The following is a 144,179-nucleotide window of genomic DNA, read 5'->3' on the forward strand; positions in this document are numbered from 1 at the left end:
GAAGCAGCCACGAAATTGTCCTAGATGATAAAACATTTCTCCTGGAATCTTGTCCACATAGATTCTTAGCAAACTGCTTCCTCTGTGTTTATAACATTTCCTTTGGAAAATCCAGAGGAACTTTTGTTTTTGTAAATTTTAGGAATTTGATAGCCAGGACACTCCTTGAGTAGATACCAAGTCTGGTCCTAAGCCAGGCCGAGGGAACCTGAGCCAAGATGAGAAAACTGGGAGCATTTGGCTTGTCCTGTGCCCTGCTGCCCAGGAGCTGGAGGGAGGTTCCTCACTTCTGTACTGAGTGGATCTGATGAGCGCCATGCTTTCCTGCAGGTCCATGAGTTGACACAAGAATGGGTCAAAAGGGATGTTTTAGGAGACAAGAGTTCAGAGATCTGGGTATCTGGACCCTAGCAGCCTGGTGTTAAGGTTCCTCACATCTAAGAGACTATCACCTTTCCTGTGGAAGTGCAGGTCCATAGGATGATGTTTACCCTTAGTGAACGATATTTATCCTTTTCTGCCGTTCCTATCCAGGGCACCGGGGGAGAAACCCTGGCAGCAGAACTAGTTGACATGCGCAGAAGCAAGGATCTGGGAGGACAAAAGGTGACCCCCCCACCTGGTGATTTCCCAGGTACCTTCTGGACAGCAGGGGCTGCGGCTGCCTCCCCCACCTCCCAAAGGTTCTTTGTGGCTAAAATAAAACAGGAGCAATTAAACAATAAATAACGAGTTACTGGCTCTTCAGGGGCTCCTGGAGTATTGATTAAAGGCCCACAAGAATAAATTGTCATCCTCCTTGACTTATCTGGGCTTATATTTCACCACTAATTAAAGTTCACCCAGGGAGTGTTCCTTGGAATATAAAGAACTCCAGGACTCTGGCGGATTCCAGAGGCGTTGTTTGCTGAGGGGAGCAGAGATAGCTTACAAGGGAAGCCTGGTGGCATTGCACTTAGCACAGAGTTTAGCCGCACTGTTACCGCTGTTGCTGCTGCCAAGAGTCTCCAAACACTGTATACCATGTCCAGTAGTAAAGGGAATTTTCTTGACTGTTGTTATTGCTTGAGGTTGACTTCACTGGTGACAGAAAGCTGACTATGGGTATTTGCCCCCAATGGTGCAAAAGTCACATCTAAATGGGAAATACAATACAGTCAACTCTGATTTGTGTTGACCATAGACGTTTGGTTACTTGGAGGACAGATTGCTTGGAAGAGCTGGGAGGAGCTAGAGATGACTCGCACCTATGAGATTAATGATATGGCTATGATGAATTTTAATATTTGATTTCAATGCAAATGTTAATAATATTAATAATTGCTTCGCTGCAGGCTGCTGTGGAGCAGGCTGAGAATATCTGACTAGTAAGCACCAGGCTAAAATGAATGCGTTCAGAGAAAAGCTTGGTGTGGTATCAATTATTTCATGTAGGAGAACTAGTGGGAAGAATGGCTTATCACATCCATTTCCTCTTCTCCAGCCACATATGGAGAGGGAGTTCTTGGCTGGACAGGCAGATTGTCTCCTCTTCCACGTGGGTGGGGTCAGAAGTGTTCCCATTTCTAAGGCAGTTTCTTAGGCAAAGTGTGCGTGCGTGCGTGCGTGTGTGCGTGCGTGCGTGCGTGCGTGTGTGTGTGTGTGTGTGTGTGTGTGTGTGCACTGTGTACATACACACATGTATATATGTGAAGGTTGAAGAAGGCTGATGGGTGCCTTCCTCTACCATTCTCCATTTTATTCCCTGGAGACAGGGTCTCTCACTTAGCCAGGTTATTTTTCCAGCTAGTCTGGTTTTCCAGGACCACAAGAGTTTCCTGATTCCCTCTCCACTTCCTCTAGTCCCAGCACTGGGGTTGTGGGAGCACGAAGGAGCATGTCTTATTGTCATGGTGCTGGTTATCTGAATTGAGATCCTCCTTCCTACCCATTGAGCTATCTCTCCAGTCCCTACATTACAGTGGTTTTTAGGAAAATTAATTTCTCTTTTCCTAATCGGCCTTCTATCTGCAAACTACACACTTCCACCGACCAGGTCCCTAGCACCAACCTCATCAGGTACTTCCTCTCAATGGTGAAGGCCATGGGAAGCTCCTGGAGTATGGCAGAGCTTGGGGTGAGTCTTGAGGATCAGTGAAAGCAAGAGGATAGAGTATTTTAGGAAACTCCAAGGAACACATGCTAAGCCAATCTGCAGACAAGCATTCATGGGAAAGTGATTAAAGATGCAGGTACTTAAGCAGAATAAAGGATCTCAGAAGAAACTGCAGTGGGGTGTGTGTCCTGGATGCACCACCACCTATCTCTTCAATGTATTCTTGACTTCAATTTGTAAGCATCTAAAAATGTGTATATATGTATGTCTACATGTGTGTGTTCCCTTTGTATATACATCTGCACATGTGTTTAGCTCACTTCTCATGCTCTTGTGTTGCCACTAGCCTAGGCTGTGGTAAGGATGGAGTCCTCCCTCTTTTGGGCTAGGGGCTTGATCCTGGGACCAATGAGAAGTGGATAAAATACTTGAATCAGAAGGATAATGTGTTCAGATCTGCATTATGACAAGTCACTTGTGTGATGTGTGAAGAATGAGATGGCACTGGGGAGGACCAGGTCAAAAGTGGACAGTTGAAAGGCCATCAGCAAGAAGTGGTGATAGCTTGGGTTGGGATGGAAGCAGTGGGAAAAATAATCCATGGATTCATGCTCTACTACTGCAACACAGTTTGTTACCATGGTTACCATCACATGCCTCCATCTTTTCCACTACACTGTATTGGTACTATCAGCACCACTATCCACTGTCAGCAATACCACAACCTCTACTAATACCACCATTGCTAATTTTGTTACAGCACTGCTATCATTATCTCCAGGCCCTCCCTTGCTATTCCTGGTGCTACTATAACCTCTGTGAACTTTAGCTATGGGGTCAGACACTCTGCTAAACACAGAGGTCACATCCCTCCTTCCTTGCCGACCCACCCACCTATACATCCATCCACCCACCCACCCATCCATTCACCCACCCACCTGCACACCCATCCATCTACCTACCCACTCATCCACCCATTCACCCATCTACCCACTCACTCATCCACCCACCCTCCCACCCACTCATCCATCCATTCACCCACCCACCTGCACACCCTCCCACCCACTCAGCCATCCACCCACCCATCCATTTACCTACCCACCTGCACACCCATCCATCTACCTACCCACTCATCCACCCATTCACCCACCTACCCACTCATTCATCTACCCACCCACCCATCCATTCTCCCATCCCCTGCAATCCATCCATCCATCCATCCATCCATCCATCCATCCATCCATCCATCCACAGCATGAGAGAAGGCTAGGAGGACTTTGCCTGAGTATGGGTTCCTTCTCCTGGCTATCCATAGATACTACCAGTAAAGTGTCCCATGGCCCCATGCTCTAGAAACTCAGGTTAACTCAGTGACACAGCTTCTTTGCCAGATAATTCCACAGAGCCTTTACCAAGCTTATGGACACTGCCGGTTTCTAAGAGGAGGATGTTACCCACAATTATCCAAACTCAGGGTTTTTCCAAATCCATGGGGATACAGTTCTGTGGGGTGCCAGGCATAGTGCACAGTTGTATCTGTTCAGTGAGTAGCCTGTGAAGACACTCCAAGGCCTGCTTCTGTGCCTTTGACTTCCTACCCTTTTGGGGGCTTGTTTTAAATTTTACTGTAGAACACAGGTGTGCATAATAAAAAGGTGGGAATCTTGTTACTCTCCCAAATCACTACCAGAATCTACACAGTCAATTCTGCTATAACGCAGCATGCACTTTCCTAAGCATTACCAGGGCTTCTGTGAAAGATGGATTATAGGAGTAACACTCTGAAACATTATGACATAGTTAAAAGTTGACATATGATAAAAATAGCAGCTCATTCCACAATGTTAAGTGGTTTGGTAAAGCGTGGACACTACAGGGATCTTTCCTGTTTCCCTTTCAGAGCCTGCTGTTGGCTCACCGGACCACCGAGCACCAGCTAAGGAGCAGGGACCCAAGGAGCAACTGTCAGCAGAGTGTGGCACTTGACCTTGAGAAGTTCTGAAGATTGCCCATGGGCACAAGTGCTGAAAAACCTTAGCTGTGAGTTATGGGATGTGGTGAGGAAGGATTAAGGCTACTTGAGGTTGAAGGTCACAGCAGGTGTGGATGTGTAGCACTTAGGAGGCAAACTCGGGTAGCGGGGACCCTTGAGGAGACAAGAAATGTGTCATGGATGTTTGTATATGTGTGTTATGTGTTCCTGTGGTGCTCAGCTAAGCTGGAAGCCAATTTCTGCATTCACTTAACGTTTCTTGTGGGAAAAAAAGCTCAACATGAGCAAATGAAAGATTCTTATTGTACTCCAAATGTTCCCCAATATATTACACGTGTTGGAGCCACTCTGTCTTAAGATGAGCATTGGGTCACAGAGCTGACTGGAGTGTGGGCATTTGAAAATGTTTCTGAGCAGCTTCTACTCTATGTGTGCAACAATCGACACCCCCCACAGCACTCTGCTGTTCCGTGAATACAATTACACAGTTCTATTCTGCATCATTTTACTTGATTATACAGAACAGCTTCTTTCTCCCCCACTACGGGCAGCAGCGTCTTTTCTGTGGTTCAGTTGTCCAGCATGTAGGTACATCACAACCCAGTTAGCTTCGCTTTACCACTCACCCAACTAACTGTCCACTGTATTTTCTACAGTGAGTTGCACTAAAGATTGTTCCTGCAATCGTGGTCTTTGATTGTATGCCAGCTTTCCAGAGGATGTACAAAGCCACCTTTATAACAACAAAAAGTCCACTGATGGCTGATGATCTATGTTTCTTTAATTCTTTAGAAAGCTAAAGTCATGTAACTCACTGGACACCCAAGGAAAGTTAGGACTGTCTAAGTCAGTGGTTCTCAGCCTTCCTAATGCTATGACCCTTTAATATAGTTCCTCATCTTATGGTGACCCCCAGCCATAAAATTATTTTGTTGCTATTTCATAACTGTAGTTTTGCTACTGTTATTCATTGTAATGTCAATATCTGATATACAGGATATTTGATATGTGACCCCTAAAGGGGTTGCTACCCACAGCTTGAGAACCCCTGGAAGGCGTGCTAAGAGAAGCACTCTTGTCTCCTTTGGGCAGAAGATACCATACAGGAGACACTGACATTCCTAGTAAAGTATTCAAGCCCAATGTGAACTGTGATGAGATCTTAACATCCCCCAGAATAACAAAGACATCCTTGAACTCTATAGCCCTTGGAAGGGTGCTCTTAAGAAAGGCAGGGGCCAGGAAAGTCTTGGGAAAGCCTTCCTCACTGTGCAGAGCTGGAAAGGGTAGGAACTGCAGCAAAGACTTGGAGCCCCTGGGTCCTCATTGCCACATTCCACACAGATCAGAAGCTGTAGGCCTCAAAGGGGAAAACAGCAAACCGTGTCACCCTTGTGACACCAGTGAGAAACCCTGGGAGAAAGGGAAGAGGAAAGAGGCCTCTTTCATAATGGAGGGAGTCAGACCATTAAAGGTCTTCTGCCACTGGGAGTAGGGCAGGGTTCCTAAGAAGACCTCTCCCAAGACCTAGTGCCAGACTCACATCTCACATCCAAGATTCCAGTGGAGTCATAGCAGCAGAGAACTCTCCACCCTCGCCTAATTGTTGTTAGGCAACAAGCAAGTCTGGGCCAGGAGAGGATATGGAGAGAACTCTGTGAGGTGGCCATGGGAAAAAAGAAGATGGAAGGTTGGATTAGACATCTGGTCACCTAGCCCCATGCCTGAGCATAAGGAATCACTAAAGGATTTGAAGCCTGCCATATTCTTGGAATAACCATAGTAATAACACACCCAACCCAACTAACTTCTCACTGGTGCAACAGAACTCCCTGACACATAAACCAAAAGCCAAGAAAGAAATAAGGCAAAAACATTCTTTGCCTCATTCTTGGCTAGCTCCATAAGTTGTTTAGATTTCAATAAAAATTACAAGGCGCAAAAAATAAAAACAGTACACTGTTAAGAAATGATGTGATTGACAGAGCCCAATTCAAGTGTGACGTATGTTGGGGCCATCAGGTACGGTGTGCACCGTTCCTACTGTTAAGGTTCTCAAGGGTTGTAACAGGACATGGTCTTTCCTACGGGAAGGTGAGTGATTTCAGCAGAGGAATGGGGTGCGGGATGAGAACGCTCAAGGGGACCGTCAGCAGGTGTGATGCAGGAGACGGAAGATGTGAAGCTAGATACAGGTCAACAGAAATAACCCAGACAGAAGCACAGAGAGAAAATAGAGCAGAACATTCTGAAGATGTGGGACAACAGAAAGCGACATGATATACATGCAAGTAGAATTTCAAGATGAGAAAAGAGAGAGAGAGCAGGGCAAAAGAAACCTTGAAGAGATAATGACTGAAACTTCTAAAATCAACAGTGGGCCTAAATCACCAATTTAACATCTCTGAGAAAATCAGCCAAAAAAAAAGACTTACTACCAAAACCTAAAAAGTATATTCAAATTGCTGAGGACCAGTCACAAAGAAAGATCTTGAAGACAGAGAAATAAACATGTCCCATGCACAGAAACCATGAGCACAATGGCTGATATCTCACCAGAAACTATGTGTTCTGGACTGAACCATGTTTCCCCCACATTCATATGTGGTACCCCTAATCTTAGTGTGACAAAATTTATAGACTGGGCGAATTTGCAGGTAATAAAGACTAAGTGAAATCAAATGGGAAGGAACTGGATCCAACAAGACTGGTTGTCCATATAAGAAGAGAAAACAACAGAGGTCTGCCCTGAGTATACAGGGGAAGGCTATGTGATATTATCACCAAGGTGGTTTCTAAAGGCAAGAAGAGTGCCCTCATTTGGAGTCTGGAACTTTTAGCCTATCTACACATCTTAGAGAAAGCAAATGTCTGTTCTTTTGCTTTACTGAGCAGTCTAATGCTCTGTGTGAGCCAGAAGGCTGCAGAGAAGCATATTTGAAATGCTGACTGAGAAAGGTAGTTGGTCAACTCAGAATTCTATACCCTGCAAAACTATCTTTTAAAATGGAAGGGGAAATAGGCAAAAACTGAGAGAGAATTTATTACCAGCATACCCATACTTCATGAAATGTTAAATGAAGTTGTTGAGACAGAGAAAATAATGATTGTTAGCTAAAATTGTAAGGTATGATAAGAAATGAAGATGGTTAGAAGTGACATAAATAAACACACATATGCAATTCATTTTCCTTATTCTCATCTGCCTTAAAAGATAACTGATTGTCTAAAGTCATGCCTATGCTAGTGTATCCCACATGCATACCAAGTGCGCCAGTGATGTTAGGGATGTAGGGAGGGTCAGGTGTGAACTGTGAGAAGTCCCTCATGCTACACATAATATGATGTGATACTACTTCAAGATAGACTCTAATGTATTAAAGAGATGTTGCAAGCTTTAGGGTAACCATCCAGAATAAAATGTGTAAAGAAGCCTATAGGGAGGGTGAAATATAATCAGTAGAAACATTCAGTTAACCCCAAAGAAGGCAGAAAATGGGAAAAACCAAAACCAGAAAAGATATAAACCACCCCTAGCAGTTAACATGGTAGATATAAATGCAACCACATAAATTTATATGAATTATAAATAGTTTAAGCACACTGACAGAAGGTCAGACTGGGTAATCAAACAAGATCCACCTATGAGCTGTCTTTGAGAAATTCACTTTAAATACAAAGATTCACTGTGAGGGTTAGTTTTAACTGTTAGTTTGACACAATTGGGAATCATCTGAAAAGAGTCTTCATGGGAGGTTGGCCTGTGGGCATGTCTGTAGGGGGTTGTCTTGATTATTTTAATTGAGGTGGAAAGAGCCCCTGTGGGTGGCACCATTCCTGAGCTGTGTAGGAGTGGAGAAAGTAACAGTGAGTGCAAGCATGTTTGTATTAATTTCTTACTGCTCTTGACTGCGGTATCCGGTAATAGCTGCTTCAAGCACATGTGGCTGTGAACTCCCTGTTACAATGGACTGGAGCCTGGAAGTGTGCATTAAAACAAACCCCTTTTCTCCTAAGTAGCTTTTGTCAGAGTGTTTTTAATCATAGCAACAGAGGTGAGACAACATGTACCAACCATGACCGCATGCACAACTAAAGAGTGTTGTTAAGACTTCAGAACAAAGGGAGCACAGGCCGATCCCGATGATTGCTAGGGCGGTGGACAGGTTGCTGAGCATCTTCTTCCACATTCGACTTTGCGTCTGTGGAAATGGTTCTTGTTGTCTGGATCCTTTTGTTTCTCATGGAGCACTGCAAGGGATTAAAGTCCCTAAGACACTTGTTTTGAGACAATCAATTTAGGGTTTCTTGAAACAAATGGACTGAATATGAGGATGGCGTCCCCTTATTCGGCATGTACTCTCTGTGCCATGAGCACACTCATCGCAGTGGAGAGAGTGAGGGTAAAGACAGGGAAAAGTTGGGTCATCTAATAGAGGAACATCAGTATTAAAAAGGTATTTTTTAAAAATTATTTTTATTTTTGAGACAGGGTCTCACTATGTAACTCTGGCTGTCCTGAAACTTGCTCTGTAGATCAGAGTGTCCTCAAACTCACAGAGATCTACCTGCCTCTGTCTCCCAAGTGCTGGGATTAAAGGAATGCGCCAGCATGCAGGGATTAGAAAGATATCTTTTACATCTAAAATGTTGTCTTTTAGTAAAATCTGCGTTCTTTTGGGCAAATTCCTTACTTACAGTGTACAAACCTAGCTTCTCAAGGTCTTTCTGACTCCCAGTCTGTGTCCATCAATCCCATCAACTCTAGCCTGTGGTGATGATAGTGTGTGGACGTCACTGTCCCGTTGAATAGACTCTGCCCGCCGTCTCATTTCCCCTGCCCATAGTACCCAGAGTCAAGTCCTCAGGTCTAGTGCTATCTAGTCCCATCTAGGTCATGGAGGAAAAGCCTAGCCAGGAGGGTCAGGAACAAGGGAGGAGCCTAGACTCTGGCCAATCAGGCGAGGGTCAGCCAACAAGGCAGGCAAGAGCCCACTGAGTCTGGAGCTCCTCTCCAACCCTGTGGAAACTTTGGATAATGAGACAAGCATGCTTCTCTGACCCCCCCCTCCGTTACTCAGGAAGTTCCTTGTGACTAGCCAGGCAGTACTTACAAGCTGAGAGGCACCAGCCTCTGTGCTTCTCCTTGTGTCCTCCTCCCTTCCAGTCCACTGCTCCCTCCTCTGCTTCCTGCTCCACCTCCTTCCTCCTCTGCCCCTTCCTGTCCCTCCCCACTCCTCCCTTCTAGATCCTTCCCTGCCTCTCTTTCTTTGCTCCACTTCTCTGTGTGCATATCTAGACATGCTGCTCTGACAAGTCCAGGGATGTCCCTGATTGGCGTGCGAGAGCCAGCCCAGAAGTACAAATGATGAGAATAAAATCAATGTGGGGAACACTCTGAACGTCTATAGATTTAGCAACCTCTGAATGTGTGGACAGATGGAAGACAAGTGCGCTCTTGGCCCCTGGAGACACTTGGGAAATCGGAAGTGGTATTTGTCACTGAAAGGGGCTCAGGATGGAAATGTTTCTGAAATCCTTTGGTGTTCCTCTGGCTCCTGTTTCAATTGTCCCTCAAGTTCTTGAAGCTTTGTTGACACTGGCTGCAGCTTCAGCATGTCAGCCTCTTCCTACCCTCCTCTTTATAGTATGCAATGGTCCCTAGAACAGTTAGATGGTATAGCCGCACGCTCCTATGTATTCTGCCTGGCTGCCCTACTTTGAGCTGTCTTGCTCTCCAGCCTCCATATTGTTCCGTTTGCTTCATCTATGCCAACAAATCACTCCAATTTAGTTGGTGAAACCCCACTGTTTATACTGCTCATGAGTCTGCAGGTTGCACAGGAGTTGGCGTGGGTTGCCATGTGAATCTCAGTCAGCATCTTCTGGGGGCCCTGGGAGGCCAGGTCTGGAACCTCTGGAGCCAGGTCACTCCCTCCCTTGCTCCTTCTCTCAGCTGCTCACTCACTTGCTCTGGTGGTTGATGCTGGATGTTTGTGAAACCTCATCTGGGACTCTTGACTGGAACTCACTTCCTGGGTCTGCACTTTAAGGCAGTTTGGCAGTTGGCTTTGCAGAACCCTCCCTGACTTGTGTTTGAGAAAGAGAAAACAGCCCTTGTTGTGATTTGGATATGCCTTGAGTGTTCTTGAGGTGTATGTTGTCGGCTTCACCCCTAGTATGGAAGGTGGAGATAGGTAAGGGACCCTCATGGGACCTCCAAGTTCCAGGGTTGCTATAGAAGCCCCACATCTCCCTCTTGGTCCTTCTGGCATGTGCTCCTGCCATGACTCCTCAGCAGACTGAGCTGATGCTGGTATCTTCAGATCCTTGAGTTTGAATAAGCTCCTTGTCTTTAAAGTGGAACAGCTTGGGTACATTGTTACAGTAACGACAGAATAATGTAGCGCAGAAGTCACTCAGCAACATTTCCAGAGTCTGTTCCTGGAGGCAGTCACTAACTGCTCCCAGGTTCAAGGCAAATCGACAAGTCTTCTTGCTGTGAGGAGTAAAGAGCATTGGGAATATGCTATGAGTGTTTCTGGAGAACACGTTTGGCTCCATGTATCTATGGTCTCCAGAAGGCCCCAAGCCCACCCCTCTGGCCCTTTGCCTTGCTTCTCGTGCATGGTTCTTGCTGCCCTCGCCCTGCTCAGCGCTGACCCGTTCAGATGTTTGGGGTAATTGGGGTACAAGCTGTGCGTTTTCACATCCTTGTGTCCAAACAGACAGAGCAGACAGAGGTAAAACAGCCATACCCTAGCCCTGGTGGGAAACAGCAAAGCTAAGGAAAGAAAAATGCTTTACTGTCTGGGTCTTCCAGAATTTTGGCTCTTGTCAGCAAAAACAGTTAGATTTAGGGACCTGTAGTTAGCAGTGAGATTTAAGATGTTTGGTCACACAAATCAAAAACCACAGGCTCCTTAGGTTAACCAGGATAAATTTATGATGGGGATTTTTTTTTTTTTCCAAAAGATCCTGTGAGAAGAGCTGAGATTTCTCTGCCTGCAGGGCCACTTTTCCTGAGAAAGTTTGAATTTCTCCTCAAGGTGAAAGGCGCTGCTAGTGACCTTGTTTATGACCGAGGCAGCGATGTATCTGCAAAGCGAAGTTCTCCCAGGAAGCGAGTCTGTCCCTGACTTTTCCTGTGAAGTCGCTTTGATTTATCCATGAGCCAAACTTTCCCGACAGGAGGGATGATTAAATGGCTAGCAACTGAAATATGATACAGGGTAGCAGTGACTGGTGAAGCCACATGCTGAGACAGAAACTCTCCAGCAGGGCTTGGTGGCCCTGGGCCACGTGTTTCAAGGAAATTCCTAGGTTGAATGAGAAGATGGATAGAAATAAAAAAAATAAATCGCCATTCTTTAACCACTGGACGCCAGAGTCCGAAGGAGACTACAGAAGAGCCACTGCCCAGTAACAGCTTTTAAAGTGCAGTGCACTGTAGCTAACAAGCCCTGTTCTGCGTGAGAGATGGAGACACACTGGCTGTGGAGACTCAGAAGTGTCTTGAGCAGTGTGGGTAGGTCAGTTCTAGCATTTCATTTAGACTGCAGCTGCCTTGTTTGCTTTTTCTTTCTTTCTTTCTTTTTTTTTTTTTAAATCAGACACTGTACCAGTTTCCTGCAAATGTAATGAAGCCTGTGCCTGATTGAAATATGGACCTCAAAAATACGCAGGCCCTTCTCTCCTGACCCATGAGTGTTGTTTATTTCAGGCTGATTGAGTGAGAAGAAAGCACAAAGCATTTTGAATTATCTTTCTCCCTCTGTTATCTTGACTCTTTGAAGATATCTTAAATAACAATTAAAAAGCAACATGGGAAATAGGATCTTATACAGGATTTAGCAGGAGCTAAAAGCAAGGGGCACAGTTAACATGGAGTTCATACAGACACAAACCCCAATGGCAACTGGGTTGTGACCGTCTATCTCAGTCCGCTGGGGTTGTTATTATAGCTAAAACAGGGTAATTCATAGATAATAGGAGTTTATTTCTCATAAGTCTGCTAGTGGAGAGGTCCAAGACTAAGGCACCAGCTGGGTCTGGTGAAAGTCCTGGGTCCTCTCATGTCAGCCATTAAAGAGGAAATTGCCCTGCAGACATGCCCATAGGCTGATCGGATGGAGGCAATTTCTTCTTTGAGTTTCCCTTTTCCCAAGTGACTCCAGTTGGTCACATTGACAAAAACACACAGTGGGTACGAATTATTGCTATTGCTACTGCACACACACACTTACACACACTCATAGACACATACTCACACACACATTCACACATTCATACATACACTCACATACACACTAGTAGACATACACACACACACTCACAGACACATACCTACACACACATTCACACACTCACACACACATACACACACCCCCACAGACACATTCATGTAATCACACACAAACAAATTACAGCTCAGAAAGGCAAGGGTGTTGCTCAGGGTCCACACACTAAAGGCCATTGACCCTTGGCCCACAGAAGAGTCATTGGGTTTTCTTCCCTTTTGTGACAAAGGATGCTCCTGAGTTTGCTCTTTGCAATAATTTCTGAGAATTCAGTACCAAAAACCAAATTCTCTTCCTGCTTTCTACACTGATTCCTGCACAGTTGAAGCTGCCACCAAGAAAGGGTTTCTGAGGGTTCAGTGGGACAGAAGCAAGTCTCTAAACCCTCAGTTAGCATTTTCACATGGTAACCGACTTCTCAGACAATTGGAGATGGTTTTGTCTCTTTCCCTCTCTTTCTCCTTCTTGCTAATTTATCTCAAATGTTATCCCCCATAGGAATGAATCCCAGTTTTTTTTTAAAGGTCTTTAAAACACGTTCATTTAAAAACCTAATTTGCAGGGACTATTGATTTAATTAGCCCGGGGTCATTTGTTGGCTTACTGTCTCCATGTTCTTTTCTGAAAGTGGGGAAGGGGGAATTGTCTTGGAAGGAGAGTTTATTAGCTTAGCTCCAAGAACAGTTCAGCTAAGGTCTCCTGGTGATGTCTTGCGCGCCTCCCTGTCTGCGCTTACCTACTCCATCCGTCACTGTGTCTGGCTTCTGCAGAAGCCACACAAATTGTTAGAAAGCACAGAAATAAATAGTGTTTCGATGAGGTGGCATCCCAGGCGACGTTGCCCAGTGAGGTTGATCACTGTGTTGTCCACAACTAAGATGAAAAATCTCTGGTGATGATGGAAAAACACAGCTCTCACCTCAAGGGGCTGAGAGAGGTTTGATTTTAGAGCCAAGCATGATCAATTGTGGCTTGGGAACACACGTCCAGTTTACCCCAAATTCCATGTTCCAATACGGTGACAGTTTTATGAAGATTTTTTATTTTTATTTCTGTTTTATGAAGTCTTTATAGTAAAAGAACAAAGTCATAAATCAAGATGCTTTTAAAATACACCAGTGGCAACACCAGGGAGGTAGATTACAGCAAAGCTGGGACATCTTTTCGGTAGGACTTAGATGTTACCTGATGGCATTCTTGGCTTTTAGTTGGTGGAATCTAAGGGCCCATTTGTATGTTCCAAAGGACTTACTTAACACTGGATGTTAGGTTGCATACAAACGTGGGAAGTAAACAGCTATGAAGGGGGCTGAGAAAACCTGGTGTGCAACACCCCAATCTCTCCATGGTCCCTGAGGTTCTAACTCAACAACCAGCCTTGTAGAATGTCTAGTGTAGATGTGGCTCCTTTAAGGGAACTTCAGTTAACACAAGGTAGACTTTTCATAGGAGGTGGGTAGAGGACTTTCTGGTATTTGTTTTCTCGTTTCTGCTCATGCATTTGTGAAGTGTGTCTTCTGGGTGGGGTCTGATGAGACAGGAGAAATACCAAGGTGCAATTTTCAGTGTGTTTAACTTAGTGGCAGAGACAGTGTGGTGGGAAACAAAAGTTGGAGGAGGTACCCACAGGGTTCTTGGCACAGTCCTGGGGGATAACTCTAAGCATCAGAACTAAAGAATTCTCCTGGTCTGGTAACTTAGGTTGGTTTCTTAGAGCAAGAGTTGTGGATATTCACCCAACTTTTCTGGACCCCAAGCAGTATCCCTTCCATTATGAAGCCTTCCTTGAGATCCTGAGGTCTAGTTACCACCATGGTCATTAATCCTAAGACCCAGATCCCACGTTTCCCTTTGCTGCCAGAGGTCCTTTCCCTTCAACTGTGCAGTTTCTACTTCAACCTGCTGAAGGTGCTGATGGGGAGAACTTTCTGTCTCTGGGCTGCTGTGAGGGCAGGGGAGGGGAGCTGTGCTTCCCAGGGACACAGGTGATCCTGCAATTATACAAGGAAAGCTTGCCCCCTCAAAACTCAAGACACATTTAACTCTCTCATCCCAGTGCCTTTCTTATTACACTTTCTTCTTTTGATTGATGGATAGAGAAATAATTTCTAGCTCTCTAATGACATAGCAGTCTAGGAAGCTCAGCCTCAGCAACATGGCAGGAAGCCTTGCATATTGGTGAGGTTCTCTGTAGTCATGGGTAACTTGTGATTATTCTGTTTATTCAGGAATCTACGAAGTATTCCTTCAAGGCTTTCCTTTACTTAGTTCTCTGAGTCACAGATCACACAAGCTTGGTCAGGTTTAAACACTGATGTCATGCTTCTGAGTTACCATTTCTGATTGGATCCCTTTCTAACCTCTCTGCCTGCTCTCTCTGGCAGGCATCTTCTTCCTATCTGTCTCTCAATGCAGATTCCAATGTCGTTTTCCTGTCCATCTTTCTCTCTGTGGCTGTCTTCTTTTCATGACTTCACCCAATGCTAATATTTTTATGTTGAACACACACACACACACACACACACACACACACAGAGAGAGAGAGAGAGAGAGAGAGAGAGAGAGAGAGAGAGAGAGAGAGAGAGAGATTCCCTGTTTCCATCCACTTTCATTTCCCAAATCTATATCGACACCTTCCCTAACCTCTCCTGAATGTTTGTAGAAACTCATTTATGTCCAGGACCAAGCATTCCATATATGCTTGATTACAGTAGCATTTGGCTGTGCATGATGTTATAAACATATTAAGTGCTGTCTAATTATTATTTTATTTTATGTGTGGGTGTTTCATCTGCATACATGTCTTTGTGTCACTTGTGTCCTCTTACCCAAGGGGGCCAGAATAGGGCATCAGATTCCCTGGGACTGGAGTTACAGACAGTTGTGGGCAACCATGTGGATGTGGGGAATCGAACTTGGGTCCTTGAGAAGCGCAGCCAATGCTTTTAACCACTGAGAAATGTTTCCAGCCCCAAATACTAAGTACTGTTTAATAGAGTTGTACCAACATTGCCTGATGTCCCTATAGCCATTCAGAAGGGCTCTTTCTTTTTCTTGTCTCATTGGTAACTTGGGCACGGACATTGATGAAATATTGCTGATGAAATATTTGGGGTGATTGACAGTTTCCTGAGAACCATGAAGTTCTGTGTCTGTGTCTCTCAAATCCAGCTTTACAAATGGCCATTAGGAGGGCTCTTGCTGAATCAACATCAGGTGTGAGGGCTGTGTAGTGTGTGACATCTGCCTCTAGAGTCTGTGCATTCTGAAGTCACCTCCCATCTGTCTCTATGCAAGAAAACTGACATACACATTATGATCAGGAAGAGAATTGACAGCACCTCCTACAAAAGCCAGGTGAAGATAGAGCAGAGCATTTAGCCTTTCAGAAGTTGAGAGGATAGTATGAGCCAGATGTGCCTACTGCTGGTGGGTCAGCCAGGAACAACAGCTTATGTGGTACTTTATTTAGAACATTAGGGTGTGTGTCTGGGAATAGGGAAACATGGGGAGCAGGAAGCATGAAAAATGAGGGGGTTGGTTCTGAGTCCCCCTCACTGCTTTGCAGAAGCCTTTTTTATTGGCTCCTACCAACTCCGGGCTCCCTTTCTTGCCATCACCCTGACTGAAATGTAAAGGGCCCTTTTGGTCTCGAAAGGGAGGAAGCTCTAAGCTGGTGATGTAGGCAGAGAAATGAAAGAAACTCTTGGTGGAGTCAGTCATAGTGTGTGTGGGAAGTCATATAGAACTTTCTTAGGGGACAAAGCCCTGACTTACTCATCTCTGGTTGGACTTCAGTTTCATCTCTCAGAACCCCCAGAGTCAGAACCCATCTCTCAGAGCCAATGGGAATAAGCCCATAAGTGGTAGTGTCAAAACTGTCTCACTTCTTGGCTCTTGTAGAAGCTCAAACATAAATTGGCCGTAATTACAGATCTACTTCATAGAAGATAGGCTCAGAAAAAAGGTAAAACAAATGTGGTTATAGTTCCTAATGGTGATGGCCATGAGCCTCTAACTCTAAGCACCAAGAATCCACTATGCAGGTATAAATGGGGTTGGCTCTCTCAGAAGGTGCAAGGGAGATTCCTGATTTTTCTAGTTCCTGGAAGTTGCCAAGGACTGCAGCACCATCCCATGGGCTGGGGTCCTGGACTGAATAAAAAGGAGACAGCCCCAGCATTCATCTCTCTTTCTGACTATGGATGCACTGTCACCAAACTGCTTCAGCGCCATGCTCCCGTGACTTCCCCCATGATAGACTATATCGTCTTGACCTTTGAACCAAAGAATACATTTCTTCAAGTTACTCTTGTCAGGTGTTTTGTCTCAGCAATTGGAAAAATAGCAAACACAAGGAGGAAGGGTGTGTGATTGTTTTGGCTCAGGGTTTGAGGAGACACAGTCTGCCACGGAGTTAAAGACAGCAGCAGGAATGTGAATGAAGAAGCTAATGAGTTAGATCTGCAGTCAGCAAGCTGGGAGGGAACAGGAGGTGGGGCTATTAAACCCCGAGTCCTGCCTCTCCTCCAATGACCACTTCCTCCCACCTCTTGAAGGTTCTGTAACCACCCCAAACAACAGGGCCTGCTGTGACCAAGCAATGAGCCTGTGGGTGACACCTCAGGAGACACCTCAGATTCAAACCACAACAGCTGCCTTTCTGAACTCCTGTTCTCCATCTATGGCATCTGCAGCTTTGCCTCTGGGAAGAGGCCTTGGGAAAGCAAGCCTCAAAGACTGAAGGCAAACTGTTGGTTTACACTAAATCCTAAAGAGAGGATCTGACCCTGGGATCACTGAAAATAATCTGGTTCTTATCACAACAGTCTTTCATTACCATGGCTGCAGCTGTTGTTATTTTCTGCTGGGAATAACGTCTCCTAAGATGTTGTTTGCAGTTCTGATAAATCGATGGCTTCCAAATGAAGTGCCGTCCAGGCCTGCTGTTATGAATTCTGCCGGAGCAGCCTATTGCATTTTGGCAAGAGCCCCCAACTGGGGTGAGCCCTGTATTAGCATTTTAATTGCTGGCTGATTGCTTTCCTGTTGCCAGATTCAGCCCACAAAGGTACAGCCAGCAAGTTTCAATTAGTTCTTATCCTGTGATTTACGGGGTCTATAAAGAGCAGCTCCCTGTAGCACTTGGAAAGTAATACCCTTAATGTACTAAAAGCAATATAGAACATTAAAGAAAAAGAATCAGCTGTACTAAGGTGTGGGTATCCAGGGGTGCTGGGAAAAGTCTTGTTTGAATGATGGTTTTCTTGGGTAGGTTCTCACTGAAACAAAATGAAACACAAAATCCAGGGTTCCTCTGAGTCGTTCTACACTAAACTTTGTTTCCTTCATGTGAAAGTATCAGTCAGTTCTTTTCCCATTGGTCTGTTCTGTTTTCTGGGACAGCTAGTTCATCAGAATGACATCTGCCTCTTGTGTGAATTTCTTGTATTTCTTGCCTATGAATGCCTTTTCGGGTTCGCAAATGTTTTCCCATTCTCTGGTTGTCTGTTTGTTTTTGTTGCTATTCTATTTGTGAGTTTTTTCTTTGTTGTCTGTGTTTTTTTGTGTCTACACAAAAAAGTGGAGGTAGCTCAGTCAGTAAAGTGCTTCCTGTATAAGAACCTGGGGTATGATCCCCTAGAACCCATGTAAGAAACTGGACATAGTGGCATGTACTTGTACTCTTGATGCTAGGAAGATAGGAATAGGCAGATCCCTAGGGCTCACTGGCAAGCCAGGTTATCTGGACCAGTGAGCCCCAGGCCAAAGAGAGACCCTGCCTCAAAACAAAACAGAGAACACCCTCAGAGGAATAATACCAGGAGTCATTTTCTGATTTTCACAAGGATGTGCCACACGTATATACAATGCATCCACACAGACAAGGACACACACACAGACACACACACACACACACACACACACACACACACACACACACACACACACACACACACACACACACACCCTTCCCAACATAACCCAAAGGAGAAATGGGCAGATGGCCTGAATCGACGTTTCCCCTCAAAGAAGATACAGTAGGCAGGAGATGTTTAAAAAGATTCTTGGTGTGACAATTGGTTAGGAGGATGCAAGTCACAGCTGCAAAGAGCTATTGCCTCACACCTGTTAGAATGGCTGTCATTACAGATAAAGCCTAACAAATGTGGCCAGAAGTGGAGAAAAAGGAATCCCAGCACACTCCGCGGGAGTGTACCTTGAGGCAGCCATGATGGAAGATAGTCTAGAGGCGTTTCAGAAAATTAAAAACGGAGCTAGCACCTAACCCAGCAGTCCCACTTGGGGACAGTGTTAGAATCTTCGGTCAGGCCGAGTCCTGTGAACTGAAGAACAATGGCGCCTCGTCAGCAGCATCTTCCTGACCCTTTGCTGCCCTCGCAGCTCCTGCTTTTCTTCTCTTTTGATGGGAGTCAAAGAACTCTGAACTTCCCTTCCCCCATGGCAGATCTCAGAAACCAGAAACTGACTCTCGCTCCACCCCTGTCTTTTTGTGTGAGAGCTGGCCGTAAGGAAACTCTCTGACCTGCCTTGTCTCATAGTGGGTCCTGGTGATCCTTATGCTCCTGCGAGGCTGAGGATCTGGTGGCCAGGCTTGAGGTCCCTCTGCTCTGCTCCCATAGATTAGAATCTTTGTGATCCTCACATTTGTGATCCTGAGTAGCAAAAGCAGTTTTCCCCAAACTCTGGGGGGTTGTCTTCATTACCAAAGGATCTGCTAGCCAAGGCTGTGCCATGTTAAAAAGCTCCCCCCTTTTTGATCACCCAACATTCTTCAACTGCTACTTGTTGGCTACTACCCCTAGCGACAGCTGATTGCAGGCTAAACCTGGAAACTTTTCCGACTTTCTTCCCCTTCCTCTATAAGCAGGGACCCTCACTCTCCATGTGAGCTTGATCTCCTCAGAGCTGTTAGTTATTTGGCACACTTACCCTGCAAGGAAACATCCGAAACATGACAAATCCACAGAAGAGTTTTTATTAAGATAGGAGAGAAAGAGACAGACGTGAACAGGCCTGTGGGGAACACATGTGGTCAAGAGAAAGGAGAGGCCGGTGCAAAATGGCGCTGGCTTTATAAAGGGTGGGCCGCAAGCGTGTGTACAGGAATGCATGTGGCTACATGGCTGTGCTCGCGTACGCGCGCGCTTTACCCAACCATGCAAAGCCACGGAGTCCTAGTCATGCGACATGTTTTGATGTGGAAATGGCTATTTTGAACTGGAAATAACTAGGCGGAAGTGTCTAGGTCTGCCGGGCATGCCCAACTGTGTGGGTATGCTGTGACTTCATATCAAGAGCCCCTGCACATGTCAGCTGTTGTCTGTCTGTTTTTGGCATTAATAAACCTTTGAATAAACTTCTTTCTCCCCAAAGACAATCAGTGTCAGTGTCCCCTAAATGGGTTGAGTATGATTCTCCTTTTTAAATTTAATTCTTTTGTGTATGTGTGTGTTTGTATGTGTGAATATACATGTGTGTACAGGTGCATGTTCATGTGTTCATGGAGGTCAGAGGTCAATCTAGAGTGGTGTTCTTAGGAACACCTTGTTTTTTGAGATAGGGTCTCTCACTGGCCCAGAGCTCACTCTCTAGGCCAGGTTGGCTGACTAGCAAGCCCCAAGAATCCTCTTGTCTCTGTCTCTCCAGAGCTGGAATTGTGTGTGCTTCCACACCTGGCTTGTTGATGTGGGTTCTGGGCATAAAACTCAGTTCCTCAAGCTTAGGCAGCAAGCACTTCACTAACTGGACCATCCCCTCAGCCTTCTATTATGCTTCTATTATGCTCAAAAGCGTACCTTTCACTATGGAATATAGGCTTCCACCCTTATGATGAAGAATATGATGAAATGAAAGTGGCCTGTTGTGGAGACATCTGCCTCTCCCATTCACTGCAGATTATTCACAAGAGCTGAGACATAGCTAACAGTGGTGATGGCAGATGTCTGCTCAGGGCAGCACTCCATTCTCCTTACCACTCACTAGGGTAACCACATAAGGGCAAGGAGGCTGTGGTAGTTTGAATGAGAATGGCCCTGTAGGCTTATTTACTTAATCCTTGGTATTAATACTTCCCAACTGATAGAACTGTTTGGGAAGGATTAGGAGGAAGTGTGTCACTGGGGGCAGACTTTGTGGTTTCAGAAGACTAGCACTGTTCCCAGTGTCTTTCTCTCTGCCCTGTGATTGTGTATCAGAAATGTAAGCTCTCAGCTATTGCTCCAGTGCTATGCCTGGCTGGGGCCATGTTCCATGACGGCAATGGACTCTAACCCTCTGAAGTTGTAAGCCCCAAGGTAAACACTTTTTAAAAGTTGCATTTGTCATAGTGTTTATTACAACATTAGAAAAGTAACTAAGACAGGTATCTTCCTTGATCACACTTCACTTTATTGAGGCAGGGTCACTTGCTAAACCTGGAGGTCCATGATTCACCTAGTCTAGCTAGCCATCTTGCCCAGGGATACCTGCCTTTGCTTCTAGAGTGCTGAGGTTATAGGTTGGCCACTACTTCCTGCTTGGCTTTTATAAGGATTCTGAGGATTCAAATTCTGGTCCTTATACTTTTATACACTGAGCCATCTCCCAGCCCTATAGACAGTCTTAAAAATGGAGGTATTAGGTCATTGGAGGCGAGTAAATGGGATTAAATGCTGCCAATGTGCAACCAGGGTGTTGGAGCTCTGTCCTGCCTTTGGTCTAGACATTTTGAGTAGAGATGCTATAACACTGGTAGGGCACCAGTGGCCCTATGATGCCATCATGTCACTGAGGACCATTCCCATGAGCTCCTTGAAATTAAGTAGGACCTTTCTGTGATTTGTGCCATCTGTTCATTAGGTTTTAGATTTTTGTTTAAACTGTTGTGTGGAAGGTATAACCACAATAGCCACCTTAGCAGTTGTAAAACCTCTCTGTATTTTTATGGCTCTAAGAACTATCCTGGGCCTCTTTTCCATAGACTTCTTCAATGCCAGGGTTTCTTGGCACAACAGAAGCAGGGTCACCTGGTCATCAAGGGAACAGGACTTACTGATGTCAACTTTCACTGATGCTTCACACGTGTCTTGTTCCCTGAAGACCATACCTGAGAAACTGGTCCGGGATGGGGTGCTCATGCTGAAATGAAATAGAGTGAGGAGAAGACTGCACATCTTATGTTACAAGTGTTTGGCAATTCTAAATTTGTATCCCTATAGCCATAGCTCTGTGCAGCTCCTGGACCTCATCAGAGAAGTTTCTTTGTGCAGTAGATGGTTTAAAATAGAAATCCATGACCCATCAAAGTATAGTGGATAAATGTCTATGGAATTGGAATGCTCAGCCACAAAATGGGCATTTATAGCATAATTTCTCCCCTCAAGACTCAGACACCATCTAGGAAGATGGAGCAGAAAGACTTCAAGAGTCAGACATCAGGGAGGATCAGGGTGAAGCAGAGTCTCTTAAACATGACAGGACACTGTACTCATGGACTGACCTTATGGACCAAGCCAGCCAATGTTCCAGTATTGATAGGGGAGGGGCTCCCAGGCTCCCATCCCTAGCTGAGGAGCTATGGACAGTTGATGACTTCTTGAAGAAGGAGAGTCAGTTTTCTTTAGGGGTATGGCTCCTGGTAGGTCAACTTTAATCCAGTGAATGGTTCCACCCTTGGGAGTGTATGAGCAGCTCAGATTGGATTTGGTAGATTATTAAAAAACAAAAAAGAGGTCACAAAGTTGGGTGGGGGCTGTGATGGATCTAAGAAGGATGAATATGATCAAAATATGTCATATACACATATAAAATTCTCAGAGATAAAAATATATTAAAATATTTGGACAGATTAATAGCAAACCAATGTGCTTACAGTAATATTTCTTCTTCCTCTTCGTCGTCGTCCTCCTCGTCGTCCTCGTCATCCTCGTCCTCCTCCTCTTCCTCCTCCTCGTCCTCCTCCTCCTCCTCCTCCTCCTCCTCCTCCTCCTCTTCTTCTTCTTCTTCTTCTTCTTCTTCTTCTTCTTCTTCTTCTTCTTCTTCTTCTTCAAGTTTCCTGTTTGTGTTTCAATCCACTGAAGTTAACGGACAAGGCCAAAGATGGGATAGTGGTTTTGTTCAAATCAATCTCTTAATTTTAGAATTTTCCTCAAATCATAACAAAATTTTAATGTGATGTAAAATATGGCACTTGGAGATGGTGTGATAGAAGACATATTCCTTGTCAAGACAAAGGGCAGAACATTTTGATGGTGACCAGGTTGTAGGGGCTCTTTATGGCCCCAGCCAGGATCTGGTGTTGATAATCACATGATTCAGAAACATCCTGAGATGATTCTATCAAGAAAATGAATGGGCAAAAGACCCAGAAAGACCCAGGGGGATGGACAAAGACAGGTGGTTCCCCTCATCTTATCCCATCTGCTGGATTCATATTGTCCCCATCACAGTTGCTGTGAGGGTGACACATGCATGAAGTAATATCAAAGGCAGGTGGGGCTCTTCAACTCAGCTCACCTCTGCTTTGGGTGCCAGACTCCTATTGTGCTATCACAGTGGCTGAGGAGGTGACAACTTAAACAAAGTAATTATCATGCTGACAGGAGCACCCAGGGCAGTGGTAAAGCTTTGCCCTGTGGACTTGCCACCAATCTAACAGGGTCTTGAACCATGTCATAAGAAAATAACATCACTCTGATGAACTGCAGATACCCAATATCTATTATTGTGGTAGGTAAGATAAATCTGCTTTTATAGGCTATTTGCTTTCAAAGGGAAAAGCTCTTGGAAATTACATGTGGGTCCATTTTTCTGTCAACATTGAGTAGTCCAGGTGATTGCTGCTTTCCTTATTGGGTCTCTGGCTTTAAAGAAGAGGAAATCCATCATTAAGTTGGTCTGCCACACAGAGTCCAGGAGGATGGTGTTGAGGTCCTTGTGGATAATGTTCAAGGAATCAGAGGACAGGAAGCTCTCACAGATGGTTGGGGAGTGAAAGGTGAGGCCCCAGTTGGACTTGTAAAAAGTGAGCACCAGACCCTGCTGGGACATCATGCCCTGGGACTTCCTAGCATCTTCAACGAGAAATGCAGGGAACAGGATGTAGTCAGAGGGAGAGGGAAACGGGACACAGTTGGGAGAGCTGTTGGAGAAAGATCTTGAATCTGTAGGGGCAGCTGGCCTAGAGGAAGGACTGTAGACAAGGCAAGAGAGCACAGTTCCCTTGCTTCTGTCTTACTCTGTGATCTTGGAACATTTACTCTGCCATAGCATGGGATGATATATAATTCTCTGTGAACACAAGCTCTTGAACTTTATATTTCTCTTTCTTTCTCTCTCTGTTGTCCCCTCCCCTGCCTGCTGTCTTACTCAGAAAATAGCTATTTCCTAGTATTTCCTTAGGCATTTTACAAAGGTTTTTTTTTTTTTTTTTTAATGAGTTATTGGAAATAATTCAAGTACAGAATGAAAAAGTACTGGAAATGCTGTGGTCTTTTTGGCTGGAGATGGTGGACTGGATGGTGATGGCCCTAGGCCTTGGAAGCCAGCACGTCTCTGAGCTCTGAACAAATCTAATTAGGTCCATAACTGGCCAAGTGATTCACTGGAGCTGAGACAGCCTTCACCAGCTTGAATAAAGGGTCCAGGGTTGAGATCGCACCCTGGGTGGCTGCAGTAAGTCATAGGACCCTCTGGGTTCATGGGTATTGAGCTGTTCCCAGAATTCCACTGGAGATCCTACAGGAAAATGGATTTAGTGCTGATCCCAGATGTACCCTGCGTGTGTAGGTCATCCCCTCAGAACCATCACCATGGCTGTGTGTCTCCCTCTGTAATGATCCTCTGCAGAGAATTTAACTAGTAAGTGGTCCTGCACACAAGGCAGGACTTCAGATGAGCCCTCACACAGGCTGTGCCCACCCACCCCAGCTCCCAGCAAGGACTTACTCTTTGGAATTCAGCCCAATGCATTAGAGAGACTCGTGGTTTCTGAGCATTCTTCTGTCTGTACACTTACCCGTTGTCTCTGATTTGGGGGACAGCACCATTTCCATATCAGGACAATCACATTCATACTCCAGAGAATTTCAATCTTGGCTAGGAGCCACATAGATGAGTTTGCTAGAAATGAGGTGTCCAGATGACAGATGCGCTCATTATGTTCACATTTTTGTGACTAAATAACAACTTTGTGGAGGAAACATTTTCTTGGGGTCATGGTTCTGGTCCACTGTGTCAGGGATTACATAGCAGAACAGCTCAATTCATGGCAGTGGGAGCATGTGCTGGAAGTTGTTCACACTGTTAGGGATCAGAAGACAAAGAATAAAGCAGGAGCCTCAGGCTTATACAAGCTTCTAAGGCTTTCTCCTAGCTACTGGTTGCACTCCATAGAATCCATTGTCTCCCCGATCATGACACCATCTGGGAGCATGTATAAAACCATGATCCTACCCAGGTGTTGAGTCTCACACCTTTCATCCCACAATGTGGGAGGCAGAGGCAGATGGACCCTGTGTGAGTTCAAAGCCAACCTCGTTTACACAATAAGCTCTAGGTCAGCCAGGGCTACTTAGTAAGTCTGTCTCAAAACAGACAGACAGACAAACAAAGGAAGCAACCAACCAAGATCCCAGGAGGGACATTACATATTCAAGTCATAGCATTCCTCTCCTGGCACCAAAGCCTCATGACTATCTTATAATGAAATATATCCTCAGCTCAACTTCAGAGTCCCCATAGTCTTAACCATTCCAACACTCTCCAGATTCAAGGACTCTTCTGAGGTTCAAGACAAACTCTTTAACGGTGAGGCCTGTAAAACAAGAAGAGTTGCGTATTTGTACTCTACAAGGGCTCATGGTGAACATTTCCATCCCCAAAGACAGTAACAGGAGGATTGAAAGGAAAGTCTAGACAAGAGAAAGACCCAAACCAACAGGTTAAATCTTGTAGCACATGTTCAGCATCCAGAGCAAGTGGTGGCATCATCTCAGTCCAGCAGGCTTGGGAAGCCTCACTCCTATGGCTCTGCCACTCACGGCATACATGGGGAAGAAGCAGCTTTCCTCAGCAGAGATCCCTTTTGCTAATATTTGCAACCTTCTTGGGGGGTGGGGTGTCTCCATTTCAGTTTCATTTCACCCTCACAGCTTCATGCATTTTCTTTTTGAGCCTCCTTGTTTGAGGTTTCCTATGAGGACTCCAACCCTGCTCTACTGCTGGGCCTTCTAGACTTTCCTTCAAGAGTTTGTGGAAGCCTCCATGACCCTATGATTCTTGCATACTGCATGCCAGCAAACCTAACACAACATGCAGATATGAGATTGAATGGTAGCTATGGGCTCCTCTTAGACGGTGTCTGCACTATCTACTTTCCTGGGTGGCCCCTGTGAGCATGGTGTGCTGCACACATCTCTTCTCAAAAGTCTTTTCAAAGGGTTTGCTGTGGGGCCTGCAGTGGGTGGAGTCTCCTCAGTTCCAGTACAAAAAGCTTGGCTTTTAAAATTTTATTTATTTATTTATTTATTTATTTATTTATTTATTTATTTATTATCAGTTGACAGTTGTAGCTGGAGTTTTTCTCTCCATCTCCCGCCAAGCCCCCACAGTCCCACAACCCACGTATAAAATAATCACTCAGACGCTTATATTACTTATAAACTGTATGGCCATGGCAGGTTTCTTGTTGTCTACTTCTTCTATCTTAAATTAACCCATTTTTATTAATCTATAAGTTGCCACGTGACTTGTGGGTTACTGGTACTCCTGTCATGGTGGTGGCTGGCCAGTCTCTCTACCTCAGCCTTCCACTTCCTCAAATTCTCTGCTTGTCCCGCCTATACTCCTGCCTGGCTACTGGCCAATCAGTGTTTTATTTACTAACCAATCAGTGCAACACATTTGACATACAGAACATCCTACAGTACTTCCCCTTTTCTTTTTTTCAAAAAAGAAGGTTTTAACTTTCACATAGTAAAATTACATATAACAAAACAATTATAAAGCAAGAATTATAGTTATGTATCTAGTCTATTTATAATAACTAGTCTATTTGGCAAAATTAAAGAAGATATCCTATCCTATATTTGTGAGTCTAAGGTTTCATATCTAACTTATCTTTTATCATAACTAAGGAAAATTGTAACTATCTAGCTTCAACTACATCAAAGACCCCAGAAGGATATTATTATCTTTATCTGAGAACTGGGAGAAGGATGCAAGCAACTTTTGGGAGTCTTGCAGGGTAGGCAGAGACAGCTGGCAGCCTGGACAGTCACCTAATGTTCCTTTGTAAAATTGGGGCATCTGTCTTCAGCCCACAAGTCTAGAGTATCTCAGTTATTTTTCTCAGTGTCCTGTAGAATGTCTGGCAGTTTCCTCTGCAAAGCAGAAACCTGAAGGACCGTTTTGCCAAGCAAAGTTCAGTGGTCACCTTTCTATGGGTCCTACATGTCCAGTTGATCAAACAGTCCAGCAAGAACAGTTTCTTGCCCAAGTGACTATTTTTGTCAAGAAGAAGATAAACTCCATATGAAGTGTCTTCGATGCCCATCCTCCTCTCTGAAGTAAATCGGTGCTGCCAGGAGCAGACATGTCTCATTGTCCAGAAAGTCTAAATTTTTAAAATATTTTAAATGCCATATTCTGTAGGTCTTTGAAGTATTTGAAAATTACCTATCTATCTGAAATATATCTATGTATACCTAGAAGACTTAACTAACATGGCTACGAGTATGATTATCATAGATGATTAATTATTAATCTATTTCTTAATTGTCCATTACAATTTTAAATGAGCTGTACAAACATAATACCTCAAACAAGCGTAGAAATATACCCACAGTATAACAAAATTAACTTTAAGTTTGTATCAATAAACTAAAATCTATACCAATGTAAAACACTTCAAACAAGTTGTTGCTCTTTAAAAGTAGGTTCAGCAGTTTACCCTTTTATCCTATCATGTCTATATCATATCTCCATTTCTTTAGAAAGAGATTGCACTTATAATCAACCTGTTTTAATAAAAATATTGGTTTTTCTCTGTCCCACACCAGAGGGCTCTTCTGATTTGGGACACATGAATCTCTTAACCTTTTTTTTTTTTTTTTTTTTTTTTTTTAGCAATATGTCTGAGTTTAGAGAAGGAGTGAGCCAATTCCATCTCCAAAGCCAGCTTGATATATTTGGGAATTTGGGGGTAGTTCCTCTTACTACTTTCTGCTGGAGGGCGGTGCTGTATCTTATGGGGACACAAAGAAAATTTTAGGATTATGAAGTAGTCCGTAAGGGTGTATCATCTGAGCCAGTCACCTTGAAACTATTTTGGATGTTAGATCATCTAGCCCATGGTGTCACTGGAGACCATTCAGGCGGTCTTGGTTGGTCACACCTGATGTATCTTAATCTGGAACAAATCCATAGCCTCTTGCTTTCTGTGGAAACAAAAGCAGGGCCTCTTTTTCAAAGCAACATATCCTTATATCCAAATTTTGAAGTCAAGGTACCTTTAAAATATACATATTGGTTTAACTCAACAGCTTTTACGATCAAATATTTTTCTGTAGTTAAAAATCCTAAAGACAACACAATCAAGATTCTCTGTGTAATATCCATCTTTACATGGCTTATTTTTTATACTACCTTTACTGTCTCTTTAATGACTTTTTTTTTTTTTTTGTTTTGTTTTGTTTTTTGCAGGAGCTGAGGACCGAACCCAGGGCCTTGTGCTTGCTAAGCAAGTGCTCTACCACTGAGCTAAATCCCCAACCGACTTTATTTTTTTTAAACTATCTATTTCTTTATGTAACTGTATATATTTCTTTTTCTCTCTCTTTCAAGCCTACCTACATTTTTACACACATTGTAAAGCATTTGAAGTCTTGTTCCATCTGAATCTGTCTTATCGTGAATCAATTGCTTTAAATTGCAGCATTTCTAAGACTGAAACAGTGCTGTGGCTGCTGGCTCCGCCCACCTCTGCTTCCCAACATGGCGGTGGTACAGTTTACTGCCAGCTCTGGGTCTGGAGCCATGTGTACCATCAACTATCAGAAGCAGTTATATCAAAGCAGTGTGTAGCCCAGAAACCCTGCCCCCCCTCTTTTAACTAGCAAAAACTATATTCAACACACAACATAGTGTGCAGCTTGGAGACACCTCTGTGTAACACAGCATAGGTCAAGCCTGTGAGCATGCATGCATGCACGCACAAACGCCAGGAACCCACCATAGAGTAGCTTGAACCCACAGGCTGCTGGCAACTTGAGAGAGACAACTAGTTTTTTTTTTTTTTTTTTTTTTTTTTTTTGAGACAGGGTTTCTCTGCGTAGTTTTGCGCCTTTACTGGAACTCGCTCTGTAGACCAGGCTGGGCTCGAACTCACAGAGATCCGCCTGGCTCTACCTCCCAAATGCTGGTGTTAAAGGTGTGTGCTACCAAATCCCGGCTAGGAAGCTGTTTTTTTAGCTGTTTCAAACTGCTTGTTAAATATTCTCAGGTTTAAGGTGGAAACTCGAGCCGTTGGGTGCCATTTGTAAGCTAGAGTTTTTCTGGTCCTGCCTGGCCCAGGGTCAGGACAAATCTCTCACCCGCTGGTCCCACAGCCACTCAGACCCAACAAAGCAAACACACAGAGACTTATATTACTTATAAACTGTATAGCCTAGCAGGCTTCTTGCTATCTAGCTCTTCTATCTTAAATTAACCCATTTCTACTAGTCTATAAGTTGCCACATGGCTTGTGGCTTACAGGTACCTTACGTCTCACTTGTCATGGCGGCGGGTGGCAGTGTCTCTCTGCTTCAGCCTTCCACTTCCCAGAATTCTCCTCTCTGCTTGTCCCGCCTATACTTCCTGCCTGGCTACTGGCCAAGCAGTGTTTTATTTACTAACCAATCAGAGCAACACATTTGACACACAGAACATCCCACAGCAGACAGTGTCACACACGTATATGATGAATTTTAGTCCTTCCTGTTGTCGCCCTCTTTCCTTCTCCCACTGAAACCCTTCTTCTCCCCCCAAGTCCCCTCTTACCTTCTTGTTTTTGAGGGTGTCCTGCTGAGTTTAATCAGGGCTGCTTGCATGAGCAGGGTGGGAGGTGGCTTCACCCGTTCCTTCCCCCATCCATCTTTAACTGTCAATAGTCCCTTAGGGAGGGGTGGGGCCTCATGAGCACTCCCCCCACTTCCATAAAGAGATGTTCTCAACCTCGTGCAGGCAGCCACAGCGGAGTTAGTTCACGAGTGCACCAGCCGTGTCTGGAAGATGCTGTCTTGCATCAGTCCTTCCCGGGCTCTCAAGCTCCATTGCCTGTCCTCTCTTCCATGATGTTTCCTGACCCCCAGGAGAGGAGGAGTGTGGTATAGGTTTCTTCTAGGACTGAGAACTCCATGGTCTCTTGTTCTATGCACTTTGACCAGTTGTGAGTCTCTGTCTTAACTGCTGTCCACTGCTTCTTTGATGAGGCTGAGCTGCACTGACCTGTGGATAAAAAAATATTTATGGAGCAGGAGAGATGGCTCAGCAGTTAAGAGCACTTGCTGTTTTTGTGGAGGACCTGAGTTTGGTTTCCAGCATCTTCATGGTGGCTCATAGACATCTGTAATTCTAGTTCCAGGGGATCTGATACTCTCTTCTGAATGCAATGCAAATATACACACATATGCACACATATATGCAGGCAAAACATTCATACACATTCAATAAAAATAAATCTGAGAAAGGGTAACTATTTAGAAGGCAGTTTTACATCATATTCATTTCGTAAAATAACAGGAGCATGTCCTCTCCTAGGGCCTGTGACCTTCCCAGCTATGGCTTCTTGGCCGTGTTTACAGTATATTGCACGAGTTCTCCCTGGTAGAGCAGACCTTAAATCCAAGCAGAAGTTAGTTGTCTACCCCACAGCGTTTATGCCACTATCGAACCAGTGTACCTGTGTTGTCAGGCTGGTTGATTTTATTGTTCAGGGTTCACTCTTGGCTTCTTTTTAATGGCACTGACTTCTTTAGTTGGTTGATACTGTCCCTTGGGGTTCACTCTTGGCTTCTCTTTAATGGCACTGACTTCTTTAGCTGGTTGATACTGTCGCTTGGGGTTCACTCTTGGCTCCTCTTTAATGGCACTGACTTCTTTAGCAATTGTCCCTTCATCTACAACTTTGCGAACTCTTGTTTTCCGACCAAACTGTGCTCTTCAAATCTGTCTGCTCTGCTGTTCATTCCCGACTCTCACTATAAACCTGGCTAAAGACAGCCAGCAATAACCATGCTGCATCCTTAATTGTGTAGCGTCTCGAAATATCTTTGGCAAAATTAATTAGTGAGTTCAGCCCTATTCAGATTTTCAGGACATGGACAAAATGGGCATATTCTTAGCTAGAATGTAATGAGAATAGACTCTAGTCCTGTTTGCAATAGAATCCTGTGCCCTTCTTTACTGCCCATGATTCTTTTGGTATTTTGATCATCTTAATGTCCACCAGAACCACCTGTTCGTCTGTGTTTGTAGCACTCTAAGGGTTCTCTAGCCAACGTCCCTAAATTCTTTCACATTCCTCCATCAAACCAGTTCCTGAAATCTAGAGACTACAAAATCAGGTTTAGTCATGGCAATGACCCCACTTTTGTGGCACCGATTTTCTGGGTTAGTTATGTTCATGTTGCTGTAACAAAATACCTGTCTGATGTAACTAAGTGAAGGAAGAGTGTTTCAGTCCACCATGTCAGGAAAGCCGCAGAGTAGCTGAGTTCAGGGCAGTGGGAATGGATGCCAGAGACTGTTCACATCACAGCGGATCAGCAGGCAGAGCTGGTGAGGGACCAGGTCTAGGGCCTGAGTATGACTTTCAAAATCCTGCTCTTACTGACTCATTTCCACCAGTCACATCCCATCTCCTAAAGATTCTACAACCTTCCAGAATAGTTCTCCCAACTAGGGAACAAACCAAAACAAGAGCCTGTGGGGAACCTTTCAGATTCAAACTATAACAATAGTTCAAGATTCTAGGATGCATGGTGGCTCACAGCTATTTTCCCAGCACTTGGAAAGCTGAATCAGGAGAATTAATAGGAGTTTGATAAAGCCTGTGCTACATCATGAATTCAAGCTTGTCTGAGCTCCAGAGTGAGACCTGCAGGTAGGTACTATGTCTCCTTGCATGGTGCACTGAACTGAACACAGTTCTTTTATAGAAAGCAAGTACTTATGGGTGACAGTTATATAGGGTGACCAGTTTGGGAAGCACCCCTGTGTCATGCAAGGGGCACTGAAAAGTGGGTCTGCAAGTTTCCTGGGTATGCACATCTGCCAGCCACATGCCCTTCACATTTGATTTCCCTCCCCTGTGACCTTTGGTAAAGCAGCCCCACTTCCCCCACAAGAGAACTGTTGTCTGTATCTTCTATACATTAGCACCTGAAGTAGCAGGGCGTGCAGTGGGATCCTACAGTCCTCTTCTGGGTGTGACTTCTTTGCTGCATATGACCTCAGGGTTGGCCCTTTGCTACTTGCTGTTTCACCCCTTGCAGAATGCTCTGCTGCACTGTGAGGGTCTGCTGTACTGTGTGGATCTGCTCCACTGTGTGGGTCTGCTGCACTGTGAGGGTCTGCTCCACTGTGAGGGTCTGCTGCACTGTGAGGGTCTGCTGCACTGTGAGGGTCTGATGTACTGTGAGGGTCTGCTGCACTGTGAGGGTCTGCTCCACTGTGAGGGTCTGCTGTACAGTGAGGATCTGCTGTACTGTGTGGATCTGCTCCACTGTGAGGGTCTGCTGTACTGTGAGGGTCTGCTGCACTGTGAGGGTCTGCTGCACTGTGAGGGTCTGCTGTACTGTGTGGATCTGCTCCACTGTGTGGGTCTGCTGCACTGTGAGGGTCTGCTCCACTGTGAGGGTCTGCTGCACTGTGAGGGTCTGCTGCACTGTGAGGGTCTGATGTACTGTGAGGGTCTGCTGCACTGTGAGGTCTGCTCCACTGTGAGGGTCTGCTGTACAGTGAGGATCTGCTGTACTGTGTGGATCTGCTCCACTGTGAGGATCTGCTGTACTGTGAGGGTCTGCTGCACTGTGAGGGTCTGCTCCACTGTGAGGGTCTGCTGTACTGTGAGGGTCTGCTGTACTGTGAGGATCTGCTGCATTGTGTGGGTCTGCTCCACTGTGAGGGTCTGCTGTACTGTGAGGGTCTGCTGTACTGTGAGGAACTGCTGCACTGTGAGGGTCTGCTGTACAGTGAGGGTCTGCTGCACTGTGAGGGTCTGCTGTACTGTGAGGGTCTGCTGTACTGTGTGAATCTGCTCCACTGTGAGGGTCTGCTGTACAGTGAGGGTCTGCTGTACTGTGAGGGTCTGCTGTACTGTGAGGGTCTGCTGTACTGTGTGGGTCTGCTGTACTGTGAGGGTCTGCTGTACTGTGAAGATCTGCTGCACTGTGAGGGTCTGCTGCACTGTGAGGGTCTGCTGTACTGTGAGGGTCTGCTGTACTGTGAGGGTCTGCTGTACAGTGAGGGTCTGCTGTACTGTGTGGATCTGCTCCACTGTGAGGGTCTGCTGTACTGTGAGGGTCTGCTGTACTGTGAGGGTCTGCTGTACTGTGAGGGTCTGCTGTACAGTGAGGGTCTGCTGTACTGTGTGGATCTGCTCCACTGTGAGGGTCTGCTGCACTGTGAGGGTCTGCTGTACTGTGAGGGTCTGCTGTACTGTGAGGGTCTGCTGCACTGTGAGGGTCTGCTGCACTGTGAGGGTCTGCTGCACTGTGAGGGTCTGCTGTACTGTGAGGGTCTGCTGCACTGTGAGGGTCTGCTGTACTGTGAGGGTCTGCTGTACAGTGAGGATCTGCTGTACTGTGTGGATCTGCTCCACTGTGAGGGTCTGCTGTACTGTGAGGGTCTGCTCCACTGTGAGGGTCTGCTGTACTGTGAAGATCTGCTGTACTGTGAGGGTCTGCTGTACTGTGAGGGTCTGCTGCACTGTGAGGGTCTGCTGTACTGTGAGGGTCTGCTGTACTGTGAGGGTCTGCTCCACTGTGAGGGTCTGCTGTACTGTGAAGATCTGCTGTACTGTGAGGGTCTGCTGCACTGTGAGGAACTGCTGCACAGTGAGGGTCTGCTGTACTGTGAGGGTCTGCTGTACTGTGAGGGTCTGCTGCACTGTGAGGGTCTGCTGTACTGTGAGGGTCTGCTGTACTGTGAGGGTCTGCTGTACTGTGAGGGTCTGCTGTACTGTGAGGGTCTGCTGTACTGTGAGGGTCTGCTGCACTGTGAGGGTCTGCTGTACTGTGAGGGTCTGCTGTACAGTGAGGATCTGCTGTACTGTGTGGATCTGCTCCACTGTGAGGGTCTGCTCCACTGTGTGGATCTGCTGCACTATGAGTGTCTGCTGCAGTTTTTCTGTTTCTGTGATTTAATATTATGTCTTTTTTTCTATGTTGTATCTATACTTTTCTTTTAAAAAAGATTTATTAGTAATTATCTGTACAATATTGTCTTTGTGTGAATACAGATGCCTGTGGATACCAGAAGAGGGCATCATATCCCTTCAACCAGAGTTATAGTGGTTGTGAACTGTCCAGTGTGGGTGCTGGGAACCAAACTCAGGTCATCTATAACTGCATTACCTGTTCTGAACCTTGGAGACATCTCTCTAGGCCCCAGATTTCTGTTTTGTAATGTTCTTCAGATAATGTTTTTGTTTACATAGCTATGTTTATAATAAGTTCATAAATACCCCTGTTTTGAAATAATTATTTCGGTATGTGTGTGTATGTATGCTCATGTGTGTGATTATGGATGTGTGTATGCCACAGCATGCACGTGGGGAACAGAGGACATCCTCCATTGTCATCTTCCACTTCTACTCTGTCTGAGGCAGGGTCTCTTCTTGTTTTCTGCTGTGTACACAGAAATGGGTGAGATGGCCAGCAAGTTTCCAAAGGCTCTCCCTTCTCGCTGTAGGAACTCTGGCTTCCGGATGTCTGCTACCCTGTGTGGCTTTATGTGGGTCCTGGGGATCTTGTGCTTGTGTGGCCATGTTTTACCCATTGAGCCATCTCTCTAGTCCCAAATCTCTCGTCATTTATTTCCTTGTTTCTTATTTATTTCATATTCCATCTCTACTCTCTTTCTACAAGATTTCAAGTAGTGTCATTATTGTCTTAGAGTTTTTTGTTTTTCATCAGATCTCATTACGGATGGTTGTGAGCCACCATGTGGTTGCTGGGAATTGAACTCAGGACCTCTGGAAGAGTAGTCGGTGCTCTTAACCACTGAGCCATCTCTCCAGCCCTTTTTCTCTTTTTTTGTCTTTTATTGTTTTATTGCTGTGAAGAGACATCACGACCACAGCAGCTCTCATAAAGGAAACATTTCATTGGGGCTCACTTACAGTTCAGAGGTTTAATCCATTATCATCATGATGGGAAGCATGGTTGCAGGCAGGCAGACATGGTGCTGGAGAAGCAGCCGAGAGAGTTCTACATCTTGATCCACAGGCAGCAGGAAGAAACCGTGAGCCACCAGGCTTGGCTTGAGCTTGTGAAACATCAAAAGCCTACTCCCCAGTGCCATACTTCCTCCAACAAGGTCATAGCTCCAATAATGCCACTCCCTATGAATCTATGGGGGCCATTTTCATTCAGACTGTTGCAATTATACTCTTTTTTCCCCCCAGAGCTGAGGACCAAACCCAGGACCTTGTATTTGCTAGGCAAGCACTCTACCACTGAGCTAAATCCCCAACCCTAATTATACTCTTAGTATTCTGTTTCTTTTAGGACCTGTTATATTCATTTCAAATGATATTCTTTATATTACAGTTATTTTTATTTTATTTTATTATCTATCTATCTATCTATCTATTTATTTATTTATTTATTTATTGTTTTTCAAGACAGGGTTTCTTTGTGTAGCTTTGTGCCCTTCCTGGAACTTGCTCTGTAATCCAGGCTGTCCACGAACTCACAGAGATCCGCCTGGCTCTGCCTCCTGAGTCCTGGGATTAAAGGCCTGCACCACCACTGCCCAGCAGTTATTTTTATTTTTAATTAACATTTATTTATTCATTTATTTATAGGCAGCATCTGATCTGTAGCCCAGGCTGTCCTAGAACTCACTATATAGTCCAGGTTGTCCTTGAACTCAGGGTAATCCTCCTGTCTCAGCTTTCTGAGTGCTGGGATTGTAGAGCTGCCGTGCCTGGTGGGGCACCAAGCTGTCATAAATGAAGCAGCAGCAAGCACACAGTTCTGCCTTCCATCTCTTCTCTTCCATTTTTCATATTTGCTGTCCATCTCTACAGAGTCCGACACATAGCATTGATACTTCACAAGGTCGCTGATCCTCTTATCTGATTTAGACTTTATTCTACAGCAAAATACAGACAAAAGACCTTCGTTGTCTTGGTTTAGTTTTCCTACTCAGTCCTAAGATGAGCTGAGATTCAAACTCTAGAAGTTTCTCCAAGGAAGGCCCTCAGGAGTAGTGTAATTTAGATTTTCTGTGAAAGCATCTGTTGTATTCTGTGTGGATAATGCACCATTCGGCCAGATTTGAAAAGCCTGACTTTCTTGTTACTCGAGGACTTTGAGGGCATCATGGTGTCATCTGCTGGCTTTGGGCTCTTATGAGGCAAGCCTGACTTCTTCCTGTCAGAGAAGCTTTATCCTTTTGTCTGGCTTCAAGAATCCTTTTCTGTATATTTGGGTTCAATAACTTTAATAGCCTATGTTATAGGGTCAATAATTTCAGGCTAATTTTTTCTGGTGCATTGGATTTCTTATAAGTGGGTATTATAGAAACTCTCATTTCAAAGAAAGGGTTCTTAAATTATAAGTTAAATTTGTTCCATCATTTCTATATTCTTCAAAATATCCAATAATGTATTCATGAGCTTGCTTTCCTCTTTTCTAGGTCTGTCTTAAGTTTCTTCAGTCTGTTTTCATTATATTTACTTGTGTAATTTTAAAAAGCTTTACTTTTATTTATTTTATTTTAAAATTATGTATATGTGTGTCTGTGTGTGGGTTTGTGTACATGAGTGCAGGGGCCTGAGGAGGGCAGAAGAGGGTGTTGGATCCGCTAAGCTAGAATTACAGGTAGCTATGAGCTGCCTGATGTGGGTGCTGGGAACCCAGCTTGGGTCCTCTGCAGGAGCAGTGAGTGCTCTTGGTCCCCGAGTCATCTGCCCTGCCCCCACTTGTATAACTTCTATCCTTCAGGGGACATGGCAGGCTGGTGCATGGCCCTGTTCTCGTTCCAGGTTGCCCTCTGTCTGGGTGCTGGCTGGACTTCCTCCTTTAATGTCTTCTCAAGTCTGTCCACTGATGCTTCACCCTGATCTTGTCACCTTCTTCTCTCCTGAGTCACTGCATCTCTGTTTGGTGGCTTTCCTTCATAGAGGTAGTTCATCAGCATTAAAACAACAACAACAACAATAACAACAGCAGCAGCAACAACAGCAGCAGCAACAACAACAACAAAACTGCATGTGAGATGTTGGTCTGCCTCCAAGTGCTGTGTGGCAGTGTGCTTCTGGGTATGGTTACTTTTCTGTGAAGCCCCTCTCTTCCAGCAGAGTTTCCTTTCTGCTCTGACAAATGTCATGACCAAAAGCAACTTTGGAGTAAAGGGTTTCCTGCAGGCTACAGGCCACAGTCCATCACTGAAGGAAGTCAGGGAGGAAGATCAAGGATGAACTCGAAGCAGAAACCATGGAGGAAGGCCGCTTGCTGGCTTGCTCATGGGTTTATGCTTAGCCAGTTTTCTTATACTGCTTAGACCATCTGCCTAGGTGTGGTGCCACCCACGGTGGACTGACCTTTCTGCACCACCAGGGAATCTGTTCTGGGAAATCCTTTAATTGAGACTCTCTTCTCATAAGACTCTAGGCTGTGTTAACTTGACTGCTTAAGCTAACTAGGACAATTATCTTGCAATAATTGTTATTAAGTGAATTAGACATTCTTGGTGACTTGAGCTTTCTATATTCTTTTCTGCTGCCACAGAAGCAAAGGTTTCCTGATAAGTTTTGGTCTGAACAGTAGGGTGGACATAGACCTGTGGTTGGAACAGTTCTGGCAAGATGTATACTGCACGTAGCCACACTCCAGCATACGCTACTAAGGGCTGATATCCGGTGGTTGTTTGGAGCCTCCTCTTTGGCTGAAGGTGATTGATTGAGAATGTCAAGAACAGGGGCTGAGTGATGGCTTAGTCAGTAAAGTACTTGCCCTGCAAGCATAAGGAACTGGGTCCCCAGAACCCACATAAAAACCCACAGCCAGACTAGCTTAATCGGTGAGTCCTGGGCCGTCGAGAAAAATGGGTTAAGAAAAAAGTGGAGTGGGGCAGAGAGATGGCTCAGCAAAGGAAAGCATTGGCTTCTCTTCCAGAGGACCTGGGTTCAATTCCAAGCACCCACATGGTGGCTCACAACCATCTGTAACTTCTCCAAGTCTAGGGAATCTGATACCTTCTGGCCTCTGTGGACATTGTACACATCTGATGCTCAGATGTATATGTAGGTAAAACACTTACAAACATTAAAAATAAAAGCCTTTAAAATAAACAAAAAAACCAACGTGAGGGTTAAAGAGATGGTTCAGAGATTAAGAGCTTTTACTTCTCTTGCAGAGGACCAGAGGTTGGTTCTCAGCACCCACAATGGGGGCGGGGCTTACAATTGTCTGTAGCCCCAGCTCCAGGGGAGTCAGTGTCCTCTTCTGGCCTCTGCTGGCAAACACACATGCATACCTGTCATACTCACATGGACACACAGAAACACTTATGCTTAAATACAAATAAAACATATCTTTAAAAAAATAAACAAGATGTATGGCACCTGAGGCCCAATACCTGGCCTCCATATGTAAGCACAGACATGTGCAGGCACACAAAACACACATGCACATTAAGAAGAAGAAGAAGAACATTAAGAAAACTATTTGTGGTATCCATTTTACTTACAAAAGGAACTGTGTTTTAGTAGGATGTGACTCTCAAATATTTTTATCTCACTTTAAACATTAAAGATTAAATATGTAAACTTGTTAAACTTAGCTTCAGCATATGTGATGTGACTAGTTAGGGCACAGAAACAGAAAGGAGGAAAACAGAAGCATGTTGGAACGTGGTCCAGGAATGGAGTCACATGAGGAGAATCCGGAGTGCTTGTGAGGACACTCCAAGCAAACAAGGCAAGGGTCTTGTGACCTCAGTTTCTTCAAAACATGGAATTGTTCTTGAAATGTGTTTCCATGATCTTCCCAGGTGCAGCTGATAGGAGTGAGTTTACTTCATATGACTTACTATTGTCTACTGTTGTTACTCAAATAAATGTTTAAACTATCCTTTTGATGTTTCTATGAATTTGTTTCCAAATGTGGCTTATCCTTGTGATTGTATACAGCTTGAGCTCATGACCTTGCTCATGTGACCTTTCTTGACCTTCAGAGTATACATTGTTTGAGGCTCTGAATAAAGTTGGCTACTGAATGAGACTTTAGACTGCCTCATCTAGTGGCTCCGTTCTCCCAGGTCCCACCACCCCGAGAGTGGTGCCAGAAGTGTTGCCTTGGTGGGAGAAAGCTACAAAGAAAGAAAAACACCTCTCCTCCCCCTGCAGACAAGCAGGCATGGGTGGGGCTTGGCAGGCTTCAGAGATGGGAGGCCAGAGGTGACTATGACTGTTCATGGTCTGAGGGTGATGGAGGGCACTGCACAGTGATGCGAGTGTTCTACAAGGTGGTTTTCTGTGGAACAGCTGTGATGGTTTATCCTTAGGAGTGGTAGATGGGTGCATCCAAGGCAGCCAGAAAATGTGAGGTGAACATAGATGGCGGAGAAGCTGGGGCCAAGGTGAAGATGAATGTCATGACCACAGTCATGGGCACAGTGCGTGTGGCCCGACTGGGAGCCTGGAGAGTGGAATGGATTCTGTGTTAGATCCTGTGACCCTTGGGCAAATGATTCCTGTCTAAGCCACTCCTTAGTATGACAAGGGGTGGGGCCTCTGTGACCTTTCCAGCAATTTCATTATCAGAGTCAGCCTTGAAGAAAGGGATGGACTGCCTGTTTCCCGGTGGGCAGTCTGATCCTGAGCTACAGCTGTTCTCTCAGAATGCCTGTTCTATGATGAGACATCAGCTTTGCCTAGACACCATGTGGGAGGGGCAATGATGCCATGATGGTGACAGGAAGAGGAAAGTCTCTGTCCCTCAGGCTTCTTCAGCAATTCCTGCACCCAGGGGAATATGAAGCAGGGACGCTGGCTCTTGTCACCAGCTAGCTTCCTAGGGCAGACCTCCGGCTTCAGGAACTTCAAGGATTTGATTTGACTATAGGAACCCAAGTCCTAGCAATTTCAAAAAGGTGAAGTTGCCATCACTGTCTTACTCACTGCCCTGGACATTCTCTTCCTAACGCCAATCTTGCTACTTACCTCCAACTGTCTGCAGGTTGTCTCTGTGCATGGAGTCTGTATTTTGAGATCTTTAAGGGGAGCTGTGCACAGTTAATCTTTGTGTTCTCAGAACTTATACCATGTATGCATAAGAGTAGGGGCCTGATGCTGAAGGCCAGTTCAGGTTACTGGGGTTGTTCAGAGCCCTAAGAAGTTAGGTCCAGTTACCTATGTTTAGTAGGGCAATTAGACAACCAAAATAGTGAAAACCAGAACAAGTGAGCCAGAGAGAGAAAGAGAGAAGGAGGATGGGGAGAGAGGGAAAGAGGGAGAGGGAGAAAAGGAGAGGGAGAGGGAGAGAGAGAGAGAGAGAGAGAGAGAGAGAGAGAGAGAGAGAGAGAGAGAGAGGTATTTATTCAATGTGGCCACCTTAGGAAGAGACATAAAGAGGCCCAGTGGCCCAGTGATTCTCCAAATCTGTCTTGCAGATGCTGAGCTGAGGTTTAAGTTCAAATGCAGGGCAAGAGGTATGCAGAACTAGGCAGTTCCTGGTTGTGGTGTGGTCCCACCCATCATCATAGTCTTAGCTTTGTCTGTCCTGACAAATTGTCCAGAACTGTGTGGAATCTCTCTCCAGGACACAAGCTCCCCCTCTGGCTGGCACCAGGCTTTTCCTTCTCCCATGAAGACTTCCAGGGAAATTTCAATTTCTTGGGCCCGTTTTTCAATAGTCACATGGAGTGCACAAGTTCTCTCTTGAATGCCTTCCATCCTGCCAGGACAGTTATGTTCAGGCCTGTCATTTTCACGGTTCTGTGGGCCCTGAGTCAAGAGGTAAGTGAATCAGTGTCGCAGATTGTCATTCCCTGTCTAGGACCAATGATGCGGCTGGCCCAGCCTGAATCCTCCCTTGTGGTCCCAGGGGCTCACTATGACCAACACTTGTGTTGCTGGGACATTGTATGGCCTTGGCGGCTCCTTGAGGAAGTGGAGATGAGGGCCTGATCTCTCTTTGGGTAAAGTGAAGTCTATGGGAAGCATTATGTGAGATTGGATGTGGGTTCTTTTGGAAAGTGTGTGGTAGGATTCTGGCCTGAGGACTGGGTTTGGAGACCCAGCAGAACACTAATTTTCAAGTAGGAACAGGTTTTAGAAAGGATAGTTTAAAACCTGGGGGTCTTTGGACTCCCTTAGAAGTAATCATGTTTAGTGATGGCTGATTAAGATTCAGATGTTTACAACCATGTGAAATTCAAGGTCGGCCCATACTGTCAGTGTCACTTCGAAGCTGTCTTGGCTGAGAGCTGTGGGCCCTCAGGACAGAAGATCAGGGTGCAAGCCTGGTGCCACAGCCTTGCTTTTGCGTGTCTCTGTTGTCTTGAAACTTTGGATGAGACCCCTCTGAACTCTGCTTGTGGGTATGAGAATCATCCAAGGGGTGTTTTTTAAGATACACTTATTTTTATTTTTATTTTTATTTTATGTGTATGGGTGTTTTGCCTGCATATACCTGCATGTATGTATGTGCATGGCTTGCATGCCTGGTGCCTTCAGAGGCCAGAAGAGGATGTTGGATCTCCTGGACCTCGAGTTAAAGATGGTTGTAAGTCACTGTGTGGATGCTGGAAACTGAACACAGGTCCTGTTCAAGAACACCAAGTGCTCCTAACTGATGAGCCATCTTTCTACCCGCCCCTAAGGAGTGTTTTTATAAAGAAAGGTAGCGCCTAACTCATCTCATTTCCCTTCAAGGATAAAGGTACCAAAATAAGAGACATCTAACTGCCAGCTTTCAGGGATGTTCTAGCCTTCCCTAATGGAGCAGACAGTCCATAACCACCATCTTAAACCAACAGTCACCTGGATTTTTAGCAAAAGCAGCTTTCCAAACATCACCCCACCATGTGATCACCCCTCAAGCAAGAGTAATGCTCCCATGGGAACCAGCTTGTCCCCTCACTCAACGAGGACTCTGTAGACCAACGCAGAAGAAATGATGGACAGACCACACTATGGCTGGGACTGCTTGCTCATGCATGCCTCTAACCCCCGATTCTTCTTCTATATTTCAGGGTGAAGCTCATTTTATCACCTCAAACATGGGCTGACACTCTTTCTATTGCTGTGCTGAATCAAAGCTTCTCCTGGCTTTCCTCACTGACTCCTCACTTTGGGGTGGGTGGCTGGACTAGAGTCATTCCTCTGGTTTAGGACTGTTGTTAGAGTGAAAAAATTGATAAAACGCTCTGGTTTCTCGCTGACTTGCAACAGCCAAGGTAAAGCTGCGGTTTTGTTGACCAATAGCTATGAAGGGGATTAAAACCATTTTTTTTTTGGTATGTCTATTGTGTGTATGTCTGTGCACGCAGATGTGCATGTGTGCAAAGGAGCATGTGCATATGTATGTGTTCTGATGAATGTGGAGGCTAGAGGTCAGCCTGAGGTGTTGCTCAGCAGGAGCCGTCCACATTTTTATTTTGAAACAGGGTCTCTTGCTGGGACCTGGGGATTGCCAAGTAGGTTATGATGGTTGGCTAGCAAGCCCCAAAGACCCCCTTGTCTCGGCATCTCCACAGTGGGAATTACATGGGCTTGCCACCATGCCCAGCTTTGATGTGGGTGTTGGAGATCAAAATCAGGCCCACATGGCCAACACTTTCCTGATTGAGGGATTTTCTCTTTTTAGACAGACTTGGGAAACTTATTTCTTGTTCCATTCTCTGTCTTCTCTTCTCTCCTTCCACATTTTCTGTTTTCTTCCCTTGTCTCCTTCCATGGTTCTTCTCCTGCCCTCACTTCTCACAGCCCACTCGTTCACAGTGACAGTCCCGGTAGCCTGTTCATGCTGTCTTCCCTGTTGGGCCGTGCCTGGAGCCTGCATGCTCCCAGCTCCAGAACAGGGGTCCTTCTTAAACAGCAGTAGTTCATTTCTATGTGTACAGCAAAGAAGAATGCCCATTGCGAATTTGGCTCATTGAGCCTCTGTGTGTTACTCTCTGCAGAAGGCAATATATCTACATGTCCTTAACTGTTCCTGCAGATCAGGACAAAGCCAAAGTAGAGGGGAGAGGGATAAATTACAGGGTGAGTGAAGCTATACACAGGACCTCTGCAGTTTTGTCTGAATCCAGCGCTAGGTTCTAATCAATATAATGTATTTTTTTATTATTTGATAGCCCACTCTAATATAATAGGGCAATAAATACCGATGAAAGTGTTCCCAGTGAGCAATTCCTTTTGGAATAATGACTATTTGATTATAGAATGATTTGGCTTTTAATTTACACCAGCACTTAATGTGTTCTGTTAACTTAATATCCTCCCAGTGGTAAAAGTGCAGCCCCACTCCGAGGCAGAGATGAATGTAAACTCGGAGGGAGCTTCATTGTGGAGTTGGTTCCCATGTGGGCCACTCGGAGTCCTGTGGCCTGCAGAGCCAGCTCCCGCGGCTAGGGCGCTGCTTGGTCCGTCTGGGCCAGGGGTGGAGGGACACTGTAGAGGTGGTTGGAGATCGTGTGGCTTCTGTCTACCGCTTCCTTTGCTCATCTGTGGGTGTAAAATAAATGCCGAGGGCATTTGGTCATTGGGAGAACTTTAAAAGCCTACTGTGTGCCAGTCAAATTTAAGGGCAATGCTAAAAGAAACAAAACAAACCCAGATCTGTAATTTTTTTGTTTGTTTGTTTTTCGAGACAAGGTTTCTCTGTGTAGCTTTGGTGCCCGTCCTGGATCTCGCTCTATAGCCCAGGCTGGCCTCAAACTCACAGAGATCTGCCTGGCTCTGCCTCCTGGGGTTAAAGGTGAGCGCCACCACCGCCCAGCCAGATCTGGAATCTTAAGGATTGTGGGTCCTGGGAAATCTCTGTGTGATGAAGACGCACACTGGTTCTGTGTGTCAAAGCTTAGGAGGAAGCCCGTTCATGCGGGCTGAGCAGAGGGAAGTGGTGTACCAAAGTGAGGTGGGGTGAGCGGGCTGTTGTCTGGGGCTTATCTGAGCAGATGGAAGCTTCTGCTGTGTTTGTGTAGAGCCTGTTGTGTAGGTGAGGGGGCCACAGGGTTGAGAGGGGAGTTGAACGTGCTCATGTATGCCCATGTGCAAAGAGACGGCTTTCAGGACAGGAGAGGTCATTCCAGGTGGTGAGAGAAATACTCCAAAGGAAGAAGGGGTTTGCAACCAAGAGCTTCCTGAAGTAATGGTCTTTGGGGAAGGAGGGCATGTGGCCCCTGCCTGTGACCAGTGTCAGCTGGGATCAAAGCAGTCCTCCTGGAAGCTTTACACTGTTTAGATGGTGTTGGGTGGTAGTGGTGGTGGTACATGGTCTTCAATCCTTAGAAAGTGTGTTAGTGTTTGTTGGGGTCTATAATGTAGAATGGGGTATGGTTGCAATTGTTCATGCCCAGAGCAGAACAGTTTTTGAGTCAAACCTGAGGCCGAAATGTAGAGTGAGTTCAGAGGAATCTAAACAGACTAAGAAGAGTCTTGCCATTCCCACTATAGGCAGGGGTTGGGGGTTGGGGGGAATGAGACCGGCCCCATCTCCACCCAGCCTCCTCTGAGTCTTCCCACCCAGCTTCTTCCCCAGAGATCTGGTTCAGCTACAGAGTGAGTTGGGCAGCGGGCAGGCTTGTGGTGCCTGCTGCTTCAAGTGCTGGGCCGGGACCATCATGCCATTGTCTAGGAGTGAAGACAATAACTGTGTGTCTGTCCTGTGTCTGACTTGTTTCCCTCAGCATAATGTGCTCAGGGTCCATTTGTATGGTAGCATCTGTCAAAATTTGTATGAGTTGTATTTTGTTGTCTGGCTAGATCACAAGGCACTGATGGAAGTTGGTGCCTTCACTTTCTGACTCTGGCTATTAGGGAGTTTCCTCCGACTTTGATCACCCAGGGGCACAACTACTGTACCCAAACCTTTTCAAATGAGATGTTTAACCTGTGAGTCCAATGCCAGCCACTTCCAGCTCCTTAAACACACAAAGATCTCCAGGTGCCCTGGCTGTACTCAGCCTCATGCCCACCTTTCACAGGCTCCCTCCCCTACTCCATACTCCGCTAAGCCACTGTCTTCCTGGCTTTGTGCATCTTCAGAACCTCACATGGCCCCCTGGGTAGGTCTGTCCCATTCAGTGTGGCCCCCTGCTCTGAGGAAGTTCCCCAAAGGGCAAAGGTTGACTGCTGATCAGGCCTTCCTCTTCCCCATAACCCCTCCAGATAGTCACCATGAGCTCACAGGACAATTCAATATTGACACAAAATGAAACTTACAGTCAGGCTAATCAAACATGTAACTAATTACATGCACCATGGTCATTATGCTTCTTGGTAATGAGGCATGAGTGATTAGTAGCTTTTGAGTGGCTGTAATTAGGCTTTTTTGTTGCAACCTAACCAGCTTCTGCCTATTTGGAGTCAGTGACTGTGCTGTGTGTGTGTGTGTGTGTGTGTGTGTGTGTGTATGTGTGTGTGTGCATGCATGGGCAGCCCAAGGGTAGGGTGGGAGGGGTTGTGCTGGGTGGGAGGAGAAAGTGCTGGAGCGAAGAGCCTTGACATCTCACAGTGCACAGGGAAATGGTGTCTTCAGTGACACTCGGTTATGCCTGCACACCTTACCCACCCACTGTTCCTTCCCACTGCGCATCCCTAAAGACTTTCCTGGTCTCTGTATCCCTGGCATGGTTGGAGAGAGGGATGAGAGCCACACAGGGCGCAGCTGCTGCTATGGGAAAGAAAGCCTCTGCTTCAAGTTTACCCTGCTTGTACCTGGCAGCTCCTCTGTGGGCCAGGCCGGCCTAGGGGAACCTTAGGTGGCTCAGGAAGGTCCTGAGACAGTGTGTTTAGCCTCTGGGCTGAGGAGATGTTGCCTGGGGTGCCATCTTTGTCTGACTTATATTTGTGTTTGTTCCCCCTACTACCCTCATCTAATAAATGACTAACTCCTCGATGAGTTCAGATTTGGTGATTAGTGGGTGGTGAGGGTTTGCTGGAGTGGTGGTGGTCACCAGGAAGAGCAGGTGGCTTCAGGGAATGACTCTTTGCTCCCCAGTGCTCAGAGACAAATCAAACAGCAGTAGCAGCACCAGCAACGACTTAACAGCAGGAAGTGCATTTATTTATTTATTTGTTTATTTAGAACAGAAACATTTCCCTGCTTGGGGAGAAGAGGGTGAGCACTTAGGAGACGGAGAGGGTAATAAAATCAACAAGGTTCAAGGAGCTTAGAAAGTTACAGGATCCATAACCTGCTACCCACCTCCAGTCTATAAAAACAGTAACAAATGCTGGGGAGAGGGAGCTCAGGTAAAGCACCCTTAAGTGGTGCGAAGAGCCCCTGGGGTGCAGGATGGGTGATTTGTCACCCATGCAGGGGTGGGCTTTTTGGTGATGCAGCTGCCTTTGAGTCATTCACACTCCTGAGTGACCCAGATGAACTAATCTAGACTTCGGTGGAATTGTTTATTTTGTCTGTTAGTGTGAGATCTGGAGTGAAGGGGCATTTGTTCTTATCTCCCTGGCAAGTCACAGGAACAAATAACAGCAAACTTATACAGAGGGCCAGCATCCATAAAGAGACAGCCTCTGGTTCTAGCTAATAAGAGGAAACACAATATTAGACATTCCTATGAGGGGATGGGCTTCACTTCTGCAGATAGGTGGGGGGAGGTAGAAAGACAGCCAGCTGAGTAAATCAGTGTCTACCAAAAACGTCCCTGATGCATGAGAAACCCTAAAAGCCTTTGTGTACTCACTTGGGAATAATGTGGTGAAGCCTGGTATTGTGAGATTAAAAGTAAACAAACTATGTCACAGTACTTAACAGTCATGGGGATCCTAATGAACACCCACACATGGAAAACTATCCTAGGTGGGCAGAATCCACACATCTTTCACAGGAGCAAACCAATGCGCCCATGTATGGGGTCCTCCATACCAGGCCACTCACTGTATCTATAGGGAAGTCAGCCTTGAACATGAGATTATATGAAGAGCCAACAAAACAAAATGTGTGTGTGTGTGTGTGTGTGTGTGAGAGAGAGAGAGAGAGAGAGAGAGAGAGAGAGAGAGAGAGAGAGAGAGAGAGAGAGAGAGAGAAGAGAAAGAAGACAATTTTGCAGAAAAACAGTGGGGGCAAATGGTGACTTTGTCTCCCAGGGACTGGAGGGAGTAGAATTTTTATAAACAGACTTAAAATGTTAGGAGAAGTGATACAAATCATAAAGTTACATAAGGCCATAAACCATAACAGGAATATCTTAAAAACAATCAAGAAGTAGTTTTAGAAATGAATCATTACGTTACAAATGTTTAGCAGAATGAGAGAGTGAAGAGGATAGCAAGAGCAGCTCTGTGGTTAGAAGATAGATCCAGGGAAATTGGTCTCAGTGTAGAACAAATTTAAAAACGCTGCGCACAGGAAAAAGGACAGAAAGCGAATGCTTTTTTTCTGGTTTCAGCTCCACTATAGTTTTTTTTTTTTTTTTTTTTTTTCCTGTTCTTGGTAGATAGTCTTTGGGTTCCAAAGGACTCTCTTGTGTGTTATTCCTTTGGGGCAGTGATCATGAAACTCAGCTTTCTTTTTAATTCCATTGACCACAAGCACAATAGAAATTAGACACTGAACACATCTGTCACATTGACTCACTCAGGAAAATTGTTTTTGGGGAGGGATTTTGTAACTTGAAGTTTTTCTCTTTTTTCTTCTGTTTAAAACTGTATAAAATCATTCTATTGTTACCAGAAAATGGGACAGAGACACGCACTAAGGATGGGCAATGGAGGCCGAGTGGGGAATGGAAAGTATTTATTCAGGGAGTAACTGCTGGAAATCTCTGCCTGTGGTTCCCAGCTTCTTGAATAATTATAGGCCATTCAAGGTAATATTTGACTGCTCTGTCATCAGTGGGTTCAAATCATAGCCTATGTGATGATTGAGGACCATGAGTGGGAACTGAGCCGGTGTGACTAAGGACCAGGAGCAGGAAATGCCAGCACAAGCACATTTACAGGAGTGGAAAGCAGGTCAGGCCATGCAGGGCTTTCACAGGCAACTGCAATTTAAGACAAGGCACTTCCCAATGGACTCTACGTTGTGTTGCTATACATAAATTGAAGGATGGTTTAAAAAATGTTGCACACATGGACAGCTGAGAGTAGAGTGGAAAATGCAGTGTATGTATAACAGCACTTATAAGGCATGATGGGAAGAATAGGAGAGAAGAATTATTTAACAATAAGCTTTATAACAATTAAAGAGAAATTCTGAGCACTTTTCATTCTGGAAGGAATATCTGAGCTATGTGTGGATGAAGCATGTAGAGCCCAAAGGATGATTCGCAACTGTGCACACCATGAGGAAACCACAGTTCATCAAGAAAAGGGGAAACACTGGAGAGCTTCATATGGAGGAGGAATAATTAGATCATAGGCAGAAGCCCTATCATCAATGATAGATACAATAATGTAGTCCAATGGCATCTTTCAGTTAGATTTTATACTCAGCTAAACTATCATTTGAGAGTGGAGAAAATGCAGACATTTTAGGTACATAAACAACAGTTTGGCTTTTAAAAACTGTTTAAAAATGACCACAGGAAATGCGTCAACAACATGTCTTGAAGGAAGAAGTGGGGGCACACTGAAACAATCTGTGAAATAAAGACTGCACATAGGAAAATGCCATTCTTTGTTTTGTAAAAGGAATAAGAATAAAAAAGGGAAAATCAGGCTGGAGAGATGGCTCAGAGGTTAAGAGCACTGACTGCTCTTACAGAGGTCTTGAGTTCTATTCTCAGCAACCACATGGTGCTTCACAACCATCTGTAGTGAGATCTGGTGCTCTCTTCTGGCCTGTAGTCACACATGCTGTATACATAATAAATAAATAAATCTTTAAAAAAAATGGAAAAAAGTCTTAAAATATTGAGTTTAGAAAGAATACATTCTGTTAAGACTTTGCAAGTGATTCCATCACATGTTTTTTACACATATCTGACACAATCTTTGGTCAAATTGTGTTTCTAGCTTTCCCCAAAATACAAGTGTCTCAGAATTTACCCTGAATCTTCTGTTTGCTTGGAGATCCAGCATTCCTGCCTCAGCCTTTGAGACCCACTGCCTCAGCTGCAAACAGGATGCTTCTTCAGCCTTCTAGAGCTGTCAGATGAGAGAGACCTGTTGCTGCAGACTTCCTCTGCCAGGGACTGCTTTGGGCTGGTCTCCTGAGATTCTCAGAGAGCTTACAGCTGTAGTGTTGCTGACAATCTCTTGGCTGCACCCTGAAGCCTGCAGAGAGTGGACCTATAACACTCTCATCTCTCGTGTGGCATCCCAGTGCCACACAGGCTCTCAGAGTTTCTACTTTCCCATTCCAATTTCTTTTTGCTCGTTTGGATCATTACTCTTACATGGCAAATAGAAACTTCTCCTGTTTGTTTCCCCTTTTCTGTCTGCTCACTTTATTCTTGGAGGGATGAGAGAAGAAGAACCTGGATTAAGAATGGGCTGCCTCAATATTCTTAGTTGCTAAAAAAATTTATATCTTTAAAAAAATCACACAAAATTTATGTGAAAATATGAAAAATGGACCGAAAGATGCATGCAAATTCATCATGGTAATTAGGTCTGGGAGGGAGGAAGAATAATGAGATGCAAAAGAGGGGAACATAATTTTAACTGTGTACAGAGTTCTTCTTTATGCAAAATATTCTGAAGCAAACAATGAAGAAGTTAATTAGCTTAATTAGTTCCTGCTACTTGTCAGTGTGCTCCTCCTCCTAGGGTATAGTAAGTTTTCATTCAGTTAACTTACGTATCTCCACAGGCCAGCTAACTGTGGAGGTATAGTAACTTCAGGGAACTCAGGCTTCATGTCAGCACAACACAAAGGCCTTTTGGGACCGGTGTCCTCTCAGTGGCAGAGTGAGGAAGTGAGTGGGTCATGCTGAGGAAGAGCATTTCCATTGCATGACTAAGGGGTCATGTGGGGTGGACAATGTAGGGTCATTGCCTCTGGCCATCTCTCTATTACTACTTGGCTTTGTAGGGAGTCCCCACTCTGGGGAAAAGCCTTGATAAACAGAGGAACTCATTCTCATGGAGCATCCCAGATAAATGCCTCTGATTCTGTTACTGCTCAGAACAAGTTCTAGCACGTCACTGGTGATACTAGGTTGGAGTCATGAGAATAAGGTGGGTGCTTGGCACTGACGGTTACCCAACAGAAATCAGTCTCTTCTCTGCAGGTTTCACAAAAGTCCTCTTGATGCCACAGCTAGTCTTCAGCGGGTGTAGGAAACTGCCAGCTCTCCAAAGAGGTAAGACTCCTTAAAGGTTGAGAGCACCCCTTCTACATTGATTTCTGAGCCTGGCTAAGAAATGCAAAAATGTTCTAGTCACCTCAGAGTGCAGGCATGACGGTGTACAGCACCATGAAGGGGGACCAAGTCTGCTACCAACTCTGGTCATTTAGCAAGTGGGTTAGAACATGACCAGAGGGATCTCAAGGCCAGGTTCAAAGACAACTGGAAGGATTTCTATAATTGCATTACCAGACAAAGGGTCAGAGTGGGGGAAGTGTTGAGAGCAGCCATGATGATTTACCATCCCCATGTAGATGGCTGAAAAAACAGCTTTTCCACTGCCACCTGCCATTGGTCTCCAAGACGTGGCCAGAAAGAGACATCAGCCACAAGAATGGTGTGTGATATTTTGATCATACCGTCCAGAGCTCCAAGGCCACTGGAGAATTGGCTTCTTCCACCAACTGCAAAGCTGAGCAGATGGGAGGTGGCATCCCAGGAAGGACTCGGGGAAGAAAGGTAGAGAGAAAGAATCTAAGAAAAAAGGTGAAAAAGGGAATGCGTGACCCGTGGTGACATCAGGCTTTTGGGTGCATTCTCATCCCACTCTCTGCATCATCTGCAAGGTATGCAGTCTTTCCTCCCTTGCAGGGAAAGATGATTCATCTCAAGATCAGGGTCAAAGAGGCAGAGCCAGGACTCTACATGGGATACTGGCTCCATCCCGCAGAGAACGCTCATCTCCCCAGCCTCTCCTCTCCATTATGACTTCTCATTCAAGGACACAGTTTAATGCATGCCATTGGCACACATCCTTCCAAGCACTTTGATCAAAAGAAAAGCTTTCTCTCAAGAAGACATGCAGCAACAAAGGCAGACCAGGGCTTGAGTCCCTTTGGAGGTCCATCATGTACTTATTGACAGAAACATCGGTCACCATCACAACCAAGCCAAATGCACATTACTCAAGGCCAATTAGTTCCCACTAAGTTCCAAAGGACCCATCCACTTCCTTACTCTAGTGATTTTTAAGCACCCCCTTCGCTCCCTTCCTCTTCTATCAGAAACGCATTGTTCCTATGATCACAGAGCAGGACACAATGAGACATGTCTTCCTTTTCCGGGGGATGTGCTAGAGGTAAAGCAATGTCTGTGTCCTAGCAGCAATGCCATCAACTCACAGCTTTATCCCTAGAAACAGCCTTCATGCACAAGTATCCAACCTGTTCATTAATAATAGCTTTTATGCCCTGGAAAGCTTTCTTTGTTGTTTCTTTGTTATGTTACTCTCCACTAGTAAGTAAGAAAGACTCCATCCAGGGCATTTCTTAAAAGGTCTAGTCACACACAAAGCCAGCTAGCTACTCAGCTCCTTTCACACACACACACCCTCCCACTCTGTATTCAGGATTGGGGTGGGTGTGGTACACAGAAGAAAAACACAGGAAGGAACCTTTAGAAGCAAACTAAACTATCCCAAGATGCCCCTCTACTCTTTCAGCTTTTCAGATTTCCTTACCCTCTGCTCCCTTCTGATCTGTACTAAATGCAATCCCATAAATAAAAAGTTACCAATGCTCTGCTAATTAAACATCAGTTTGAATGTCACTACTCCTTTATGGTTGGTCTATTGACATTTACTTTGTAGAAAAATCTAACACTGGAGTCTCACATTCTCTCCAGCTTTTACAGTTCCGTCATGGTGAAGCAAATGGTAGTAGGCATCTACTCCATCCTAAGTAGAAGCTGACAGTCTATGGTTAAACATGAGAGCACTGTTTTCTTATCACCCAGTAGTTTTGTAAGTATGCGTCCTTATCATATGCTTTCCAAATATATACATTGTTTATACAATATGGATTACTTTCCAGGGCATCTCTTCAAGAGCAGGAAGTTTTAACCTTAGGACTGCCTCATCCTTTTTCACTTACATAGCCATTCATCTTGCACTACAACAATTTCCAGTTGTCTTTGAACCTGGCCTTGAGATCCCTCTGGTCATGTTCTAACCCACTTGCTAAATGACCAGAGTTGGTAGCAGACTTGGTCCCCCTTCATGGTGCTGTACACCGTCATGCCTGCACTCTGAGGTGACTAGAACATTTTTGCATTTTTGCATTTCTTAGCCAGGCTCAGAAATCAATGTACATCAGCTAGGTAAGACTCCTTAAAGGTTGAGAGCACCCCTTCTAGAGGAGTGACATGGATTATAGAGGGGATGAGGGATTGATTGTGCCAAAGCTCAGGTTTCCCCAGGTTTCCCTTCCCAGCAACCCATTACCATTATTAATATGTTTCTGATCGAGGAATAGAGAATTATCTTGCTTTTCCTCATCTTTGTGATAAAATTTCAGAACTTCTAAATTAGAGGGAGCCCTAATGTCCACTTGACCCAACTGTCCTTTCACTTAGCCATTGTTGGAATATACCCAGGGTCAGGGAGATCTTTGCCAAGAGCTTGTCCATTTGGGGTTCTTGGGTTGGATTAAAATCTTCCCCCCTTGAGCTCTTAGCAGTTGGATTTAGTTTTTCCCTCTACACAAGCCCTACACACTTATAAGTGTATTACTTCTTCCTGGGAGAACGGAAATTTATTTTTCTTAAGTGCCTCTCTCTCCTGATGACCCTTAAAGAGTGGCATCCATTCTACACAGTGCTAGGGGTGGGAAATGTTCCCAGGGCTTGTCAGAGGGTAGATTTTCCCCCTGGGAGGCCAAGGAATTTGCCAGCAGGAGGCCACAGAAAAGCTTTTGTCCCATCAATGGAGACTCTCCATCCACTCCCCGTACAGGTTAACTTACAAGTGCTTCTTACGGGTTCACACCACTTCCCTCCGGCTTGTGAGCTCTCCCATTGTGTCATTTTGACTGATAGTAATTTTTTCCACAATGTAAGCCATTTTGACATGAAGAGTGTGCTTTTCCAAGGCACTTTGGACTGATCGTTTGCCATCTGCCTTTGACAAAGCTACATATTATCGGAAATACCAAAGGAGCAGCTCGACTCTCCACTATAACTCACACTAACTCACTCGGCATATTAGGCCCTGAAATTCTAATACCTCATTTTCATGACAAACGACGCAACAAGAGCCCAAAATGGCTGCCATGAATCTCATTGCTGACTGAGGCCGCTGGGGAGAAGCACATGCAGAACGCTTAACCTCTCTGCTCTCTGCAAAGTGGCAGGGGCACAAGAAGCTGACCATGCATTAATGCTGCCGCTCTTATGGCCGTGGTGCTTTAGTGACTTTGAATGGATTGAAGTCGGAAGATTTGAACCCACCAAGAAACCAGGATTGCAATGTTTACACTTGATACTGCCTGGGTATGGGCCCTGGGGCGAGGGGGCTGATTGACAAGGGAAGGGATCTCCTACCTAGCACATTAATCATGTGCTCTCTAGAGGATGGCTAAGGGCATCAGGTTTCCTAACAGTTTGTAAGCCTTCATTTTTATGTATTTGATATGCAAGTAGCAACAGGATTCTGTATTTGCATCAACCCTGGGGGAACCTCAGAGGAAATGCCACCTCAGTTAGGACCTGTCACCACAGAACAGAATCTAGAAGTGGAAAACATCTGACCCTCGTAGAGGGAACCCCAGCCACAAAAGACAGGGGTTTATGTTTGCCAAGCTTTTCCTCACAAACAGAACTGGTGGGATGCATGTGTACTCTACATATACATATGTGTGTATGTGTTTGTGTATGAGCATATGCATATGTATATGCACACATATGTATGCAAGATGCAGATTCCTTCTTCTTCCCTGCTCCCTGGGGAACCTGTCCTGGGTTCTGGCTGGGGTTGCTCAGAATTGAGGCTCCCTGTTGAGCTGCTTGACTGTGCTTAGTCTTGTGATAAAACACAGGGGACAGTTTGAGCACTTCTGTGCATTGTCTTAAGCTTTATTGAATGCATGACTTAATTTAATTCTTCTAATATGCTGATGTAATAGATACTGTTGTCATGTCCATTTCACAGTGACAAATATCAATCTAAGAAGTAAATAATTCCTGCACTCTTAAAGTGCACAGCATCGTGTGTCTGATTTCTTTTTCCTGGTGACTAATCTCTCATGTAACTAGTATGATAGTCGGGGGTGTGAGCCAGGGCTGGTGGCATAAGAGTTTGTACTGTTTGTTCTCTCTTTACAGAAATACAGCATCAGAGAGGAGTGTTTCTTAGCTCTGTCTTAATGAATCCTAAGTGGCAAATACATTGTTTGATAACACTTCTGCTGTCTAAAAAACATTTACTAGGTCAGCAAGTTAATAGCTGGAGGAGAGAATGGAATCCATTGAAGAGAGAATCAGTATAGGAAGGGAGGGTGGTGTACCCTCAGAGCACCAAGAAGGGGCCATGGCCTCAGTGTAACTCAGACCAACTGGCTTAGATTCTGGAGATGTAATTACCACATGGTGTAGTTCTGATCCTTAAGTCACACCAAGAGCACAAGCCATCACAGCACAGTGTGACAAGTGTCGTAAAATCATGGTATCTTACAAGAGAAGCTTCTAACCCAGTGTAGTGAGACAGGAATGGTTTTTCCAGAAAAAGTGACAGCTAAGTGAAGTTTCAGAGATGATGACAAGGTTTCATTCTCCATTGCCAAACTAATAACGAATGTGGTTGTGAGAGACTAGGTACCACCCCTTCAGTCTTATCACACTGATTTATTTCCAGGTTCCAGGAAAATCACAGTTGAAGACTTTGGAATCTTGAACACTTACTGTCTTCATCATCAGCCACATTTCTGTTCTACCACTGACATACACATTCAAACTCTCCCACATATAGCTCCTTTCTGAGCATATATAAACATACATGTATGCATTTCAGCGTGGGGGCACTTGCTTGTCTTTCCTCATTGGTGGCTGCTCTTTGAAGGCTAGAGCTCATGACAGAAGAGCTTTTTAATAGCCATGGCATGATAGGATCTGAGAGCAGGTAGCAATGCTAAGCAGGAGGAATGTGAGAACAATAATTGTAGCCAGCAACAGAATTAGAGTAATAGCCTGGGATGACTCACAAACAGCTGCAGGGATGATCAAGAAAAGTGTAGGATCACTAGGGTTAAGGGCAGCTATTGCAGTTATCCTGTATATTTACAACCAAAACAAACCTAGGAGGGATTTTTGGAAGATGGATCAGCTTTGGACTTAGAACCACTGTCTAAAGGACAGGTTGGAACAGTTAGAAAGCTCCTACAACACAGTATTTTGATATAATGATTGCTCCCTGTCTTTGAAGGGGAGAGTGGTGGCATTTATAACATGCCTTTGGGAATGGAAAGACTTGAGTGTTCTAAGGATGCTTGGGCATCCATGGGGTGGATATCAATGCCAGTGGAGCCAAATTATCATCATAACATCATACATTACCCCAGCCCAGCCCTCTTTTAGAATAAGGGGACATGGGTAACTGTTGATACATGAGACCTTATTCAGATTGTCTGGTAGCAGATTTACTGAGTTTTATAGTTTGCAAGGTTATCTTACTCATTGGGATGGTGAATATTGATTGTCATCTTGGTAGGATTGAGAAATTGTTGGAGAAAAACATTCTGGTAGGCATGTTGAAGGAGTTTCTAGATTGGGATAATTGAGGTTGGAAGACTCATCCTAAATACTAGTGACAACATTTTTCAGGCTCAGGTCCCACATTGAATAAAGAGGAGAAAATGAGCTGAGGATAGTACATATCTTTCTGTTGTTTCTGCATATAGAAACAAAGTGACAAGCTGTCTCACATTTCTGGCTGCCATGACTTCCCCTCCAGGGTAGGCTGTACCCTCAAACTGTGAGCCAAACCCTTTTCTTCCTCAAGTTGCTTTTTTCAGATATTTTCTTACAATAATAGAAAAATTAATTGATTTGGAAAATTGGTACCAGAAGTGGGGTTGATGCACTTTACTGTGTGGTTTCTATGGTTTTGGAGCTGGTTTGCTTGAGGGATATGGAAGACTTCAGAGCTAGAGAAACACCAGAGTTCCATAAGTAGAGGTTAATGGTCCATCACAGACTAGAAGGCCAACAGAAATGTGGATAAGGGGGGCCTAACCCATGACATTTCAGAGGGGAACAAGATGGTGGCAGAGAAAGCAGAGGTAATTGTTAAAAGCTTAGTATTGGTAAAGAGAAGCCTTCTGCACTGTTCTGATGGCTGGAGAGGTGCCCTAATTTAGAATTAGAATTTCCTCTAATCAAAAGCTCTATCTTATAAAAAGTCACATTTATTTGGAAGGAGTCTAAATCAGCATTCATTTCTCTCTGAGACATGACTGCAGACACAGGGGGCCCAGCTGCCTTGTGTTCTTGCTACATCTGCAGCCACTCCTGCCTCCACACCTTCTTGCTGTGGTGGACTTGACCTCAGACTCTTCAGTCCTTAAGTTTCTATCCTTAGGTATTTCCTCACAGCAGCTAACTGTAGCTGGAAGTTTCTCCAGACGACTCTCTCCTACCTGTTCCCACAGCTGAGGGGGGCGACTGGACTCTAGACTGGGATCATGCACATCTGGCTTAAGGTCTGGCTGTGGTCTGTCAGTCCCAACTTCCATGCAGCAGTGGAGACAGACTGTCCTGCAGTCATTAATCCTGACCTTTGAGCACAGGAGCCATCTTCCAGGTGGAGGGCGGCCCTGTGAATGCACACAAACCCAGGAGAACCCCAGTGTCTCAATAGCAGAAGTCAGTGTTTCGTGGCTTTGTTCACTTCTTTATTGTTTGGGGAAGCATACATTTCAGGTCATTGCTTATCAGATGTGTGATTTGTGCACATTCCTGACTTGCAAAAGGGTGGATCAGGCCTAGCAACTCCCACTAGGTACATGGGTGGGGTGGGGTGTAAGTTTGGTCACACTCTCATGGAGGGAAGAGGATTGCGCCTCCTCTCTCCTAGTCCCTTCCCATAAGCTCTGGAGTTGCTTCTGTCACTAAAAGCAACAGTTCGGGGTTTTAGAATGTTCTGCTTTCTTTCAGCTGGGAGTTGTCTCCACAGCACATCCTGTGCTGCACTGCAGGTGTGCTTGCAAAGGTGGGTTTGCTGGAAGGAATGGAGAGGAGACAGGAAAAGAGCCTTGCTAAAGGGTCACGGAGAGCTGGGTGGTGCTTAGTTAGCAGTGCTGCAAACATGAGGCCCGAGTCTGATCCCCAGAACCCAGATAGAAAACACAGCTGTGGTGCTGTGTGCTTGGGATCCCAAGCAGTGGGAACACTGTGTCCACAGGAGGCAGCAGGAACCAATCCAGGAGGCAGCAAACACTTCAGCGATTTCCCCTTCCTCCTCCAAAACTCACTGAGTTCATTACATGTGGTGAGAGGGCTTTCTGCTTAGCTTGCTGGCTTGAGTGGGATTAAGCCGTAAGGAGCTTCCCTGCCTAAGATCTAACTCATCACCTGAGAAGATGGGTGCTGCCGCTCCTTGGCTGCCTCCCTTAAAACCGCTGCCTTCTTTCTTGTCCTTCATTTTTATTAAGAAGATCAGTCAAAAATGGTTATGTCTCCAGTGGCTTTGCAAACATAATTCACCGAATATAAAAGATGGGAGGGAGTTTAGATGGAATCCGACTTCAAAATCTTGTTTTCCAGACTTGAGAGTCAGAGAGAGGCTAGTTGACCTGCTGAAGGTAACACAGTGCACTCCAGTTCCTGTCACCTGAAGCAGCATGGCTCTCCTTGCGGAGATCAGGCTGAGCTACCCTGACACCGAGGTGAGCGGGAGGTGTACCCAGGAGCCACGCACATCCTAATGCTATGTTCTCTGCTCTGCCTGTCAGAGTACATGGACTAACTGCCTTTGAGCAGCACAGCTCTGACATTTACCAGAGAACACCAAGGGATCTGGGCTAGAGAGAGTTATAGGATTATGGAATGGCAAGGAAGCGAAAGGGCAATATGGAAATGTGACAGAGAAAGGCTCCTCTGTGATCAATACTCCGGGCTGTGTTAATCTCTTCTGTATGTATTTATGACCACCATAAAACTTAGAGCTAGGCTGGTGAGACCCTGGCTGAGGGGGCAGCTGTGGGGAGCTGCAAAGTCTTTCCCCTAAGATCAGAGAATTGCTTAATCAGTTTTCTACAGGCACAGAAAACCCTTTTGCTAAAGGTCATGGCAGGTCAGGAGTAAAGCTAGGGCCCATGCTGGGTCCTGTCTCCTCCTTACCCACCCTTGGGTAGCCCAGGCTCATTGCTGGAGAGATGAGGTCATGTCTTGGGCTCAGTTCCTTGAAGTTGCTGGTCTTCTGATTTTGAAGCTTGGAGAAGACTGTTGGGGTGTTGGCAGACATCAATAGCTCACTGGGAAGCAGCTGGTTCTTGTCTGGGCACAACTGTCAGCAGCTTGGGCCACCTGTATAGGCAAGAGATGTTTCAATAGGCAGGAAAGGTACAGTGTGCAGAGAAAGGGGTCCCCTATTGCATGAGTGGAACAAGGAGCCCCCAGAAGGAATGGGTGCCCCATTCTCAGTAGGACCGTGAGTTGTCAGTAGGCATAGACATACATCTAGTAGGTCTGCAGAATTCTGGGAGTAGGCAGGAGGGAATCGGGCACAGCAGGGGGTTCAGGAGGGCTGGAGGGCATGAGTGCAAGAAATGGGGACCCAGATCTTTTCCACAAAGATGGAGGTCAACCTGTGCTTCACCAGGAGACAGGAGACCCCTGGTTACATCCCTGGCCCTCACTCTGGGCTGGGCTCCAACGAGGCAGTGTGTGTGTGTGTGTGACAGAGCAATAGGGGCAGTGTCCCTACCCTGAAATCCATAAACTCCATCTCTGCCTGCTCTCTTCTTGCTGACACCCATACTGTTCTCCTAATAATCCTTCCACTGACCATATCACATGCTAGGGTAGAGATTATCTCCTGTGGCTTGTTGCCTCTAGTCAGGGACTCGCCCACAAAGGTACTCACCCACAAGGACAAGTAGGTCTAGGACAATGGACTGTTAGGTATAGGAATGAGGTAATGGAAATGTGACTGGAAGGACAAGCTTTTAGAGAGGTCAGGACACATGCATGCAGAGGTGACAGGAAGAGAGTGTACATGTTCTGACTGATGCTCACATCAGATGAAGCCATCTAGCAGACCAGGTGCACTGATCACTGGAACAGAAGTTGTCCCCCAAATAGCATTGCATTTGGTGGTGCAGACAAGGCTGTTAGCAGAGAGCCCTCCTTGTCTAGAGGTGTTATCATTAAGTTGGCTAAGTTCCCTTTGCTCTACCTGGGTGGAAGTGAAGGGTGGACAAGGAGCTCTTCAAGGGCTGCTTTCTGGCAGCTTCTGTGTGTCCCTTACTGTGCGATGGCAGTGAGCAATGCTGGCAGATGGGCAGGAGCAGCAGCAGCTGGCACCTTTAATGTTACAGCTCTGGTGTAGGCAAGGAGTTCCAGGCCCCTGAGCCCTGCAGCAGCATGTGTTATAGCTCTCCTGCAGGCGAGGAGTTCCAGGCCCCTGAGCCCTGCAGCAGCATGTGTTACAGCTCTGGTGAAGGTTTAGGAAGTCAGAGTTCTTTAGCTTTTGCAGGGGCTGGCACAGCAGCTTGTGAGCAGCCCTGGGTATTTCAGCAGTCGGTGCCGCAACTTCCGGGTGTCTCAGCCCCGCAGCCCTGAAGGCTCTTTCAGGAGCCAGGGCCTGCAGCTTCTCTTCCCTGGCTCTTCATGGCCCCTTCTCCTCTTTCGGCCTCGCCTCTCCATTCTTTTCTCCGCTTCTGCTGTCCTTCTTGCTCCTACTCTGGTCACTCCCTCAAGCTGTCCAGTGGCTTCCTCCCCAGCTATCAAGCAGTGGCCGCCCTGTCACATCTGCATCTCCGCCCTCAGACTGCTCAGCCTGGCCTCTTCCTCAGTGGTCAAGCCCCTGGCTGCCTCGCCACTGTTACAGTTGGAGCTGTGGTTGCTCATCCTCTGGGGTTGCCGAGTTGCCTTTGCCATCACCGCTGCTTTATTGCCCGGTGCCTCTTCTGTGTCAGCGGCTCAGCCCACACTACTAACAGGGGCAAGAAAAACTACTCAGAGAAACCCTTTATTGGCGCTAATGCTGCAACACCAGGGAGGGAGCCCCAGAGGGGGTCTTGCAGCCCAGTCACCGAGTGGAACAGCCTGGATGCACAATCAGAGGAGGTTGTTTGCAGCAAGCACAGCTGACCTCCTATACAAATGGAGGTTGGAGTTTGCACCAATTACAGCACTGTCTCTTTGGCACCTGTCACAGCGGTTCCTCTGCTAGTCCACCAGAGGCCCCCCGCCCCCCTCCACTCTGGCCCAGGTGGAAATGCTTGCAGGGTTGTCTGGAGTTCACCAAGGTTTGTGATAGCAAGAAGTCCAATATGAACCATTTGAAAACCCTGATAAGGCTTCGCCTTCAGAAGCCAGAGCGAACAGCTGTGTCACAGTGCAGTTTTCCCAGGGTATGTGTGCAGTGTTAAAAATGGCCGGTGCCTGTGTAAGAACAGTCTCAACTGGCTGTTTGACTGATGGGGATTTTGCTTACTTAAGACAGCCAGGATGGCAAGGGACAGTCTAACAGCTGCCAATTAGGGAGCCAAACTGCTCTCCCCCAGCATCTTTCCTTGTTAAAAATTTTTTTTTATTTTTTTTTTAAGTAAGGTGTGTGTATGTGTGTGTGTGTGTGTGTGTGTGTGTGTGTGTATAAGCACATATGAATGAGGTGCCTATGGAGGTTAGAAGAGGGCATCAGATCCCTTGGAGCTGGAGTTACAGACAATTAATTGTAACCTTCACAGCCTGGTACAGGAAACTCTGGTCTGCAAGAGCAGTCTGTGTTCTGAGCCACCGAGCCATCTCTCCAGCCTGCATCAGAAATGTCGGAAAGAGCTCATCATGAATACCAGTAGTGATGCTCACGGCACTTTAATAAAGCTTAACATCCACCTAGCACCTCAGGGCTCAGTGTGCCATCCTTTCTGTCTCAGAGGCCCTTCCTGCCCATGTCTGCAATATGGCTCAAAGTCTGTTGTACTCTGTCTGCTGTTCTAGTTGGGTGGGTTGCTACTTTGTATTTTGATTCTTGCCTTTCAGAGAATGTTGTCTTAACTATTGGGGTGTCTCACTTCTCATGCTTCCTTCCTTTTTGTTAGGACTGACTGGAAGGGAACTCTGGGTTTGGAGAGTTGGAGGTACAGGAATGGTCACCCAGGGTAGGTGTTGCTGGAACTCACATTGTCCGGCAGCCTGAAGGGATGCTATGGGAAGAGGAGCCATAGGTGGAGGCTGGCCCAGGCTACTCTCACCTCCTTCAGTCTTGTGGGTTGACTTGAAGCCCAATAGCAACTGTGGAAGTGATGGCTTCTTGGACTAACTGGTGGGTACCCAAATTGCAAGTGAGCTGACTTCTGTATTTTTCAGCCCTTGCTCCTGATAAATGTTCACCTAGTATTACTATGAAGTCCTTTGACTACTGGAGCTGGGCATGATCATTTTACTTTGTTTCTTAGGAGACTATCTTTTTTCTCTGTGTAAGATTTTATTTCTCAAGGCATATGGCATGAAGTATGGCCCCTCTCCCAATCTATTGGTCTGCTAGATGTAACTGGCATATGCAAACCCTGTGTATGTGTGTGTAGGTGAGACTGAGCATATGTGAGTGAAGGTGCCCATTCATTAACTATGCGTTCTTGCCTTTCATCAGACAGGGTTTATATACGCTAATATGACCCCACCCTACCCCAATTGATTTCTATTACACATCTATGATTTTTTTCTTATTAATTTTGTTATGTACTAGAGGAAGAGCATTATGTAGTCTGGATCCCTTTATTTTCCTTTGGCCTAAAATACAAATGATAAGTTTCTCAAGGACAGACATGGCTCTCACAGCTGCTTTCTGTGTCTTCACACATTGTAGGGCACTTTGAGTGCCCACTTCATGGAACTCTTCCCAATTATGCTTCTTGCCATCTCTATACTGGCCAGCAGGGGGTGCAATGCCTCCTTTATTCTGAGCAAAGGCTGACCAAGGTAGGCAACAGCTTCAGACAGGAGTGTGTCCCCCTAAGGGTGTAGGTACTAGCACTTTTCTTACCCTCGTCCTTCAAGGTGTGATGACTTTGCTACCTGCACTCCATGCAGACAATCTGACAGTTCATCATGAAGCCTCAAAATGTTTCTGCAGTTAAACCAGCCGAGGTTTGTTCTTGTGTTTGAGCTTGAACCCTTGGGTATGATGTTGGGCCTGAGTTATCTGGTGTCCTTTAGTACCACTCAGAGTGGCTTCTGGGGAGAGAATCTTCTCTACAGCAATATGGCTACCTCCACCCTTCCATGACTCACCCCTTATATTCTTCCATAGGCTTGTAGTTACAATGTGTATGGGGGCTGAACCTGCAAATAAATCTTTAGTTATAAATAATAGAACACCCAACTCAAGTTCATTTAAATAATTTAATTGATTTATTGAGCCATCTAACTGGGGGAAAGCCAGAGAAGGAGGCTGGGACCTCGGCATGGTTTAATGAGCTCTGGGTCTGTCTTAGCTTTGTCCTAAGTTCTATTCCATGTTTCAATCTGTCTGCTTCGCGGCTACTAATGGTGGCAATTGGACAGCTGCTTTCTGGTGCATGTTTGGAAGGAAAGAGTGTAGCTGCCAAAGTTGCCGTGTTTCTGGCTCACCATGGAACCCATGAAGGTGGCAGGGAGAGACCAGTAGTATAGGCTCCCCAGTTCTCTGTTAAGAGAGACACTTGACTGGACACTATTCAAGGTGCCTCCCATGCTGAGCACAAAGTCCCAAATTGAGTGACAGTGAAATGGTGGGAGCAGTGGCAGTGCATGCTGGTCGACAGCCTTGACTTCAACCCGACAGGAATGGAGACTTGAATCAGACAGACCTTCATGAACAGACAGATGTGGATATGCTAGTTCCACAGAGGCCCTGTGTCTGACTGACTTGCCTGTCACAAGCCCACAGCCCTGTCCTCATTGGCTTTGTGTTACCTTGTGGTGGTGAGGGCAGAGTATGACTGCCCCAGGCCAAAGCTGAGTGGGGCAGGCAGAGGAGGGCTGGCGGGGAGACAAGAAGCAGAGTTGGGTGACTTCTACTGAAATAATTCCGCAGGTTCCTGTGTCCCCCAGAACTTTCTTTTGATTGCCCAATTACATGCTCTAAGATCAGATTGAATTCCATGAAGAAACACTTGGGTGGAAATGGGCATAGGTAGAGTGGCTTTATTGGCATTCCCAGAGACCTCTGATGAAGAATAATGATGGTCAATCATTAATAGATATTTTCAGCTGCTTTAAAAGTTAAATCTGCTCCACAGCCTGCTTTGCAATTTCACAGCCATTAGCAGAGCCCTGTGGGGGTAATCTCATAAAAGGCATCCCATAAATGTGTATCGCCGTCATCTCCAGCCATGATCGGCGTTTGGAAAGATCCAAGGCATCATCTCCTGGTGAAGCAGCCATGAAACAGAGTGCAGGAGACTGGGGAGTGGATGGTGCTGGGGGAGGAGCATCTGGCTTTGCCCGAGTACTAAAGATGGGGCCAGGAGCAGGGCTGGTGGAGTTAATGACCACTGGGGCATGGACAATTGAACACATGAAACAGTGGTGACCATGACCAGCTTTAGCAATGCAGTGTACTTGCAACTGGGACAGGAACAAGGAACACACCCCCTTTTCCTATGTGCTCTGTCTGCTTCTGTATTGTTTTTGATGTTTCATAGATTTTCCAGAATAGGGTCAGATAATGACTTTTTTTTTTTTTTTTTTTTTTTTTTTTTTTTTTTTTTTAGATTTATTTCACCATTCCTTAGGGCTTTCTGTGAAACCTTAATGGAGATATCTCTTAGCTATCCTCCCCCCCAAAAAAAAAACTTCACCCAAAACTTCATCCAATGTGGTCCTATAGCATAGGCCCCTTGCATCTTTGAAGTGGGGCTTAGAAGTCTTGGAACAGGAGAGCCAAGGCTTGGAGGCAGAGGAGAAAAACATCTGTAATGTCCCACTACCTGTCACTCACTTCATTGTCCCAAGTCATGGCCTGGATTCTTTTCCCAGGGTGACTTTGAAACTCAGCAAGCCTCTCTAGGCATTGGGAACCTCAGGTGTGAAACTTACATTTTCCCGAGGAAGGGAGGACAAGGGGCTTCCTCAGTTGTTGGCAGTGTTGGATTTTTTTTCATAGTCTGAGCATGCTTCTAACTTTAGGGGGGGAAATCTGAAGCCCAGGCATCAGTGCTGTCTTCACCAATGCATCAGAAACTGGAAGGAGCAGTCCCCAACATCACTGCCCTGAAGGCCTGCAAGTGGAATCCTCTTGGAGGGTGATGTAGCCACTGGCTTGTTGGACTCCAGTTCCTGGAGAAGAAATGTGGGCACTTCTAAGACCTGGACACAATTCCTCTGGCAAAAGACACAATGAGTGAACGAGATAAGGAAAACAGCTTGAGGGAGAGTGGACCATTGCAGGAATTATAAATGTCTCACAGTTCCAGAGGGATCAGTCAATGGTTGCTTGGCTCTGGGCAATTGGGCAGAATGTCATGGCAGAGAGAATATGTCCTTTGAACCGCATCTGTAACCTGCAGTAAACCATGGGCATGCCCACTGCTGGCCATGAGTTGTCATGTGAAGTAATGCTTTCCATGGTTGCCAACAGTTTGTTGAAGGCAGATTGAAACTGCTTAAAAGATAATGGGGCTGATGGGAGGTTAAGCAGGCCTTTTAACAGAGGACTGTCAATCAAGACTCTGAGCCCCTCCTGACACCAGCTCACATCCTCAATGTCAGTTTTCCTGTCCTGTTGGCACATTTCACACACCTGTTTTTTTCAGCTACTGTCTATTGGGAGATATTATTTTAAGGTGTTATTTTTGTTTGTGCTACATTTGTTTAACTCTGTGAAGCTGTGTTAGTGTGCCTGTCTAAAATACCTGATGGTCTAATAAAGAACTGAACAACCAATGGCAAGGCAGGAGAAAGGATAGGCAGGGTTAGCAGACAGAGAGAATATATAGAAGGAGAAATTTGGGAGAGAGGGAAGCTAGAGAAGGAGGAGATCTCCAGGGGCCAATCACCCTGCTACAGTCAACCATGGAGTAAGAGTAAGATTTAGAGAAGTAGGAGAATGGGAAAAGCCCAGAGGCAAAAGGTAGACAGGCAAACTCAAAGTTAAGAAAGCTGGCTAGAAACAAACCAAGCCAAGGCTGGACATTTATAGGTAAGAATAAGCCTCTGTGTGTGATCTATTTGGGAGCTGGGTGGCAAGCCCCCCAAAAGAGCAAAACAACCAACAGCAACTATTCGACCATGAGCTGTGACAACTAGAGAATTATCTCACATTTCCACATTCCTTCCTTGTGGCCGCCGAGGTGGCTTTGAGAAGCTGCATTGAGGATGACTGTGGAACTGATACACCTGGGCCACTCTCCAGGGCTTGCAATGGGTTGCGTCTATACAGAAAAAACACTCAGAACACTTAGGGCAGCAGTGACCAGTTCCTCATATTCTTGGTTTACTTGAGAAGCCACATGAATGAAAGTTTCTGGAAAAGATCTGAAAGATATAAGAGATCAAACATCAAAATTAAAAGGGAGCCCAAGGCAATGGGTAAGAATATTTGCTGTGCAAGAATGAAGACCTGAGTTCAAATCCCCAATACCCACATAGCTTAGCTTGGTTGAGTGTTCCTGAAACCCAGCATTAAGGGATGGAAACAGGTGGATTCTGAGAGCTCACTGGCCAGCAAGACTATTTTAGATGAAGGACTTCTGGTTCAGTGGGGGACCTCATCTTAAAACAGTAATATGGAGGCTGATGGGGAAAGATGCCTGATATCTTGCTGTGGCCTCTGCATGTGTGCACACACACATCAGACCCACACCACACTGTTACACATACATGTCTATACCCAGGCACACATGCAAACACAAATACATACTTTAAGAGGTGCATTTGAGGACACTGTGCTCATGCTTGATGTATGCACTCTTTATTTCATTTAGCCTGGCAGGGCTCAGCAGCTCCAGATAAGTGGGATTTGTGGAGGGCTTCTGTTTACACAAACCTCCACTTTCTCCTCTGTCTCTCTCCTGCCCAGCTGGTCTCCCATCCTCAGATTTCTTGTGCATCCTTTGTGTGTCCCTCCTTATCTAAAACTGTTCAGGTTTCACCTGCTCTGTCAGCCCTCCAGTAGAGATACCTGCTCCTTTCCCCTGCTGCCAAAGCCCTGTGGCCATTTCACATTCTGTACCCTGCCAAGGCTGCCTTCATTGTGACAGGCTCCACCAGACCACGTGCTCCTCTTCTGAAGATGTGACTTCTTGTTCATTTTAGATTTCCAGGGCTGAGTCCAAGGCCTGGCTTGGTTTCTAATTTCATTAGATATCAGTATGGTTTCCAAACAAATTTATTCATTTCCCCCCTCTCCCTCCCTCCCTTCTGCCCTCCCTCTTCCCCTCCCCCTTTCCCTTCCCCCTCCCTTCATATCTTGTGAGAAAGACAGCAAACACTTTGTAATGAGAGTAACGATTGAAAATGAATCACATGTGGGCAGATCCTGGCAGGAACGAGGTGACACAATCACCCTGGGATGTGGAGAGCGGCCCTGCCCACTTTCTGCCCATGATGCTGCTTATTACGTATTATAGTTTAATGAAATAGTTGAAATGTCTCCTATGGGCTCATATGCTTATTTCTTATTTAGTTTAGGTGTGTGAGTGTTTTGCTTGCATGTATGTATGCATGTACATGGTGTACATTGTTGGTGCCCGTGGAAGCCAGAAGAGGGCTCCAGATCCCTGGATACAGACAATTGTAAGACATCTCAATGCTGGGAACTGAATCTGGGTTCTCTGCAAGAGCAGCCTGTGCTCTTAAGGACCAAGCCATGTATATATGTCTTCAGTTCCAAGAGTCAGGTTTAAACCTGGTCCTCAGCTGCTGGTGCTGTTTGAGATGCTTTGGAAGCTTTGGCATGTGGGGTCAAGAAGTAGGTGATTAGGGGCTGGTCTTGCAGGTTGTAACCACCTCTGGTTCTGGTCTGCCACAGTGTGAGGAATCTGTGATGTGCCCTCTGTGAGCTGCTCTCACATGGCAGTTACCCACCCTGTGATGGTTTTGATTGCCAACTTGATACAATGTAGGATCACCTGGGAAAGGGGTCTCAGTGGGGAATTGTTTTGATCATGTTGGCCGATAGGCATGTCAGTGGGAGATTGTCTTGACTGCCTTCATGGATGTAGGAAGACCCAGCCTGAAAATGGGCACTACCATTCCCAGGTTTGGGGCCCCAAGCTGTGTAAGAGTTGAGGAAGCCAGCTGAGCATTTGCATGCCTGCATTCATTGTTCTCTGAGTGTAGATGTGATGTGACCAGCTGCTTCAGGCTCTTGCCGCTGTGACATTCCTGCAATACTGGACTGTAACCTGGAATTATGATCTAGAATGCACTCTTCTCTCTAACTGCTTTTCTTCAAGGCATTTTATCACAGCAAGAGAAATGACACTAGAGAATCCTGCACTGCCTTCCCTACCACGGGGGACTGGAGCCACACAAAACTGCAAGCCAAAATCAACCTTTTCCCTCTTAGTGCTTCTGTCCGGTATGAGCACAGCAAAGAGTTGCACCTCCAATGTAACTGACACCCTGGGTTAGAATACTGAGACCCAAATTGTACATCCCACCCGTGACCCACCCGTGACTCATGCCTCAGAGCGGGCTTCTCATCTCTCTAATTATCTGAAGGCAGGAGCTGGAGGAGTACAACAGACAGTTGAGCTGGAACCGTTCTCGGTTCTGTATCAGGCAGAGCAACTGTGGGGAGAAGCGGGAAGTTCACTGCAGCCCTTGGGCAGGACCTTCAGAGGCCTGCCATAGGATGGTGGCTGTGGGGAACACTGAGGCAGGTCTGTGTTGGAGAGAGAGTAGGGAGAGTCAAACCTTAGGCTTTCGGCCATCCTTCTCTGTGTCCCCTGATGACACAAGACTGCTGAAGTCATTGCTAAGATCTCCACTGTTCAGTCCTCACTAAACTGCCTGACTCGGAGAGCTATTGTGTGGATGATGATGATGATGATGATGATGATGATGGTAGTGGTGATGATGATGATGGTGGTGGTGGTGGTGGTGGTGGTGTGTGTGTGTGTGTGTGTGTGTGTGTGTGTGTGTTGGATTCAGTGTCTTATTTCTTATTGTTTATAATTCTGACTCCTCTGAGGCCACATACTGAAGCCCCCAGTGTATGGGACCCCCTTCCTGATGGAAGAGGATGCCTTGGTAAGAAACACAGGGAAGGATAATGCTTAGAACGCTCTGAAGGAAGCAGGTAGCCCCCTACTGGGATAACTTGAAATCTGTTCGAGCTGCCCATGTTATGGGAGAGGGCCAAGCGGGAGTTCTCCCAATGATCCGTGCTGTGACTGAAGATGTGGCTGCAGATGGCCGAGTCAGATAATTGTTGTCTTCTTATTAACTCAAGACCTCCAAGAATGGAAGTTTAAAAATGAACAAAAAAGTTTTTTTGGCCCTAATTTAGTGGGACAAGAGAGATAGAATCCTTAAAGTAGGTGATTGTTTTCCCAGAAGGGAAGTGAGCTGTCAGTGGATGATGAAGCTTTAGCACACCACACCCACCACCCTCATGCTCAAATACGTGGAGGGTCACTTAATTTTTTTTGTTTTTAATTTGAGAATTTCATATGCAAGTACTGTAACGACATCATTCTCTACCTTCTCTCTTCCCTCAAACTTCTCCCATGTCCCCTCAACTCCTTCTGATATTCATGGTCTCTTATTCTTTAACTATATACAGATATAGATGTGTTTGGGGCTGACCACTTGGAACTGGATAACCTATCAGGACACTCATCCCTGGAGCAAATTGATTCTTAGTCTCTTAGCAGCCATTGATTACCTGTAGTTCTTCATCTAAGGGTGGGGCCTTGTGAGAATTCCCCTATCCACATTGACATGTCAACTTGTGTTGTTCAGATATTTTTTTTTTTAGGCAGCCATATCATTGAGAATTCCTGGGTGCAGCCTTCCTGTCAGATGTCAAAGATGCTGTCTTATAGTAGGCCTCCTAATCCTCTGGCTTGTACAATCATTCTGATCCCTTTTCTGAGATGCTCCCTGAATCTTAGGTATGAAGTTGTATTGAGGATGTACCAACAGGGACTGGACACTCCATGGGAATACATTTTCCAGTGAGACCAGTCAGGGAATAGAAGCAGCACAGCCTCACCATCTGCTGTTGTCTGACAGCAGAAGATGAGGGCACAGCATGGTGCTTTGCTGCCTGACAGATTCAGAGGAGAATCCAGCCTCCCATATTGATTAGCTGTGATTCTGGACAGGCTTGTCACTGTGAGAGCTTCTTTGTCTAGAAAATGGGAATGACAATGGTCCTTTCACAGTAAGGTAGTTGTGTGGGTTCAAAATACTTAGCTACTATTAAGGACCCCACATGCATTGTGTTCTAGACGTGGGTGCTAGCTAGTCCCTTCTATACCTCTAGCCATGCAATTCCTTTAAAAAAGTCGAAGGCCCTTTGGGGAGAACGGGGTGGCTCAGCAGGTAAGAATGCTTGCTGGATGACCTGAGTTCAGTTTTCAGGACCACAGAGAAAAAAAGCTGGATGTGGTGGTCCACATCCTCAACATCAGCACTCCTGTGGTTAGATAGGAGGAAGAGACAGGAGAAGAATGAGACAGGAGAAGAATCACCCAGAAGCTTGTGGGCCAGCTAGCCTAGAGCATACAACTTGGCAGAGACAATGAGAGAGACCCTGTCCATGGAAGTTTGAGTGGGATGGCTCCCGTAGGCTCATATATTTGCATGCTTGGTCCCCAGTTGGTGGAACTGTTTTGGGATACCTTGTTGGAGGAGGTGTGTCGCTAGGAGTGGGCTTTGAGGCTTTAAAAACTCATACCAGTTCTCTCTCTTTGCTTCCACCTTTCGGATAAGGTTGTAAACTCTCAGCTACTGGTCCAGTACCAAGCTTGCCCACCTGATGCTATGCTTCCTGCCATATTAGCCCATGAGTCATAGTCTCACCCTCTGAAACTGTAAGACCTATTAAGTGCTTTCTTTTGTAAGTTGCCTTGGTCATGGTATTTTGTCACAGCAATTGAAAAATAAGGCACGTCCTCAATAAAGTTGTCCTCTGACTTCCACCTGCTTGTGGCTGTGTTTACAACCCTTCCACCAAATAATAATGAACTAAAATATAAAAAACCAAACCAGCAATGGAGCAAAACTTAAGTTCCTACAAACATTCTCTCTCTCATTCTTGCTCTCTTACTTGCTCACTCCCTCTGCCTACTTGTCCCATCTTTTTAAACTTTGTATCTTTTCATTTAACAAACCATTCGTATATTGTTTACCCAGCTATTATCCATCCATTACTCACAAATTCATCCATTCACCATCCATTTATCCATCAACCTACACTCCATTTATCCACCTATCTGCCATCCATCTACCTATCCATCTACCCATCCATCTATCCACCATCCATACATCTACCCACTCACCCACCCACTCATCACCCATCCACAATTCACCTACATCTATTTATTCATCTGCCTTGCTTAAGTATAGGAGAGGTTAGAGTGCTGAGACAAAATGCCTGTCTTGAGTCATCAGTTAGCACACATATGCTCTGCCTGTCTTGCACAGAGGCAGGCCAGGCAGTAGCCAAGAACTCTGACTTCGGAGAAGAATCACTGGATCTAGACCTTAGCATTTCCACTTACCAGTCTTGTTACCTGTTCAACCTTTTTGTTACTTTTTGTTTCCCACCTCTGTAAAGTAGGAATGATGATGTTGATAATTCACAAAGTTACTGATGTGAAAATTGTTAAGATGGTGCCTGGTCAGCAGCACATGCTTGCCACACTGTGATGAGACCTTGGGTCTGTAAGGGCAGCAGATCCAGATTAAGATTCTGAATGAGATAGATATGATTTTGAATTCTGCTTTCCCTGTTTACCAGTCTTGAGCTCTTTAAAAAAATATTTTACTAATTCTTTGAGAATTTCATGCAGTAATCTTGTTCATATCTACCCCCAATCCTCAGCCTTAAGCTCTTGAGCAAATTATTCTACTTCCATTTTGCTGGGCTTCCATTTTATCAGTTAACAATGATGTCTATGCCCTGCCCTCAAATGTTGACAGGCAGCATGATCTAGAGTAAAGGGTATGAGCTCTGATGTAAGAAGACAGACGTGGGTTCACATCTTGATACTAGCTCTCCTAATCAAGACGCTTGTATAGGTCTTTGGGTTCTTCCTATAAAATGAGGGACAGTGGGTATGTACCTCATAGTTCTTGTACAAAAAAAGGTAAGTCAAATAACATATTTGAAAACATAGTGTCAGAGTTTTAATCTTAGGAATACATGGTTGGGCTGCCTTCCTTTCCCTGGCTGATGTCCAAGAGCTTGGCTCAGTGTGCTAAGGTCAGCTACATTCTACTCTTGACCTTGTATTTCCCCAACTGAGGCGCTTGCTCTCTGAGTGCTACATGATAGCATGCTGGGGGTGAGGTGGTTCTCAGAGTCACTCATGATCAGAGGATCAAATTTTCTTCAAGGTTTAATAAAGTCCAGTCTTTAATATTAATCACTACAGAATATAAACTGTTAATTTTCACACTAAAATATGAGACTTCCATGTGATTGTGGTAAGCTGCTTCTGTCCAGAGAAGCATCATTTTAAGTCACTTTCCTCAGTGGTGGTCCTTCAATGAAAATGTCTGAGAAAGGCTGGCATTTGTTGTTGGCTATTTTTTTTCTTCTCAAAGAGAAGGAAGGGTCCCTCAAGATCCAGAATGTCCTGCAGAGAAAATGCTTATCAGTTTGGCCATCTGTCACTGTGAGTTCCTAGGAATCTTCATTTCAGGTTGGCCTGAATAGTGGGGAAGTTTTTTCTCAGGTCAGAGGAAGTGCCATCTCTATGGTGCAGGATGGATCACAATGCTAAGATTCTCCACCCTGCATATGGTGCAGGATGGATCACAATGCTAAGATTCTCCACCCTGCATATAGCCTTTGGTCACTAGACAAGGAGTTGGTGGTGACATCAGAGTCTGTCCCCTTGCTTGAACCCAGTAGGTTGAAGTTGCAGAAGTTAGTTAGTGATCGTGTCTCCTGATGACTGCTCACCAACCCCAGTGCTTTGGTCTAACTGGGCCCCTGGGCATCTCTAGTACAGGAGCAGTTCCTGTGGGTGAGTGACTAGGTTGGGGCGACCACTAGAGTGTGGTTGTGGCTATATAAGGGAAGCAAGGGCAGATGTGCCTCAAGTGGATGCTTGCCAGTGTCTGATGAAAGTGTCCTCCAGGGACAGGGAGCAATGACCTCTGGAAGCTTGGCCAGGCTTTGGCGATCCCCTACTAGACATTTCTATTCTATGATACTGATACTATGGGGGGCACTATGTTGTTAACAGTCTGTGCCTTGAGTTCTGGCTCATTTGGCCAGCCATTCTCCATTCTCTCTCTCTCTCTCTCTCTCTCTCTCTCTCTCTCTTTCTGAATGGAGGAAAGAAGGAGAAATTATGCTGAATACACGGTTTGCTTCTGATACACAATATTATCTTCTCTTCTCTGAAAATAAATGACTTATAGTCTCAAGTTGTTCTGTGTAATACTTGAATGTAAAAGAGCACTTATTTCAGCAATATAGTTAATTTAATTTAATATCTTGATGAGCCAAAATGTTGTTGACTCAGAGTTTTTGCTTAACTCATAGGTAATTTTTTTTTGCATATTTACACAACTTTTATTCTTCTTCAGTTCCTACTTATTGTCTACCATGCAATAGGTACATACTCACATGCTGGGGACCTAGGGATGAACAAAAGCAGTCTTTACCCTCATGTTACTTGTGTTCAGTGAAAGGAGAGACAGAGAAGAAAGGAGGAGGATGAAGGAGAAGGGGGGGAGCCCAGGCTGGCATGGGGACTGCTCCTTTCCTCGGTGGAGTGACCAGGGAAGGCAATGCTAAGATGGCATGACCTGGGGAAAGGAGGCAATAGGTGCTGTCCCAGAGGGTGCCTGACCCCTGGAACTGTAGGGCAGTCCCTTGGGAACTTTCTTAAAGCTACATGTTCTCTGATGCACACTGGGCCACCTCACCCCAGTTCGTGAGTAGATTTTCAGCTGGTTATCTTTGAACTTTCTATGTTACTAGCAGACTCTACGGTCATTTAAAAAAAAAAAAAAACTTACTTCTGCTTATTTTTGAGTAGTTTTAAAACTATTAGTGGACATATGATAATTATAGATCTTTATGGGGTAAACAAGATGTTTTAATGTGTATAAACATTGTGCAAGGATCAAGTCAGTCTAATTAGTATGTGGCTCACCTTGAATGATTATCATTTCATACTGTTGAGAATATTCAATATCCTCTCTTCTGGCTATTTTAAAACACACAATAAATTGTTGTTACCATTAGTTACCCTACTATGCTGTTGAGACCAAAACGAAATATGCCTGCTTTTTAAAAATTCATTCATCTAGTATTAATTTTTACAACTGTGTATCTGTGTGATTATATGTGCACATGTATTGGTGCCCTTAGAGGCCAGAAGAGGGAGTTGGATGTCCTGGAGCTGGGGTGACAGGATGGTGTAAGCTGCAGCTGTATCCTTTGCAAGAGTGTTTTATGCTTTCAACTACTGAGACACATCTCCAGCCCTCATTTGATGCTTTAAAAAACAGACAGTTTTTATCTTTATTTGCCTCTTTACATAAAATGTAAAAAATGTGATGATCAGAAAAAGAGGCACTGTAGGATCCTGAAAGGAAGCTGAGATGATTTGCTAATGGAAGCACAATTATTCGCCTACCATTTGCATGTTCTGGGGCCTGGGAAATGGTTGTACAGTTCCAGTGTTTGATGAACTCGTCCAGTTCATTTTAGCAGTGGCTGACGCCTTTGTGTTAGCAGTTGTGGAGTACAAAGATGGACAAGGCTATGTCTTTGCTCTTGTAGAGTGTTCTGTGGTGCAGGAAAGATGACCCACAGAGAACCTCGGCTGCTGTGCACAGAGCTGCAGAGGAAACTGGGCAGGTAGTGAAGCCCATGGAGCACATGCTCTGAGCCAAGCCCCATCCCACCTGCCTTGATTTTCTCTTCCTACTTCTAAAGTCATCATTCATCACACATAACTCTTGGCCATACTGTGTTGTTCTGATTTTCTGAACACTAGTGACTCTTTCTACAGTCTTGTCTCTCTGCTCTAGCTTACCCAACAGTGCAAGGACAATGCTTTTTTCCATCTCTAACCTGAGTGAAGACCAGATGAGTGTCTAATTAGGCTGTATTGAACAATCACTCAAGATGGAGTTGTTGTGGCTTGAGTCATGATTACCATGTGATTTTTCTCTCTCATCTTGAGACACAGCCATTCTGTGGTGCTTCAGGACTCAGGGCCTGGGTGCTGGAATAACAAGTCTTGTTTGGGTTATACTAGTGCCCTAGGACTGCAAAAGCAGTACCCATTGGGCACATGTCAGAATGCCATGTATGTTAAAGATCTCCCTCCATGACATCTGCCAGATAGAAAGAATTCTCTCTCTCTCTCTCTCTCTCTCTCTCTCTCTCTCTCTCTCTCTCTCTCTCTCTCTCTCTCTCAATATTGGAGATTGAGTCTAGGATCTTGGTATATTCTAGGCAAAGTGCCCCACTACTCAGTTATATCCCCAGCCTTCTTTTTACATTTTTTTTGGAAAGAAGATCTCTCTAAGTCTCCAGAATGATCCTAAACTCACTGTATAGCTCAGACAATCCTTGGGTTTTGACCCTCTTACCCCAGCCTCCAGAGTAGCTAAGAGGACAGTCATAGCTCCCAGGCCTGGCTCCCAAACTCACTCTTCCTGATGATATTTTCAAGATTTATTTTATTTTCAATTATGTGTATATGTGTGTGTATGGGTGTGTGTGTGCATGTATGAGTGCAGTGCCTGCCGAGCCAGAAGAGGGTGTCAGAGACTGGAACTAGAGTTGTAGGCAGTTGGGAGCCACCTGATAAGGCATTCTGACATGTGCCCACAGGTACATAGTGGAGAAAAGTATCCATGAGTGAAAGATAAAGTTAAGGACTATGAACAAGGAAGGGCAGAAAGGTGCTGGCTTCATGCTGGGAGATACTGCAGATGGATGGTTCTTCCACATCCTGGAGGACTTTGAAGAGCTTCCCATGTTGTAGCTATTTCCCATGGGAAATTCATCATCATCATCATCCCTACCACCATCATCATCATCATTGTTCTGGTTATTCATATATTTTGAGAGTCAGTAATTGCCAGAGACTGAGTTCCTTGGGACACAGATGCTGAAGTTTGCACTGATGAAGGTGATGGAGAGGGAACAGTCATCCCCAGGGAACGATACCAGAGAGTTGTGAAGGAATTTGAATTTGACAGAAGAAATTGCGGGGCCAAGAGCTGCCTCAGTGGCTCAGGTGCTGCCACACCAGCCTGATGACCTGAGTTTGATCTCCAGAATTGATATTGTGTAAGGAGACAACCATTTCTTATAGACATAGGACTGACCTCTGACCTCCATCCACATGTACACTGGTGTGTACCCCCCCCCCACAAATACACAATAAAAATTAATAAAGAAAAGAAATTTCAACTAAGGCTTCAGCTGATACTTTATTGTCCAAATGAAGGTATGAACCTGCCTCAAACTGTCACTGTAGTAGTAGATGTAAGCTGTCCTCAGGGACAGGTGTGGCCAGATGACTTGGCTCACTCAGGTCCAGTATAATTCCTGAAGACAGATTAGGCTGTTATTTGTCTTGCCAGAAGAATGAATATCTTATTCCCAAAGGGGACCAGGGCAACACACCCATTCTATAGAAGAAAGTACCAGAGCCTAGAGGTCTGCAGCTAATGCTACTCCAAGTACCTGTCAGTTGTCAGCAGACTTTAGATCAAGAATTACCAATGCAGTGCCCCCTTTGTGGAAAGTGTCTTGCTAGAAAGAATAAGAAGGGGCTGAGCCAATTGTGCATCTAGAGGTCATGTTGACTTGTGTCTTGGCACACACTCCATCTACCAGCAGCAAACCACTGTTGTGGAACAGTGATGTGGAACAACCCTGCCCCATCACCCAGGAAAACCACCCTGTTTGTGGTCTGCTGTTGCGATCTGGCCTTGCTTGGACTTCTGGAGCCTGGGAGATAAAGCTTTGCTTACACTCCACTTGATAGCAGATCATTTCTTTTTCTTTCACCCGGATGGTGGGGAGAGTGTTGATTTATCTTGGTGTATCCTGTCAGACTGCGTCTGATGACATATTCTTTCTTCCCAAATGTCCAATCTTTGTCAGTTGGGAAATATTTGAAGTGCTGACAATGCTCTTATGGACGAGTCACCTATCGTTGCAGAGTCTGTAGGATTAATTCCTCTTAATTATGTTAGTGCTGGGCCATCATTCACGTTTATTGATGCTGTCTGGTCATGTCTAGAAGATTTATAGGTATCTATATTCATCATACACAGAAGAGACCACGAATAACTTTGCTGTCTTTGGAGTGTCTTTTTGTGTGGAACAGATGCTACACAATTAATAAAGAAAGCTTTTAAATAAATATGCACTTGTGCCTTTAGGCTTTCTCCCTGGGGTCCTGAGAGGAGAGTTTAGGAATCTGATAAAATCTATGCAGTTTTTTATCCAGAGCTCCCTCTTTAGATGACTTTAAAAAAAAAGTTGTTCTTCAGTCAAAGTGTTTCATTTCCTGTACAGGAAATGTTCTTGAGAATTATATAGAAGTTCACCAGGCAGAATTTAATCATTTTAATGTCCATGGCCTTTGGATTTCACATCATTGAGTATGAAATGATGGGATGTCAGATGACCAGAAGGAAATGGAGTGAACTCCGTGCCACAGATGAAGAGAGATGGGAGAGAAAATGAACTCCGACTAACCTGGTGTTTCCTTTTTCTGGTTGCCTGTCTTCCCTTTCATGGATGGTGATCCTGCCCATCTGGGGTGATGTTTCAGCATCTGTGTGTTTTTAAAGCTCAGAAAGCTCACTTTGGACCAATCCCTAGCACTAAACACCAGGATAGAAATGGTGTCAAGTCCCAGGCTAAACTCTGACTGCTCCACAGTCGAACCCATTCACAACAATTCTACAGTATCTGTTGTCATCCTTCTTCCAGATTCAACAAACGAAGACTCTGAGAGGGTTGATGGTTGAGCCAGATCATACCAAGTGCAAGCCAGTGTCAGTGGGTGACCAAGGCATTTGGGTGAGGACCTCTTCTCTCAGATCTTTGTTAGAGAGAGACTAACCAGGAGCCCTGCAAGGCTTAGCTGTAATTTCCCTCGGAAGTCATGTGATACAATGCATGCCTGCAAGCATCCATGAATGTCTAAACATGCTGGGTTTGCAAATTGAATCGAATTCTTACTGTGCAAAGAAAGGAAGTACTAGGTAATAAAATGAGAAGCGGGGGGAGTTAAGGAAAAAGAGGTGGGAGGAAGTAATGGATGGTTAAGAATGGAAGAAGAGAATACTCAAAGGTGACATACGACCAGGGAAAGATAAAGAGCCCACACCATTGCATCTTTAATAAGTGGAAGCTGGATGGAAGATTCAAATAGGTTTTTTTTTTTTTTTTCATTTGAACACATTGTTTCCAATGGAGGGATCAAGGTAATTATTCCACTTACAACTACACAAATAATTGTTTGGTAACATATTAAACTTCCTTGCTAGATTATAACTCCTTAAGAAAAGACTCTGGGGTGCCTTTTTCTCAATACTTAATTCTTTTTCTATTCTGAACAAACTTACTCAAAGCCACTATGGATCAGGTGCATCTTCATGTACAGTGGGAACAAGTTTCCCACTGAAAGAGCTTCTCCTTTTTCTAGTCTAGGTAAGGACAACAAAAAGATAAATGACTGTAAGGTGCTGTGAGTGATGGATATTAGAAAGAGAATGTAGGGGTTATAGGAGAGAGTGCGTCTGGTTGCTGGGTCTCTGGTCCCTGATGTGTTTACACCATCATTTGGAGCTCTAGGACAATGCAGCTGCACTGCATGGACATCCACCTGCTGTTGGCCCAGCTGGGATAAGTATTAGTGGCAAATCAAATATTGTTCTGCCTCAAACCCAAGAGCAATTTCTGTGTGGATACCTAGTGGAAGGAAGCTGATATTTTTCCAGTAGGTGAGATTACAAGAGATGAAGGAGAGAATAAGGAAGATGCTAACACCAGTGGGAAGTGGAGGAAGTGGGTGTTGTCAGCCGAAGCAGCCTCTAAAATGCACAGTGAGCAAATCTGGGAATTTTGTTACTTAGTACTGCTAACTGGGACCACTTTCAGAGATGGCTGTTACACTGGGGGCTTCCTGGCCTCAGAGAGCTGAAGGTGTCTGAGGATTCACACCTCATCCCTGATTCACAGGTAATGCAAGTGTGGGAGCCCAGCATCCCTGCTTCAAGATAGTGTAGACTATGAGATGTGTCTTTTTTCTTTTTCTCTTCCTTCCTTCTTTCCTTCCTTCCTTCCTTCCTTCCTTCCTTCCTTCCTTCCTTCCTTTCTTCCTTTCTTTCTTTCTTTCTTTCTTTCTTTCTTTCTTTCTTTCTTTCTTTCTTTTGGTTTTTTGAGACAGGGTTTCTCTGTGTAACAGTCCTGGCTGTCCTGGAACTTGATATGTAGACCAGGCTGGCCTCAAACTCACTAAGATCCACCTGCCTCTGCCTCCCAAGTGCTAGGATTAAAGGCATGCGCCACCACCGCCTGACAGATGTGTCTGTCTTACAAGGCTTTCTAGGGGCCAGGTTATTGCTAGGACTCTGCCTTGGATTCTGCCTGGCTCTGCCTGCTTCTGTTTTGACCCTTTTTGCTTCCTTTCCTTACTGGACTCTCCCAGGAGCCCTTCCTTAATGAATCCCCTGTGCCCATGCCCTCAGCCCAGGAGGGCTTTTGGGAGAAACTGGACTACAGAAAAGAGCCTTTTATTTTAGGTTAGCTTTTCATTTATTGACTTCATTTTATACATATAAGTTTTTGCTTATACCTATACATGTACATGTACTAAGTACATGCCTGGTGTCCTGGCATTAGAAGATGTCAGATCCCCTGACATTGGAGTTACAGATGGTTGTACACCACCAGATGGGTGTTAGGAACTGAACCTAGGTCCTCTGTGAGAGTAGCCAGTGCTCTAACCACTGAGCCATTCTCCAGTCTTCTAGAAGAGAGCTTTGGGATCAAAGCATGAGACTCTAAGATGTTCCATTATTTAGCAACGGTTTAGAATTTGGATGTGGAATCTCTTCCACAAGCTCATGTGCTTGAACATTTGGTCTCCAGCTGTGCGTGCTGTTGTGTGGGGGTTGTGGAACCTTCGGGAGGAGGGTCTTACCTGGAGGAAGTAGGACTCTGGGTGTAGGACGTGAGCATTGTAGTACAGTCCACCCTTTCCATATCAGTCTCCCTGCTTCTTGGTTGATGCCGTGTAACAAGCACTTGATGCTGTCAGCAAGCTTTCTCCACCGGGAAGGCCTGTATTCTCTCTGTATCCTCTCTGTATCCTCTCTGTATCCCCTCTGTATCCTCTCTGAATCATCCTCTCTGAATCATCCTCTCTGTATCCTCTCTGAATCATCCTCTCTGAATCATCCTCTCTGTATCATCCTCTCTGAATCATCCTCTCTGAATCATCCTCTCTGTATCCTCCTCTCTGTATCCTCTCTGAATCATCCTCTCTGAATCATCCTCTTTGTATCCTGTCTGTATCCTCCTCTCTGTATCATCCTCTCTGAATCATCCTCTCTGAATCATCCTCTCTGTATCATCCTCTCTATATCCTCTCTGTATCATCCTCTCTGTATCCTCTCTGTTTCATCCTCTCTGTATCATCCTCTCTGTATCATCCTCTCTGTATCATCCTCTCTGTATCATCCTCTCTATATCCTCTCTGTATCCTCTCTGTGAGCCAGAACAAAGCCTCCCCGTTAAGTTACTTCTTTAAAATAACCAGCAGCGAAGCCATAACTGTATGTCCCGGGCTGATTTTCGCCATGGCCTGATGGACACTGATGTCTTGATTACCTCCTTGGCCCATTGTTGGAATGACAAAGGTTCTGGGGTGAGGGGTCCTGGGAAGGTAAAACAGGTAGCCAACACTGGCAGACAAAATCTGCAGCCCAGGAGGGGCATACCACAGCCATGTCCTACAGGGCTACCTTCAGCTGTGCTGAGAATACATTGGATAGGAGAGCTGTTGTGGGGGACAGGCTTTATAGTAACAAGAAATGAGGTGTTCCTGTTCCCCCCACACGAGGGTGCCTCTGGCTGGTTTACATAATCTTACAGCTGGTGGGAACTGAGACTTGTTGCTTGTGGGTTTGCTGAGCTGTGCCAGGCATTATGATCAGGAAGGCTGCGGGCCATGGGGTCTTACCTGTGTGAACAAGATGGAAAGGGAGTGCAGAGCTGGGTCCCTTGAGGCCTGCCTCCCCATGTGACCGTATGCCAACTGGACACATGGTATTAAGTTTGCTTTTTGGACTGTGAACCACAGCTGCAGCATGCTCAGAATGCCATGGAAATGACAGGGACGGACCCATGTGCCCAGCCAGGAAGCACCTCACAGGCAGGGAGTGGGAAGTTTGCATACGGGTAACTTGTTTTCTTTCCATACCTGCATGGAATCGTTCAAGTCTGAAGTTGCCATTTTGCTCTGTAATTATGCATTAATTCTTTGAGCCTCCTGGGGTATGAGATGAAGCGGGCGTATCTGAGTTTATTCTCATCTGTGATGCACTGTGTCCTGCCGATCTGCCAGAGGAGCAAGGCGGGGCCTGACAGTGCAGAGCCCTGAGGTGGTGGAAACTTAATACTTTAACGTTTTCTTTTGCTTAACACCAAACTAAAAATTTTCTACAGTAACTGTGGGTAGGAAAGGGAATGTGAAATGTAAGCACCAAATACAATTTCAGATTTAATCTAGAAGATACCTTTTGTGTCTATCACCACTAGTTCCTTATTTAAACAGTCTAAATGATTAGTCCTCTGCTTTGCAAATATGGCACCCCTCCTCTGGGTAGTGATAGCCCGGACCAATTCTATGGTTGGCTAGTTGCATATAAAGGACACATCCACTGGGGTGATAGGCCCCACAGAGCTGGAGGGTTTCTATTCCAGCTGAAGTAGACGTGGCTCAGAGGTTCTAGAAGTCTTTACTCTTGGTTTATAAATGGATGTTAAGGAAAGTAGCAGTGAGTCATGCTGCATGGATTCTCAGATGAGGGAGGAAAGCAGAATGTGAAGGGAAAGACCTGAGTCCAGAGATACAAGGTTCGGAATTGAGTCTCCAGCTGACCAGTCCCTACCTACAGACTCAAGCAGCTAATTCACGCTCCTTGAAGTGAATTTTATTGTTTTTGAGACAAGTGCATCATGTCTAACACTGATAGGCAACCACAGTCATCTCACCAGAGTGGAAAGATAGAGTGAAGGAAGATGAGAATGTCATCTATCTACATAGGAACTGTCTGTGAGTCCCTTGTCTCATTGCCCTCAGTAGTACCCCAAACAGTTCAGTTGTATTCATGCGAGAATTTGGGAAAGGATGTAAGTCACATACTTTAAATTTCTTCTCGGCCACATCAAGCATTAATTGCTGCATCATAGAATTATTTCTTCTTGTAAAGATATTTCAAGTAGAGTTGGAAGAGGAATCACAATGCCAAGCCATGGGGCTTGGCGACTCCTGGGCTCATGGGTAGATTGAAGGGTAGGGTTTACCTGGGAGCTGTTAAACAAAAGTGAGCCAGGGAGAGGGCTGCTTGGCTCTCACCCTTGTGCTGAGGTCTTGTGAGGCTGGAGTTCTCTGAACCTGTATTCCAGAAATGTCTCTGCCTTTGTGTCTCTGTCATCCAATCCTTCAAACAAGGCAGAAAAGAAAGACCAAATGACAGATGTTTATAGGGGGATTGAAGAGAAGCAGATGTCCATCCCACCTTACTCCCTATCCCCATGCCAGGCAGGGGACCATGTGTCCATAGGGAGGTGTGGGCTCAGCCCACCCTGCTGAAGAGCGGTGACTGGAGTCAGTGCAAGCTCATGGCAGCCACCCTGATGTTGCAGTGCGCTACTGCCACCATGCTCTGTGTATGCTTAGCATGTGCACCGCCCAGTGGCCCATGGAACTGCCTCTGAGCACTTGGTTAGGCCCTTCCCCAAAGGCATCAGAGAAGGCTGCTTGGCAGCCAGAGGGATACTTGTCTCTGCCCTGGTGCATGCAGATGGGAGTGCAAGGGCTGACCAAGCATGGCAGAGAAATGGAGCTCTAGCTGTCCAATTCTCACCCTTCAGGAGCCTGGCAGGGACAAGCAGAGGCCCTAACTCTCCCACCCTGCTGAGCTATTGTCTATGGCTAAAATAGCAAGGGGTCCAGTCTTCAGGTTCCTTTCTGAATGCCAGGCTCATAGACACAACAGCAATCAGCAGGGTAGGGACCAGTGCAGAGGAGCTGCCCGACTGGCATTTTAACTTCTTGTTTGATTTATATTTTGATTGACATATAATAATTATACATATTAATGGAGCACAATGAGCTATTTGGATGCATGTATACTTTGTGTAATGATCAAGCTGGGGTAATTAGCATATTCATCACCTTCAGCATTGATCATTTCTTTGTGAGGTGAACATTCCAACCCTCAGTTTTTGCTATTTTGAGATTTAGAACACGATGGCTGCTGTCATCTCCTGCTGTGCTGTGGCACTGAGGTATCCGACCTGTTGGCTAGTCAACAGTTGTGCACTTTTCAACAATGAATTGTGACACCCCTCAGGCACTAGTGCTGATGCTCATGGGAGTTGAAACAGTGCTCTCTGAAAAGTCTACTCCAGGCCCTGCCAGGAAGAGAGGTGAACCTTATCCATAGATTTCCACTGAACACAGCAGGTGGTCCACCCATCTGGTCCACAGCCTTGGGGCCCCTCCTTGCAACTCTGTCCTACTGCTGGGTTCAAAGAGAATTCACAGTGTACCTACTGGGGTCTGATGGCACTAAGGGCAGGGATGACATTCCTCTTGTTACCCTATATCTCTCTGTAATCTTAAGGCCCACTTACTTACACATCTGACACACTTTTCACATTGAGCAGAACACACCATACAAATGAAGCTAACATTTTATTTATGTACCTTTTTAAAAATTCCTTATGTAAACTCACTTTATTGAGGAATTGTTGGCATGTAAAGGGCCATGCATATTTAAAATAGGCAACCCAGGGACTCTTAGGATATACATAGTTGTGCAAACAGCACCACTACCAAGGCCACAGATGTGGTCCTTACTTCCAAAGCTCCCACTTATGTCTTAGTTACTTTTTGTTGCCATGACAAAACACTATGACCAAGGCAACTTCTAAAAGAAATCATTGGAGGCTAGCTTACAGCTCCAGAGGGCTAGCATATCATGGTTGAGAGCATGACAACAGGCAGGCAGTCATGGTGCTAGAGCAGTAGTTGAGAGCTTACATCTTCTCTGCACATTGGAAGCAGAGAGAGACTGGGCCTGTCATAGGCTTTTGAAACCTCAAAGCCCACCCCAGTGACAACACTTCCTCCGACAAGGCCACATCTCCTAATTCTTCCCAAAACAGTTCCACCAACCAGGGACCAAGTATTTAAACATGAACCTATGGGGATCATTCTCATTCACCCCATCCCACCCCATTCATTGTCAGAATCACTGAGGCTATAGACATTGCCCTTCACCTCCAAAGCTCCCTCCACCCCTTCATTGTCGGGATCATTGATATCTTCTTTTGTGCTGGCAGTGGACTCGAGCAGCACCCCAGACCTGGAAGACATCTGTAAAACACTTCACCCGATAGCTGTAGAAAGCAATTCTTTTCAACACACACTCCAGGATTGAGTATTACACCCCAAATCCCATTAGTTAAAATGGTGATGTCTCTTACTTCTGTGTCTCCACAAGTAATTTCTGAAGCAATATTGAATAAAAGCTACATTTAATTTTGCGAATTATTTGCACGAGTGCATATGCTTTTTTTTTTTTTTTTAATAGAGGAGAGGAAAGTGTAAAAACAGAAATTGATGTGGGCACCATCTCCTGAGAATGAATGCACCTAAAATTGGGGTATCTGAAAAACCTTAAAGGTTGTAATGGCCAGCAAACCAGGCAATGGCCTGGCTATTCCCTTTGCAAAGCAAATGCTTTGCAGCCTTCTCAATGGAATGTAGCAGCTTGGACAATAAAGAGCAGATCTGGAAGCTATTAGTGCTACACAGAGCCATTATCTCCAGTGCAAAGACTATTTCTCTAGGAGAAAGGCAGGTCAAGGTGGCAGTAGGCACATGCCATTGTAAAGATAAAATTAGATTTTCCTGTCATTGCTCCTAAAAACGTAGTGATCATATTATATTTCACTTTTCCCATCACAGAGACCGGTAGTAGATGGCTGTGCTTGTGATCCTGAAAAATGCCAATGAGTGGAATTCTTGTTTCTCATTCTGAACGTTCTGAACCCGCAGGTGAGGCTGTTAAGAGAGCAGGTGCTGAGCAAGGGGGAAGCGGAGAGTCGGCGCTGTAATTCGTTCTGCAATTTGTTGCCCTTGCAAGCTCTGACTCCCCGCTAACCCAGGCAGAGGCGTGAGATGAATTGATCTTGGTGGTAATTTCAGCCAGAGAGCTGGATGTGCAAGTGACAGAATGGCTTGGGTGAACAGGCCCAAAAGAGAAGCAGGGAGAGCCTGTCTTGCCTCCTGGAGGAGGACAAGGCCCTGGAAGCTAACATGGCCTGCAGGACTTCAGATAGAGGGGCTGGGGCAATAGCACAAACCAACAGCGCCACACCCTGTATACTAAATGTGGAGTGCTTGTGTCCAGAGAAAGGGGGGCTGAGCAGGAAAGCCACAGCACTGTGGCTACCGCCCATGCTCACTGAGCTCTCCCCTCACTCATTTCCTCCAGGTTTAGAGCAAATCCTCAACTGGAGATTTTTCTTGCATGCTGACCTTTGCCAAAAGCATATTTCAAAGAAGCTTCACACTTAGCCCCCTTTGTCTTATCTCTTATTATATACAATGCCAAGTGCAGCTGTATTCAATTCTGATAGAGTGTATTTGCAGTTCCACCCCAGGAAGCCTGGAAATTCAGAATGACTGCTTAATCGCAAATCCCCGAAGTATGCTTTAATCCAAAATCCAATCAAAATGAGGAAACCCCCTGTGCGCGTGGCCTTTTCTGTCAATCCAGTCTTCCTTAGACATCACTCACTAAATGAAATGAGAACAAGAGATAGATTGCATACTGTGCTGAGGGCGTGGATGAGGTGGGGTGCTGGGGTGCTCCTGCCATTTCCTATTCAGGTATAGGAAAGGAGTTGGCCGTCAAAGCCAAGAGGCTGCAGGTGCTGGCCAAGGCCCAGCATATGCCGGCTGCAGCTGGGAGCCATCTTTCCTGCTCTGCCTTCTATATGCTTATCTGCAAGGTGTAGACCCATCTTTAGCTTTAATTATAAATACATGTGATTGGGCTCTAGAGCACACAAGACTCACACAAGATATGTAAGGTCAGAGGAAGCAGCCAGGGCTAAGATCTGAGCAGGGTGAGCAGACATGAGAAGTAGAGGCAAGTTTGAGATTGGACCCAGGTAAGAAACCAGGAAATGAATGGCTCATCCATTCATCACTCCAGGACCCAGGCAGCCTGAATACTGTGGCCTCGGGAGCCTCCCAGCTGTTGGAAAGTCAACAGGAAGGAAGAGCTTTCTATCATTCCCCAATCTGCCTGATGTCTTTCTTCCCCCATCTGCCAATGCCTGATTTGTTCTGTCTCAAACCCCACATCCCTCAGGGTACCCTGGAGATCAGAGAGCCACCTGCAAATGTGAGACTGTGTAAAGATAGTCTCCTTCCCCTTGAACCCTTCTAACCTAGCATGGATGTAGGATAAATATGCCATCACCATTGTGAACACATGATCCCTTAGAAGGGCCACCAAGGGTTCCCCATGTAATGCCTGGCAGACACAGGCCTTCTTCACAGTTCTAGAAGACCCTGTTAGCAGCTCTCCGTGCACATGACTTCCCACGACACTTCTTTCCCCAACGTAAGACATGTTGCAAGCATTGTTCTGTCAGTAAACCCCTTCCATGTCCCGGGAGAGAAACAGGCTTTTTCCTCGGACTCCTGTGGTCCCTCCAGAAGCTTCCTTTGTAGGAGGAATATACTCCATTGCTCTTCTCTGTGTGTCATCTCTAATGTGGAGTTACAGATATGGGGAGGAAAAAAATGAGCAACTCTTATGATGCTGAATTGAAGTTAATTATAAAAACAAATTTTGATATGTTGAATAATTTTGTGTTAAAATGTGTAGTAATGTATACATATATGTGATATGTGCGGGCATCTATGTAGCTGAAGAAATGAACCTAGATATAAATACATATACTATGCATATAATGGAGACACTTCATAGCTCTGAGAGTACCCTGAGACAGTGACACTTCTTCTGAATCTCTAGGGCTGACTCAGAAATGGAGAGGAGAAAAGTAAAGTTGAGCATAGGGACTCAGGATGGCAGGCAGCAGGCAAGCACTCAGGAAGGGTGGAAATGGGATGTGTTTACAGAACACAGCAGCTTACAGGACTTCCCACTGCCTGACCAGAGGGCACAAAAACAGCCCTAGAAGCGCCTCTTTCTGAACAATTTCTCTTAATGCCATTGGTGAGTGAGAGCAATGGATTGTTCATGCTGGCAGGGGACAGTGACTATAGCAACCCAGCCACAGGTGACAGGGTTTCAATGTCATGGAGATGTCCTTGTGAGAATCAAAATAGGTCACGATAATAACAGATGATAAGCTGATGAGGAAAACAGAGTCACCACTCTATACCGGTGCAGAAGCCAAGTTGGAAAGTTGGATGAGAAGGGATATTTACACAGTGTGAAGATATCTCTACATAATACTCATTAAAGAAGGAAAGAATAGCTCCACATGGAGCAGCCTGGAAGACATCATCCTCACCATCTGCTCAAAAATGAACATCTCTAGCCATAGAAGAGATCAAAACCCTGTGGGATCTTATAATGCCGCTGGAAGGATGCAGGCTTCCTGGTGTAATATCGCTCCCACAGGTGTGGAGTTATATAACCAGAGGCAAGTCTAACCTGAAGGACATTTGGGTGAAGGTCAAGCCAGCCAAGCAAAGCCCAGAGAACCGTCTCCATCATGGACTTGTAAAGAATGGCGACATCTGAATCCAGCCTTTGGTTTCTAGGCAGAGTCCTCTAAAGTGTTATCAAAGTTACTGCAAACCTTGACTGAAGTCAATGAGCTGGCTGAGGATGTAGTAACATCAGCTCACTGATTTTGAGGGTTATGTCAGACAATCCTTGTTCGTGGAAAATACCCACTCGTGCCATCTGGATGGCACGTTGCCCCCAAATAGTTTAGAAGATGTTCTATGTGCCATACTATGAATTTCTCCTAAGTTCAGCTTTGTTTTTAAAACAAACAAACAAACAAACAACCCCACTCAAGTAAAAAACCAGAACCAGAAAAGTATGTAAGAATATTTCACATCTATTATGCTTTTGAATTTTTGCAATAACTTATTTGTGAAGAAAAGCTATGACTATTTTTTCAGACATCACATAAAAGAGCCTATGAAGGAGGTATTGAATGACATATTCCAGTCAAAGCTAGAACTTTCTCTTGGGCCAAATCAGTACCCATTTAATTTCTCCCCAGGGGCTGCTTGCAGGCCCTAGGCTAGGACAAGGCACCAAGGGGAGTAGCCTTGCCACAGGGTCCTAGTTCTCCAATTACCATGCTTAGGACTCACATATGGAACCTGCTTAAAATGCTTATCCACACATCTCCCTCAGTGATTCTGATTCTGTAGGTTTGGAGTAAGAACCAGGAAATCTGCTTTTTTAACAAGCAATTCAAGTGATTCTGACATGGGTCATCCATGGGCCAGACTTTGAGCAGCACTGAACCTGATTAGCCATCCTCAGTGGCTACTGAAATAAATTGAAATTGGGTGCCATACATACAGTTTTATCACCTGGCCACATGCAGCCTGGAACTTAGAGTTGGAGTATACCACCTGCAATGCAGTCCTCCACTAACTTTGAAAGCAGTGAATTGACCGCCTTTCAGGTCATAGTACCCAGACTCTGGGACTTCAGGTGTCCTTGCTGAGTTGGGATCTCCAGCACACATGTGAGAAGCTGGGTGTGGCTAGATTTGTTGTAACTCCATCCCTAAGCAAGTGGAAAAGGAGGACTCAAGGGGCGTGCTAGTCAGTCACTCTAACCAACCAATATTCTCCAGGCTCACTTGTCTAAAAAAAAAATGGTGGAGATCAAAGATGAAGAACTCAACATTGACATCTATATCCACAGGTGCATGCATAGGCATGTGTATCCCCACACATATCTTCATATAAATATCACACATATATGTACACAGAGATATGCAATTGGGACACTGAGGTTCAATGCTCTAAGAATAACTATGGGAAACTGGTCCAGGGAGATTCCCAAAAGTAAAGGTGCTGGTGAGCTTGTGGTTCATTGAGAGTCTGGTCTCTGCTTCCAAGATGATGCCTGCCTTCTTGCTGCTCAGAGGAGAAGAATGCTCTGTCTTCTGTGATGGGAGATGAGAGAGCAAAGAGGGCAAATTTCTTCCATGAAGCCCTTCCATAAGGATGCCTAGCACTGTTCCTGAGGGAGGGGCCCTCATGGTCTTACCATCTCTTGAGGGTCCTCCACCTTAAACCTGTTTCTTTGGCCATTAGGTTGCCACCCCTGAATTTTGGAGTGATATGTACCTGTATTCTATGGTGAATTTCAAAGAAAGTGGAGAAGTAATATTGGGGCTCTTCTGTTCACACGTGAGTTTGATCTTAATTGCATTGATTAAAATGTAATTCATTGGATGACATAACTGAGCCTTCCAGAGAAAGAGTCAGGGGTGGCTGGGTCCAGAACTCAAATACTAACTCAGTTAAGGGAGACTGTACAGTCCCTTTACAGACTCCGTTTTATAAAAGCTGCCTGTTTTCCTGTTCTACTTTGTAAAATGTGGCAGGTCTCATCTCATCACTATTTCTCATGGTTAACTATTCTGGAAATTAAAAAAAGAAGATCTTGTCTCTGGAAATTTTTACATTATATTCAATAATTAGGGTTGGCATAGGCTTGGTGCCATCCTTGTCCGGGCAGCTGGGTGTCTGGTTTGGTCTGACCTGGGCCACATGTTCACCCCTGGGTCAGAAGATAGACAAAGTCAGGGAACAGAGAACCAGGCAGGTGTATGTTCCAGCCTGTTGCTAAACTCTTCACCAAGAAAAGGACAGGCAGCCCGCCACTGGTCTTGGTGTTGTTGGTGCAGGTTTAAAAGGAATCAAGTACCTGGTGAATTAATTGTCCATCTTACTGAAGAAAAGCTGTTTGGGATGTGGGGGCTTGTGACTGTGATCCAGAGCCATGGAGGTAGGGACAGCTGGGTGGTTGGGGCTTTCTAGCCAATGACTCTAGCTTACTTGGCAGTATCTAGGCCAATGAAAGACTCTCAAAAAACAGGCTGGATGGGGACTGATGAAAAGATACTCAATATTGACCTTTGGCCTCCATGTGCATGCATACACAAGTGTTCTCCTCACAAACACACACACACTACATGAATGCACACACAATCATATGCATACATACCCATACATTCACCACTCACACACACATACACACATATATACATATACAATCATGTGCATACACACACACACACACACACACACACACACACACACACACACACATGCATGCACACATACACAGAGAAGCTGCCTTCAGTAGAAGCATTGACTCCAGTTGTTCCACTAATTACAGCTGTTTTCGTGAGCGTACAGTGTTCATGGTTCAAGTTATTATGTGTGGATGGCAGATTTTCAAGTGGCTTCTTGCTTAGCATTTGTTCCATAATTGGCAGCAATAAGAGAGGTTCCTCCTTGGCTGAGCTTTCCTGTTCTTCATTCCTGGTTATTCTTTTGCTCCTCGAACACAAGGCTGCCCAGTGGATACTTTGGGGATGCTGCCCTGGGTTTGAATCCCAGAGTGCCCTGAAGACCACTGTCTTAGTGAATTACCATCTCTCCATTGGTTTTCTTATGGGTAAGGTGAGATGTATCTGCCTGAAGTACGGAAACCATCTGCCCTGGTCAAGTGCAGTACAACCACTTCAGCAGAACTGGCCTGAGCATAAACGTGGCGGCAAACTAGCGAGAGGCAGGGCTGTCTCTCCTTCTGGGATATGAAGATCTGTTCATGTGGCTCTTAAAAAAAACTTTACTGTTGTGTATGTAGGTGAGAGCACGGTATATATGTAAAGGTCAGGGGACAACTTGAGTCTGTTCTCCCATCATGTGGATCTTGGGGGTCAAACTCAGGTCATTGGATTTCATGGTAAATGCTCTTACCTGCTGAGACATCTTGCAGGCATAATAGCTTTTGTTTTTTAACAAAAACATGCATGCATGTGTTTTAAAGAGCCAAATTACTTTGCAAGAAACATTAGGAGACAGAATGTTTCACTATCTCAGCTCCAACCACCCATTCCCCAGAGCTATCATTTTAAACTATTCCAGCTTATTCTATGAGCATTTGCATCTACAGTTGCTTGTATTTCTCTTTCCTGAATGTCTATTAGGCATTCTCTCTTGCCTTCCTGTGAAGAAAGATGAAGGCTTAGTGATTTCTTTCACTTGCTGCACCTCACACGTTGCTGTTTCCCTACTTTCCTGGTGTCCTATTAGCATGTTTACATTGATCATGTGAACCTAAGTTTCCATAGATCACATGTTGGTGTGTGTGTGTGTGTGTGTGTGTGTGTGTGTGTGTGTGTTTGTACAAACGTGTAGAGGGCCAGACATTGACACCAGGCATTTTTTTGTCATGCTCTCCCTTATTGTTTCAGACAGGAACTTGGGCATTCTCCTGTTCCTGCCTCCCTGCACTGGTATTGTGTGCTGCTGTATCCAGATTTCACATGGGTGGTGGGAATTGAACTCAAGTCCCCATGTGTGTTAGTTAGGATTTCTATTGCTGTGAAGAGACATTATGTTCATGGTAACTCTTATAAAGGAAAACATTTAATTGGAGTAGCTCGCTTACAGTTCAGAGGTTCAGTCCGTTATCATCATGACAGGGAACATGGCAGCATGCAGGTAGACATGGTGCTGGAGTACTAGCTGAGAGTCCTATATCTTGCACGCAACAGGAAGGAGACTGTGACACTGAGCAAAACTTAAGCAAAAGACCTCAAAGCCCACCTCCACAGTGACATAATTGCTCCAACAAGACCACACCTACTCCAACAAGGCCACACCTCCTAACAGTGCCACTCCCTTTGTTGGCCATTTTTTTCAAACCACCACACCATGGTTATCTGGAAAGCATTTAACCAACAGAACCATATTGCCAGCTACCATATGTAGTTATTTCCATGACACTGACTGTCAACCTCATTAGAATGGGGCTGTGTGGCACACTGCATGTTCTTTTCCTCCTGATACAGCATCCTTCTCTCCCTCTATACCTGCCTTCTTTCATCTGTTCTTTTTTCTATACTTTCTCCCTCCCACGTGCCTCCCCCATCCTCCATATTCTTTCTCTTGGTGTTCTGGCAGCTTGTCATTAACTTAACCCCCAATCTAGGTGTCTTGTGTGAATCCCTTTGTCTTCTTGAGGAAATCTCTCAAGGATGGACTCAGGCAGGCTTCCTTATCTTTTTTTTTTTTTTTGATAACAAGATAAAGCAAGGGGCAAGCAATGGAATTCATGGTTGGGGATGGACCAGGAAGTGGCTACAGACTTTCCTCAAGTCCCAGATGCCCAGACCCAATGCCAGGAGCTAGTTTTGTGTTCATTATGGCTCATTACTCTGTTTTATCTTTGTCCTTTGACCTAAACCTATGTCCCCAGGACCTTAACATCAGGCCCACTGTCAATTCTCATCCTCATTGATGCCCTCCCACCTGCTCTTGATGGCTGATTACAGACACACTGACCCAGACAGATGCTTTCTCCGTCTCCAGGGATGTGTCTCATCCCTTTAGTCTTCAAGGGTATGAACAAAGAAAGGAGATCCTGACTGTATTTTCTTGGTACATTTGTGGGAAAAAATCTTTTTTCATAGATCAGAATATTTGATTCCTATCAATGTTTTGCTAATTGAACATTTGAAGTGCAGGTGGGCAGCAAAGAATATACTGTGCATAGAATCAGCGTAACTTCAGAATCTTGTTAAAATGTGACTCTTTTCAGAATGGCCTCAGTTGTGAAAACATGCTTGGTCTTTGCAAAGGTCCTTGAGTCGTCTGAGAATGGCTGATGGTGTTCTTTAGACTCAGAAGTGGGACCAGTGAGATGGCTCAGTGGGTAAAGACACCTGTTGGCAAACCTGAAGACCCAAGTTTGATCCTTGGGACCCACATAATGGAAGGAGAGAACTGACTCCTACAAGTTGTCCTCTGGCTTCCACATGTGCTATGATGACTGTACCTTGAACCGTGAGCCAGAAGAAGCCCTTTGCCTCTTAACTTGTGTTTGTCATAGGACTTCTATCACAGCAATGGGAAAAGAATCCAGGACAGACCTCAGCATAGTATCATTTATGTCATCCTCAAAGATCCTCAAAGACAGCCAAGTGCCCAGTTGGTAGCTGCCCCTTCTTCCTCCATTCTGCCAGCCACTGGCAAACATGGACTTACTTTCTATCTCTATGATTTACCTAATCTAGACATTTCATAAACATGGAATCCTAATGCATGGTCTTTTGACATAGCTTGTATCAGAATTCCCCTTTAATGACTAAATAACACTCTACCACATGGAGAAACCACAGATGATTATTCATGTGTGTGTTGATGGGCATGAATGTTAACCTCCATTTTTTGGCTTTCATGGATAATGGTACCATGGACACATGCACATGTGCACACACACACACACACACACACACACACACATTTGTTTCCATTTCTTCATAGAATCTATATTGAGATGGGAATTGCATGCTCACATTATAATGATATGCTTAGTTTTTTGAGAAGTTCCCAAATAATTTTCCTCAGAAAATACATATTTTAGTGCCCTCAGAGGCCAGAAGAGGGCACAGGATCCCCTGGAACTGGAGTTAAGGATAATTATGCTGTCATGTGGATTCTGGGAAACAAACTCAGGTTCTCTGCAAGAGTCCTTAACTCTCCATCCCCAGTCATCTTATTTTCTGAGACAGCATCCCTTCACTAAACCTGAGCTCACCACCTCAGCTAGGCTGATTGGCTGTGAGCTACCTGTTTCTGCCTGTGTGCATGGGGTTAACCCTCATGGTCTCACTGGCCTTTTACATTGGTGCTAAGGATCCAAACTTGTGTCCTCACGCTTGCAAGGCCGACACTTTACCCACCAAGCCGTCTCCCCAGCTCTGGTTTCCATTGAAAAAAAGGGGCGTCCAGTGAATATAAAGGGATATCACAGTATGCTTTCAATTTACATTTCCTTGAGACATTGTGTGTCTTTTTGTAGGGCTTTGGCATCTATGCACCTCCCGAATGTGAGCATTCCACAAAGGGTGTGTTGTCAGCTAAGCATTTTAACAAACATTCTCAGGACTCCAGACATTTAATGAAGCCTCCATAATATGATTTTCTACCATAACCTGCAAGTAGATAGGATAAGAATGGATGGGGAGGTTTGTGAATAAAAGAACAAACCCCAGGATTCTGCTCCATGTGTTTGCTTATCTCTGCCTGGGCAGGCGGCTTTGAAAACCGTATCCTACGATGGGCGGGAAACTCCAGCTTTTCTAAAGTTAAAGCATCCTTTACTCTGACTCCTTGGAAATCTGCTATCCTTCTGAATTGATTGCATGCTTAGAACAGAGCTGGCACTGTGTGGAGTGATGAGTCTCAGCTCCTGGGTCACCTGCACTATTATTTCCACAGAGCGAACTTCTGAATTTAGTGACAGCATCCCAATGTACCCACATACCTCCTTGTGTTAAAGTTCTGTGCTCTTAAGATATTCTGGAGTCCTGAATTAGCTGCTTTAGACAAATAGTGAATTCACTGTGGGGCAGAAGGATGATGTGCTGGTGGATAATAGATGTCAAATTCAAAGTTGAACAGTGTTTTCCCTTCCGTGTTCACCTCGGGTGTGACATGTCTCACTTAGCCTCCCATGGCTCCCTCCTTCTGCGGTGCAGTCCTGTGGTACTCCTGAAGATTTGCAGTGTCTGGCAGTTGTGCTCACTCCCACAGTACCTCCTACTGAACTGCTTAGCTCCAGACTGGACCCGACTATCCCATGCTCTGGTTTGAACCTGCCAAGGTACACTGCCTCAACCTCACTCATGAAGTAGGATATATATATATCCATGGCCAGCCAGGCAACCAGCTTCTTTTCCCCACAGAATACCTGTTCCTCCCTGTCTCCTGTGTCTAGCCCATCTTCATTTGACAGAATGAAGCTAGCCATGAATGGCCATCTCAGAGGGCCCTTGAGCACTGTTTCCTGATGTATAGGCATATCCCTTGGGGCAGGAGTCACTTGCCTTGGTGCTGTGACTGAGTATCTAACAAGAAGAAACTTAGGAAAGGAAAGAAGGAAGGAAGAAAGGAAGGAACGAAAGAAGGAAGGAAGAGTTAATTTTGGCTCACAGTTTGCAGGAATACAGTCCTTCATGTTAGGGAAGGCAAGAAGCCAGAGGCAGCTGGTCCCGTTGCATTCACAGTAAGAAGCTGGGAATGAACAGAAAGCGAGGTTCCAGCCTGACCTTCATGTCTCACTTCTCCCAGCAAAGCTGTACTTCCTAAAAGGCTCTAAACCTTCCCAAACAGTGCCATCAGCAGGGAGTAAGCATTCAGACATATGAGCCCAAGGGGACTTTCACATTCAAAGCACAACTGACTTTCTTCTGATGGCATTTGTCACACTATGGCAATAGCTCTGGTTCTGTTATGCCTTAGCCTTTCCCTAGAAAGTGAATCTCCAGAGACCTAAGGGAATAATCTGCTCTTTGAACCTATGTCCTTGGGTTCTGGGCCCACTGAAGGCTGTTGCTAAGCCTGGGATCCAAGAACTCAGGTCCTGGGGAAGGAAAGCAAGAATGGACATTGTGTCCCTCCTGTGTACAACATCTGTAAGCAATAAAAAGAATGGCTGAGCCAGGTCTTGGAGGGGGCCTGGATCTCCCTGATACTCTTGGTAACTTCCTGCCTGGTACCTGGAGACTTTGCTGAGGTTCATACTCTATCCTCCAAGGGTTGAGAGAACCCTGGCAGGCAGGGCTTCTGTTGTGACCCTATCATGGACTTAAGCTGATAACTTTTCTATTTGGGACTTTCTGGGGACATTTTTTTCTGATCTCAGTGGCAACCTTTGGACTTGCAGCAAGTCAAAAGACGTCAAGAGAAAGATGACAAGGACTCTGTCTAGGCACAACAGGTACCTACAGCAGCCAGTGCTGGTGCTAGTCATTGGAAGGCAGGGTCTTCTTCTCTTTTATACTTTCTCTCTCTTCTTCCTCTTCTGTCCTTGTGGCCTTGGATCATAGACTATTGGCTCATGCAGGCTCACCTGCCCTGCCATGGGTTTGTCCAAGTGTATAGATGCAGCTGGGCTTTACAACATCAGCCATCACTGTTTTTATAGCTTAGCATTCAGGACCACAGGCAGGAGATTATTTCCCAATATTGTCAGGAACTACACTCCAGTAAGCTTGGATTATACATTCTACAGCTGTTCTTGGCTTCCAGACGTCTGCAGCTGCTTCTGTGAGCACTGTGTGGACACGGGTGAGCACGTGCTGGGGCAGGTGCCAAGGCTGCATGTAGAGAACAAGGCTATGCATCACAGTGTTCCTAGGATTCTGGCCCCTGGAAACACATTAAGAAGCCCCACAGCATATGGCTGGTGAGACTGTGACAGCGACCAAAGGATTTTTGGTCGTACAGTCACATGTGTGGTACTCAGTGTAGTCAACAGGTTTATAAAGGTTTTATTTTGGTATTCAGGTTAGCAAGTATCTGTTTCCCCAAATAAGAACTTTCCTGGTAGTTGCTTTTCTGTTGGAGTGAGAACCAGAACAAATGCCGTGAAGGGACGGGGCCACTGTTTCTGCATTACATCAGACATTGGCTTTTGGATTGAGGTGTCTGTGTGACACTATGTGAAGGAAGTGTTCATTGAATCTTGTCCTCTGAAATGAATTATCAAGGGTGGATGCTGGTTTGGGGTTTTGCATTTGACCTTTTCACTACCTACTAAATATTTTAATAACATGTTTATTCATAACTTTTAAAAAGGTAAGCTATACTTGTAGATTCTCATTGTAGGAATATCCTGCATCCTGGAAGTCAAGGTATTGTAGTAGTTACTGATTTATTGCAGCTCTGGAAACTGAACACAGGGCTTCCCCCAGCTGAGCTCCATCTCAGCCCTCTAGTTCTTCTGTATCTGGAGATAGTGTCTGTGCTGGGTAGCTCTTGCCAACTTCATTTCTATGCAACCACATTCTATTTGTTCAAGTTGCATCTTGTGTGTTTTTTACAACTTTAATTTTATTATTTTTGCATGTAATCAGCTGCCTATTAAACCAGATAGGACAAAAGGAATTGTGAATTCCCAAGTCCATGTGTTCTCCCTTTCATATTTACCCACACTTATCCTTTCCTGGCATTCTTTCTTCCTGTGGGGTCAAGTTCCAGGCAGTGCCTCTGGAAAGTCTCTCAGCTAGAGAGACTTGTAGTGCCCATCTGACAAGAGCAAACTCCTTTAGTTCTTGTTTTTTCTGGCAAATCTTAATTTCTCCTCTATTTAATGTAGATTCACTGTCATAATTTTCACATCACACTGTTTACTCATTCAAGGAACACAGTCCAGTGGTTTTTAGACTATCCACAAATGTGTGTGATCACAATCACAGTCAATTTTAGAATATTTTCATCAAACAAAAAGAAGCCATATCCATGCATGTCTAACCTGCTGCCCAGGGCTGCATATGATGACAGCTATGAATGCAGCCCAACCTTCAAAATTGTAACTTATCTAGACACTATGAAATTATTTTTTTTGCAATTTTTGACAACTCAATTAGATGACTCTTGAATATGAACTCTGTAGATGACAGCATCATGTCACAACCTGCTTGAGTACTATAGCTGCCATGTCCCTGAATCTTTATCAAGTTTGAGGAGAACTGGTTTGGTCTAGCTCTGATCTGAATTCAGCTACATGACTGGACTGGGGGCAGCAGATCTGTGTAAGTTTCTAATGATCATGTCTGTGTCTTGGAATGTCAACTAAGAGAAATGTAAACTAACTGGTGCACAGAGCATCCCAGCATCCATGCCAGGCAGCTTCTCACCTATCCTCTTTAGACAAAGCTTTGACGACCACTGAGGCCAGGCAGGCAGGATGAGAGTCACACACTCACATGACTGAACTGAGCTAAAACGGCCATTGTCTGCAATATCTGGTATTCTGTCCCACCCAATGAGACTGTATGGTTTCCCCTGGAGGCTGGCATCACCCTCTGCCTACTCCTTCATGCCAACTTTGAGAAACTGTGCAGGCTTAGGATTTCTTCTGCTGATGGTTTTTCCAGGATCTCAGGTTAGTGGCTTTACTGGGCCTGCGTGGATGTGCTTTCCTCCTCCATATTCCTACTTTAGTTTCCGTTTGTTCCTGACCATTGAATCTGCCTCAGGACAGAGGATTGTCTGCCTCTGTATCGGCTTTATCCCTTCATTCAGAAAAGCTGTTGACTCCTGGCCTCTGAACCTCTAGATGTCTACCGTTTTATGATTCAATTGTGAGTCCCTCTGTCCTGAAGTCTGTGTCTTACATCTCCCTCTAATTGTCATGGTCCAAAAAAAAAATCTAGAAATCCCCAGTGATATCAACTCATGACCCTTTGTAATATGAAGACTTTCCAAATAATGAGGCCTTAAATCATTTTGCTTCCATTTAAACCAACCTTTGAAACAGTGCTTAATATCTTCAAACTTTGCCCTTCTGTCATCAAGGTCATAGTAACTCAGTAATTCTGCAATCTATATAATTTATCTGGTGAGGCTCATGACGAACTTTCTACACTCACACTGTCACCGTGTCTACCCATCTGGTCACTTGTCATTGCTGCCTCCCTTGGACAGACCTTCTCTGAGAAGAAACTCACAGATAGTTAATAAATGCATTACTGCTAGGGGCCAGCACCCTTGCCATGACCCCTGAAAACTGAACACTTCATAGAGAAATCTATGGAAAAAAACCTCATTATTGTTGTCAGCTGTGCACTGGGTGCATTGTTGAGGTGCCCCCAGAGTACTAGGTAGCTTACCCAGTGTGTTAGCTTTAAGTTTCTTGTCACCTTGACAAAGTTCCTGACATAAGCACCATAGAGAAAAGAGGACTTTGGTTCATGGTGTCAGAGCATTGGTCCAGGGCCGGCTCCACTGCTGTGGCCTGAGCATCATGTCAGACAACATATGGTAGAGCAAACCAGTCCATCTCAATGTGGACAGGAAGCAAAGACAGAATGACTGTGCTCTCAGGCTTTGTTGTTCCCCACTCCCATAATCCATTTGGGCCTCTAGACTGTGGCTGGCACTGCTGGAATTCTGAGCAGGTCTTTTCTCCCTTGGTTAATGTCACCCACCAGGGTTATACATTGCTCATTGCCTACACATTTCTCAGTCCAATGAGGCTGACAGACAACAGTAGCCATGATAGTCAGGTAAACACACTTGCAAACATGTACTCAGAACCATCCTATCCCACACTAGGTAGTAAATGTGTGGGGTACCAAACACATACTCAGATCTACCCCATCCCATCCTAGGTGTTAAATATGTAGGGTACACAGGATACCCACTGGGCCCAGTTCCAACTGCTCAGCCCTTGCCTATGCTGTACTGTGTACCTAGAACTTTCCTGCTTCTTTCTTCTTATTCCAAACCTTTGCTACTCATATTTCCAGGTCTGATATGAATTTTGCCTCTTCCACTGAACCCTGTCTGATTACAGCACCCTCCAGTGAGCCGTGTTCCCGGTTGTACTCTCCATTTAATGTCTTTGCCGTCCGCCTGAACACTTGAAACAGCTTGGCTTAGCACACAGCATCTCACTAAGTGGCTGGAAGGCAGAATGCTACCTGCATTGCTTGGAGAAGTCACCAAAGGACAGACAGTGAGTCCTCCTTCGGACTCTGTAAAATTTCAGAGGGAAATTTGCTTACTGTATGCTTTTACATTTATCTATTTATTATGTGGTAATGTACATGTATATATGTCAGCATGCATGTACCTGGGTATGCATTTGGAAGTCAGAGGACAATTTGCAGGAGTCAGTTCTTCATTTTTAGAAGTGGGTTTCTGGGATTGAATTTAGGACACTAGACTTGGTGGTAGGAATCTTTACCCATTTCTTTGTTTTTAAAATCCATTTTCCAATACAATGCTGTTGTCTTGTTACCCACCCCAGGGCAGTAGCCAACACAATAGTTATGCAGGCAGCTTTGTAGGGTCTGAAGCACGTCTGTGTTGGCTGTCACAGATGTATTTGCCTGCCCCCTTTATCTATGGTCTTCATTTTAATTTGTTTTTAATTGCCTATTTAACACACCTAGCAATTAAGGTGAAATGGCTCTTTGACAAATGTGAGTGCTTTTAAATTAGTGCTAATTGCTTTTGTTAATTAAAAGTAATGCTTTATATTGTGTTATTGGTATTCTCCTATATAAAGCTGGATTAACGACTTCCAATCAATCCTCTTCAAAGACTTTCCTCTGTAATCGCTGGGACTTGGGGGCCTTCTGCTTCTGCAGAACGAGGGCAATGGCCAGGACTTCAAAGTGAGGTCAACAGGAGAAAACATCTGAGGCTGATTCAGCCCACTCTTACCAGTGCGGAAGCCCACCAGGAGTCCTTGCCAAGGGCAGTTTGGGCTGATGTGCCAGCCAGAGCTGCAGCAGGTGACATTCATAGGTCAGGACAGTTGGAGGGTAACTTCACAGAGAGAAGGTTCTGGATAGAAAAATGAGCCCCAAGGCAGAGGCTGTTACAGCTGGTGTAATGTCATTGTTGCCTTTACATCGGAACAGTTGTGATTAGCTACAGAAGGCTCTCAAAAGATTGTGCCCAGTAACATTGCCCTCCTCATGGAAGCACAGAGGGTGCATGCAGAAGGCTGGTTGCAGGTCTCCACCCCTCCCTGGGCAGTTAATTTTGCTGGGTGGGGGCTTTGGTTCTCTAGCTGCCCTTAATTGCTCATGCTCTGTAAATACCCAAACTAGACCCTGGTGAGATGACTTCTTTGGTCTGCTGGTGGTGGCCTCTGTAGGGGAGAACAGACTTTTGTTCATGTCTCCCTCCAAAAGTCATACAACACTACCCTTAGGTCAGAGGAGTAAGACAAAGGACATCTTTTGCAACTGGGGACCTGACGATAGCGTGGGCTACAATCTGTCCTGCACACCAGTGCCCACTGAGCAGAGTTTCAGGCTGCAGGAACCCCACAGAGATGGAACTGGGGTAACAGCTTGTCTTCACTCTCTTGCTTCCCTATGAACTAGGCCATCCCATGGGGTGAACCTGCATATGGGTCAGAGGGGGTGTGCCCCAGTGGTGAAATCCATCTGAGTCAGACTTCTGAGGCAGTGCACAGAAGAGCTACTGTGAATAACCAGCTAAACACATCTGGATGAGCTCATCTCTGGGAGAGACTAATCCCCTCTGCCCAGCAGTCATTAATTACCTTAGTTCTTTATCTAGGGTGGAAATCTAGAGATTGCTCCCTTCTGCAGCAGTATGTCTGTTGATATTAACATTATTCAATTCTTGTTTAGGAAGCCATATTGTTGAGGTGTCATGAGTAACTTCCATGTCATTTGCATGAGACACAGTCTCACAGTAGACTTCTTGGTTCTCTGGCCCTTGTGTCTTTCTGCCCTCTTCCATGATGTTCACTGAGCTTTAGGGGCAGAGGTTGTGTTACAGTTGCATCCACTGGCAATGGGATCCCCATGATCCATTGATCTCTGCATAATGACCAGTTAGTTGTAGCTTTCCATCATGATCTGCTTCAGTAGTAAAGAAGAGCTTCTTTGATGAGGTATTAAAGCTATACCTACTGAAGTATGAGGGTAACTTTAAGAATATAGTGAGGAATCATGATGGCTCAGTAAAGTGGCACTAAGAGGTTCTCTTCTGAGATCCATGACGTCACTAGTCATCAGTAGTTGATTATCTAGTACCAGGCATGATTTCCCTCCTGTTGAGTGGGCCTTAAGACCATTCAGCTATCTGTTGACTACCACCAAGATATGAGTGCCACTATTACACCTTTAGGGATACCTTGTCATGCTGGTCGTTGTTACAGTTCATAGGTGTCAGAACTGGAAGGGTCTAATGATTGTTTTCCTCTGTGGTGGTTTGAAAGAAAATGACCCCCAAAGGGAGAGGCGCTATTGGGAGATGTGGCCTTGTTGGGGCAGATATGTCCTTATTGGAGGAAGTGTGTCACTGTGGAGGTGGGCTTTGAGGTCTTTTGCTTAAGCTTTGCTCAGTGTCACAGTCTCCTTCCTGTTGCCTACAAGATGTAGAACTCTCAACTACTACTCCAGCACCACATCTGCCTGCATGCCATCATTTTCCCGTCACACATCTTCCTGCATGCTGTCATTTTCCCGTCATAATGGTAACTGACTGAACCTCTGAAACTGTAAGCAAGCCACTCCAATGAAATGTTTTCCTTATAAGAGTTTCTTTGGTCATGGTGCCTCTTCACAGCAATAGAAACCCTAACTAAGATACCCTCCATTAGCAGCTTGCTTAGTACTTTCTGGTACTATGGAAGCTAGATCACAGAAGAAGGCTTTTAGGCCTTATCTTCTGAGTCCTGTGTCCAAAGCGTGTGATGTATTGAGTAACAGGAACCTCTCTTTACTTTCTGAGAGGTATCGTTGGGCAACAGCAACAGCCTATGTTATTTTGGGAGTCACTTGAACTACACCAACCCACTACTTAAAAGGAGGGAACTCATGGTTATAGGAGAATAGCATTGGAGGTTGGTTGAGAAAGGAAGTGATGGAGGTTAGGGGGAGGGTAGGGGAAAGAAAATGAAAGAAGGGAAGAAGGGAGGAAGGGGAGAGAAAGATGAAGAGGCACATTGCTGGTTCTGTTTGTTTCTGTTAGTACTTTACACATCATTAACAAAAACGTTTGAAGAAAGCAAAATGATTTCAAGACCTTGTAACATTTAGCAGATTTTTTTTGTTTTTCACTTCAAATAATTTGTGTGTGTGTGTGTGTGTGTGTGTGTGTGTGTGTGTGTGTGTGTAGGCCAGAGGTCAACACTGTGAGTCTTTATCACCTACTCTCTCTCTCTCTCTCTCTGATCTCTGACCGAGAAATCCTAGGGAACCTGCCATCTCTGCACACACACACACACACACACACACACACACACACACACACACACACCATGGCTCAGATTATAGGCAGGCACTGTGACAACTGGCTTTTTACATGGGTCTTGGGGATCTAAACTCAGGTCCTCACATTTGCATGCCAAATACCTTAGTGACTGAGCCATCTCCAGGTTCTACTTCCTAACCCTTGAAAGAGTTAATAAATGCATAGTTGACTTGAATTTTATCAGAATATATATATATATATATATATATATATATATACACACACACATTGAATCTAATGTCCCCAAATCCCTCTTTGTTACTAGAATTTTTATAAAGTAATTTATTTTTAAATTTCTAGGTCTCGCATAGATGTATGGTTGTATTCGACAAGAATGGCAGACTACAAAGTTGCTAATGATGCTAACAACTACAGACAAATCAGAGACCTAGTTCATTTTTTTGTCTTAAGTTGAATATTTCGCAACAGTTGCAATAAGAAAAACAGCAGTGACTTTAAAATCTTGTTGCTGGGAGTTTTATTTACAAGATACAGACTTCAGTAATGCCTAATTTCTAGAAAAGGAATAGAGATTGGTGCTCTGCTGACACATTGAGGTATGGCTTAGGCCATTCAATGACAAGTAGCACCTCAATGTCTTCAACGTCCATGTTGCATTATCTAAACTTTCTCTTTGGCAGACTGTCCCAAGGCCCTCCTTTTGTGGAATGTTCTATGGATTGGACACACACTAAGGTGGGTTGTAGGTGTTTTCTGTTTACTATGACTGACTGACTGACATGTGGTTTGTAGAAGACTATCTCTCCCCTCCTGATACACGAACAGTTTTTTTGGATGAGTTAGAATTTTGAAAGCTTTTGGCACATGAGTACAGCTGAGCCACCCAAGAGAAAGAATGTCTTCCAGGCTTAAGACTAACATATTTATTTATTATTATGTTATATCTCAAGCTTGGATCCTTGGCAGATTTGCCTGGAGAACTTGTTGAAGGGCAAGTGCCCAGTGTAACCTTGAAGAATCTGTTGAGGGTGCCTGTGGCAAGCTCAGCCATCTGTGCTTTGCCTTGTTTTTAAAAGAACCCTTGTTTTTTGGTATGGGTGTTTTGTCTGTATGCATATGTGCATACCATGTACATGCAGGGCCTGTAGAGACCCAAGAGGCCATCGCCTGGACCTGCAGTTACAGAGGGTTGTGAGCTACCAATGGGTGTTGGGAATTAAACCCCAGTTCCCTGGAAGAGCAGTCTGTGATTTTAACCACCTGGCCATCTTTCTAGCCTCTGTGCTTTTTCTTACATAAACACCCTGCCTTACTGTCAATAATTACTTGTGTCTTCTATAGTGGTTCTCAGAGAGCTGTGTCCTATACTTTCACTACAACAACTGATGTCTGGTTTTGAGCAGCCCTTCCTGGACAGCTTTCTTTCACCACAAGTTACAATAGGTGGTTGAACCCATGTAACATACCTGAGTTTAAAAGGAAATTAATAATTCAGTTCAACAAGCCAATTTATCAGCTGAATGTTTTCATGTCTATAGCCTTTCCCTCTCCCTCTCTCTTTCTCTCTCCCTCTCTCTCTCTCTCTCTCTCTCTCTCTCTTGACCTCTGACCTCTGGTATTGAATAACTGTTATTGGTAGGATTCATGTTGGATCAGTGTAGCCTGGAGTGTCCCTTACATGCTTACTCAACCCTCTGGTCAATGGTCATCTGGTTCTAGAGAAAAAATATCTATAAGAGCAAACATACTTGGGAAAGTGTGAGTAAGAAGAGTTTTAAGTTACAGTTACTGATTTTGAGGTCTTAGCTTTTGTTAGTATAAGAAATCAGCGTAAGCATGATATTCTGTACTGAATTCCATTTTCAGACAAATGATATAATTTCGTTCTCTGGTGTCTCTGTAGTATGTTGACTTAGAGTCCTTTGGATATACAAAGACAAATATCACATGTTTTCTCTTATATGTGCGTCCTGGAATTATTTATAGAGATCTAAAACCACATGCACAGGGCACAAAAGCAGAGAGAGACCAGAGGAAGGAAAGTGATTGGAGAGAGGTGGTGGGGGAGGGGAAGGAGCAGAACGGGCTGGGCTGGGTAGAACTGCTCAAAGTGTATTATGGGATGTGTGAAGGGAATCGGAACCGGCTCTTTGAAAAGAAGCACTGTGTAAGAGGACTATATGACAATAAAAAAAAATCAGTTTTGGAAAAGGATTATGAAAGATTTGCATTTGCTTCATGTGAACCAAATTCTGAAGTCCCTCAAAACACCACCATTCTAGCTTTAATCTTTGAATCGAAATTAAGGTCCCAGGGGTGCCCCTCAAGGGGAAGTGCTATTCAGTACAGGCTTATGGTATTTCAGGGGCATTGTGCTGTGGACAAAGGGCACTGCTGTTGAAATAGAGAGATGTGCTGCTACTAACCTCACCATGGCCAAGGCCTCTGACCGCTCTAGATTCTGTGTGGGGCTGAGAACTAAGCAGGGGGCAAAGGTTATCAGGCACCCTTTCTCCTCAGTCCTGTCTTCCACACCCCAGTAAGAAAGAATCAGTTATCACATACTTGAATTGGTAGGCTTTCTGGGAATGTAGATACCTCATTGAAGCTAGGAGTAGCCCTCAGTGGTAGTGGCCAGGACTTTCTGCTCTGCTGGGTGGCACTCTGTTTTCATCTTGCTGCCACTTCATCCTTTAGTGGGACTCAGGGCCAGGTCTTAGGCTGTCTTTGACATTTAAATTTGAGTGTGTGTGTGTGTGTGTGTGTGTGTGTGTGTGTGTGTGTACATGTGGTGTGCATGTGATTCAGGTGCCGAGACATTTTATCCCCCTGGACCTGGAGTTACAGGCAGTTGTGAGATGCCCAACTTAGGTGCTAGGAACCAATTCCAAGAGCAGTTAACACTCTTACCCTCTGAACCATCTCTCCAGCCCTACAACCGTGGTATTTCTGTGACACTCAAGTCCCCCCCTCCACCGCCCTGAGACAAATGTGATATGCTGATAGTTTCTCTTCTCTCAATGGCTTCTCCTTCTATATGCTGATCCATTCTTGTGCATGCCAATCTCTGAGAGAGACCTATCAGCTACCTTCCTGTGTTCTTCCACAATGAAAGAGAATGATGAGACAGTGGCATTGTGCATATGGCACAGGTGGGGTTTGAGGTGTGACTTGAGTGAGCACCTGCATTTGGAGAGCATGCAGCTAGATATCATGGGCCTTTGAACTTGACGGAAAAGGGATGCTGATTCAAGGTATCTCGGGGGCAGAGACTACAGTTAGGCAGGCAGTGCTTTCCAGATCAGGACCTGTGGGAAACCTCAGGCAGTCTTGGGCAGCAGTGGATAGGCATTGATCTGGCTTCCATGAGCATGGGCCTGCTCCATACACGCTCTGGAGCTGAGTGGACTTTCATGGTGGTCCCATTGCCTGTTTTTCCAAGAGAGCCAAGCATGCAGTGAGGGCTTTTCTGGCCCTTAGTGGCATACACTAGAGTGAAGTTGCCTTCATTCTGGTGATTCTTAAAGAATGTCAGCCAGCAGCCATCTCAGCAGCTCGAGGGAGAGATGCTTCAGTACTGTGAGAATCTGGGCTTCTAAGAGCATTCATTATCAACAGTTACTGTGGGTTTCTGATCATCTGCTCTCTGAAAAGATGGTTATATGAAGAGGTTAGGAGCCTTTGACAGAATAACAGGAGTCTTTTAAGCTCTGAGATAGGAGGCCTTCTAGAGGCTGTTAAGGCATACCAAAGTTGCTGGAGTGGAAGGAATATATGCCATCACTAGCAGACCTCATGGCATTGCTTCTTGCACATTTTGACTCGACTGGTACTGTAGCAATGCTTAGGCATGCCCAGGCATGCCCTCTTGATTTGCATTTCCCAGCCCCCTGCTGCTGGGGTGCCTTCTCATTACCATTCTGCTGGGTGTCAGCATTTTTGTGATACAATTAGAGGCATGTAATTCCCAGAAGAAATGAGCTATCTGGAATATTGTGAGATGTGTAATTCAATACTATATGAGCCTGTTGCATAATTGAGTTTGAGGAAACAAGCAGCCAGGAGTTTGGGCTGAACAACCTGTCACACCAATAACATGCCTGACCCGAAGTGCCACCAAAGGCAGGTGCCGGCAAAAAGACACACTCACCTGTGCCATTGGGGAATGCTTCCCTGGACTCTGAACAGTCATTCAGACTAAGTGAGAACAAAGGTGAGGGCAGGAGTGGAGCTGGTTGGCTCTCCCTTTCCTGTTTTTCAGATCGAGCCAGAAGCGATCCCATCCCTGCTGCGTCAGAGCACACCACCTCATTTGATTTCTGCTTCTAATGGAACTCACCAAGCCCCTTTTAATTAGCCTTCAGTCTTTTTCTGAGACCGAGGAGGGAAGGTGTTGCTGAGGGAATTGTGTAATGATGGGGTCATCAACTGTATGGAATGCACTAAAGCTGGGGTAGGGATCTCAAGACTGCAGCCCCCTTAACGGCAAGGAATGGGCCATCTTCCAAGAACTGCTGTCAGTCTGGTCAGAGGAGTACCATGATCCCCATTCACACTGTGCTCATCTGACCCCCCCCCCCAACTGCAGTGTAGCCCTTCAAAGCCTCTGTGCAGCAGCTGCTGCCTACTGCTGCTGTCCCCTTACTGGGGTTGGAGCTGGGGACCTGCTCTTCCTGTTGCCAGCCTTGTATCTGCCATTTTCCTGCTCTTTGTCTCCTGCCCACCTCCTGTGTCCTGTCTCCTCAATGGGTGAGTCTTTCAAGCACCCTAATTTACAGATTAATTAATAGTGTGGCCCTGTTTACTTTCAATAGGAGACTACATCAGATGGTAAGTCCCAGTGTGTTTTTGTAAGACATTAAAACATAGTAGTCTATTTTCACAAGTGCTTTGAGGCAGCTTTGCTCCAGATACAGATGTAAGGAAAACTCTGGACCCTCTGATAACACTTGCTAATGCTCTATCCCTTCCCAAACTGGACATTTAGGGTAAAAATTAACAGCCACCTTGTCTAACAACCTGAAGGCATGGCAAGGTTATGTTCCTGAAAAGCTTTAAAACAACCACGGTGTAAAACAGAGATGAACCCATGCATGGTCTTTGTTGAGAAATAGACATAATAAGTGGTAGATGATGGGAAGGTTGTACCCGCCCCCCCCCCCAATCACTCAGCCAATGAGGACAGTGGGGAGGGGCCTGTGTTTAGCGCTATGTAAAAACTGTTCTTTGTACTCTCAAGGTGCACCCTGCCACTTTTATTTCTGTTGTGGTTTAAGAATGTACAAGAAGAGGATGTGGAGCAAGGGGAACTCTCCTCCACTGCTGGTGGGAATGCAAGCTTGTACAACCACTTTGGAAATCAATATGGCGCTTCCTTAGAAAATTGGGAATCCATCTCCCCCAAGACCCAGCTATAGCACTCTTGGGCATATACCCAAGGAATGCTCAATCATACCACAAGGGCATTTGCTCAGCTATGTTCGTATCAGCTTTGTTTGTAATAGCCAGAACCTGGAAACGACCTAGATGCCCTTCAACTGAAGAATGGATAAAGAAAATATGGTACATATACACAATGGAGTACTACTCAGCAGAGAAAAACAATGACATCATGAGGTTTTCAGGCAAATGGATGGATCTAGAAAAAATCATCCTGAGTGAGGTAACCCAGACTCAGAAGGACAAACATGGTACTCACTCATAGGAGGATACTAGATGTAAAACAAAGATGTCTAGACTGCTACACAACTCCAGGGAGGCTACCTAGAAAACGGGACCCTAGGAAAGACCCAAGGATCACCCAATGACAGAGAAATGGATGAGATCTACATGAACAACCTGGACAACAGTGGGAATAATGAAGGGCAAGATTTGACAGAAAGAGAGCTTAGGGGAGCAGGAGATCCCAGCTGGATCAAGAATAGAAAGGGAGAATGAGGAATAACAGACCATGATAAATGAAGACCACATGAGACCAGGAATAGGCAGAGTGCTGGAGAGGTCCCCAGAAATCCACAATGATATATCCTCTGTAGTCTGCTGGCAATGGTCGAGAGAAAGCTTGATTTGACCTAGTCTGGTGATCAGATGACTAAACACCCTAATAGTCGTCTTGGAACTCTCATCCAATAACTGATGGAAGTGGATTCAGAGATCCTCAGCCAGGCCCCTGGTGGAGCTCCAGGTGTCCAACTGTCGAGAAAGAGGAGGGTCTGCAAGAGCATGAGTTGTTGAATCCAAGACTGCAAAAATCACAGGGACAAATAGCCAAACGAATGGAAGCACATGAATTATAAACCAAAGGCTGTGGAGCCCCCAGCTGCATCAGGCCCTCTGGATAAGTGAGACAATTGAATAGCTTGATCTGTTTGGGAGGCACCCAGGCTGTGGGACCAGGATCTGTCCTTAGTGCATGAGCTGGCTGTTAGAAACCCTGGGCTTACACAGGGACACTTTGCTCAGTCTGGAAGGAGGTGACAGGACCTGCCTGTACTGAATCCACCAGGTTTAAATGAATCCCCAGGGGTGCCTTGATCCTGGAGGACATGGGAATGGAGGGGAGGGGCTGAGGGGAAGGTGGGGGTGGGGGCGGGAGCGGGGAGGACAGGGGAACCCATGGCTGATGTATACAATTTAAAACACATAATAATAAAGAAAAAATTATTAAAAAAAAGAATGTACAAGGCTATGATGTAAACCACACCACTTTTGCTCCTCTGAATCTTTGGTTTCATTATGGGGCGGGGGTGGTGGGGCTGGGTGGTGGTGGTGGGCGGGGGCAGTGCTATTCCTCACACTCTGAAGGCCTTCCCATTTTGGGCTGTCTCCACCTCATATTTTGGCTTATTCTCCCCCTCTTTGTAGATGAGAATATTGCACTAGAAAGAACTAGAGGAGAGAAACACTCCAACAGTGGTGGACTGGTTGACTGATGCATGCATATCTAGGGAGTGGAGCATTTCAAAGCCACTCAACTAAATTTCTAAACGAACCTGGAGTGACTGTGACCACTTGGACAGATCCTCATGATGCCGTAATATGTGAGAATACCGGACACAGCACAGGCGTTGCAGGAGTTAGTACTCATGGCCTCAGTCCTTCCAGTACAGGCTCTGTCAGTGGAGAGTGTATTTGAAAGTTCGGCCTGAGTGTGATCTGTGAGTGTGGGGGACACTTGGGCACACAGGAAGCCAAGGCAGCTGCAGCGGTCACTCCCACAGTCACCCACGTAGTTGTTTTCTGCTGCTGGTGTTCAGGGCCTGGCGCTCAGCAGTCAGCTCCATTGATTTGAAAGATGTGGTTTCCCCAGTGAATATCAACGGCTGGTGCTACAGGGGGACATGAAAAGACAGCGGCACAGTGCGGAAAGCAACCGGTCTTCAAAGGTTCAACCCAAACCTCAAAAATCCAGAAAGAAAGCCAAGCTCAGCAGCTGTTTGGCACTGGGATGACTTGCCTGCCACACATGCCGATGTAAACAGCAAGGGACTTAGATGTGACTGCCTTCTAGATGGTGCAGGAATTGTTCAAGAGAGGAGGGACATGGGTGAAATCTTCAGCAGGCATCCAACTGGGAGCCCAGAGACTCACACAGCCTTCTGATGTGAGTCTGGGTGTCCGCCATGCAGGCATCCTCATGGACCTGCATGTGACTTGTCACTGGGCCACTCTCCAATGGATCAGTTAGCACAGGCAAGTGCAGAGCTGGCCATCCATGCCAGTGCTTCCCATGGAGTGGAGGGGACTGTAGAAGAGACCACATGCCAGACTTTAGACCCAGGGGTCCCCCCTGGGCAAAGGAGGGCAGGGAGCCCCAGGGCCAGTGCTCTTTTGGGTAACAAGGCCAGTGTATGAAGAAGGAGCTGCTTTTAAATGAAGTCCTAAATATTCAGAGGAACTTCCAAGACATTTTTGATTGATTTCTTAAGTATTTTGTCAGTGTGCTATTTATGAATCTGGGGACTAGTGAATTGTGTTTAATGATCAGAGTCTCTTCTTGGTTTTGTGTGTGTCTGTGCATCATATGCATGCATATATGGGTGCAGGTGCATGTGTATATATATGCTCATGTGTATAGAGGTCAGAGGTCAATGTTGAATGTCATTTCTCAGGTGCTGTTTTTCTCTCTTTCTTTTTTCATTCTTTCCTCTTCCTCCTCCTTCTAGGCTATGTCTGTCATTGTCCTGGAACTTGCCATCTAGGCTAGGCTATCTGGCCAGCAAGCCCCAGGGGTCTGTCTGTCTCTGTCTCCTCGGCACTGGGCTTACAAGCTCATGCCGCCACATCTGGCTTTTTGTGTGGTAGCTGGGGATTGAACTCAGGTCCTCATGCTTGCTAAGTAAGCACTTTACCAACTGAGCCATCTTCCCAGCCCTGAGATTTGATTGAAATATTTATAAGTATTTTTCACTGTTTAATTTATCTGTGACTTCTCTATTACACACACACACACACACACACACACACACACACACATACACACACATACATATGCACACACATGCACATGGATATGGAAAGATGAAGGAGAAGTGAGATGGTGAAGGGAGAGAAGTTGAAGGAGAAAAGCCACTGAAGATTCAGTGTAAGACAATCTCACTTCGAGTGGTCCTGAAGTACTGACACAACCTTTTTGTTTGCTGTGGAGGCAGACCCTATCTCTATGAGGAGCTTCTGTTTTGAAATGGTAGCAGCCCACGCTGTGGTACTGGAAAAAAAAGAACAGTCGGAGCAAGCTCTGATATGCTAGGCAAGGATATCGACTGGTCATCGACTGGTCACTGACTGGTCATATTTGGTTAGTTGTGCTGAACTGAGCGGAGGCTGGAGTTTGAGGATGCTCAGTTCAGTGAATATCTTCTACAAGCTCTGGCCAGGAAGAATGTGTATAGAAAGAGCTCAGAAATCTGCAATGGGTTCACTTGTCTTCACATTAAGCTGCCTTCTTCCTGGTGGAGAGGTCACGTGATCCTTTAGAGAATGAGTCTGAGGGAGTTTGTGAGCTCTGCAGAACTCTGAGATGTTTCATAAATGAGCACATGTTTACATTCTGGCCATCCAGATAAAATTGCGGTTCCTCCACGGTGCTGTGGCTCCTGAGTGGGATTTAAGTAGTCCTGAATCAGGAGATGGTGGGGCATGCTCCCTTGTCCCTGGGACTCTGAGTATTTTGAACCTGATGATATTTCGACGAGAGGCATCTGTCCCATGCACTCTAGGGTATTCAGCACCACCCTCAGGAGCTATATACCATCTTCTAGTAGTTGCTTCCAGGTACAAAACAAAAATTGCAGCCCAGCTGGCGATCACTGCTATGAATCCTCATTATAAAACTAAAAAATAAGCTTCTAGGGACCAGACCAGGATGAGCTGCAGCTGCCTTACAGCAAACCTCAATACTCCTGGAAGAAAGACAACTAAACCTACCCAGTACACAAGTCAGTACGTCTGTCCATGGTGCAGACTGCGGACTCCTGTGTGCCCTGTGCTAATCACAGGCTCACAGTCGACATGTGTTCCCAGCCACCATGACAGTTTCGGGCAGGCAGCCTCCACTGTCACATCTCTTTAGGCTAATCTTCTGTGGGGAGGCTTATCTGTCTTAGGGCATACCTCCTTTCTGGGGTAACCCAGGCTTGTGACTGGTTGCCATGGGGATGCCTGGCTGCCTTTCTGGCTGCACGGTGGGAAATCTCAGATAGGTTCAACTTCAGAGCCCATCATGGGTCGGCTGGCACTTTCTTTGGGAGGATGTCACAGCTCAGCATTTGCCCTCCTGTGTTCATCCCTGCTTTTTCCTCCCTGCTGGCATGGCCTCCAAGGTACTCCCTGGTCAGGATCCTGCCCAGCAATCTCCATCTGAGCTCAGATTCTAGGGGAGTCCAATGCTCAGCACAGTAAGAGCACCACTATTATGAAGATGCCAGACCCTGAAACTCACAGATGTCTTTTGGAAAACAAAAACCAGCCAATAAGACAGAAATGGCAGATAGGAAACCACTGGAGGAAATGGCTTGAAAAGAGTGATTATAAATGCTCAAGAGTTTAAAGGAAAACAGGGCATAACAGGCAAAAATCTCATGAAGAAACAAAAGAAAAATGAACAACAAGGAGAAATTGCCTGAAAGACACATTCTAGGTTGGCAGGGCCTGCACTGTTAAATATCTACTTCCATCACTTTAAATACGCCATTCCATTTTCTCTTGTTTTCAGTTCTTCACAGAGTAACATTTGTATCATAGTTCTCTGTGTAATGTGCTTGTTTTTCTTTTTGCTTATTTTTCAATAGTGTGCCTATGTGTGCTCAAGTGAGTTCATGCATGCCCTGTGAATGCAATGCCCACAGAGGACGGAAGAGAGCGTCTCATCCCCTGGAACTGGAATTCCAGGTGGTTGTGAGCTATCTGACATGCATACCGGGAACTGAACTAGGGTTCTCTGAAGAGCAGTGCGTGTTCTTCAACCGCTGAGCCCTCTCTCCAGCCTCTTTTCACTGTTCATGTCCATTTTCTTTATTTCATCCCCCCTTCTGCATCATTTGTCTTCAGAAGTTTGGCTAGCTTACACCTTGATGTGCACCCCATAGGCTTATTTTGCTTGGAGGTTATTTGTTGGGTTTTTTGATCTGCAAACTCTTTTTTTTTCTTCCTTCGAGACAGGGTGTCTCTGTGTATCTTTGCACCTTTCCTGGAACTCGCTCTGTAGACCAGGCTGGCCTCGAACTCACAGAGATCTGCCTGCCTCTGCCTCCCAAGTGCTGGGATTAAAGGCGTGCGCCACCACCACCTGGCGGATCTGTAAATTCTTATTTCCCATCCAAAATTCAGCATTTGAAACTGTCATTGCTTCAGATATTGCTTATGCCCAAATATTTTTCTTTTACTTTGCAACTCAAATCATGCATATTGTCCTGCTTGATATTATCCCCTAGGTCACAGAGACAATTTTGCAATTTAACCCACTTGCACCATGGAATTCTGATGTGGCAGCTAAGCAGAAAAACTCAGTGGGAATGAGCACATTAATATTAAAAAGATTAGATTTTAGGGTCAGATAGAATTACCAGAGACAAGATGAAAATTTCCCAATGCTAAAGGTTCAATTTACCAAGAGGGAAATTGTAGCTGGAGGGTTTCTCTCCGGGTCCCACCAAGTCCCTGCAGTCCCACAGCCCATTTATAAAATAAACACACAGATGCTTGTATTATTTAAACTGTTTGGCCTAATGGCTCAGGCTTCTTGCTAGCTATTCTTATATCTTAAATTAACCCATTTTTATTAATCTATATCTTGTCACGTGGCTTGTGGCTTACAGGTACTTTACATCCTGCTTCTCATCAGCCTTCAGATTCCCAGAATTCTCCTCCCTCTTTGTCCCACCTATACTTCCTGCCTGGCTACTGGCCATTCAGCATTTTATTTATCAGTCACTCATCCACAGCAGGAAATCTCAGACATAGAGAAGGACCAACACATAACTGTCTGGAGTGTGGCCATCAATGGACTCTGAGCTCTGCCCTTCCCAGCTCACTTGGTGACAGCTTCCTCAATGTCACACCTTCCCCAGGGTCATCCTCAAGAATGAGGCAGGCTATAAAGACCTACACACTTCAGCCCGATGTGGGAGATAGTCATTTCAGGGCTCTGCAGAATGTTCTAGCATAACCTCCCAGGTGCTGATGTTCAAATTAGGAAAATTGTGTGAAGCAGAGGGCAAGGTTGTGTTCTAGAACCTTATATCCCCAGCACCCATCTCCCTCTTCTACCCCAAAACACACTTGAAAACCGATTTCCCAAACTGCATGAATCAGAATTGAGAATATTGCTCTTCCCAGTTGTCTGTTGAATTCGGAGGACCACCAAGGGCCCCATAAATCCCTATGTCTTTTCCTTCATGGTTGTTGATGTAAGGTACTACACCTTGTCTACTGCTGTAAAGGGGCTATTAGATATACCCCAGACCATTGGGTACACAAACATTTATGCCAAGCTGTCAAGACTCAGAAGCTAGCACTAACAGACCTCACTGGTTCCAGCAACATAACATATAGCAGCATCTGGTCCCATATCATTCTGGCTAGTGAGTTAGAAATACCCCCTGGGACTAACTGCTTCCTATTCCAGATATTTCCCCTTATGTTCAAGCTAGCAGTGTGTTTCCTGTTCATCAGGACGTTGTCCTGGAAACCTTTGAAACAGAGGTGAAGCAATCTGCTTGCTAGCTTGAGGCTATGAAGCCCCTCTTTTCTAAGGGCAAACGTGGGTCTCTTTGGGGCATCTGGCTGCCCACAGACCTTAGTCACTACAACAGAAATGTCCCTGTGAATTGTCACAAAGAGAATTGCAAGTGTGCTACTTTGATGGCTCTTCTCCACAACAATACTGTGGCATTAAATGTGTTTAAAAATCCATCACGGGCTGAGTCTGTAGGCGGTGTATTGTTTTGAATTTGAATCAGCAGTGTAAACAATTTCATGTTTCAAATGAAATTTCTACAAAAACACTCATCCTAGAACATAACATAAAGCACTACAGATTTGACAAATAGGATACGGCTGCTGTGTTTGAAAACACTGGCATAGATGAAAATGTATTATTCACACCGACTCTTTCCTCTGCTTTGAGACTGAAAAATTATTTCTGTGGCCAGCTCTGGAATCTGTGCCTTGACAATAGTGATATGTCCATCTAGCTTGAGTGATATGTGGAAATTCATTCTATATGTCACCACCTTTTTCTCTGGGAATGGCTGTCTCTTCACCTAATCTTTATAATATATATTTGGGATTTCTAATGTTATATAGACTGTCTTCTTGTAGGAACTAGCCTGGAGTTGAGTTTTACCTAAATTAGGACTTGTATTGACTCTTCTCATTGCTGGGACAAAACACTTAAGGTTAATAATGCAACGGAGTAAGGTTCATTTGGATTCATTGATTTGGAAGTTTCTCTCTGTAGTCACTTGGTCCCATTGATTCTGGGCCTGTTATGAGGCAGAACCTCATGGTAGCTGGAGCATGGGTCAAGAGCTATTTACCTCATGGTGGATACGAAACCAAGAGCTGGAGAAAGAAAGTGGCCAGGGAAACTATAACCCAAAGGAAACATTCCCAGTGGCCTACTTTGTCTGGCCAGGTACCACCTCCCAAAGTTTCCAGCCCCTCTTTAAATAACTCTATGAGCTGATAATGAATATAAGAATTAATATAATGCTTGTGGAGGTTGTTTCATAGTCAAAATGTTCTGAGACAGGTAGATGCCTTAAGTCATGTTGTTCAAGAAAGCTCTAATAGTTATAGTCAGAGCAATGGCAGTGACAATGACATCAGACATTGTGGGCCAAGGGACACTGATTCCAGGGTAAGGGTCAAATAGTAAAGTCCCCCTAAAACTAAGAACTAGGAGTTTATGATAAGTGTCAGGCACACCAGAGCCTGGCATTTATGGCTAAAACCATGGACTTTCACAGCAAACTTGAGTCTCAGACTACAACATTTCAGACAATATAGGAGCTCAATGAGTATTAAATCTTTCAACCAATAATGTTTGGTGTTCTCTTCTCTGCCCCAGGCTTAGACCCACTTCTAGAGAGAAACAGTGCTTGTAGCTGTGCCTTGAAGGCATCTGAAAACTTTGCCAAGGACTTGGACCTCACTGCAATATCATGGTCCTTTCAGGGTCAGATTTATCAACTGCCCCTGTAAGCTCTCTGGACCATGGTTGGCTGGCTGTCCCTCACAGGCCAACACTTCTGGGTATCCTAGGGCTTCTCATTCTCCAAGCGTCACTCTTAGATTTACATGCTCATCTGATTTTATCCCTGCTGTGGCAAGTGTTTCAGCAGCCAGGACTCTCCAGCAAAGTACATCCTCTGTGATGGCAGATACTGGTGTGAAGTTCACACATATACACCTTTATTCTCACACACATAGCATGAGAGTCCTTGTAAGACAGAATAAAGAAGCTCTGCTTTGTTGAAAATGGCATAAATACAATGTATTATTAATAAGCAATTGGTTCAAGTGGTTGCTGAAGGTGATGAGTCTAAAGACTGTAGTGTAGATGAGCAGGCTGGAAGGTGGAGTGAGCTGATGGGCTCAGGCACTCTCCATGAATGCTGTCTTCTCTGTTACCTGAAATCTCTTGTGCTCCAGTCTGGGCAAAGGAGCAGACTCCTTTCACATGAAGACTTCTAGGTCCAGTCTGAGTTTCTAGTTTGGTCCCTCATCTCCCCCAGCCAAAAGGTCTGAGGTCTCCACCAGTTAAGTGCCCTATCCCTCCCCACAGCCATCCTTCCTAGCCTAACTAGGAAATGGAGCTTTGGACTTAATTAGTGGCTCCCCCCCCCCCCCCCCCCCCGCCAAATCAATGTTCTATGCAGTCACTGCAGTTCCCTGGAGTCTTTGGCTTATGATACTAAAAATCTAAAACTTGATTGTTTTTTATTTTCTTCTATTAGTTTTCACAGGCTGCTGCCTGTGAGAAATGGCTGATGTGACAATTGGAGGGAGGTCATGGATATGTGTATCTCCTTATCACAGAGGGATTCATTCCAAGACCCCTTCAGTGGAGGCGTGGAACCAAATCCTATAATTGAAGGATTGTTGTTTTCATCTATACTGGGTGTGTATCATACACTGTGGTTATATCTTTTCCAGTTGAAGTAGGATGAAAACTTAGTCTGAATTTCTGTCTTTTCCTCAAAACTTCATGGATAGAATGTTCTGATTGCACACCTTTGCAACTTCAGTATATGAGTTTTTTCACCTGAAATTAAGAAATTAATTTCATTTCCAAAGAGCACCTTATAGATTCTTTCTGGAAGGTCCATCAGCTCAACTGGATTTAGAATCGCTTAGGAGATTGGTGGGATAGACCTTTGGGTGCCTCTGAGGATGTTTCTCAAGAAGATATACTGAGAGTATGAGACTTACCCTGAATATGGGGTTGTCCTCATGGGCTGAGAGCCTCAACACAAAAGGATGAAGCTGGCTCATTGTCTGCATTCTTCCTTTTCTCTGTTTCTTGGTCAACCATGAGGTCCATAGCTCCCTTCCCCTGCATGCTCTGGCTGCCATGACCTGCTGAACTCACGGGGCGAAGCAACCACAGACTGAATTTTCTAAAACCATGAGTGAAAATAAATCCTTCTCTTCTAAAGTTGTTATGTTAGACATTTTGTCCTTAGATCATGAAGAATAATTTGCAAAGGGTCAGTTGGTAAGAGCCAAAGCTGCTTGAATACAAACACTGTAGTGCTGTAATCTGATGATGGAGCGGGCCACTCAGTAACTAATAGGCAGGTGCTTGCTACACAGGCTAGTATCTCTGCTCCGAAGGGAATCTCCATAGCAAAGGTAATGGGAAGAGTCCCATGCCCACCCCCTGACCCCTTTAAGAGTCAGGAGGAGGCCATGCAGAGGGGGCTTAAGAGGCATGAGATCATTTCTCACAAGGATAGATCAGGTGATTATGAAAGACTTCTTGAACATCTCAATCATTTCAATAAAACAGATTTGAAAGGATCACATTGTTTTCCAACTTAAAGACAGAAAAAACTTAAGAAGGGCAGTGAGTGCTCAGACATAGCTCAGCTAAAGTCTGGTGCTCTGACATGCTCTAATTTGGCAGAGTTTTGAAGCAGTTTTTATTAAAGGGTTTTTCAGCCAGGCAGGCATGTAAATGAGGTGATGACATCCTGCAGCTCTGGAGTTGCAGCATCCTTGATGGTGGCACAGCAGAGCAGTTTGTCTTTACTCTGCCTGGCTTGTGAGCCTGGACCAATATATTACCCCGCAGAGCAGAAGATCCAAGAAACAAATCCTTCTGGAAAGCTCAAGAGATTTATAGTCACTGGTTTTTCACCTCCCTCTCCCCAAATATAAGCCAAGCAATCTGATGCTGGGGATGGGACAGGCAGAAGGCTTCTATGACTCAGACAAGACTAGGCACCTGGTAAGTATCAGGCATGATGTGAGGTCCTGGAGATGCTAAAAGATGTGAGAACAGCCCTTTGCTTTAGGAAGGTACAAGGATGCTGAGGGATGAGTACTTGCCCAGCACATGTGGGCCTGGGCTCCAGCAACAACATACAGGGAATTATTATGGGCAGTTAAAACTCAGCACGGTGAGTTCTCAAGTGGTAGATGGGAGGGGCTCTGGCATCCCTTCTGAGGGGCTACTATGGGACACTTTTAAAGAAGATAAGCATGGACAGACTCCTCTAGAAACTGGAATTACTACTTTGAGGAACCAAACAAGAATCACAATTAGGGAATATGCTAATGGGTACTCAAAACATTTTATCTTAAATTAGTACAGAAAGGTCATAGAAAAGGAAGGCAAAGAATATGATATTTCTTCCAAATTGAGTTATGTCAAAAATGTAATCCACAAACACAGTTTTTAGACTGTGTTAGCTGTGCTGCCAGTGATGTATCAGGTGGCTCTTCCTGCTTACTGATTTCAAAAGCCTCCGAAAATGGAAACTCCAGGGGCTGGGCTGATGCTTCAGTGGGTGAAACACTCACCCCGCAAGCATGAGGACCAGAGTTTGGATTCCCAGCATCCATGAAGATGCCAGTTGAAAGAGGCACCTGTAATCCCAGAATGTGGGGGGCACGGATGGAAGTGGTGGAAGAAGACACAAGACATGAACCTCTGCCTTCACACACATGCATGTGTTCCTACATATACCAAGAACACTTACACACACAGGCATACCATACACACATCATATATACACATACCACACACACATATACACATATCATATATACACATACCATACATATATCACATATACATCTACCACACACACATACACACACACACACACACACACACACACACACACACACACACACACCATACATATATGCACAGAACTCTGAAAAAATAATCAGAGTTTAGCCTTCCTTTAAGATTGAACAAAAGTTAAAAATGATTCCTCTTGACACACAGCTTTCGTGTAATGATGACAGACATCCAGCTGGCTAGGCATGGAACATCATTTTCTTTGTTTTGAAGATGGAAAATATCCCCTGTTGTGGTAATAGTACCTAAATGCATAGTGATTCCTTCATTAGTGAGTTGTCTGCAGTTTCTGAAGATGAGGGACTGTGTGAGATGGTTTCCACAAAGTCTGGGAAACAACTTAACTTTAAACATAGGATTGCAAAATATGTAGATGAAATATTTCCTCTGAGATGTAGACTCAAATTCCTGAATTTTCTCACCAAAGACAGTAGAATACTTTTAAAAAATGAAATTTGGAAGTCATTCCTGAATCCTGAGGATCTGGATAACAGTGGCTAGTACATGGCTGTTCCTGGCTCCCCTGTTTAGATTCACCCTCTGCTTAATACACCATTGATGGCTTCCCACAATCACTCTGGCAGTCAAACCTCCAGCTCCAGGGGCTGAAATCTGTCTCTCTCCTTAGGGTGCAGTCCAGGGGTAGATGTTCATGGATTTGTGGTTTGTGGAACTCTCTACCCTTGGAGCCATACATGTCACATGATCAGATGTCCCAACCCAAGACCCACCAAGAGACATCCATTACTTCATGTGATTGCCCTCTTCTTTGATCCCACAGGCTCCCAGCATCCTCTGAGAAATGGTGCCATGAAGTGGCCAGATGTCCCCTCTCTCACAAGGTTATTTTGTATATAATTGTATGTCTGTCTTTGTGTCTTTATAAGGAAAAGTGTGTAGTGGGCTCAGGGAGAAAAATCTCTGAATGTGTGATTTGGTGAGGGCTCTGAACCAAGATGAGGGAGGCAAGCCAATGGAGAAGGGACAGCCAATTTGGGGCCAGGTCAGGAAACACTTAAGCAAATGAAATGAGGAGAGAGTCTGCAAGAGCAGATAGTCCTGGCTGATCATACTTGTTGCCATGGGAACTAGAAGTAGCAACTGCATCAAGGGCTTGCTTGAGAAATCAAATAAGTATGTACAAAGACTACCCATTGGCATTATAAGGTAATAGGAGAAAAAAGGTTCATTTAGCTCACAGGTCTAGAGGTTGAAGAAAATGGCTCAAACTTATGCTAAACTTTGGTGGGGCCACTTAGGTTATGGATGGCATCATGGTGGGAGCACATGAGAGGCAGTGGTGGCCTGGTGAGACAGGGAGGCAGGGAGCAATTCAGGGTGAGGCTTACATTTTATTCCAGTCCATTTCACCCACTGGTTCAGTCAGGTTTCCTGAGAGCCACTTCAAATGCTTCAAAAGGTCAATGATGCAGTGGCCTGACCCCTTCCCACTAAGCCCCACTTCTTGAAGATCCCATAACCCAAGCCTCCAAATACATCCAAACTACAGCACACAGGAGTGAGACCTGATGTATAATGCTTTCTCAATGAACCAAGATCTTTTTTTCCAATTGTAAGGAGCATGCAAACACAGAGAAGATGCCAAGAGGGACTGAGCAAGTCTCAAGGAGACTAAGGAAGTCTCAAGGAGAATGGAGGGAGGCAAAAGACATCTAGTAGGTTGGCAAGTAATTGCTTGGCTTCTTCATGGAGCTGGCCCCTGCTGACACTGCCTCTCTGGGCATCTTTGCTTTTGGTAAGGACCAGAGGTTAACACATGAGGCTTACCCTGACATGACAAGGAGCAGGTCAGGAGATGGAGGAGTGAAAGGGTCCATGGGCACAGGCAAGAGGCTTGTCCTCAGGGGACTCTGAACCTTGCATATTCCTGCTGTCTTCACAGGGTCAGCAGAGCTGTAAGAGTCAAGCTAATTTGAGGCTTTTCAGGAATACAGTTGCTGTGTGAAGCTAGTGTCTCAAGGTCTCTGGGGGTGGAGTGGTGGGAAAGATGGTGTAAGCATCAAAGGGAAGAAACCTCTGATAGAGACATGCTGTTTGCTAGCATGCCTTGTTATTATTATCCCTGGCTGTCATTCACAGGTGCTGGCACTTATCCCCAGCTGCTGTCCCCATGTGGGTCACCAGTGCTCACTGCTCGAAAGCAATGTGTTTATATCAGTGGCTAGATGACATTCCCTACAGGGTCCAGACTTTTCCAAGATGTCAGTCTCATTGATTGGAATTGTAGGCTTTGTTTGTTGAGGTAAAGTTTTATGTGTTTTGTTCTGAACCAATAAAAGTTTCTCAGGCCTGAAGGGACAGAACAGCTCACGAAGTACATGTGACACCAATTGGCTTGCCTGCCCAAGAGCCAGGGCTTTAGAATCTGGTGGGACCCTGTGCTAGAGTCTGTACAGTTGGAGGTGGGAATGTGTACCGACCCTACCCTCCAGGTTTGGAGTTTTTTCTGGCTTTAGTTTACATAGGTCTTGTGTATACAATCATAACCATTGTGAGTTCCTATGTACAGCTGCCCTGCTGTGTCCAGAAAACAGTTTTCTTATAAATAGCAACTGTTCCCAACTATTCTGCTGTTTCTGCCCCCTGCTCCCTTGCTCAATGATCCCCGAGCCTTGGGAGGGAGTAATGTGGTATAGATGTTCCTGAATTCTCAGAGCTTGTAATTTGAACTTTTTGAACAACTTGAAATAGAGGAGTGAGTTGAAATGTTTTAAAAATCAACTGAATTATTTTAACATTTATAATTTAGAGTGTCTCCTCTGCTCCTGTTGTAACAAATGGCCTGGCAGAGAGAAGATTTTTTTAAAGAGAAACAATTGAGCCTCTTCCTTAGGTTATAAGAATATTGAAACACTAGACCCCAAAGAATTAAAATTTTCCCATGATTCCATGCTACGGGAAGGAGAAGTTTGGAGCCCCAGTGTTAGCCAGAGAGGGAATTGTTTTCCAGTTTGGAACACCTTACCAGACAGACTGGTGCCATGATGATGATGGGTCAGTGTAGGACAGGATCACACCTTAACCAGGCAGCTTAATTATGCAAACTTCTTGTTTTCTCTCGAAACTGAAATTCTCAGGGAAGAACCACACCCATGCCTGACCTAACACCCTTGTGCCTCTCCACCAACAGATTTAAAACATGCCTTATCATTTGTTTTGATATTATGAAATTATTACCATGTTGGGATATGGTTTTGGGGTGACCTGAAATCCTGTGTACATTTGGCTCCTGAATAAACTATTTCTTATTCCTGCTTAGGTTAGAGCTAATTTTCTGTGTCAACATACCCTTAAAGCTCTGGGGACATTGCTATGACTGAGGTTCCCCCTGTCCCCCAGCATAGGACTCACTGTTACAACAGCATTGTCTTACCAATGTATTTAAAGGATAGGTCTTTAAAATTCTGGGGGAAAGGATTGGAAGTGAAGAAAAAGTAAATAATCAAACAAACAAACAAACAAACACCAAGGCAAGATATTCAATAGAGGCAAAATCCAAAGCCCTCTGTTTATCTCCTTATACCTTCTTTCTCCTCAAGCTGTGCTTGTGGACATCAGCAATGTTAACTGGATGGTTGCACTCCCCACTATCAATCCTTCCAGCTGTAAGTGATGTGAGTGTCTAGGTTCTTGCTGTTTCCTGCTGAGAGGGAGCTTAGATGGGGTGGAATGCAAGGGCAGGAGGGACCTGACAAGTTATCTGTTGGCTCTGCAATGGGGCCCAGACTGTCTTCCTCTCAGACCTCCTTCAGCTAGTTAACTAAAACCTTGTGTAGAGCTTCTTCGCAGAGAACTACAGCTGAGAGGAGACAGGAAGGGACAGGGAGCAGGGGCAGGTTCAAGAAAGCCTAGGTTACAATTCCACCTCCTTAGATGAACCCAGAAACCCAGTGGTGGAAAGTGGGAGTGACCAAGAGTGGAAGGAGTTTTGATTACCAAATAGTCCATCTGGACAAGTGCCACTCCACCATCAGTGGCTTTCATGTTGGACTTTGCAGAAAAATCACTGAAGGTTCTTGGGTGGCCTGTTTGGCAGTGGGCATTTATGGCAGAGAGCTTCTTAAGGTAAGAGATGACTGGACCCAAATGCTAAGGGTGCCAGGAGTTTGGGGCCTTGTCATGCAGGAGGTGGCCTTCCTGGGGATCCATGGCTGTGGGCGGGCCTGACCTCTTGTTAGCATTCTCACCAGCCACTCTGCACTTTGTCTAAGTCTCTTGGGTTGGGTCAGAAAGGGCAAACCCAAAGAAATGAAATCTGTCTCTTTCCATTTGGCAGTTTGCAAAAGTCTACTAAGATGAAATTGCCTGATATTACTTCTCTAGACCCTCGGCAAACAGCCAGAAGGTGAGGATCTGATTATCCCCTAGATTTTGCCTGGCCCCCTCCCATGATCTGTGAGGAGCAAGGAAGTGGGGTTCAGCCGTCACTCTCCTCCTTTCAGCCCTTTCTCTCACACCCTGTCTGTCTGCAGTCCTTTATGTCACCAAGCCTGTCCCTGAAACAGCCCTCTTTTCTAAGCTCCCGGCCTTGCTCCTGCCCTCTGAGTGGGTTCTTCTCTTGAGAAACTCTGTAACTCATGACCCTGCATTGTAGTTAGAGTTTTCCCCAGTCCCGCTTGGCCCACGGTCAGGACAAATCTTTCTCACCTGCCAGACCCGCAGCTGCTCAGACCCAACCAAGTAAACACACAGAGACTTATATTGCTTACAAACTGTTTGGCCGCAGCAGGCTTCTTGTTATCTAGCTCTTATATCTTAAATTAACCTATTTCTATTAGTCTATAAGTTCCCATGAGGCTCGTGGCTTAACGGTACCTTACATCTCACTTGTCATGGTGGTGGCTGGCAGTGTCTCTCTCCCTCAGCCTTCTAGTTCCCAGAATTCTCCTCTGCTTGTCCCATCTATACTACCTGCCTGGCTACTGGCCAATCAATGTTTTATTTATTAACCAATCAGAGCAACACATTTAACATACAAAACATCACACAGCACTTCACCTTTTTTTTTTTTTTCAAAAAGGAAGGTTTTAACTTTCACATAGCAAAATTACATATAACAAAACAATTATCAAGCAAGAATTACAGTTATAATATCTAGTCTATTTATAATATCTAGTCTAGTTGACAAAATTAAAGAAGATATCCTACCTATCCTATATTTGTGAGTCTAAGGTTTCATATCTAACTTATCTTTTATCATAAATAAGGAAAATTATACCTATCTAGTCTTCAACTACATCAAAGACCCCAGAAGGATATAATATTACCTGAGAAATGGGAAAAGGATGCAAGCAACTTTTGGGAGTCTTGCAAGAGTAGAAAGAGACAGCTGGCAGCCTGGACAGTCATCCAAAGTTCTTTTGTAAAGTTGGGGCATCTGTCTTTAGCCCACAGGATTGAAGTCTCTCAATCAATTCTCTCTGTGTCCTATAGAATGTCTGGCAGTTTCCTCTGCAAAGCAGGAACCTGAAGGACCATTTCGCCAAGCAAAGTTCAGTGGTCACCTTTCTATGGGTCCTGTATGTCCAGTCGATCAAGAAGTCCAGGCAGGAACAGTTTCTTGCCCAAATGGCTATTTTTGCCAAAGTGAGATAAACTCCATATGGAGTGTCTTTGATGCCCATCCTCCTCTCTGAAGTAAATCGGTGCTGCCAGGAGCAGACATGATTCACTGTCCAGAAAGTCTAAATTTTAAAACATTTTAAATGCCATATTTTGTAGGTCTTTGAAGTGTTTGAAGATTACCTATCTATCTGAAATATATCTATGTATACCTAGAAAACTTAACATGCTGCAAGTTTGACTATCATAGAAGACTAATTATTAATCTGTATTTCTTAATTATCCATCAAAATATAAATGAGTTACATAAACATAATACCTCAAATGAGAATAGAAATATATATATGTATATTATATAACAAAATTAAGTTTAAACTTGTATCAATAAACTAAAATCTATACCAATGTAAAACACTTCAAACAAGTTGTTGCTCTTTAAAAGTAGGTTCATTAATCTACTCTTTCATCCTATCATATCTAAACTATCCCCTTTTCTTCTTTAGAAAGAGATCATATTATAATCAACCTGTTTTAAATAAAAATATTGGTTTTTCTCTGTCCCACACCAGAGAGCTCTTCTGATTTGGGACACAAGAATCTCTTAACCCTTTCTTTTAGCAATATGCCTGGGTTTAGAGAAGGAGTGAGCCAATTCCATCTCCAAAGCCAGCTTGGTATATTTGGGAATTTAGGCATACTTACTTACTACTTACTGCTGGAGGGGGGCACTGTATCTTGTGGGGACACAAAGAAAATTTTAGGATTATGGAGTAGTCCATGAGGGTGTATCGTCTGAGCCAGTTGCCTTGAAACCATTCTGGATGTTGGATCATCTGGGCCATGGTGTCATTGGAGACCTTTAAGGGGTCTTGGCTGGTCAAACCTGATGTATCTTAATCTGGAACAAATCTGTAGCCTCTGGCTTTCTGTGGAAACAAAAGCAGAACCTCCTTTCCAAAGCAACATATCCTTATATCCAAATTTTGAAGTTAAGGTACCTTTAAAATATACATATTGGTTTAACTCATCTGCCTTTAAAATCAAATGTCTTTCTGCAGTTAAAAATCTTAAAGACAACACAATCCAGATTCTCTGTGTGATATCCATCTTTACATGGCTTATTTTTTGTATTAATTTTACTGTCTCTTTAAAGACTTTATTTTTTAAAACTATGTATTTCTTTATATAACAGTATATATTCCTTTTTCTCTCTCTTCCAATCCTACGTACATTTTTACACACATTGTAAAGCATTTGAAGTCTTGTTCCATCTGAATCTGTCTTATCGTGAATCTATTGTTTTAAACTGCAGCATTCTAAGACTGAAACAGTGCTGTGGCTGCTGGCCCTGCCCATCTCAGCTTCCCAACATGGTGGTGGTACAGTTTACTGCCAGCTCTGGGAGCCATCAACTCTCAGAAACAGTGGGTCTATGCTTCTATCAAAGCAGCGTGTAGCCCAGAAACCTCTTTTTTTTTTTTTTTAAACTAGCAAAAACTATATCCAACACATGCATAGTGCTCAGCTTAGAGACATCTCTTTGTAACATAGCACATAGTAGGTCAAGCCCTCATGCATGCACACATGCCAGGAACCCGCCATAGAGTAGCTTAAACCTGCAGGCTGCTGCTAACTTGAAAGAGACAACTAGGAAGCTCTTTTTAGCTCTGTTTTAGAATCCTTTTTTTTTCAGGTTTTAGGAAACTCTTGTCAACCTGTTTGGTGCCATTTGTAGCTGAAGTTATAACCCTGTTCCTGCCTGGCTCCCACAGCTGCTCAGACCCAAGCAAGTAAACACACAGAGACTTATATTACTTATAAACTGTATGGCCGTGGTAGGCTTCTTGCTAACTGTTCTTATATCTTAAATCAACACATTTCTACAAATCTATACCTTGCCATGTGGCTCATGGCTTACCAGTATCTTAACATCTTCTCATGGCAGCGGCTGGCAGCCCTCCTCTTCTCTGCTTGTCCTGCCTATACTTCCTGCCTGGCTACTGGCCCATCAGTGTTTTATTTATTAACCAACCAGAGCAACACATTTAACATACAAAACATCCCATAGCACTGCATCCAGGGCTCTTCCACACAGTCTCTGCAGATACACAGCCCAAGAATGCCTGTGGTGGTTTTCACATTGGGGAGGGCTGGGCTATGCATGTCTGGGGACCCTGAGGTCTTGGTAAGAGCCTTCAGCACTTTCCCATATATCAGGATTTACCCTTTTGTGGTCTCAGTTTGCACTTAATTTGGGTGAGGTGACAAAGCTGGTTTCAAGCCTCACAGGAACCTTGACCTTTACTGTGAAGAGTTAATGAAATCAATGTACTGAGCCTCCTCATTTCTATATCTGGAAAAAGGATTTCCTGAGGAAGCCGGTAAGTAATGTGGATCCCCTGGTTTGCACTTACCTGCCTGTGTTAAGTCCTCCATAGCCATCTGATAATGGTGGCAACCATGTAGCCATGGGCAGATAGTTAGGGAGGAGTCTCTGCAGTCTCAATGGAGGCATTGTGGTTGAGCTGGGTTCTTCAGCTGCCTGGCTGTGTCTTCTGGAGGGCTGCTGATGCCTGAGTCCTTTATATCTTGATAGCACATTTCTTGAGGTTTATTTATCTGTGATCAAAGAGATTTTTAAGAGCCACTTGGGGTAATCAAGTGTCTACTGAGCTTGTGAGCTCATCCTTCGCTCCCCCACTCCAGCTTTCCACCATGCTGTGTTCCTTACATGTTTGGGTTATAGCATCAGCTCCTAATTAAAGATCAGAGACAGTCTAGATGGTTCAAATACCAGGACAATTGAGTTTCAAATGTTTTCCTCCACTGATTGAAATGGAGTTGGATGCAAATCTGTACTTATGCACTTGAAATTACAGTCACCACTTCCCTTAGTTCTATTTCAGTTTTTGTTGTCTGTGACTGTCTGAAAAAAGATCTGGAGCAAGCTCAGCCTTTCCTGAGGCAAGCTCATCAGTGCACACTAGGAATGGTGTCCTGCAGAGATGCCCATGACACTGAGCAGCCCTACCAAAGATGGTGCCCTGCAGAGATGCCCATCATGTCCTCCATTTGTTCATTAGTGTGAAAGGAAGTCTCCCTGAGCCCCATTTTCTCTCATAGACTGACTGTTCTATGGCCCAAATGACATCTATTCATACAGCAGGACTCCATGGGTGAATCACTCAGTCACGTGACACCACTCATGCTCCCATGGTAAGCATGGCTCTGGATCCCATTGCTTTCGGGGCTGTCACAGCCATACATCTCACTTTTGGTCATTTGTTTGAGTTATTGCTGCCCAGAGTGGCTTCCCTTTTTGAAGCAGTCATCCATGGGTATCAGGGGCTTGACTCCTGTGTTCACCGTGCATCTTCTGTTGTCTGTGTGGGTCCAATCCCTCAGGCACTCTTGGGGTCCTCTCTTTGGTCCATTGCTTCAAAACCCCAGCCTACACTTGGCTACGTCAACCCTTCCATAGCATAATAAAGTGGGCATATTTAACCCCTCTAACAAGGTCTGGGAAGGAGCTGGCAAAACAAACTAAGGAACTTGCTCTTTGCAGAATCCTGCTGAGCCTGCAGGACCCACAAGGTGGCGCATGAGCTGCAGCCATGAAAGATGGCTGTGGACAACGAAGATGGGAAACCACAAGAAAGGAAGCCAGAGCACCCATCAGGCCAGCTTCTCACGGATCTCACAGTTCCATGCTTAAATATTTCCGTCTTATATCTGTCCCCAGGTTTCTCTACTGTGAAAGCAGGCTCAGTTTTCTGTGGCTTCCCTAATAAAGGACACGACATGTATTTAACTTCTTGATAACTTGATTTCATCCCTTGGACTCCAGCAGGCATTGCATTTGTTTTTAAAGCCCTAGTACCTTTATAGTGATATTCTCCAGTGTTTGTGAGGAAAATCACACGTTCAACAAAGGATTTTATCTAGATTATACAGGGAACTCCCAAACCCCCAAATATATGATCCTTCTAGAAGGAGGACAAAAGGGTGACTTACATGTGACCTCTTGGAAAGACATTTAAGTGTTTTACAGATCTGAAGACAAGAAGATTAGTGAGATACCACCTTACACCTATCAGAATGGCTAAGATAAAAAACACAGAAGACAGCTTATGATGGAGAGGATGTGGAGCAAGGGGAACTCTCCTCCACTGATGGTGGGAATGCAAGCTTGTACAGCCACTTTGGAAATCAATATGGCGCTTCCTTAGAAAATTGGGAATCCATCTCCCCCAAGACCCAGCTGTAGCACTCTTGGGCATGTACCCAAGGAATGCTCAATCATACCACAAGGGCATTTGCTCAGCTATGTTCATATCAGCATTGCTTGTAATAGCCAGAACCTGGAAACAACCTAGATGTCCTTCAACTGAAGAATGGATAAAGAAAATATGGTACATATACACAATGGAGTACTACTCAGCAGAGAAAAACAATAACATCATGAGGTTTGCAGGCAAATGGATGGATCTAGAAAACATCATCCTGAGTGAGGTAAACCCAGATTTGGAAGGACAAACATGGTATGTACTCACTCACAGTAGGATACTAGATGTAAAACAAAGATGGCTAGACTGCTACACAACTCCAGGGAGGCTACCTAGAAAATGGGACCCTAGGAAAGACCCAGGGATCACCCAATGACAGAGAAATGGATGAGATCTACATGAACAACCTGGATGACAGTGGGAGTAATGAAGGGCAAGGTTTGAGGGAAAGAAAGCTTAGGGGAGCAGGAGATCCCAGCTGGATCAACAACAGAAAGGGAGAACAAGGAATAACAGACCATGATAGATGAAGATCACATGAGAACAGGAATAGGCAGAGTGCTGGAGAGGTCCCCAGAAATCCACAATGATACATCCTCTGTAGTCTGCTGGCAATGGTCGAGAGAAAGCTTGATCTGACCTAGTCTGGTGATCAGATGGCCAAACACCATAACATTCGAGATGGAACTCTCATCCAATAACTGATGGAAGTGGATGCAGAGATCCTCAGCCAGACCCCAGGTGGAGCTCCAGGTGTCCAATTGTCGAGAAAGAGGAGGGACTGTAAGAGTGTGAATTGTTGAATCCAAGACTGCAAAAAGCACAGGGACAAATAGCCAAATGAATGGAAGCACATGAATTATGAACCAAAGGCTGTGGAGCCCCCGGCTGGATCAGGTCCTCTGGATAAGTGAGACAATTGAATAGTTTGAACTGTTTGGGAGGCATCCAGGCTGTGGGACCAGGACCTGTCCTTAGTGCATGAGCTGGCTGTTTGGAACCTTGAGCTTACACAGGGACACTTTACTCAGCCTGGAAGGAGGGGACTGGACCTGCCTGTACTGAATCCACTAGGTTTAAATGAATCCCCAGGGGAGTCTTGGCCCTGGAGGAGATGGGAATAGAGGGGAGGGGATGGGGGGGAGGTGGGGTGGGCGCGGGAGTGGGGAGGACGGGAACCCATGGCTGATGTGTAAAATTAAAACACAAATATAATAATAAAAAATAAATATTAAAAAAAAAGATTAGTGTGGGCATGGGTGTGGAAGGGTGTGGGCGTGGCTGTAGGGTGTGTGTGTGTGTGGCTATAGAGGTATGTCGGAGTGGTTGTAGGGGCTATGGGTTTTGCTGTAGAGGGATGTGGATGTGACTGCAGAGGGTTGTGAGTGTGGCTGTAGAGGGGTATGGGTGTGACTGTAGAGGGATATGACTGTAGAGAGGTGTGGGTGTGGCTGTAGAGGGATGGCATAAGGGAACCTTGTGATGTTGGCACAGTTAAATATTATCTTCAGGGTGGTTGCTACATGGAGCTACATGTTAAAATGTCCTAGAGCTGTAAAGATAAGCTTGTGTAGGAATATCCGAATGGCTTTGGAGAAATCAAGGCCCTTCCCTATTTTTGATGTAGTTACATAAGATGCTACCATTGGGGAAAACTGGATGACAGGTACACTGGACTTCCCTGTAAAGTTTTTGCAACTTCCTATGAAGCATTTTGTAATTTGAAAATGTTTAACTACAGAAGTGTGTGTGTGTGTGTGTGTGTGTGTGTGTGTGTGTGTGTGTGTGTTTGTGTGTGTGTATGTGTGTGTATAGGTGTTCATACACATAGTTTTTGCATACATAGAGGCCCAAGGTTTAAGTCAAGTGTCTTCTTGATTGTTCTCCAACTTAATTTTTTGAGACAGAATCTATCGCAGAACCAGAAGTTCATAGATTCAGCTAGACTGGCTGGTCAATGGACTTCAGGTATCCATGTCTCTCCATACTTCTAGCTTTGTGGCTACAGACACACACTGCAGTCAGTGCCCAGCTTTTATGTGGATACTAGGAACTCAGATCCAGGTCCTTGTGTTAACATGGCAAGCATTTTACCCATGGAGCCATCTTACCAGTGCTATGAATCTTTTTAAAGATGTATATATTTAAGATATACAACATGATGTTTTGGTACATACACATAATAAAATGAGGACAGCAGTCAGTCCTTTAATATACCCATCATTCTCACATTTCCCTTCCTCTGTGTGTGTGTGTGTGTGTGTGTGTGTGTGTGTGTGTGTACCCAAAGTCTACTTTCTGAGCACATTTCAATATACTATACCATTATAGTCCTCATTAGATGTCTAGACTTATTCATTCCACATAACTGAATTTTATGTCCTTTGACCAGTGAGTTTTTTCAAAGTAAGGTGAAAAAATGATTTCTAAAATGTGCTGGGGATGAAAAGAATTATGAAAAAGGTTTACAGCAGAAATGGAGTGGTAAGAAGAGCACTGGGCCAGACCTACCATCACTGGATTAAAAGCCTGATGTATCCTTGACAAGGGGATGGTCCCTATCAACGCACTTTGGACCTATGGATTTTAATTGCCTGTTGATACCATGGAGGTTATGGTTATGATAATTTAAAATTTTTACAAAGATACTCTATGGATTCAAGGGACTGTTATTAAGCAAAGCACTTTTCACATCCTGGGGCACAGTCAGTATGTGGTAAATGTTTGCTCCTCTGGAAGCAGATAGCAATTAAATATTTCCAGCTAGCTGAAAGGGAAGATCATGAATGCTCCTCTAACACACAAGTAACACATATTTGAGATTACCAATAAGCCTCTTGACATGTTGTAAATATACATTGGAAGGTCACACTGTACCACATGTGGAGGTACAATTGAAGTATGTTGAAAACAAATATATGTGATTTGAAGATGGCTAAGTCAGTAAAATGTGTAAAACTAGAGAGTTTGGACCTCCAGTTCCTGTGTAAAATGCCAGTTGTGGTAGTGTGCACCTAGAATGATCAGTGAGCAGAAGGTTCACTGACAGACCCTGTTTTCAGGGAGTCAGGTAGAAAGTGAAGAAGATAACCGAAGTCCTACTTGGGCCTCCACATATGTGTTCCAGTGTTCATACACCCACACACTCACATGAATCACTCATGAATCACACACACACACACACACACACACACACACACACACACACACTCCTCTCTCTCATACACACACACACACACACACACACTGTGAATAGTGATTGAGGAAGACACCTTTGAAATTGACCTTTGACCCCCATATTCATGTGTACCCATGAATCCATACACATGTGCACCCCTCCATGACAAACAAGTAAATATATGTTATGTCTTGGTTAGTTTTTGTCAGCTTGACACAAACTAGAGTCACTTGGAAGAGGGAACCTCAGCTGAGGAATCGCCTCCATCAGATTGGCCTACAGGCAAGTCTGTGGGGCATTTTCTTGATCAATGATTGATGTGGGGGGTTTTACTCTTGGGCTGGTGGTCCTGGATATAAGAAATCAGGTTGAGCAAGCCATGGGGAGCAAGTCAGTAAGCAGCATTCCTCCATGGCCTTTGCTTTGGTTCCTGCCTCTAGGTTCCTGCCTTGAGTTCCTGCTCTGATTTCATTCATGACAGACTATAGCTATAAGCTGAAATGACCCCTCTCTTCCCATATGGCTTTTGGTATCTTCAGCAACTAGGATGAAGCTGTAGTCATGTGAACTTGTGTATACATATGGAATGGAAATCCTGCTTATTTTCACATAAAATTTGGACATATTTTCAGTCTTTGACTCCAGACCAGTTGGAAGCCCTCACTTGTGTGTGTGTGTGTGTGTGTGTGTGTGTGTGTGTGTGTGTGTATTTTAGAAACCATTGGAAAAATGAGCTTATTTTAAAAATCTATTTGTGTTTACGTGTGGTGGTTTGAATGAGAAATATCCTCTACAGGCTCATGTGTTGGAAAACTGTCTCCAGTAGGTGATGTTGTTTGGGGAGGTTATGGGAAGTAGAGCCTTGATGGAGGAAGTATGTCACTGGAGACAGGTTTTAAATGTTATAGCCTGGCCCTGCTTCCTGTTCTTTCTCTCCATGAAATGTCAGTCCGCTTCCTATTCCTGCTACCCTGTTCCCCTTCTCATTGCCATGCCTTTTCTGCCACGAAGCACCCTATATCCTGGAAACTCTATAATGGTCAGTCTTCATTCTCAGCTTAACTGGGTTTAGCACCAACTAGGAGACACACCTTTAAGCATATCTGTGAGAGTGTTTCTGGAGAAGTTTAACAGAGTGGAGAAGAACTGCCCTACATGTAGGTGAAGCCATCTCCATTGCAGGCTGGGGTCCTGGACTGAATACAAAGGAGAAAGATTACCAAGCACAGGGATTCATCTCTCTCTACTTCCTGTGTGCTGATAAAGTGTGACCTCTCAGCTTCCTGGACGATATCACAGTACAGAAGAGATGCTGAAAGGGATCTAGGCCTGTGTAGAAGAGGGAGAGGGTAGACACAGGAGGGGCAGAAAGCAAGAGATATTAGAGGTCAGTCAGCCATCACGTGTGTGTGTGTGTGTGTGTGTGTGTGTGTGTGTGTGTGTGTGAGAGAGAGAGAGAGAGAGAGAGAGAGAGAGAGAGAGAGAGTATGTGTGTGTGTGAGAGAGAGTGAGTGAGTGTGTGTGTGTGTGTGTGTGTGTGTGTGTGTGAGAGAGAGAGAGAGAGAGAGAGAGAGAGAGAGAGAGAGAGAGAATGTGTGAGAGAGAGAGAGAGAGAGAGAGAGAGAGAGAGAGAGAGAGAGAGAGAGAGAGAGAGAGAGAGAGAGAGAGTTGGGAAGGGGTCTTCTGGGGATTGAATTCAGGGCCTTGTAGATGCTAGCAAGCATTCTACCTCTGAGCTACGCCCAACCTCAGGCTCGTTCTTTTTGTAGCAACTTGTTTCTGTGAGAAAAACACTAAGAGAGTGTTCCTATACCTGTAGGAAATGCTTCCTTTCCAGGGAGAGGAGAGGTAGAAATCTTGTTACTAAATTCTCCCAACCAGGTCTACCCCATCACTTGGGGACCCTTGTTCTCTGTGCCGTGCCCACTCTGGAAGGACAAACTGACCCAATAGTCTTGGACTCTGTGTTAGTGCAGTTCTTCTTCCTCACCAGGGCAGCTCTTCCACCCAGACCTGCCTAGTTCCTGTTTTCAAGACTGGGGTGTTATGGATACTCCAAGATTATCCTGCTATTATTTATTTGTATTCATTTATTGAGACAGGGTCTCTCTATGTAGCTCTGGCTGGCTTGGAACTCACTCTGAAGACCAGGCTAGCCTGGAACTCACAGAGATCTGCCTGCCTCCACCCTCACCAGCACTGGGATTAATGGCGTGGACCACCAAGTCAGGCTCCTGTTACTTTTGCATTCAACTTCCTTTTTAAACTGAGTTGTGAAACATTTTTCTTTTCTATTGGAAACATTTCCCAGCTGCAAAAAATTAAAACTCAGAGACTGCAAAGCTACTGGGTCCACTCTCCTCCATTCTCACCTGACTCCCAGTGGGCCCATTCTTCTCTGTTCTCACCCCCCCCCAGCCTTTCCTCCCTTCTCATTAAATCTTCTTTTAGCTCTTCCTTCTCAACAGAGTCCCACCTTCAACCATCTGCAGAAATGGGCACACAATGTAGGTTATTTACCCCGTGATCTGGCAGAACCTTCATTTGATGGAGGGAGTGCCATCCTCTAATTATTCACACAGTGTGAAAAATAAATGGAACTTGTTAGTGAGGATGCCATTTGCCAATTAACTCGCTTTCAAGATATTTCCTTATTGGTTAGTAACATTGGATTCTGGCTCGTTGACGGTCTCAGGTATTTAAATTTAGTGGCTGCTTCCTTTTTTTCTTGTGTATTGCTATTTTTTATGAACTCTGTGAGAATTTCATACAATGCATTTGACCACATCCATTCTCAGTTCCTCCCCCTAAGTCCTTATATATCTGCCCCACCTCCTTTCTCTCCCTAACACCGTGTCCTTTTCTTCTTCTAATTTAATAACCACTGTCAATTTTTTGCTGTCCATACCTGCACTTTTGGGTGTGCGGCCATCCTCTGGAATGTGGGTGACCTCCTAGGACCCGCTGCTGATTGCCTGGCTGGTTTCTGTGAGCAGGGCAGAGGGTAGGAAACAAGGAAGCATAGTTTCCCAGGACTTGTAAAAGAGCCCATATTTTAAGGCTGAATTTGTTAAGAAGAAGGTTCTAGAAGGATATTGAGCTGTTTGAGCTGATTATCTTGACATAAGCTTTCTGGGTGATGTTCTGGTGGTTGTATGTCAGTCTAGCTAATGATGGCAGATTGTGTTGCTGAGGAGAGTTTTAAAGCAGCGTCTCTCATTCATCAGCTCCATTTCACAGTTGTGCTTGAACTGGGACATTCCTAGCTCAGATTGGCTGAACTCTAAACCAATTGAAATGGAGTTAAGACACAGGCTGAAGACACCTCCAAACCTAGAAGTCACCTAACTGAGACTATCAAAGAGAAAGGGTGGTCCTAAACATGCAGAGGGCACACCCTTTTCCCCCTTCTCTATCCTTGCCTCACACACACCTCAGGTTCTTTTTAGCCCAGCTTCTTAAGAGGCAGGCCAGGACCCAGTACAGGATGGCAGAACTGAACATGGGGTTCCAAACATACAACATGTGCACTTCACACCTGCACACGCCAACTCTTCACACAACCACCCAGCACTGCCCGAACCACTTCTCACATTCGAGATTACACAAGTCATGGGCTGCAGGGTTCTTATTGAGTGTACGAAGTTCTTCCCCTGTAAAGGCATCATGTTCTAGTTCAGAGCGTTCATGCCAATAGTTGAAACTGGCTCAATAAATAAATGCATTTTATTATTATTTTATTTTATTTTCATTTTTATTCATTTATTACTTTTTCTTGAGAATTTCATACCTGAGTAGTGTATTTACATCACTTCGGCCACACACTCTCCCCTGTGTGGGAGAGTCTAACTCCTCCTGTGTCCCTCTCTCAAATTCATGATCTCTTCTTCATTCATATGTATATATGGAGATATATAAGCTGCTGAATTAGTTTTGTGTTGCTCATATGTATATGCGTTTAGGGCTGACTGCTTAGATTGGATAATCTAAAGAAAGATTGTGAGAGCCTCAGGACCTGGATATCTGCCATGAGACAGTGTTAGGGAGCTGTACCCATGGCATCTTAACAATATGGTCACCTAAACAAGACCTCTACAATGACAATAAGCTGGCATCCCAGTGTGGATGAGGGAAGTCTCACAAGGCCCCACCCCCTAGATGAAGAGCTACAGGCAATTAATGTCTACCTAGAGGGAGAATCAGAACAGTCCATCTACGATGAGCCCCCTGATGAATCCCATTTGAATGAACTGCTTTTGAGGATGGAGAGTGAGGGGTGGGCCTTCAGCTGGCCCTGTGAAGAGCAGATGTACTTCTTGTGGGTGATGGACATGCTCATTTCTTGAACTTTCACTTTGAAGGACTATGTCATCTTCTAAGCATGTGTGTGCCACCACTGAGTTGGTGGGAAATGTTTACACTCTCTTGTCCCCAAGGTGTCCTCAAAGGTGTCTTTGTAAGGCAACTGTTTATTATGATAGTGTTGTGCTTCCCAGGCTCTCCTGGCTTCTGTTACTGGTACTCCAGTGCACGTGAGGAGGGTGCAGTTAGCCAGGAAGGAGGGAAGTTAGGGGCTGTGGTTCCCACTGAGCTCCAGGCAGCCTGTCTTCTGTATTCCTAACTGTCCAGGCAGCCCCATGGCTCATTCTGTCTGCTACAGACCTGCTTCATGCCTGGTGCTGGGATTGACATCTGCCATGCTGGGACATTGCCATCCAGGCCTCGTGACTTTCTCTAGCACACTGTGTGCCTGGATAGGCGATTCCCACAACTCCATGCTTAAAGTCCTGGCCCGGTTTCTCTTTCCGATCCTAACTGATGATGCTCATCTAGTTTCTCAGCAATTCTTCTATTGATTAAAAGATAACTGTGCTCTAGAGGACAGAAGGAAGGGGAGGAGGTGGCCTGGCGGAGGGCAGATGACAGGCACTAAAACACAGCTACGTGGGAGGAATGTGTCCTAGTGGGCCACGGCTCAGCAGAGCTAACCCCAGTCACGACATTCTATCATATCTCTCGTAATCAGAAGAGAGGCGAAGGAAGGTTCCCAATTCAGGTGATAAATACTTAAGGAGACAGGGATGTTGAGCTCCTTGGCTTGCCCCCAATCCCAGGCAAATACTTGTCTATTTTCTGGGTTTAAGCTTCCCCCCAAAATGTTGCTACTTCTGCATGATGGACATTGTTGGAACTGGAGATTGAAAGGCACAAAGAGAAGTGAGAGTATTGTGTGTGGTCTTGAAATTTGGTGACTGCCGAAAATGTATGTGAGAGGTGTCTTTCCTACCCTGAGCTCCGAAAGAAGGTGACATCAGAGTGGAAACATCGCTTCTGGCAGTGCTTAAAAACCGGATTCTTTGCCGACATGAGCTCTGTCATGTCAGAGCAGCAAGATGGTGGCAGCAAGCGAGGAGTTAAACTTGAACCGTATACAAGGTTGGCATTTCACATCAGAGCCCCTCATGGTGCCCGGCTAGGAGTGCAGGGCTGCCTTGAAGGAGAGAGAGCTGACTGAAGCCTCCCACAGTCCTCTCAAGAGCATTGGTGCCCTAAAATTCCTTAGATTTGGTATCACGGTTGAACATTTTCAGCAGCCTCAGCTCAGGTTTTCAAAGTGGAGTGAAATGGCCCTGACTTGAGATTGCATTGACTGAATCAGAATGCCAAGCATTACTCAGGGCTGCCGCCATGTCTTGCCTACACCAGGAGTTTCTGATGGGAACCGATTTTAGAAATTGGATTAGGAGGGCCCTCATCGGATGCTGCTCTGTGCCCTGAGCGATGGTTCTTTAGGCAAAGCACAGTGTGGCCTCCACTTAAGCCCTGCAATGGCCTCATACAATTTGATGGATCGTTTAGCATTTATCAGCCTCTGAAGCTCCATGCCCAGAAGTGACATTTCCCTGGAATCAAAGTCTTTAAAAGCTTGCAGGAGCACTAGATGAGATGGGCGGGTGATTTATTGGGCTGCTAGGCGATTCGAAGTTTCTTTGACTGTGGCACAAATGGCGCTTAGTGCCCTGGATGATGATAAATGATGTTCTCGTAGGAGTGTGACCCCAGAGAAGGTCTGCTTCAGTGTGGTGAGCCAGACAATTTCCTTGGTATAGAATAAAGTTCCCAGCATTTTCTTCTTTGAAGGGGAATCATGGACCCTTTGAGGATTGAGTGAAATATAAAACTATGGATCCTTTCACTAGCAAAATGCATTTGTGAACTGGGAAAATGGCTCAGTCAGCAATGTGCCTGCCATACAATTGTGAGTACATGAGTTCAGATCCTTAGCATCCATGCAAAAGCTGGAAACAGTAGCACGTGTTTATCTCCCTAGCATTGTGTAGGAAGCACAGAAAGGACTATCCCTGGGGCTCATTAGCCAGCATACTCAAGTTAAGTTAATGAACTTGAGTTCAGTGAGAAACCATAAAGTGGAGGGTGATAACTGACTTTAACCTGTGGTCTTCAAATGTATGATACACATGTGCATACACACCAGCACATATCACACATGGACATGAAAACCACACACACTCACACACATGCATTTGCACTTAATTGTATGTATAGGCTCTGTAGGAACCATGGGCTACCAATGAAGGATTGACCAATTAGCTTACATCTTGCTTGTGGTGGTGGATGCTGGAGAAATTGGAAGACACCCTGTGCTGGGTTGGCCTTCTAAGATGTGTTCTGCATATACTGGAAAGCTGCTCCAGGCAGCATATGATCACAGCAAGTCAGTATGTGCTAAGGCAAAACCTCCTCAGCGCTACAGCTTCACTGCTGCACTTATTTACTGTGTGTGTGCGCGCAGGGGCATGTGCGCAGTTGTCATGGCACATTATGTGGAGGTCAGAGGACAACTTGTGGGAATCACTTCTCTCCTTCCACCATGTGGGACCCAGGGATGGAACTCAGGTTGTCAGGCTTGATGGCAATGCCTTTACCCATTAAGTCCTTGTGCCAGCCCCCATGGGGTAGCTGCTTTGCAGATAGCTGGATTTAATGCTGTCTGCTATATTTGCATTTCATTTCAGACATTTCTGTGTGGTTTGCTCTCCTACCACAGTCTGGAAACCTTCAACACTTATCAGCAGCTTCATCTTTCCAAACATCGTATTTCTATTCTTCCTCTTCTGTGGTGCCCTGTAGCATCTTCTCCAGTGGCTGCTCCATCTGGGATATCTCACCCTGTCTCTCCTCTGGCCTCTGCTCTGTGGCCTCCTTTGCTGGTTCCTGGTCAGCCTACATCGTAACTGTCCTGTGTCCTGGAACTTCTACCTGTGACCTTATTTCATCCTGCTCTGCGCTTCTTCTCTAGACAAGCCCATCCAGTTTTGTTGTTTTAAGGTTCCCCTGGATACTGGTGTCTCTGACACTGGTCAGCATGGTGAACTCTGTTCCATGAATCCAGCCAATTACTTCAGATATATAGTTGGGTAAATGAGCATTTGCATAAAGGACTCTAGAGGAGAAGTACTCTGGAGTCCAGGAGGAGAGGAACACAGTGTTTAGCTGAGTGCTTGCGGCACATCCTTAGTGCTTTTTCTAGCTTACCTTATCTTGGCAACCAAGCCCATCTGACGATGCAGTCGGAATTCTAGCTCCTGAACCTCTAGTATTCCTCTGGCTCTCTCTGTGTGCTTTACAGTGGACCAAAGCAACTACACTTCTCCAGTGTAAGCACAGTAGTTTCCTTGCTGCTCTTCTGTGACATTTTAAGCATCCTCCTGCAGCACCCAATGTGACCTCATAACAGCTGTAGCACATGCTACTAAATTTCCTTCTAAAACCAGGGCCTTCTCACTGCTGGGATGAGAGGAAAACAGAAAGCTTCCTTCCATTCCTGTTTCTCCCCAGCCAGCTTCTGTCTTATATCCGTGTGTGCGCGCGCGCGCGCGCATGCTCATAGGGAGGACAGAGGTCAATGCATGGTATCTTCTTCAATCTCTGTCCACTTCACATTTGGGACCAGGTCAGTCATGGAACTTGTTGCTTACTGACTTAGCAAGTCTCTGGGATCCCACTGACTCTGTTTCTCCTGGACTGGCATTCTAATTTGTTGTTGCCATGTCTGGCTTATTTATGTGAGTACTGGGGATCAACCTCAGGCCGTGCACTTGTGCCCTGACGGATAGAGCCACCTCCCTAGTCTGCTATCTCACGCTCTCAGATTCTGTACTTCATTATCGCTAACTTCAGTTAGTGGCTGCGGTGGTTTGAATGATAATGTCCCCCATAGTCTTGGGGATTTAAATGCTTTGTCCCTGGTTGGAAATCCTGAGGGCCTGGTTGGAGGAAGTGTGTCCCTGGAGGGAGGTGATCTTTAAACTCTCAAAACTCCAGTCAAGTTTGATCTCTCTCTGCTTCCTGTTTATGGTTTCAGATGTGAGCCCTCAGCCTTTCCTGCTCCCGAGTCTGCTGCCTGCCGCTGTGATTGCCTGCCATGATGGACCCTTCACCGAGCAGTAAGCCCAGATAAAATCTGCTGTTAAGTTGCCTCCATGGCATTTTACTGCAGCAATAGAAAAGTAACTAATACAGTGGCTGGCTTCTATTTTTTTATCACGTGGGCAGCTTAACTCCTTTGGGGCTAGAGAAGAGTTCTAGGGAAATTACAAGACAAATCAACTATTCTTCCCCCCACCCCACCCCTATGCTGACTTACTGCTCCAGTCAGATGTAAGCTCTTTGGGAACAGGGAACCAATTAACAGTGCCTGTAGCCTCCTCCCTCCCCCGCCCCTGGCCTTCTGCTCCATTCCATCTCTGGAGTAACTTGCACTAATCCTCCAGCTGTGTCAAGTGCTGGGCGCTCGGAGGGAGTTAGATGTCGGGGCAGCTTCTCTCTTAGTGTAGAACTGTGAGGCAGAATGAAGGGAGGAATGAGGAACTGTAGCGGTAAAAGAGATGTGTCAATGCAGATTTCCAATTTGGGCAGAACTGCATCATTCTAATGAATTTTGAAAACTATGGCAAGCTAACTTCATTGCTTTTGGGTTAGTAATTGACAAAATAGTGTCTTAGTTGCTTGCAAGAATAAATATAATTTCCCAAAGTGCTTAGCTGTCTCGCAGTCTGTAGCTAGGAGAATCAACCTTAATAGAAAATAATGATATTCCTAACTAGAATGGACAAGATGCAAGGTAAACCCTTGCCTGTCTGCCTTTCCCCTGATAGACATCTTCTGCTCGTTTTGGCTAATACATGGTAGAATGGCAAGTCAAAGACCATTAATGGAGAAATTCTTGCTGTTTGAGGCTCCCCACTCAGATTTAAACACAGCCACTAAAATGAGGTGTGTGGCATGGCCCTCGATGCTGCCACGCTCTGGAGTGGAGAACAGACTGTACAACATCTTTGCTTCAAAGCATTGTCTTAGGAAAACAGAAAGCAAATGACTGCTGGGTTATGGCCCAGCGCCTCCTCGCCAGTGCGAGTACAGTGATCCACCAGGTGGGAACTGTGCACAGAGCTTAGGGCTCTGAACATAGAAAGCAATTTGAGCACATCTTGTAAATTTCAAGTTGTTGATTCTAAGAGAACTGAGCAACTTGATTCATCTTAGGCAGAAGTAGGCTATTTCTACCCTAATTAACACTCTTAAAGGGTTTGTGGGAATGAGTGCCCTAGTGGCAGCTGAAACGTAAACGTACACAAGATAAAGTCTATAAATATGTATAAAATATATAAACATATATAATACATACAGTATATTTAAAACGTATTTAAAATATAAAGCTTCTTTTCTCCTCAAATATAGAATCAGAGGAACTAGAGGCAAATGTGAGATTCTTTTGATTTGTAGACAATGACAATCACACTGGGAACCTGCATCCAGGGCCTTCCCCAGACCCTTATTGTTCATTGTGGTAAAATAAATATATCGTAAAGTTTCCTATCCTGACTGTTTCAAGTGTGCAGTTCATTGGATTGTGTACATGCATAATGTTGAGTGGTCATCGCACCATCCACCTCCAAACCTCTTCATCTTACACAGTGAAAGCTCTTTACCCATAAACAATGGCTCCCTACTCCCTCCAGCCCACAGTAATACCATCCCTTCTCTATACATTTTAGGAATACTTTACAAGAAGCCCATTTGCTTTTGTGAATGGCTTATTTCAGCATACCATCCTCAACTGCATCCAGGTTGTCCCAGGATTGTCCCAGGTTGTCCCTGTTAGGACTCTACAGCATGGGCAGACTGCATTTGCTTATCTGTCAATGGGTACTTGAGTCATTTCTATGTTTTTTTTTTCTTTTTCAGAAACTGCCATGCTATTCTCCATGGTGGGCATACCACCACTGTCCAGTTCCATCACACTGTGCAGATCTCCAGTCTCTCCCATTCTGCCCATGTTTTTTATTTTTCTGGGCTTTCTGCTTGTTTTCAGTGTTCCATGAGTCTTTGAGACAATGGCATACATGTCTAATGTATGGTTGGGCGGTCAGTTGTCGCTTATAATCAGCAGCATGAAGCCACCTCAAGTGTAATAGAATTAATATTACATTACAGCTTTGATTTTTTGGCTTTAATTGCTATTTAAGAATTCATACATGTATAAACATGTTTCAATCAAATCCATCCCATGCCCTTCCTTCCCTTTGTTCCCTCCCCATCCCTCCCTGACTTTCCCTCTCAGCCTCACTATCTGTTTTAAAGTACACTGCATCTAGTTGGTGCTGCCAGCACGTGCTGGGTGGAGGACCACCTCCTGGAGCACCGGTAGCATCTCAGGTGCTGCATCCTTGAAGAAAGCTGACTCTTCCTTGCCCAGCATCCATCAATTGCCAGTGCTCCTCAGGTAGGGGTTTAGGTTTATGAACCTCTCCCCTGTCTCCTATGGAACTTTGACTGATTTGATCATGCGTAAGTCTTGGGCGCATAGTTATGGTTGTTGTGAATTCTGTGTGTAATGGCCCTGTCATGCTTACAAACACTGTTTTGCTGCAAATGTCCACTACTTGTGGCTCTTATGATCTTTTTGCCTCCTTTTCCTCAATGATCCCTGAGTCTTGGGAGTAGAGGGTCTATGATATAGATGCTCCGTTTAGAGATGAGCACTCCACAGTCTCATACTCAATGTGTGCATTTGGATGGTCTCTCTCTCTCATATATATAATTTGATTAGTTATATCTTCTTGATATATTTAACAGCTAATTTGTGTCTGCCCTTTGCCTTCTATCACTTAACAAAGACTTGAAATATAGTTTGTCTGGTATCAACACAACCACATCTGCTCTTTATTGGTTACTTTCATAGAATATTTTTTTCTAACTTGTGCTGTTGATTTGAAAGTAAATTTCTTATAGACAATATGCAATTAGTTGGATCATGTGTTTTTTTAAATCTACTCTGTGGATCCTTGTCTTTGATTGGAACATTTAATCCACTATATCTCAATTAATTATTCATTAAGAAGGCCCTATATTTTTTAATTTCCCAATTTGTTTTCCATATTTCTCTATAACTTCTTTTGTTCCTTGCTTCTTGTATTTCTGTCTTCTTTTGATTTTAGCTTACCTTTTTGGTAATGAAATGTTGACATACTTTATCATTTTCTTTTGTGTATATTATTTAGCTATTTTCTTTGTAGTTGCCATGGAGATTACATTTAGCATTCAAAAGTCTTAACAGCCTAATTTGAATTTATAGTAGTTTAGTTTCAGTGTCATGCAAATGCTTTGCCCCTGAACAGCTCCACCTCATGTCTTTCAATTTTGTTCACGCCACAGAATTACA

This window comes from Onychomys torridus, chromosome 3 (assembly GCF_903995425.1).
Source record: "Onychomys torridus chromosome 3, mOncTor1.1, whole genome shotgun sequence".
NCBI classification, from domain to species: Eukaryota; Metazoa; Chordata; class Mammalia; order Rodentia; family Cricetidae; genus Onychomys; species Onychomys torridus.